Here is a 144,179-nt window from a genome sequence, read left to right as displayed (position 1 = left end):
CTAGTCGTAAACGCCCCTGTGATAAGACATGTCACTGGGTAATGCAATAGGCTTGAAGATTCTGAATAGACAGCAACGTCCCTTACCCCCGACGCCCGCGCAGTCTGACTACAGGCATACACGTTTAGACGGCTCATCCAATTGAGCGACTCGGTTGGGTGACGTATTAGCATTCCAAAATGGTCTAAACTTTCTTAAGTATAATAGAATACATGGATTTCCATATCCGAGAGACGTGATGGGTCTCGATGCTTTCGTTAATGATTGGTTTAGAAGATAGTTAGGCCCTTAAAAGAGTTCAACCATAAAGAACACCCTGGCCAAGTCGAGCTGACTTCCAGGAATACGTTTGGTTATCCTAACGTTCCAATCCTTTATGTGTTCGAACAAACAGTTCCTTAATTAACTAAGAATCCCTCAAGCAGGGTGCAATGCTTGAGACCGCATTATGGTGAAGTGTACTAGTCAACACTAACCGTGTTCCATGGCCTTACTTAGCAGAGGTACAGCTTACAACAACCGTTGTGCTTCAGCTTGCACGTACGAAGTTTATTTGCTTAGTGACTACACTAGCATGGTCTGGGACCGACAATGTACTAGGGGTCTAGTCAGATGTTTCACTACGAAAGAGTCCTCAGTAGGAATCCAAGGCTCGGTGGACTTACTGCAACCGGTGTGCCTCAGTCAAACTCGCGTTGTATCCGATAGACTTCTCTTACCAAGGGGTGACATAGATAGTGTACTCTGAATCGGGGTTCGCGACTTCCCAATAACAGAGCCAATAAATATGTTCTATTAGTTGGAAAAGCGATTGAGTTCAAAGCATAATCAGAAAGCATTTTGACAACATACACAAGCCATAATATAATTTCGGCATTATAACTGATTACGTCATAACATACACTAAAGATAACTACTCTCTAATCATTGCAACAATATCACAGAGCATAATAATGAAAGACATTATATAAAGACAAGGGATAGAATTACCAGTAGATTAAACGAGTTCTGAATACAAAAGTGACAACTACAAGACTCCAGACCGCCCCTAATACAATCTTCGGCGTTCTTCTCTGGGTACTAGGTTTCCCGCACGGAGTCGAAGACCTTGAAAGTATGACTAAGATTGTACAAGAGAGAGAAAGAAATGAATTTAAGTGTGTGTTGAAAATGAATGACAAATTCCCTTTAAATAGACTTGATTTTTGCCTGCAAACGGCTGGCAGGCCGTTTGGCAGCCCGTTTGGCCAGCCAGTTTGCTGAGGCAGCCCGTTTGCTGAGGCCGTTTGATCTGGTCGTTTGGCAGGCCGTTTGCCTAACTGGCAGGACGTTTGGCAACCCGTTTGGCTTGCTGATTCCCTGGATCGTAACTTGATTTCTTGTTTTTCACCGTTTTCGCTCTAGAATCTTCGTTTTAGCTCCGATTCTCCTGATTCTTTTTGCATCGTCTTTGTAATTACTTGTTCTTCAATTCTAACCGACGAAGTGGGTATTTTCCCGATAAAATTCGAATCTTTCTTGTTTTTGGGCCTTAATACCGGGGTGAAAACGTGACTTTTTAGCCGATATCAAATATCCCACACTTAGACTTTGCTTGTTCAAGAAATCTTTTCAGAGTTTTTTTTTTCTAATAGCCTAAGCGGTTTGATTTTTATTATAAGAGCGAAAGATAAGGTGAGTCATCTATGTTAGGGTTGAAACTATCTCTGCAAGCATGTGAGGAGGTTACATGACTTAGGCTAGCTTTCACGGGTCACTCAAATCACTCAAGTGTTTAGGGTTCCCTATCGATCTAAGAAATGAATTTCACTCATAGCCAGTCATGTTGTACTCATCGTCATAGGCTTGATAAAGACTCAAATCCTTGCTACTAATGTGAAAACGGTAGTAACCATAGCATCTAGGTCATTTGTCAATGATGGAATGGAATTTCGGATTGGTGGTGAAGTTGTTTTAAGGGGTGAAAAAAGGGTTACATAGTCTCAAAATACTTTTTATTTTGGAAAATTTAAGATAGATAGGAGTGCTAAAATGTTTGAGAAGCACTTTTGAACTATACTTCATTTTGAAGCGATAGGCATTTGTGGTCAAGTTCTTCTTCGTCGTTTCTCTTTATAAGTTCTGCTCCTTTTCTCAGAACTTTGAATATATTTTTTTTTGATAGATTTCATCTCGAGAAACTTTTTGCCGGTACACTTTTTTCAAGACCTTTGTCGTGATACTTGAGAAGTTCATAACATCGGGTTTACGGAAGGAATCTCATTTTCTGGATTTTCGATTGATAGTAAAGATGATGTGGATGAGGTAGAAGAAGTGGAAGTGTGAGAGGGTTATTTTTGGCAAATGGCTAGCTCTTCTGATTATAACTGAATCACATTTCGTTACTTGGAAATGCAGATCTAAAGCAAGTTCTGATTCTAAGCACAGACATCAAAACTCTCAACGGAAAATAGTGGAGCATTAAAGATGAATGTTGGTCTTATTTGGGTGCCTCACCATAATCAATTTAGGTCGATAATTCCTAGTCATGCAATGCTCTTTTAGAGATTCGGTTCGTCCTAACAAGATAACAAGATTTCCACCTTATTTAAGCCTTATTTTTATTTACAAACGTTTCAGGTTTTCAAAAATACTTTTTCGAAAATGCTTTCTTTTGTTAAAAATTTGAAATTTGGCTTAAAAACTTGGAATCTTTGTAATGGGTTATTTAAATACAGCATAAAAAGGATTATACCATCATCCCACACTTAAACGAACATTGTCCTCAATATTCCTAGTGTACCCCACACTTAGGAGTTTTAGTTGAAGATTTGGGATTATTCGTTTAGTGTTCATTTGGGTTAGAATCCCACACTTAGTGATAAGCTTAGGATGTGGCATAAAAATTTGAGCTTGTAGCGGAAAGAGAAGGGTACCCCCAGCAGACGTGGTTTCTTGTGAAGAACTTTGCTGTCTTGGAAGTTTCGTCCTTTATTCATCGGCTCACTTTTCATCCTTTATTCTTCTACTCTACTTTATTGCACGGGTTGCCTTCCGAGAAGCGCTCTTGTTTAAGGTCGTTGGCTCGACCTTAGTGATGCTCAGAAAGTCGTCATTCCCCTCTGGTAGTTGAAATCTTGGTTTTCTCGAGGGAATGTGAGTCTTGGTGGATAAATCCTGAGAAAGTGTCGGACCAATAGTGGTAATAGGTCCGGTACTTCTCTTGAAGATCTTCTGAAAGAGAGATAGTGTGCGGTTTTGGCTCGTGACAAATCTTGAAGTCCGATAAGAATATGATCCACGGCTCTGCTGGTTGACCCATGAATGTCGATCATTGAGGCAGTGCTGGTGGTGATTATCTCTCTGATAGGATGCTCATTTCGGAGATCTTCTAATAGTGTCAAAAATTGTATCTTCAGTATTTCAAAATCTTCTGATCGGTGTTCTCACAGTAGGAGTCCGTAGCTTTGCACAGAGTAGTCAAAAGGCGAAGCTGAAAAGAAGTGAAGAGCAGCCCTGACCCAAGCATTAATGTCACCTTCTTTGAGTATATCTCCCTACATCCAGCTTTGAATGTGAAACTAGGATCCGTGGATTCTTGGAAGATACGTGCTATCTGCTTAGTAACGTAGGTGGCAATGTTGACTTGGTCTAGTTCAAGGTGAGAAAACGGATTGTTGCGTCTTACTTCCTCTGTGACTATGTCTTGTAACTCTTTGATAATTAGATCGGCATGGTGATCAATTGCTATGTAAATTACTAGCCTCCCTGGTGTGCTTTCAAAATTATCCCTCTCCAAGAGAGCGAAAAAGCTGTGAATATCCTCGATCATTTGCAAGTCGGAGTGATAAGTCGGGCGTCCGGTGGAAAGATTCATATGCTTCTGGATGAGAGTTAGTAGTGCTCGTTGGTTTGCTGAGAACGGAAGTGCAGATCCGGCTAAGGCGTTGTAGACCTTAGAGTAAATGATTTCTGATCTCGACAAAATCTTGTCTATAGAATAGTGCGAACTACTGATTCGTGATCTCGTTGCCTTTCTTCGCGGTAGATATGATCGTGAAGGGTATTGATAAAGTCTTGAATGCGTTCTTCTAGGATTTCAGCATTATTGTCTTCTCTCTAGAGATAACGATCGTATTCGTTCTTGATAGCCGTGATTCTCTAGGTTAAGCGTAGTGTATAATCAATTGTTGATTTATAGATGGCTTCGAGAATCTTTTCAAATTCATCAGTGTCATTGATGAAGGTTATCATGTCGGCGTGAGTGGATATGATCAGAATTTCATCTGAAGAAGAGTCCGGCTCCTCCTGATCTGATTCGGATGGAGAATATGAGTTATCCGAGGTGTCTTCGTGTTGCTCTTCCTCGTCACCATTGGTAGAATAATCGTTTGAAGATTTGTCCGATGAACGGGTCTCTGTAGTATTCTGGTTCTTCACTTTGACACTCTCGGGGTTAATTTCTATGTCTTTAACATCAACCTTATCAATCTTCTTCTTGAAGCGAATGATTAAACTATGATCTTTAGCCTCAATCCTCATTAATTCTTCATGACGCTCCGGGCTTGGAGATGGTATTATCGCAGTTTCTTTTACGTCTTCCATTTCCTCTTCCTCCTCAGGTTCTTCCTCTTCCTCTATTTCTGGGTCGTCAACAGACTGTGAATCAATACCCATCTCGATATCTTCGGCTGGTGGTGGGGACTCATCATCGGAAGTGATCCGTCTGGTGGAAATAGCAAACATCTGTGCCTGTCCAGAAAGATCGGTACGCCGGTCAATTTTGAAGGTAACGCTCTCCCCATGTGATCGAAAGATCAGGGTTTGATTGTACACATCAATAACTGTCCTAGCCATATTCATGAAAGGTCTTCCTAACACTATTGGTGTGTGTAGGTCTTCCTGAATGTCCATCACTACGAAATCCGTAGGATACAAGAATTTGTCGACTTTCACCAAGACGTTCTCAACTATGCCCTTAGGATATTGAATTGCATGATCGGCAAGTTGGATTGTCATTTTGGTCGGTGAAAAGTCTCCTAACTCTAATCTCTTGTAGAGAGAGTAGGGGATTAGGTTGATACTTGCTCCTAAATCTGCTAGCGCATGAATGGTTCCAGATTGGTAGATTGAACACGGGAAAATAAAACGGCCCGTATCTCCTAGCTTCTGTGGTAAGAGTTTCTGAGTACTGCTGAGCAGTCTTCACTCAGTGGAATTTTGTTAGAATCTGGTATCTTTTCCTTCGTAGAGAGAAGCCTTCAGATATATCTTTTTTGATTAGGCACTTTGGATACAGTGTCCATGAATCATCCATCAAGCTTGAAGGAATCAAGCTTGGATGGTTCTTCATGTAGCCTTTCAGGATAGGGTACACGAACCGGAGTTGCTGTGGGCAACTGTTGAGTATACATCGATTTGTTTTTGATTCTAGCTGACCTTCTCCGTGGGTCTTCTCCTGGGATTACTGAGTCCATTTGCTTAGCTTCCTCTATGTGGGGATTTTGGATAGTATTACTAGGTAACCTTCCCTGAGGTCGGGTTTCAAGGCGTTGTGATAACTGTCCGAGATGCGTTTCTAGGCTTTTGAGAAGAGCCAGTTGGTTTCTCATTAGGATCTCTGTATGGTCTTGTCTAGATGCAGTTCTCTGATTAAGCTGTTGTTGTCCTTGAATGAACTGTGTCAACTGATCATCAGTTCCGAGAGTGGGGTTAGTTACTTTTGTAATCTGGGTAGTTGGGGAATTTTCCTCAGCTGGTGGACCATTGAGTGGAAGTGGTTGATCGTAGGTCAATTGAGATTGTTGGGGTGGATAATGTGACACCCCGACAAAATCGACATTGACGCAGATGTTAACTCTGGTCCCATTATGAGGTATTGACATCTATATGATGCATAGTGATGATTTTGAATGCAGAATCTTTCAAATTATCCATGAATGACTCGTTGTAATGTTGTTTTCAATTATCAGATACACAACGGAAGCATAATATATAAGTACCTGAGAATAAACATGCTAAAAATGTCAACCAAAAGGTTGGTGAGTTCATAGGTTTGTCATAAATATTGTTTTCAGTAATAGATCACAAGATTTAATAAAAGACGATATATCATGTATATCAAAAGTATGCCACGAGCGTATAATATCAAAACTAAACGATTTTACCCTAAGACAATACATATGTAATTGTCGAGATCATTATTATACCACCAATTGACCTGAGGTCAACAGTGCGGGACGTTACTCACAATAGCGCTATTTATAATAATTCCGTTTGCCACTTTATCATCTAGCAATTAATGGTATTACAAAGCAGGGATTTGTATGTTTCAAATGAACACAATAAAAGTACTCATGTTGGTCGCATAATAAGTTTGCACTTGTGTCTATCAGTTATAAAAATAGTGCATGTATTTTCAGCCCAAAAATATATAAAAGGGAGCTATGAAAACTCACGATACTATATTTCGTAGTAGTTACGTATATGATGGCACTGAACAATGCAATGTTGGCCTCGGATTCACGAACCTATATTTAATTATATATATTAAAACATACAATCGAAATCGAACAATATATATATATATATATATATATATATATATATATATATATATATATATATATATATATATATATATATATAAATTCATTAGTTATATCCTTTTTATTTAAATAATATATATGTTTCATATATTTTCATTTTATATATAAAAATATTAATTTTGCTGTGTTAAATGTATTAAATATAAATATATATATATATATATATATATATATATATATATATATATATATATATATATATATATATATATATATATATATATATATATTATTTGTTTGTTAAAATAGTAATTATAATAATACTAAATAATATTAGTAATGGTAAAAATAATAATAATAATAATAATAATAATAATAATAATAATAATAATAATAATAATAATAATAATAATAATAATAATAATAATAATAATAATAATAATAATAATAATAATAATAATAATAATAATAATAATAATAATAATAATAAGAACTACCTCACAAGCTTTTCTAAAAAAAAAAAAGAATTGTCACGAACCGGGCTTGAACCCGCGACCTCTCGCTAACCCGAACCAACACACAACAATTGAGCTGCTACCCATTTTTCTGATTAAACTCTACAACTAAATCTATTTAACCCATTTTCTATTAATCCCTTCTTCTTCAATCTCACAACCCAATCGACCAAGGAACGAATCCAATCAATTAAATCTTGATTTAAGACTTGTTTACGAATTAAAAACAACCTATAATTATTACAGTTTCATTTAAAAAATAATTTAAGAAAAGGCCTGCTGTAAACATCTCACGATGAACACCCAAAACTCAAACTCAAATTTTGATTTCCAGATCGTTTTAGATAAAACTTCTAACATGAAATAGGTTCTAATTCTTTCTTAGAAACTTTATAAACTATCAATTGAACTTGAAACATAAAATGAATTTTACCAAAAACAAACCGTTTGACTTTTTGAATTGAAACTTTGACTCTGAAATTCGAATTCGTTATGAGGAATTGAAAGTTGAGATTTTGCAGAAAGATCGTTTAGAGGATTCCTAACACAACTACATTTATAGATTTTAAAATCTCATTCGAAATTGAGCTTTTGAATAAAATAAGTAAGAACAGAGGTACGAGCTTCTTTCTGTTTAATTCGACAAATTTGAAGCAGATAAATACAATGTATAGTTTATAGTTGATGATAGAAGGTTGAATGAATTACTTAGTACAGGAATTGATCGATTTATAGCAAAAGGTTGACATATACAATTAGTCAATTAAGAACAGAAAAATAAAATAATAAAAGTTGAAATTGATTTATAACAGAAATTGTTTTTGTATCTGATTCATGCCATCATATTTTGACCAGAGGAGACAGGATTATTCGATCCAGTAGACAAGAAACAAAAAATTGATAAAGTTCAATGTGGATATGAAACCTAATTCGTTTTCTTCCTGATTTTATATATAAAGTTAATATTAATAATAATAATAATTCTATTAATAATAAATAATAATAATAATAATAATAATAATAATAATAATAATAATAATAATAATAATAAATAATAATAAAGATAATAATAATTATTAATATTAGTTAATAATAATAAAATAATAATAATAACATTAATGATAATTATAATAAGTTGTAAAATAACAATACTAATAATGATGCTAATATTAATAATAATACTTTTAATAATAATAATAATAATAATAATCAAATTAATAATAATCAAAATAATAAAATGATATTAATAATAATAATTACAATAATAATAAATAATAGATAATAATAATATTTACTAAATATCAAAATAATATTAATATTAAGAATGATATTTAAAAATGATAATAATCATAGTAATATTATTATTAATATAACAAATTGTGGTTATTAAATCTGATGTTAACATTAATGTTAATAATAATGATGAAAGTGATATTATGATATTTTTACTTATACTTAAATTTAATATGTACATATTTTTAATCATATAATAAATAATAACATTTATTGATTATTTAATATTTACACATTTTATATGTATATTTAAATATATACATTTTTATTTACAGTTATTTGTTCGTGAATCGTCGGAATTAGTCAAGGTTAAATTAAAATTATGAACACAGTTCAAAAAATTTGAGATTCAGTTTAACTGACTTTGATTATCGTGTCAGAATCACACAAGGATTAAGTTTAAATTTAGTCGGAAATTTTCGGGTTGTCATAGTACCTACCCGTTAAAAGAAATTTCGTCCCGAAATTTAGTTGTTGCCATCAATCGGCGTTGTTCGTAAACAGGTGAGGATATTTTCGTTTTATTTGGTCTTCACATTCCCAGGTATATTCGGGGCCTTTCGTGAATTCCAACGGATAGAATATTGTTTTGTTTCAAGAGTTTAAATCTTACGATCCATAAATTATACAAGTTCTTCTACGAAGTGCATTTTATTATTAATGTGGAGGTCATTCAATGGAATAACACGAGTGTCATTGATTAGGTTTTCTCAGAAAGGACTGATGATGTTTTACAAGTCATTTCAATAAATTGGATACATGAAATGTGTTATGAATAATATTGAGCTCATTTAAAAACCTTGAGCGTTTTATGCCACAACACTAGGGTAGACAAACAGAGAGGAGTTCGTGAAAATCACAGTTATGAATTTTGATAGAGATTGTCATTGTTGACAACAAGAATATTTTAATGATGAATATGAGTTGAAAAATAGAGTTTTATCACCTTTGAACAATATGGATAAAACGATTCGATTATAGGAAGAGTATAAACGAAGCTATCGTAAAAGATTGAAATGAGAAAATATCTGTTTGCTTTATCTTTTGACATAGTTATAGTCATTTTCCGGAATTCAAGGGATTTAAAGAAATCTTCGTGATCTTTACAAGATTTGATTCTCCGGTAATTAAGGAAATTAGGATTTTCTTTAATTAAATTCGTAATCTGCCTCGATTACTATGTCTGATATTTTCACTATAAATTAACTTCTTCCGTTTCATTATTTTCACCACTCTTATACTTTGTTCCTTAATTCATACTTCCAAAGATTGTGAAAATGCTTAGTCTAGTTCTGATCCTTGATCTTATTCTGACTATCGCAACAATCATCCTTCTATTCCAACTCCCACCGGAGGAATCTGTTTAAAGAAGGTGCAGATTTGGGCTGATCATTCTAACTGGTGATTAGGGCATTTCTTCAGCAGGGTTTTGAATCGCTCCCATGCAGTATAAAGAGATTCATTATAAATTTGTTTGAAGTTCATGATGTCATTCTTTAGCTTGGTTTGTTAGAAGGAGGGAAATATTTGGTTAGGAATTTAGTAGCCATCTCCGTCCACGACGTGATGGAATCTTTTTCAGTCCTTCGAACCATGTTTGTGCATGATGAGTGAGAGAATAGGGGAACAAGTATAGCCGGACTATATGTTGTCCTATCCCTGGCTGCTTGTAGGAGTTCGAAAGAGATATGAATTTATCGAGGTGAGAATTAGGATCGTCATTCGGTAATCCATGGAATTGACAGCCATTCTGGATGAGTTGAATGATGTGATGTTTTAGCTTGAACGAGTGTCCTTGAATCTCTGGAAATCTGATCGGTCCTCCTCGACCTTCAATCGAGGGTTTAGTGTTTTCTGCTAAAGTAACGCGTAACGTCATTTGTTTTCTAATTCTTGCTTCCTTACGTGCTTTAGAGATTATGGCGTCTGGATCAGGTATGAATAACAACGGCCCTGTGCTAGATCGGGTTTGGTCAAACACAGGGTATGCCTCTTTTTTTTTTTTTTAAATTATTAAACAGAAAAAACTAGGTTCCTAATTTAGTCTAAGCTAACGATTTATCCAAAGTAATCTAAGATAGTCTAAGGCAATCTTATTCTAAAGTAGTGTAAGGTATTCTAATTATCCTAATTATAGATATGTTTTTAGTTCTTGCTACTGATTCCCTGGTATTTCGATAACAGAGCTTCGCACGAACTATTCAACAAACCAAGTGGCCAGGCCGACTACGGAGAGGCAGGATCCTTTTGGTTCCAATATAATTGGAGACTGTTCGAAAAATCCAACAACCAAGTCCGTGTATAATTGTCTTTCTTGGACACCAATTAAATGTTTGTGAATGAGTTTGATAGAGAGCAGCATTGTCTGATACAAGATCCCCGGCAGCGGCACCAAAAACTTGTTTCCCTCTTGATATGACCGAAACGGACGGTTTTGTTTTGCGCGATGTCGTCAGGTCACGGCGCGTCAGAGCCAGCCACCAAGAGGGAGGTACTTGTTTTAAATTTATATTTAGCGGGGCCTAAATCGTACTACTCCTTATTATGAGTAAGGGAAGTATGACCTAGAGTCGTATTTTTGAGATATCAGTAGAATCGAACCTATATCTAAAGCTTAAGATAATTCTAAGGTGCAGGAGTAGTGGGTGATTACCTAATTTTGAGTTTTCTAGATTAAGGTAAAGTAAAGTAAATGCGATAAAATTTGTAACTCAGATAAGGCTAAAACAAGTGCATGTTATAATTTCATCAGTTACTTTGCCGATATTATGGAATGCTGGCTCATGGATAGGCAGTGACCTTGGATTTACTACACTAGTCCTAAACACCCCTGTCATAAGACATGTCACTGGGTAATGCGATAGGCTTGAAGATTCTGAATAGACAGCAACGTCCCTTACCCCCGACGCCCGTGCAGTCTGACTACAGGCATACACGTTCAGAAGGCTCATCCAATTGAGCGACTCGGTTGGGTGACGTATTAACATTCCGAAATGGTCTAAACTTTCTTATGTATAATAGAATACATGGATTTCCATATCCGAGAGACGTGATGGGTCTCAATGCTTTCGTTAATGATTGGTTTAGAAGATAGTTAGGCCCTTAAAAGAGTTCAACCATAAAGAACACCCTGGCCAAGTCGAGCTGACTTCCAGGAATACGTTCGGTTATCCTAACGGTCAATCCTTTATGTGTTCGAACAAACAGTTCTTTAATTAACTAAGAATCCCTCAAGCGGGTTGCAATGCTTGAGACCGCGTTATGGTAAAATGTACTAGTCAACACTAACCATGTTCCATGGCCTTACTTAGCAGAGGTACAGCTTACAACAACCGTTGTGCTTCAGCTTGCACGTACGAAGTTTATATGCTTAGTGACTACACTAGCATGGTCTGGGACCGACAATGTACTAGGGGTCTAGTCAGATGTTTCACTACGAAAGAGTCCTTAGTCGGAATCCAAGGCTCGGTGGACTTACTACAACCGATGTGCCTCAGTCAAACTCACGTTGTATCCGATAGACTTCTCTTACCAAGGGGTGACACAGATAGTGTACTCTGAATCAAGGTTCGCGACTTCCCAATAACAGAGCCAATAACTACGTTCTATTAGTTGGAAAAACGATTGAGTTCAAAGTATAATCGGAAAACATTTTGACAACATACACAAGCCATAATATAATTTCGGCATTATAACTGATTACGTCATAAGATACACTAAAGATAACTACTCGCTAATCATGGCAACGATATCACAGAGCATAATAATGAAAGACATTATATAAAGACAAGGGATAGAATTACCAGTAGATTAAACGAGTTCTGAATTCAAAAGTGACAACTTCAAGACTCCAGACCGCTCCTAATACAATCTTCGGCGTTCTTCTCCGGGTACTAGGTTTCCCGTACGGAGTCGAAGACCTTGAAAGTATGACTAATATTGTACAAGAGAGAGAAAGAAGTGAATTGAAGTGTGTGTTGAAAATGAATGACAAATGCCCTTTAAATATACTTGATTTTTGCCTGCAAACGGCTGTCAGGCAGGTTGGCAGCCCGTTTGGCCAGCCCGTTTGCTGAGGCAGCCTGTTTGGTGAGGCCGTTTGATCTGGGCATTTGGCAGGCCGTTTGCCTAACTGGCAGGCAGTTTGGCAACCCGTTTGGCAAGCCATTTGGCTTGCTGATTCCCTGGATCGTAACTTGATTTCTTGTCTTTCGCCATTTTCGCTCTAGAATCTTCGTTTTAGCTCCGATTCTCTTGATTCTTTTTGCATCATCTTCGTAATTACTTGTTCTTTAATTATAACCGACGAAGTGGGTATTTTGCTGATAAAGTTCGAATCTTTCTTGTTTTGGGCCTTAATGCCGGCGTGAAAACGTGACTTTTTAGCCGATATAGTCTGTTGAGACTATATCACCTTTTTCTCACCCCTTAAAACAACTTCACCACCACTCCAAAATTTCTTTCCATCATTGACAAATGACCTAGAAGCTATGGTTACTACCGTTTTCACATTAGTAGCAAGGATTTGAGTCTTTATCAAGCCTATGACGAAGGGTGAAACATGACTGGCTATGAGCGAATTCATTTCTTAGATATGTAGGGAACCCTAAACACCTGAGTGATTTGAGTGACCCGTGAAAGCTAGCCTAAGTCATGTAACCTCCTCGCATGCTTGCAGAGATAGTTTCAAACCCTAACATAGATGACTCACCTTATCTTTCGCTCTTATAATAAAAAGCAAACCGCTTAGGCTATTAGAAAAGAAACTCCGGAAAGATTTCTTAAAGTAAAAAATGAAGTTTGCTTGAGGACAAGCAAAGTCTAAGTGTGGGATATTTGATATCGGCTAAAAAGTCACGTTTTCACCTCGGTATTAAGGCCCAAAAACAATAAAGTTCGAAACTTTATCACCAAAATACCCGCTTCATCGGTTAAAATTGAAGAACAAGTGATTATGAAGACGGTGCAAGAATAATCGAGTAAATCGGAGCTAAAACGTAGATTCTAGAGCGAAAACGGTGAAAGACAAGAAATTAAGTTACGATCCAGCAAATCAGCAAGCCAAACGGCTTGCCAAACGGCTTGCCAAACGGCTTGCCAAACGGGCTGCCAAACGACCTTCCTGGCTTGCAAACAGCCTGCCACACGCCCAGATCAAACGGGCACGTTAAACAGCCTGGCCTGGCAAACGGCCCCTGCAAACGGCCTGCCAAATGGCTTGCCAAACGGCCTGTCAGCCGTTTGCAGGCAAATTTCAAGCTTATTTAAAGGGTCTTTGTCATTCATTCCAACATACACTTCAATTCACCTCTTTCTCTCTCTTGTACAATATTAGTCATACTCTCAAGGCTTTCAACTGCGTGCGGGAAACCTAGTACCCGGAGAAGAACGCCGAAGATTGTATTAGGAGCGGTCTGGAGTTTAAAGTTGTCACTTTTGTATTCAGAACTCGTTTAATCTACTGATACTTCTATCTTTTGTCTTTATATAATGTCTTTCATTATTATGCTTTGTGATACTGTTGCCATGATTAGCGCGTAGTTATCTTTATTGTATGTTATGATGTAGTCAGTTATAATGCCGAAATTATATTATGGCTTGTGTATGCTGTCAAAATGCTTTCCGATTATGCTTTGAACTCAATCACTTTTCCAACTAATAGAACGTAGTTATTGGCCCTATTATTGGGAAGTCGCGAACCCCTATTCAGAGTACACTATCCGTGCCACCCCTTGGTAAGAGAAGTCTATCGGATACAACGTGATTTTGACTGAGGCACACCGGTTGTAGTAAGTCCACCGAGCCTTGGACTCCAATTGAGGACTCTTTGGTAGTGAAACATCTAACTAGACCCCTAGTACATTGTCGGTCCTAGACCATGCTAGTGTAGTCATCAATCATATAAACTTCGTACGTGCAGGCTGAAGCACAACGGTTGTTGTAAGTTGTACCTCTGCTAAGTAAGGCCATGAAACACGGTTAGTGCTGACTAGTACACTTCACCATAACGCGGTCTCGAGCATTGCACACCGCTTGAGGGATTCTTAGTTAATTAAGGAACTGTCTGTTCGAATACATAAAGGATTGGATCGTTAGGATAACCGAACGTGTTCATGGAAGTCACTAGACTTGGCCATGGTGTTCTTTATGGTTGAACTCTTTTTAAGGGCCTAACTATCTTTTAAAACCAATCATTAATGAAAGCATCGAGACACATCACGTCTCTCGGATATGGAAAACCATGTATCCCATTATGCTTAAGAAACTTTAGACCATTTTGGAATGTTAATACGTCACCCAACCGAGTCGCTCTATTGGATGAGCCGTTTGAACGTGTATGCCTGTAGTCAGACTGCACGGGCGTCGGGGGTAAGGGACGTTGCTGTCTATTCAGAATCTTCAAGCCTATCGAATTACCCAGTGACATGTCTTATGACAGGGGCGTTTAAGACTAGTGTAATGAATACAAGGTTACTGCCTATCCATGAGCCAGGATTTCATAATCTCGGCAAAGTAACTGACGAAGTCATAGCATACACTTGTTTTAGCCTTATCTGAATTGCAAATTCTATCGTATTTACTTTACTTTATCTTATAAATTAGAAAACCCAAAATTAGGTAATAAACCACTACTCCTGCACCTTAGAATTATCTTAAGTTTTAGATATAGGTTCGATTATACTGATATCTAAAAAATACGACTCTAGGTCATACTTCCCTTACTCATAATAAGGAGTAGTAAGATTTAGGCCCCGCTAAATATAAATTTAAAACCATTACCCCTTGTTGGTGGTTGATTCTGACGCCTTGAGGCCTAACGACACCGCATAAACAAAATCGTCCGTTTCGGCCATATCAACGCCTTATTGGTGGGTTTTTTTTAAGTTCAAAATGCAGCAAGTTTCTTTAATACGAGTATGTTTTGTAATTGATCATTACCTTCGGTCAAATTTATTAGTTACTGAAGTTGTCTATCTTCTATCATTATCAATCTATCATCATATCATTATTATCACGATCAACGGCTCTAAACAATACATAAACCAATATGGGTGGGTATATATCCCACCACCACAACAGTCCAATATTTTTTCTCAATTGCGTACATTTCCAGACCCTTGCAATTCAGGTTGGATTATGGATACATGAGCTACGGATCACGTTCACTCGGATGCAGGTATATTTAAGTCCATTTCGAATAAACACAATACTCATTTATTTTTGTTGGTGACGGGTCCTCAATTCTGGTAATGAGCACCTGGCACACTGACCTTCCAAACCCATATCAACCACTTCACTTAGATAATGTTCTTATCACCCCCGCAATTATTAAAAATCTTATTTCTGTCCAAAAATTTACCACTGATAAACAATGCTCTATTGACTTTGACCCTTATGGTTTTACCGTGAAAGATTATCGCACCCGTCAACCCCTAAATCGTTGTGACAGCACTGGTCCTCTATATCCCGTGACTCAGTCTACTCCTCAAGTTTTCACTGCGCTGAGCTCATCCGTATGGCATCAATGTCTTGGTCATCCAGGCATCCACGCTCTTCAACAATTAATTTCTCGTCAATTTATTTCATGTGACAAAGAAAAGTCGCGTGTCTTGTGTCAACCGTGTCAACTTGGCAAACATGTTCGACTTCCTTTTAGCACTTCTAGTTCTATTGTGCGATCCCCCTTTGATATTATACATTCTGATATTTGGACCTCTCCTGTTGCTAGCTTAAGTGGTTTAAAATACTACATTATTTTTCTTGATCATTACACACATTATTTGTGGGTATATCCATTAAGACGCAAGTCTGACGTTTTTGATAAGTTCTTACATTTCACGGCATATGTTCAAAATCAATTTTAATTCACCATAAAATATTTTCAATGTGATAATGGCGGTGAAATCAATAATAAGGCCTTTCATGACTTCTTTGCCAACAATGGCATCCGTTTTCGCTTTTCTTATCCGTACACGTCTCAACAAAATGGAAATTTTCTGAAAGAATGCTCTGCACTATTAACAATACCATTCGCACTCTTTTATTTCAAGCGCGTGTCCCTCCTACGTACTGGGCAGAAGCCCTTCTTATGTCCACTCATCTCCTTAACATTCTACTTTCCTCGGCCATTCAAAACGACACACCTCACTTTCGACTTTTCAAACAACACCCGACCTACAACCACTTACGGTTTTTCGGTTGTATGTGTTTTCCTCATGTCACTACCATTCACAAACTTGCACCACGCTCTACACCTTGTATCTTCCTTGGATATCCATCAGATCATCGTGGTTTCCGCTGCCTTGATCTTTCCACTTATAAGATCATTATCTCAGGTCATGTTATTTTTGATGAAACCGTATTTCCTCTTGGCTCTGTTACTCCTACACAACCTCCATCCTATGACTTTCTTGACTCTCCTTTACCTTCATTTAATCCTGCATTCTAGACTACATCTCCAGTGCTGCCCTCGGACTTTGACCACCCATCACCTGGCGCTCCGCCTACACCTATTACTTCACCTTCAACTTCCCCATCCACTGAATCAACGACTACCAATTCAACCACCTCTCCATCACCTCATCCCTCACACCCTATGATGACCCGTAGCAAACACGGCATTACTAAACCTATCACTCGCCTTAACTTACACACTACTACCACACCTCCATCAGTGCCCTAGTCATACTTACAGGCTCTTGAGGATCCTCACTGGCATAAAGCCATGGATGAGGAATATCATGTTCTTATTTCTAATGCACTTGGGTACTTATTCTACGCCCTCCCGGGCTAATGTGGTTAGTTCTATGTGGTTATTTAAGCATAAGTTTCACGCTGATGGCTCCTTGGCCCGTTACAAAGCCAGATTAGTAGCTAATGGTAAGAGTCAACAAATTGGTATTGAATGTGACGAGACTTTTAGCGCGGTTGTTAAACCGGCCACTATTCGCACTGTCTTGAGTCTGGGTGTCTCACGTCATTGGCCCATTCATCAGCTTGACGTGAAGAACGCTTTTCTCCATGGTGACTTACATGAGATGGTTTACATGCATCAGCCTCCTGGATATCGCGATCCTAATTTCCCTGACAATGAATGACATTTGCAGCCTCTTTATATGGCCTGAAACAGGCACCACGCGCTTGGTACCAGCGGTTTGCTGATTTTGTTTCAACACAGGGTTTTCAGCGCAGTCGATGTGACTCATCTTTGTATATCACCATGGGTCTTCTACATCATACCTTCTTCTATATGTCGATGACATTATCCTCACTGCATCGTCCAGTTCGTTCTTACACACTATTATTGGTCAGCTTATTAGAGAGTTTTTTATGACTGATTTGGGGGCCCTTAACTATTTTCTTGACATTTCAGCTACTTGCAGCTCTACTGCATGTTTTTATCTCAACAAAAATATGCTATAGATATCTTAAAGCGTGCAGACATGATGTAGGGCAAACCTTGTCGCACGCCTGCTGACACATAGTCAGTGGCGGAACTTGACCCCGACTCGTGAGGGGGCGGAACTAATCGGGGGGGGGGGGGGGAGGGAGCGGGTAAACACTAAAAAAACCTTATTTTTTCGTAAATTATTTTTTTAGTGTAAATTTTTTTTCCCCGAAATCGAGGGGGGGCGGATACCCCCTTTTGTCCCTATAATGTTCCGCCCCTATACGCAGTCCAAACTGGACGACACCGGTCCATCTGTTGATGATCGTACCTTATATAGGAGTCTTGCAGGTACTCTTCAGTATCTCACGTTCACTCGCCCTGACATTTCGTATGCGGTTCAGCAGATATGTTTGTTCATGCATGATCCACGCGAGCCACATTTTCTTGCTCTTAAGCGCATTTTGCGGTATCTTCGTGGCTGATAATGCTAAAAACGAACATATAATTCATAGCATTATTCCTCAAGAAAGACAAGCTTTTAGTTGCAATTGTTCTATTTACAAGTGATATTCGTTTAAATAATAAAAGGTGAAGACAAAAGACAGATTCGACGAATTGAAGACGCAAACGACCAAAAAGCTCAAAAGTACAAAAGACAATCAAAGAGGTTCCAATTATTGACAAGAAACGTCTCGAAATTACAAGAGTACAAGATTCAAAACGCAAAGTACAAGATATAAAATTGTACGCAAGGACGTTCGAAAATCCGGAACCGGGACCAGAGTCAACTCTCAACGCTCGACGCAACGGACTAAAAATTACAAGTCAACTATGCACATAAATATAATATAATATTTAAATAATTCTTATAATTATTTAATATATTATATTTATTTAAAACCGTCGGTAAACAAGGAGCCAAACTTCTCTGAGCTGTAATTGCAAACTCCGCGACTCGCGGAGTTTGAAGGCCAAAAAGGCCGCGAGTCGCGGAGCCCCAAGTTTCAAAAATTCCTATAAAAGCAAACGAATTCTGATCGCAAATCATCATCTTTTTTCTCCTCATTCATACGATATATTTATATTTATAATTTATAATTTATATTTTAATTTTAATTATAATTCTAATAATAAGGGTATGTTAGCGAATGTTGTAAGGGTGTAAGTCGAAATTCTGTCCGTGTAACGCTACGCTATTTTTAATCATTGTAAGTTATGTTCAACCTTTTTACATTAATGTCTCGTAGCTAAGTTATTATTATGCTTATTTAAAACGAAGTAATCATGATGTTGGGCTAATTACTAAAATTGGGTAATTGGGCTTTGTACCATAATTGGGGTTTGGACAAAAGAACGACACTTGTGGAAATTAGACTATGAGCTATTAATGGGCTTTATATTTGTTTAACTAAATGATAGTTTGTTAATGTTAATATAAAGATTTACAATTGGGCGTCCCTATAAATTACCATATACACTCAATCGGACACGATGGGCGGGGTATTTATATGTACGAATAATCGTTCATTTAACCGGACACGGGAATGGATTAATAGCCACTAGAATAATTAAAACAGGGGTGAAATTATGTACAAAGGACACTTGGTATAATTGATAACAAAATATTAAAACCTTGGGTTACACTCAGTCGACAACCTGGTGTAATTATTAAACAAAGTATTAAAATCTTGTTACAGTTTAAATCCCCAATTAGTTGGAATATTTAACTTCGGGTATAAGAATAATTTGACGAGGACACTCGCACTTTATATTTATGACTGATGGACTGTTATGGACAAAAACCAGACGGACATATTAAATAATCCAGGACAAAGGACAATTAACCCATGGGCATAAAACTAAAATCAACACGTCAAACATCATGATTACGGAAGTTTAAATAAGCATAATTCTTTTATTTCATAGTTAATTTCCTTTATTTTATATTTAATTGCACTTCTAATTATCGCATTTTTATTATATTTAATTGCACTTTTAATTATCGTACTTTTTAATTATCGCAAGTTTATTTTATCGCACTTTTATTATTCGAAATTTCATTATCGTTATTTATTTTATGCTTTAACTTAAGTCTTGTATTCATTTTTAATATTTTACATTTGGTTTTAACTGCGACTAAAGTTTTAAAATCGACAAACCGGTCATTAAACGGTAAAAAAAACCCCCTTTATAATAATAATATTACTTGTATATATGTTTGTATTTTTATAAAAGTAAACTAATATAGCGTTGAGCTTTGTTTAAAAAAGATTCCATGTGGAACGAACCGGACTTACTAAAAACTACACTACTGTACGATTAGGTACACTGCCTATAAGTGTTGTAGCAAGGTTTAAGTATATCCATTCTATAAATAAATAAATATCTTGTGTAAAATTCTATCGTATTTAATAGTATTTCCTGCTAAAATTTAATAACTATTTAATACCCCTTAGCTTTGACATCAAGTATTTTTGGCGCCGCTGCCGGGGACACTCTTAAAAGCCGGAAGCGCAACGCTAAAAAAAAAAAAAAAAAAGATTTTTAGTTTACTTCTATTAAAAGTCGCTTTTATAAAAATACGTTTTAAATATTCGAAAATATAAAAAGAAAAACAAAAATATAAGTATTTTTAAGATTTTGTTAAATATTTAAGTTTTATAAAGTTTTCTTTGTTTTTATTTTATAAAAACATAAGTTTTATTTAAGTATTTTGTTTTTATTTAAAAACATAAAAAAAATATATATATAAATCTAGTTTTAAGCATTTTATTTATTAAAATTATAAAGTAGTTCTATTTTATTTAAGTTTTTAAAATATAAGTTTTTATACACATATTTTTTTAACAGAAAAATTAAAACAAAAAAAAAATTTAAATAAATAAAGAAAAACGCATCGAATTTAAATAACCTGTCAGCTGAATTTTGGAACCCCGCGAGTCGCGGGGTTTGATGTTTTAAATACCGCAACTCGCGGAGTGATTCTGACACGAGACAGAACCCTAATTCCGCATTAATTACGGGGTATTTAATAATTATTATTATTATTAACCCTAATTATTATTATTATTATAATTAATTTTATTTTTAGTTTTACTTTTTATTTAATTTATTTTATTTAGTTAAATTAGTTTAATTAAATTGTAAAATTAGTAGTTTTATTAAATAAATAATATAAAAGTAATATATTTATAAAAATTGTACTTTTTACAACTTTTTGTATATTTTTATATTTTGTCCTTTTTAATCGTTTTAGCGTAATATTTGTATTTTTAGCTCATATTTAATTTTAAACTTAGTTTTTGCCATAGTCATTTTTACTCCTAGATTTTTAGGCTTTGCCGTAGAATTCCTTAAGTGCTTTTTCTTTAGACTAAGATTTAGGTACTGTAGAATTTTGCGACGCCTTTTTAAGTTTTAGTTTCTTTTTAAGTTATTTCCATTTGGGATATAGTTTTTCCTATAAGCTTTAATATTTTTAGACACCTTTTACTATGTACCAATTATCATTCCAATTAGTAATCTCAATTTGCGATTATAATTTTAAGTTAGTTGTAGTAATAAGGTTAGGTTAGTCAAGTATTTTTAATTTTTATAAGTTTCTTTTATTTTTCCGTCACCTTTTATTTTTCAACCATTTTTCTTTTTCAACCGTTTTCCGACGAACTCTTTTTCTTTCTTATTTCTCGCTATTCTAGTTTTAGGACATAGATTTTTATCTACTTCTTATCTAAATTTCTTAAAATTACGAAAAATTTATTTTAAGTGGTTAAATTAATAGACATCAAAATTTTCTGGTTCGTAGTAATAGTTGGATTTGTACGTTGTAACGACCCGGATTTTTCCGATCGTTTTATACTTATGAGATTAATATTTACATAAATTAAACCTTACCAACATGATAAGCAATCCAAATTGTTGAGACTTTTGTTTTTGAAAAGAGTTTTACACAACGTTTGACAGTCCAATTTGACCGATGATATCACGAACTATATAACATACGATAATTATATGTTTGTGTATATATATGTATTTATATATATTTAACATGATCTAAGGATGGTTTAACATCTCATTGTGTACTAATGACAATGAGTTATAAGTATATTTTGAAACTACTAACTTAAGTTTTCAAAACGATAACTATACGTAACATTCTTTGATATATATACTTATAACCTATAATGCTTATACATGTATCGTATATATAATGTATTTAATCACTTTTTAAGGACTTAAATACATAAAACAATATAAGTATGTTCACAAAAGATAGCTATATTTGAATTCTCATTCCGTTTACTCAAGATTTCTATACGTATATCTAGGGTATATGTACTCGTATCATACCCAGCTTCTATATGTATTTACTGTTGGTATATACACATCAAATCAACATCCTAATCAACATTATTACTGCCCTAGATATGAGGTAACTAGGATTTGTCAAGTAGCATGAATTATTAGTAAGAAAACAAAATTAGGAATCCTTTTCTTTCTTTATAAACTAAAAACGTTTTTATGAATGAACACCATTTCTTCACTCCATTTTCTCATACCTACACCCTCATTTCTCTCTCAAAATACTCCTAACTTCATACTTGATCATCTCCAAGCATTTTTCCCATCATTTAGCTTCAATTACAAGCCTCAAACACCATAAGAAAACTCTTTCAAGAACATATCAAAATAACCACCCATTTGAAGAAGTATACTTCCAACCTTTTGATCTAACTCCACCACTCTTTGATTCCAAGATTTTTTCTTATCTCTTACAGTAACTTTGTCCAAGTAACTTGAGGTAGTAACCTTGTTCATAATCTTGTTCGATTCATAATTATATAGCTACCTTATTTTATGTTGTAAAATTTTAACAACAAGAACATAGTTTGAATGATTTCAAACTTATTTGCAAACTAAATAGATCCTTCTAACTTAACTTTTAAAACACTTCAAGACCTGTAATATATCATAATTATATGCTAACTTAACAAGATATAACTTGGTTTTACAAAGAACATCTTAAAAACTGAATCTACGTCGTCGGAGTGCAACCGGGGGCTGTTTTGGGTTGGATAATTAAAAACCATCTTGAACTTTGAATTGGAAGTTCATGTTCTGGAAAAATGATATTTCTTATGAATATGTTAACACATAAAAATTTCATGGTCTAACTCAAAGTGTAAGTATTTTTAGAAAAATGATCATTAAATGTTGTTTTTATGATGGAAAATGATCACTTTCATAAGTTTCACCAAAGTTTGACCTATAACCTATGATTTCGAATATAAACTAAGGTATTTTCAGTTCATATTCTTAAAATTTGACTCGATCCAAGGAAGTGGCAAGTTGAACCAACAAAAACGGAGTTGTAATGAAGAAACTACGACTAAAACAAGATTGGGTATCTGAAGCTAGTTTAGCTACGAAAATATTTGGAGAAAAAGTAAATTAATCATATCTTTTCTAATTAATATGATATTTTATATATAATTACTTATGATTTGATTTTATATATTTCAGGACCACCCGTAAACAACACGAGAAGATTAATCATAAGACCTCATGATTGTACACAACACGTCATTTGACAACACGGTACTTTATGTACGCAACATGTCATTTGACAACATGGTACCATGGGTCGAGATTAATTCTGATCAATACGAATACGATGGGGTCTTTATTTATTTTATTTAAGCAACTAATTGTAGACCACTAACATCGGACTGCTAACTACGGACTAAGAAAATATTAAAAGTATTAAAAGTATATATATATATATATATATATATATATATATATATATATATATATATATATATATATATATATATATATATATATATATATATATATAACGATTACTTAAAAAGAAAATATGTTGATATATTATATATATGGTTAGGTTCGTGATATCTATCGGAGACCAAGTCGAATTAAATACCTTCAAGGCAAAAGTGAGTTTCATTTGCTCCCTTTTTAATTGCTTTTGCAATACATATTTTTGGGCTGAGAATACATGCTCTGCTTTTATAAATGTTTACGAAATAGACACAAATACTTAAAAATATATTCTACGTTGAGTTGTACCACTGGCATACTTCCCTGTAGCTTGGTAACTACTATTTACATGTGGTATTGTAAACGCGAATCCTGTTGATAGATCTATCGGGCCTGACAACCCCAACCGGACTGGACGACCAGTATTCAACGGTTGCACAGTACTTCGTTTTGGTGACTACACTTGGTACGGTGTAGTGAGATTTCATAATAAAGGGAATATGCGACGTTGATTAAATGTTAAGTATGGTTACCAAGTGCTCAACCACTTAGAATGCTTTACATACACTTGCGAGTGTATTATGTTTATGATTATGAAATCTTGTGGTCTATTAACATATTGAAATGATTGTTAAGATAAACCTATGAACTCACCAACCTTTTAGTTGACACTTTAAAGCATGTTTATTCTCAGGTACGAATTAAGTCTTCCGCTGTGCATTTGCTCAATATAAGGACATTACTTGGAGCCGATCATCGCAATGGGACCAAATGTTGATGACTTCGTCCAGGTGGATTAGGACGGGTCCTTTCAGTTGGTATCAGAGCGGTGGTCGTAGTGAACCAGGTCTTGCATTAGTGTGTCTAACTAGTAGTTGTTAGGATGCATTAATGAGTCTGGACTTCGACCGTGTCTACATGTCAAAAGTTTTGCTTATCATTTCTAGTCGGAAATCATCTGCTTATCATCCTTAGGAAATTACCTGCTTATCATTTATAAGTCTAGACACGTTTTACTGCATTTACTGCATTGATAGTGTATAGACGAATTCTTATCTTAGCATATCTGTTATTGCGAACTTTGACTGATATCTTTTCAAAGATTCTCCGTAATTTACAGGATTTTGGTATTATATATACATATGTAAATTATGTATTGAAGAGTACCAAATCTAACTCCTATAATCTATTCCATACCAAAAATTCATTTTCCCCATTATACAAGATGGATTCCGCATCTAGTTCGAATTCTTCAGATTCCGACAGTTATGCCGATATGGATTTCCATTCGGGCTCCGAAAGCAGCGTCACCGGAATGGATCAACCAATTTCCCATCATCTATTCTGGATGAATTGGGGATGGGTTCGTAATATACTAAATCACTGGAGACAAGAAGAAGGTGATCCATTCCATCCACCAAATTGCCCTCTTGGCGATGAACCTGAAACACTTACCGGCGAACCTATTCGAAACACCATTTTCTCTCTCATTTCTAGAGTATCTCGTCACGATTATATACTATCCCATATTACAAATCTTGTTCATTCACTCGCTCCAACCGCCAATCATCCCGGTGTACTAGCAGAAGTTAACGAACTTCGCGCTCGCGTGACGGCTTTGGAGAACATGGTGCGAAGGTTGCAAACACCAGCAGCAGCACCAGCATCATAATCAGCACCACCATCAATAACATCAACAATACCATCATCACCACTAACAAACAACATCCGTATCACATGTCTCGACATCATAATCTGCCCCACAAACATCAACATCATACGCACCATAGATACCAAGGAGTACCAACAATAATGAACGATGAAGTATTGATCCATAACTTCATTGATATTCTGCGAATAATATGTGGTTTCAAAATGTTTTAGAGATTTCTTATTCTAGCTCAAACCGAAAAGCAAATGAGATTAATATCATATTAACTCATTAAATTCATGATTTCATCTGAAGAAAATATATATATATATATATATGTTTTCATAAAGATTGTAATTAAAAGTTCTTTTGTACAAAATATTAATGGTGAATTTTTTTTTTAACGGGTAGGTAATACCCGAGGAATAATTAGATTTCATCTTAATAAGTTACATTGTATATTCGTCAAAGCTGATTCAACAGTCATTTACTATCCTACTTACAACCACCGATATACGTATCCGTTCACCGCAGAATAACCATTTTCATTCAATTTCATATTTAGATTTTGACTTCCCAGAATCCAACAAGTGGCATATGAAGAAAACATATGACAAAATAAAATCTGTTAGAAACAAACAAATTAACTATGAAAATTTTTGTTAAGAATCCACGCTAACTGTTCCAGCTAACTGTTCCTAGCTAACTGATTACATTTTATTTATCGCAGTTTATTTATCGCAATTTAATTATCGCACTTTTATTTATCGTCATTTAATTTCTGTAATTATTTTACGCACTTTAAATATCGGGACACGTATACCATGTTTTGACATATCATATCGACGCATCTATATATATTATTTGGAATCACCATAGACACTCTATATGCAGTAATGATCGAGTTCTCTATACAGGGTTGAGGTTGATTCTACAATAATATATATAGTTTGAGTTGTGATCGAGTCTGAGACGTATACGGGTCACGACACGTATTAATTAATTCGTATATTAAATATTAAACTATATATGAATTATTGGACTGTTACTGTGGACTATCGACTGTGGACTAATGACATTGGACAATTAAAATGAATTAAAATATTGATTATAACATATGAAACTAAACATTTCTTCAAGATTGCCACTTGATTTCATCTTAAACCTCATTGTATCTCGACAATCAGTGTTCAAATCTATCATGATTCTTAAAAACACCTCAATCGAGAGGATAAACCAACCGCACTTCATCTACGGAAGAAAAGATTGATGCATATAGTTATGCACCTGAAAAACCCTCGGAAACTGAGTAAACGTTTGACACGTATCTGTTCTAGTTCCTTTGACATTGTTATTACCGAAGATCATTTTGCAATCCCTTTCCAAAGTAGCTAATTTTGTCACAGCTCCAGCAAGTCAACTCCGACTTTTCATCCGAAACAACTTTATTATAACCGCGATATATATGCGTACGCTTTATTGTTACTGGGGAACCTTTTATATTCTACAATATTACCATCAGCGATTAATCATTCTAAAAACACAATTCTCCTGAAACTACCTCGGTTTGATAACCGATGACCCAGATCAGTTAACTTTGAAAATGCTGACGAAGCAGCATGTTGTAGATGATCTTAATGGCCAAAAGTTTAATGATAAAGAAAGAAGTGTTAGGAACGCTCGATAGAAAATTTAGTACCGAAAAGCGGATTATGCGAAACTATGAAGAAAGCCGTGGACAAATCACAAAGAATAAGTTTGCCCTCAAAGAATCCAAATGATTCTGTGCCTGCTGAAATCGTTAGCAAACATCTTATTTCTCATTCTAAACCTTCACAGACAAATCTTCTTCATCATCCATTGATATTAGAAATTCTAAGATATTCTCGTATGTTCTATTATAAATATCCTCCATATTTCTGGCGATATTTTCACAACTATTCTTATCTGAGATCATTTATCTCTCTGTAATATCTGCAACATAAAAGAAACTGTGTTAGTTTCTAAATTCTGAAACCTTCGAGTTTAAAATATGAATGTTTTGAAGTAGTGTTGGAAACTGAAGCATGAATTAGTATCATATAATGACACTTGATCAACGTGATTATATTACAGTAATTCATGCTGAGTTTCTAAATGGAACATAATGATTCACAGATCATAACGTCATCATGTGCCATGTTACACAACTCTTACATTCTACCCAATCTCCAAACATATTAAGAACATATCTCCTTGATAATTCTATCTTTTCGGACATTCTGGTAACTTACCAAATCAAGATCGTTCAATTACTATTTCCTTCTTAGAACATTAACTATGTTTATTTCAAAATCCATACCTACGAATTCCGGACCATTATTCGCTTGACTCGAAGTCGGGAAGAGGAAACAGAAGTATGGAACTGTTGAATATAAAAGAAAATATAAAGCTCGACAACAACAAATAAATTACAAACCGTGTATATCAATACGTATTGCAACGTAAAGGCACGGGAGAATTAACAATACTATAACCCCAAGGTAATAGTAGAAATAAATAAAATCCTCCGGAGGTAGATGAAAAAGAAGAATGATGGAGATGAAAGTTAAGAGTATATCCAGGATCAGTACTGGATGAAGCATACTGATAAATATTTTAAAGTATGAATTAAGGGAGGAAGAACAGAAGGTATGAGTTGTAAGGAAATGAAGGGAGGTGGATTTATAGTAAAAGATCCGACAGAGCAATCAAAATAGATGATCGCATTTAAAGCAGATTCTAATTTCCTTGATTATCGAAGAATCAAATCTCATTATGAAGATTTTACTCCAAATCTCTTGAACTTGGAAATCAATCCTATCCACGTCAAAAGATATGACGAATCTATACCTACTCATTTCACCCTTTGGTGATAGCCTTACTCGTACTCTTCACAAAAATCAAATTTCTTTATCAATATTACTTGATGATAATAAAACTCTAATTTCCAACTCGTATACATCATGAAAACATACTTATTGTCAGCCATGACCATCCCATTCAAATTTCGGGACGAAATTTATTTAACGGGTAGGTACTGTAACGACCCGGATTTTCCCGATCGTTTTATACTTATGAGATTAATATTTACATAAATTAAACCTTACCAACATGATAATCAATCCAAATTGTTGAGACTTTTGTTTTTGAAAAGAGTTTTACACAACGTTTGACAGTCCAATTTGACCGATGATATCACGAACTATATAACATACGATAATTATATGTTTGTGTATATATATGTATTTATATATATTTAACATGATCTAAGGATGGTTTAACATCTCATTGTGTACTAATGACAATGAGTTATAAGTATATTTTGAAACTACTAACTTAAGTTTTCAAAACGATAACTATACGTAACATTCTTTGATATATATACTTATAACCTATAATGCTTATACATGTATCGTATATATAATGTATTTAATCACTTTTTAAGGACTTAAATACATAAAACAATATAAGTATGTTCACAAAAGATAGCTATATTTGAATTCTCATTCCGTTTACTCAAGATTTCTATACGTATATCTAGGGTATATGTACTCGTATCATACCCAGCTTCTATATGTATTTACTGTTGGTATATACACATCAAATCAACATCCTAATCAACATTATTACTGCCCTAGATATGAGGTAACTAGGATTTGTCAAGTAGCATGAATTATTAGTAAGAAAACAAAATTAGGAATCCTTTTCTTTCTTTATAAACTAAAAACGTTTTTATGAATGAACACCATTTCTTCACTCCATTTTCTCATACCTACACCCTCATTTCTCTCTCAAAATACTCCTAACTTCATACTTGATCATCTCCAAGCATTTTTCCCATCATTTAGCTTCAATTACAAGCCTCAAACACCATAAGAAAACTCTTTCAAGAACATATCAAAATAACCACCCATTTGAAGAAGTATACTTCCAACCTTTTGATCTAACTCCACCACTCTTTGATTCCAAGATTTTTTCTTATCTCTTACAGTAACTTTGTCCAAGTAACTTGAGGTAGTAACCTTGTTCATAATCTTGTTCGATTCATAATTATATAGCTACCTTATTTTATGTTGTAAAATTTTAACAACAAGAACATAGTTTGAATGATTTCAAACTTGTTTGCAAACTAAATATATCCTTCTAACTTAACTTTTAAAACACTTCAAGACCTGTAATATATCATAATTATATGCTAACTTAACAAGATATAACTTGGTTTTACAAAGAACATCTTAAAAACTGAATCTACGTCGTCGGAGTGCAACCGGGGGCTGTTTTGGGTTGGATAATTAAAAACCATCTTGAACTTTGAATTGGAAGTTCATGTTCTGGAAAAATGATATTTCTTATGAATATGTTAACACATAAAAATTTCATGGTCTAACTCAAAGTGTAAGTATTTTTAGAAAAATGATCATTAAATGTTGTTTTTATGATGGAAAATGATCACTTTCATAAGTTTCACCAAAGTTTGACCTATAACCTATGATTTCGAATATAAACTAAGGTATTTTCAGTTCATATTCTTAAAATTTGACTCGATCCAAGGAAGTGGCAAGTTGAACCAACAAAAACGGAGTTGTAATGAAGAAACTACGACTAAAATAAGATTGGGTATCTGAAGCTAGTTTAGCTACGAAAATATTCGGAGAAAAAGTAAATTAATCATATCTTTTCTAATTAATATGATATTTTATATATAATTACTTATGATTTGATTTTATATATTTCAGGACCACCCGTAAACAACACGAGAAGATTAATCATAAGACCTCATGATTGTACGCAACACGTCATTTGACAACACGGTACTTTATGTACGCAACACGTCATTTGACAACATGGTACCATGGGTCGAGATTAATTCTGATCAATACGAATACGATGGGGTCTTTATTTATTTTATTTAAGCAACTAATTGTAGACCACTAACATCGGACTGCTAACTACGGACTAAGAAAATATTAAAAGTATTAAAAGTATATATATATATATATATATATATATATATATATATATATATATATATATATATATATATATATATATAACGATTACTTAAAAAGAAAATATGTTGATATATTATATATATGGTTAGGTTCGTGATATCTATCGGAGACCAAGTCGAATTAAATACCTTCAAGGCAAAAGTGAGTTTCATTTGCTCCCTTTTTAATTGCTTTTGCAATACATATTTTTGGGCTGAGAATACATGCGCTGCTTTTATAAATGTTTACGAAATAGACACAAATACTTAAAAATATATTCTACGTTGAGTTGTACCACTGGCATACTTCCCTGTAGCTTGGTAACTACTATTTACATGTGGTATTGTAAACGCGAATCCTGTTGATAGATCTATCGGGCCTGACAACCCCAACCGGACTGGACGACCAGTATTCAACGGTTGCACAGTACTTCGTTTTGGTGACTACACTTGGTACGGTGTAGTGAGATTTCATAATAAAGGGAATATGCGACGTTTATTAAATGTTAAGTATGGTTACCAAGTGCTCAACCACTTAGAATGCTTTACATACACTTGCGAGTGTATTATGTTTATGATTATGAAATCTTGTGGTCTATTAACATATTGAAATGATTGTTAAGATAAACCTATGAACTCACCAACCTTTTAGTTGACACTTTAAAGCATGTTTATTCTCAGGTACGAATTAAGTCTTCCGCTGTGCATTTGCTCAATATAAGGACATTACTTGGAGCCGATCATCGCAATGGGACCAAATGTTGATGACTTCGTCCAGGTGGATTAGGACGGGTCCTTTCATACGTGGACCGGGTTATTGGAGCCAAACAGTCCTCAATTATATTGAGACCAAACGAATCCTGCCCCTTTGCTGCATCTTTTGCCTATTCGAAACGTGGGCAAAATCAGAAAAGTCTATTAATTGGATAACTTATTATAATTTTTCTTTCTTTTTTAAAACTAATAGGATATTCAGCGAATGCACCGAGCAAGACGTTCACCACCTTTTGTACGTTCACCACCTGTAACTAGATCAAGACATTTAGCAAATATAACCGCCGTTGATTTTTCTTTAGAATCGTCATCCAGTCGACCAAGTACTTCAGTTCAAATTTCCGATAATCCATTTTTTGAACCCGACCTCACAATTGAGAATCCGGAGAATATTCAGGAACGGTTCGTAGATCCTGAACCATTAAACTTTCCTCCGGAACCACCAATCATTCAAACAGAGATTGTTGAGGAACAAACCATTAAATCAGAATCCTCTAGTGATTCCTATTCAACAAATTCAATTATGGAGAATCTGGAACCTTTAAGTATGGAAGACCGAATGAGAGCTAAACGCACTGGCCAAGGTCACGCAATAACTCATCCAGACATTAATGCGCCAGATTATGAAATCAAAGGACAAATTCTACACATGGTGACTAATCAATGCCAATTTAGTGGTGCGCCGAAGGAAGATCCAAATGAACATCTACGTACCTTTAATAGGATCTGCACACTATTTAAAATCCGAGAAGTGGAGGATGAACAGATATATCTCATGTTATTTCCCTAGACTTTAAAGGGAGAAGCCAAAGATTGGTTGGAATCGTTACCTGAAGGGGCGATTGATACATGGGATGTTTTAGTTGACAAATTTATTAAACAATTCTTTCCTGCATCTAAAGCCGTAAGACTTCAAGCAGAAATTGTTACGTTCACACAGAAACCGAATGAAACTCTATATGAGGCATGGACAAGATATGGAAAGTTATTAAGAGGATGTCCGCAACATGGTTTAGACACCTGTCAAATAGTACAAATATTCTACCAAGGATGCGACATCACTACAAGGAAAGACATAGATATAGCAGCTGGTGGCTCTATTATGAAGAAAACCAAAACTGATGCTTACAAAATTATTGATAACACTGCTTCCCACTCACATGAGTGGCACCAAGAAAAAGATATCATTAGATCATCTAAAGCAGCTAGAGCCGATTCTAGCCATGACTTAGATTCCATTTCCGCAAAGATAGATGCTGTGGAACGACGAATGGAAAAGATGACTAAAGATATTCACTCAATACGAATTAGTTGTGAGCAGTGTGGAGGACCACATTTGACAAAAGATTGTCTCAGTATTGAATTAACAATGGAACAAAGAGAGAATATTTCATACATAAACCAAAGGCCTGGAAATAATTATCAAAATAATTATCAACCGCCAAGACCAATTTACAATCAAAACCAGAATTATAACCGAAATATTCCATACAACAACCAACAAGGTCCTAGCAATCAACAAGTATCCAATAATACTTACAATCAGCAAAGACCTAATTTTCAAAACAAGCCACCACAACAAACCGATGATAAAAAGCCGAATTTAGAAGATATGATGACGAAGCTAGTTGAAACTCAAACGCAGTTTTTCACCTCTCAGAAATAAACCAATGAACAAAATGCTCAAGCATTTAGAAATCAACAAGCTTCTATTCAAAATCTGGAACAAGAAGTAAGTAACCTAGCAAGGTTAATAGGTGAAAGAAAACCGGGAAGTCTACCTAGTGATACAAATGCTAACCCCCGGAATTAAACAGCTAAAGCTATTACCACAAGAAGTGGTACAACACTTAAACCACCGGAAATACCTGTAACTTCTGATGAAACTATTCCTACTCCACAAGAACCACAACCTGATCAAGATAAGGAAAAAGAACCGGTAGTTGAGAAGGTTAATGAAGATAACACAGCTAAGGATAAACCTTATGTTAAACCATACCAACCACCACTTCCTTATCCGAGTAAAATGAAGAAAGAAAAACTTGAAGCCGAGCAATCCAAATTCTTGGATATGTTTAAACAGATAAATGTAAATCTTCCTTTCATTGATGTGATTTCAGGAATGCCTAGATATGCTAAATTCTTGAAAGATCTAATCTTAAATAGAAATAAAATGGAAGAGCTCTCGGCTGTTACTATGAATGCTAATTGTTCAGCAGTGCTGTTGAATAAGATACCAGAAAAACTATCTGATCCAGGAAGTTTCACAATTCCATGTTTTCTGGGTAGTCTTAGTTCAATAGAAGCATTGGCAGACTTAGGTGCTAGTATAAATCTAATGCCGTATTCACTATACGCTAAACTAGACCTTGGAGAATTGAAACCAACCAGAATAAGCATACAGCTAGCCGATAGATCAATAAAATATCCTAGAGGGATAATGGAGAACATGCTAGTTAAAGTTGGTACTTTAGTATTTCCAGTAGATTTTGTTGTTTTGGACATGGAAGAAGTCTCAAGTTCCTCTCATATTAGGAAGACCATTCTTAAACACGGCTAAAGCAATGATAGACGTGTTCGGTAAGAAACTGACCCTAAGTATAGAGGATGAGAGTGTTACCTTTTCAGTTAATAGAGCAGTGCAACAACCATAATCTGCAGATGATACATGTTATTATATTCAAACTATAGATGTACATGCAGAATTATTAGAAGAATTTCCAGAATTACAAGGAACATGAGAATGTTCTTTAGGAGAAGGTAATGAACCAATTGATGAAGCTGAAATGTTAGCTACACTTATAGCTAATGGATATGAACCAACAACAGAAGAAATTCAAATGCTAAAAGAAGAAGACAGATATCGATACAAATCATCGATAGAAGAACCTCCGAAATTAGAGTTAAAGCCACTGCCAAACCATTTGGAATACGCTTATTTACATGGTGAATCTGAATTACCTGTAATAATATCGTCTTCTCTTACTGAAAATGAGAAATCACAACTCATTTCTGTGTTGAAAGCTCATAAACCAGCCATTGCATGGAAGATTCATGATATTAAAGGAATAAGTCCTTCGTATTGCACACATAAAATCCTTATGGAAGAAGGTCATAAAACGTATGTGCAACGCCAACAAAGACTAAATCCTAATATGCAAGATGTAGTTAAGAAAGAGATTATTAAACTGCTAGATGCGGGTTTGATATATCCAATTTCTGATAGTCCATGGGTAAGCCCAGTTCAATGCGTGCCTAAGAAGGGTGGCATGACTGTCATTACAAATGAGAAAAATGAGCTTATTCCTACTAGAACTGTAACAGGATGGCGTGTGTGTATTGATTATAGAAAATTAAATGACGCCACCAGAAAAGATCACTTTCCCTTACCTTTCATAGATCAAATGTTAGAAAGATTAGCCGGAAATAGTTACTATTGTTTTCTAGATGGATTTTTCGGATACTTTCAAATTCCAATAGCACCCGAGGACCAAGAGAAAACCACATTCACGTGCCCTTATGGTACTTTTGCTTACAAACGCATGCCATTTGGACTTTGTAACGCCCCTGCAACCTTTCAAAGGTGTATGATGGCGATTTTTCATGACATGATAGAAGAATGCATGGAAGTTTTCATGGATGACTTTTCAGTCTTCGGTGATACATTTGAATCATGTCTAGTTAATCTGGAACGAATGCTAATTAGATGCGAACAATCAAACCTAGTTCTTAATTGGGAGAAATGCCATTTCATGGTTAAAGAAGGCATCGTTCTTGGACATAAAATTTCAAAAGAAGGAATTGAAGTGGATAGAGCTAAAGTAGATGTAATTGCTAAACTTCCACATCCCACCAATGTTAAAGGAGTTAGGAGTTTTCTAGGGCATGCCGGTTTTTACCGACGTTTCATAAAAGATTTTTCTAAAATTGCCACTCCTATGAATAAACTCCTAGAAAAGGATGCTCCATTCATCTTTTCAGATGAGTGTATCAAATCTTTTAATATTCTTAAAGAGAAACTCACTAATGCACCGATCATGATAACACCAAATTGAAATCTACCATTTGAACTAATGTGCGATGCAAGTGATTTTGCAATGGGAGCCGTTTTAGGACAAAGGATTGAAAAACGATTTCAACCTATATATTATGCTAGTAAGACGTTACAAGGAGCACAAACGAACTATACAACTACTGAAAAAGAACTCCTTGCTATTGTCTTTGCTTTTGACAAATTTCGATCATATCTCGTTCTAGCAAAAACGGTGGTCTATACCGACCATTCTGCTCTTAGATACTTATTTTCAAAACAAGATGCTAAACCAAGATTAATCCGTTGGATCTTACTCTTACAAGAGTTTGATATTGAAATCCGAGATAAAAGAGGAGCAGAAAATCTCGCCGCTGATCATCTTTCTCGTCTTGAAAATCCCGAATTAGAAGTTCTAAATGAATCAGCCATACAAGACAACTTTCCTGATGAATATCTATTGAAGATAGTGTGACGACCCGGAAATTTCTGACTAAATTTAAACTTTATCTTTATATTATTCTGACACGATAAGCAATGTTTGTTAAGTTAAAACTCAAGGATTTTAAACTATGTTTATACATTTATTTAAACCTCGACCAAATTCCAATGATTCACGAACCATTAAATGAACATATATGAATATGTATGTATATGTGTATATGTTATAAATTGAAAATGTCAACAAAGTATTTAAATGTATAATGCTTTATATGAACGTATTTGTTTCAATATGATTATCGACGAAATTAAAAAAATATATATTAAATGATTGAATTATCAGAAACATTGAATTATGATTACAAGTCTCTGTTGAGAGGTCCACTATGATTTGAGAAAATCTATTCCTCTTGACGATATTCGGAATAATTTGTAAAGCTATTTATAAATAAAAATAAAAAGTGTCATTTACGAAAGTTAGACAAAAGCTAGTGGAAAATTGGTTTCCATAATATTCTATTAATCTATTTTCAAACGTACAAAAACATTTTCAGTTTAAAAAGAACTTTATTATTAAAACGTATATAACTTTTATAAATATCTAGAATCACTTTTGATAACTCATTACTTAACCAGTATAATAAATATAACGATATTTATATTTTATTTCATTAAATATATATAACGATTTAAATTAATAATATATATATTTAGACGCGTATTATACATACATAGTTTTTATATTTTTACTATACTTTAACTTTACCTTTACTTTACTTTACCTTTACTTTAACTTTAATAATTCACTTTAATAATTCATACTTTAATAATTCATACTTTAATAATTCACTTTAATAATTCATACTTTAATAATTCACTTTAATAATTCATACTTTAATAATTCATTTTAATAATTCATACTTTAATAATTCACTTTAATAATTCATACTTTAATAATTCACTTTAATAATTTATACTTTAATAATTCACTTTAATAATTCATACTTTAATAATTCACTTTAATAATTCATACTTTAATAATTCACTTTAATAATTCATACTTTAATAATTCATTTTAATAATTCATACTTTAATAATTCACTTTAATAATTCATACTTTAATAATTCACTTTAATAATTCATACTTTAATAATTCACTATAATAATTCATACTTTAATAATTCACTTTAATAATTCAAAAATCTATTATAAATAGAATTCAATAGGTTTCATTATTTTATAGAAACTTGAAAATATATTTCTCTAAACTCTCTCAATCGATTTACACACACACACACACACACATATATATATATATATATATATATATATATATATATATATATATATATATATATATATATATTTGCTCTATATTATTTCAAGATATTATTAGTATACATAAAATATTACGACGGAGTGATGTCCGAGTAATTTCAAAATAGTTTTTTGAATGAATCGAAGCTAAGGAAATTATGGGTTATAGCTATAGAGGTGATGAGTATGGTTCATGGGTATGCTCGTGAGGTCAATCTAGTGTTTATCATCTCCGTTGCGTCTACGTACTTTCCTGCAATATTGAATCTCAATATTGATACGTGAGCACTCATAACTTAACTTTTATATATCAATAGTGTATCCCTGACTAGTGCTCGAGCATATAGGATTATGCATGCTTGTACATTCGATATTGTCCTTAGATAGGTTTGTTGAATCCTGAATTAGATACATATGCTACTGAGATAGGGTATATGATATGCATGTCATTGGAAAGCTAGCGAAAAATTAAGAACTTTTCATTTAGATATCGAATGGTTTCGATGAACAGATTTGAAGTTATAGTCAACTGAATTTTAGTATTATTGTTAAAATGATTATTATTACTATCGTCGTTATTATTTTAATAGAAATATCATTGTTATTATAAAATATCATTATTACTATTATGTTAGTATTATCATTTTATCATAATAACATTTTTAGTAAATATAAATATTGTTATTTTTTTATAGAATAATAATAATTATTATTACAAAATAATACAACTTTTACTTATTATTATTATGATCAATATTATTTTATCAAATAAATAGGGGATACAAAGATATTTTTCACCACGCGTAATATAATTACATTAATAATACTTACCAATATAGTTTTACGATATTAAGTGAACTTTATAAATTTTACTACTTAAGATATATAAAAGTATATTTTATCATATATAAACGTTAATATAAATTTTTATTAATAAATGACTTTTATTATTATAAAATCTAATAAATATATTTAAATATATAAAACGACTATAGCTAAGTTATATAATAAACACGTATAAATTTTAGAAGTCATTTTGGGTCAAGTTGACTTTTGCATATTAGTCTCGAGCATTAGGATTGTGGTACACTATGACTTGACCAAAAATTGTTAGACAAATATTGACCAACATATAAATATATATAATTAATATAGGTTCGTGAATCCGAGGCCAACCTTGCACTTGTTAAATGACGTTATATGTATTTTTACTACGAAATACAGTATGGTGAGTTTCATTTGCTCCCTTTTTATATATATTTTTGGGCTGAGAATACATGCGCTGATTTATAAATGTTTTACGAAATAGGCACAAGTACTAAAACTAATTCTATGTGGGTTTAAACCAGAAATATACCCTTAGCTTGGTAACATTAAACTACTTGTCTATGTACGGTAGGCGCGAATCCTAAAGATAGATCTATTGGGCCTGACAAACCCCATCCTGACTATGGGATGCTTTAGTACTTCGAGGTTATTTTAAACACACCTGATCTGGTGTACTTCAGAGGGTAAAACATGAACGTTAAGGCTTGTTACCGGGTGCCTACAACTTATAGAATACTTTTATACACTTGCGAGTGTACATATATTTATAAACTGAAATCTTGTGGTCTATTAATATATTGAAATGATTATTATGATAAACCTATGAACTCACCAACCTTTTGGTTGACACTTTAAAGCATGTTTATTCTCAGGTATTAAAGAAATCTTCCGCTGTGCATTAGCTCATTTTAAGGATATTACTTGGAGTCATTCATGGCATATTTTGAAAGACGTTGCATTCAAGTCATTGAGTTCATCAAGATTATTATTATGTCAATTATAGTTAGATGTATTATGAAATGGTGTGCATTCCGTCAACTTTCGTTGTAAAGAAAGTTTGTCTTTTAAAAACGAATACAATGTTTGTAAAATGTATCATATAGAGGTCAAAATACCTCGCGATGTAATCAACTATTGTGAATCGTTTATAATGTATATGAACGGGTCCATTCAGATAGATTATAAAGAAATCCCATGGTTTGCAGACTATGCAAATTACTTAGTTTGTGGATTCCTTGAAAAAGGATTATCGTACCAAAGACGAAAGAAATTCTTCAGTGATATAAAACACTATTTCTGGGAAGATCCACATCTGTTTAAAAGTTTTCCCGATGGAATAATACGCCGATGTGTATTTGGAGATGAAGCTAGTAAAATTTTAAACCATTGTCACACAGGACCAACAGGAGGGCATTATGGGCCTCAACTAACAGCAAGAAAAGTTTATGATGCTGGATTCTATTGGCCTACAATTTACAAAGACGCACACCTTCTTTGCAAATCCTGTGATGCTTGTCAAAGGGCCGGAAAAATAAGTCAACGTGATGAAATGCCACAAAATGTCATCCAAGTATGTGAAGTATTTGACATTTGGGGTATTGACTTTATGGGTCCATTTCCAAAATCTCATAATAATCTATATATACTCGTAGCCATTGATTATGTATCTAAATGGGCGGAAGCACAAGCTCTCCCAACTAACGATGCACGAGTTGTAGTCAACTTTTTAAAACGTCTTTTTGCAAGGTTTGGAACACCGAAAGCTTTAATAAGTGATCGGGGTACTCATTTCTGTAATAATCAACTTGAGAAAGTTCTTAAAAGATATGGAGTAACTCATAAAATCTCCACCGCATATCATCCACAAACAAGTGGACAAGTTGAAAATACCAACCGAGCTTTAAAACGTATTCTAGAGAAAACCGTAGGATCAAATCCGAAGGAATGGTCCATTAAATTGGAGGATGCACTCTGGGCTTTTAGAACAGCCTACAAAACTCCAATTGGAACCACACCTTTTAGACTTGTTTATGGAAAAGCATGTCATCTTCCAGTAGAAATTGAACACAAAGCATTTTGGGCTTTGAAGACATGTAATCTTGATTTACATGAAGCTGGACGTTTACGATTAAGTCAACTAAACAAATTAGAAGAATTAAGACATGAAGCATACGATAATTCGTTAATCTATAAGGAAAGAACGAAGAAATGGCATGATAAAAGAATCAGAAGTTCAAAAGAATTTAAAGAAGGAGACAGAGTTCTTCTTTTCAATTCACGATTCAAGCTATTTCCTGGAAAATTGAAATCAAGATGGTCTGGACCATTCATAGTCAAAAGAGTTTTCCCATACGGAACGATAGAATTAATAAATTCAAATGGGATTGAATTTAAAGTTAATGGTCACAGAGTTAAACATTACATACATGGTCCGATGGAAGTCGACAACGAAGTTAATCACAATTTCGACACCACAGCTAACTAAGTGTGGGGAGAATCAAGTCTTTAAAGGATAATATGTATTTCTGTTAGAGTTAGATTGTCTGTTTTCGTGTAGTTCTCGAAAATGGAACCCGAATGGTCTTTCCCTAGCAGACCCTAAAGAACTAGTCTTCTCCCCCCATTCTGAATTTTTATTTTTTTTAGGTTTTTACGAAATGAAGACTGCCTGTGAACTAAACCATGGTCTAATGCTACACGCTTTGATCACTAAACGTAATAATGACATACTACCAAGTGAATTAGTATCAGTAATCAGAGAAAGAATGGACGGAGTTAGAAAAGAATCCAGATGCGAAGATAATAAGTTACAATTTGGTAAAGGAAAATCAAAATCCGCAGCGAAAAGAAGAGCACGACACCTAGAACGGTGTCACAAATGCGGAAAATGGTCACATGGAGGTAAATGTTCAAATAATCAAACCTATTCAAACACTGAATTTGTTACTTTATGCAGAGACGGACCGTTCATATGTTTAGAAGAAAAGACACTGAATGCTCGAGGTTACGCCTATGTAGCCATGAAAAACCAATTAAACCGACTATCTTATGAATGGGATAGATCATATAACTAATAAATCTATTTCACAGGTAAGTCTGTACAGTTTTTATTTTTATTTTTATTTTTAACCTTTTGATAATAAACGCTAATTTGTTCGCTAAAAAGTATTAAATTGGTATTGAATAAAATTAGGTTTGGCGACCGAAATTATTGATATCATTCAAAAATTTATTACATCACTGCGAAATTTAACGTTTATTCTTAAGGTATAAATATCTTTAAACAATCAACCCAAAATATTTCAAAAATTCGTCATGAGTTAAATTAGGTCTTGGAACCGAAATTACTTTACCGAAAAGAGGGGCGCATATTTTTGATAATATTTGATTGATTAAAGTGGGATAAAAAGCCAAAAAGATTTTTAATTTTATTTTTACCATGTTTTTAAAATTAATATATAAATCTTAAATTAATATTGTAAACTTTGTAAAAACAATATTTTTAAAATTGTAAATATTTGAAAAATTAATATAAGTTTGGTGTGAATAAATAATATGAATTTTTAAAATTAAGTTTGGTGAAAATTTTTAATTTTTAAAAATATGAATTTTTAATTTTATGCATTTCAAATTTTAAGTTTGGTGTGAATTTTTAATATTAATTTTGAATTTTATATTTAAGTTGTGTGAATTTAAAAACAAAAATTTACTTTATCTCATTAAGTTAAAAATATGATTTTTAAAATTCGTCGTAAGTTGAAGACTAGGTCTTTGAACCGAAATTGCTTTACCCGAGAGAGGGACGAGAACTTTTATTATCATTATTTTTAATCTCATTGAATTAAAGTATGCCAAAAACATTAAAAAAAACCCCAAAAATCTTAGCTTTTGAAACAATCGCTACAAAAAGACAAATTTTAAAATTTTGTCGAGGGACGGACTAGGACATCGATCCGAAACGACCTCGTCCTAAATAACAAGGGAAACAAAATTTTAAAATTAAGTACTTAATTGTTTTATAAGTTAATGATTATAAAAAAAAAGGCAAACTCCGCGAGTCGCGGAGTTTGAAGGGTTATTCACCGCGAGTCACGGAGGGACCAAAACCCAGAAAAAAATAAAACGTAAAAAACAGATCAGTTCACTCCCCAAACCCAAAAAATACTGCGAAGAACAGCGAAAAAACCCACGAAAAACCCGAAAAAAAACCCCAAAAATCACAATTTTTAACCGTTAATCACCAAATCTTTTACTAAAATCATGTTGAGAAGGATGCTATCTAGGAATTACTCAAGAAAAACGGTAAATTTCTACACCTAAACACCATTTAATCCGAAATTTGGTGTTCTTGAGCAATTTTTTCCCCAATTTGATTTTGATGCTTTTTAGTGTAACTATGATTAAATTGTTTATGTATTATGCTTGTATAACCTAGATTGATGCTATTTAACATGATTAGAAGCCTTAAACTTCAAATTTTGAATAATCTAGGGTTTGTGTTCTTGAGCAAATTTGGAGCTTTTTGATATAAACAGGTTATGGCCGATTTTTGTCATGAATTGTTGCTAAATTGAGTAGTGTAACATGTCTAGGTAGTTAAATGATCCAAACTTTGAGCCTAAACATGATTTTGAGAATTAAAGTGGACTTTTTCAAGTCTAAAATTCATGAACTTGATTTTTGAAAGATAATGCCATTTGAGACTTGTTTAATTGCTAGTAATGATTATTTTGACATGTTATTTGAGTTGAATGCTTATGAACTTGGCGAACATTTTCGTATATGCTTATTTGAAAAAGTGTAGATTTGATGAAAATATGAAAATGAGCTTAAGTTTGATATAAATTGATAATGTCATTGTAATTATTTTGATTGATGATTTTGCTGACACTAATGCATATTTGGATGCACAAAATTTGATGTGTTTTGCAGACTGAAAGGGGTGAATCTTCATCCCAAGCCCGCAATGCTCCTGCTGAGAATGTGGAACAACAGGAGGTGGATAACTACTACAAGCAGGATATACCTCATCCAGTCATGACCTTTTCTGATATGCACTTGGAAGAGTTACACCCGAACCTGAGATTTGACAGACTTTGGATAGATTATCCAAAATATCAAAGGGGTTTGCATACTCTTCATTCTAAGGTTGTTGAGGTACCGAGGGTCATAGAATGGGGACCCTTAGAAGCTGTAGAATTGGCCGGGCCAATTAGAGAATTACTTGTACAGAGGTATGGTAATTCCACTTTTAATGACTGGGTACGTTTATTCACCATGCGTAGACCTGTATATAAAGTATGGTGTGAATAATTGTTGTGTAGTATAGAGTTGAATGATCGGGTAGCTAGTTTAACCGATCGTTCTTTTATTAGATTTTTTTTAGGCGGTTCGATGCGCCACATGTCTTTACTAGACATGGCTCAGGCTTTACGTATATATACGCCTGAGGAGTTAGCATCTGCCGATTGTAGAGGGTTGATACTAAACGGTAGAAAGATAGATGAAAATTTTGATACACACGGTGTGTGGAGTCAAATGACAAGCCATCACCGTTTCAAAGGGGAAAATTACTCTTATTTGGATATAGATAGAGCCGAATTAAGAGTGATTCATAGGTTTTTAGCCAATTCGATTACACAAAGGGGTAAGAACAAGGAAAAAGTAAATGAACAGGATTTGTTTTACCATATGTGTATTCGAGACCCACAAAGCGCTGTAAGTATACCGTATTGTGTGGGTTATTATTTATCAGCTATGGTTCGGGGGATGCGACCGCATAGCATAATAGGAGGTGGTATTTTTATTACTTTGATTGGTGAATATCTCGGTGTGGATATAAGTCAGGGGGGATTATTAGTAGAAGAACCAGAACCCCGCGATACTATAGGTTTAAATGTATACCATGGTGCGAAAGTTTTGAAGAGGCGAAATAACGCCGCAGTACCATACCATGGTAGACATCCACAGGTTGAGAGAAACCAACAGCAAGGTAATGTAGGAGGGGGGAATGAGATGCAAGAAATGCAGAGGTTTATAGCTTCTCAGGAGTACGAAAATGATAGACAGAGAGCATTTGAGGATTGGCAAGTTCATCAGAACCAAATCATAGCTCATTGCCAACATATAGGTAGAAACTATATTCCTACACCGAAACCCATCTTCCCTCCCTGGTCTATAGAGATGCAGCCACCGTATCCTACGTATAACCCTGCCGAAGCATTCTATAGCACCTATGGTTATGCCTGGAACCCCTATTGGTACCAGTATCATCTCTAGTATACTTAGTTTTATTTATTTTGTAATTTGTAATGATTGATACGTTTAATACTTTTGTTAATATTGTAATAGTTTTTATAATGGTCTAACTTTTATTCTTAGATTTTAATAATTTTTGAATGTGGGGTAATATACCAAACTTCAAAAATATGTATATATGTTTGCAGTTTATCTTATGTACACAACAGGGTAAAACAACGCAAAAGCAACTAATTTTGACGACAAGATGCAAAATATATGTGAAATAACAACAAGACGGAATGAACAAATGATGTGCACCATTTATCATTCAGCAAACAAACGCCAATATATTTGGAAACTTTGGTAAAATTTAATCATTTTCACACAAATCACCCTCAATAATTTAAATTGTTACTGATTTCTTGCAAATGAGGGCATTGCAAGATCTTAAGTGTGGGAAGGGGTTAAATTCTTTCGGATTTTAAAAAAAATTTTACTTTATACACTTGGTTACCATTAAAAATACTAGTAAAGCAGTAGTTGTATTAGAATCTAGTGCTCTCTGATAATAAAGAACAGCCCTAGTCTTATATACTGACTACCCAATTCTAGTAAAATTTTTCAAAATTTTCAATTAAATGAACTCAAAATCATGTTTATACATATTTATGAACGATAAAACTAGGTTTTAACACCGAAATTATTATTACCTCGGAAAGGACATAAATTGAGAAACAAACCAAAATGTTAAAATTCATTTAAAATGGAATAGAGGACGATAAAAAGGAAAATAAAAGCCAAGTGTGGGAAAATTTACCAAGTTATCTTAAACATATGTCACATATATTTGTAACAAATAACTGAAAATACTTTTGCTTTGGACTAAACTAAACTATTTTACCCGATGAAAGAAAAGAAAGATGGATCTACACGATGAATCAATTCCATCATTAAAAGGAAGTAAAGTCTTCCGAAAAAGACACGCGCTTCTTGATTTAGGTCATGAAGTTGTCGTCCAGACCAGCTGTAGGTTGACGAAAAATCTAGAAAAGTCATCACTAAAATCAGCAGGAAATCCACGGACCTCAGCATTAAACAGGGTCGCCAAGTGGTCAGACTTATCCTAACCATGAGAGGATCTGTCTCGTAAAATGGGGAGGGCGCCGTGCAAATTAGCTTGATAAGACTAATGAATTAGACCCCCAGAAAGGATAATCTCCTTTTAAAGATTAAAAATCAGCTTTTAAAGACTGATATTACTCAATCCTAGAGATTGACCTTAAAGATTGAGAATTACAAACTCATGGAATTCAATGATATCTAAACTCGAGCTTGAACGAGAAAATATTTTGATCAAAATTACAAACCGATTTGTTTTCTGAAAACCCTATTTTCAATGCGTTCATTACCATTGAACGTAAAATCCTAGGAATTCACCTGGAATTCATTAGGTCACCTGAACCAAATCGGGTGTCAACCGTAAGAACGGTGGTTGCATAGTGGTCAAAGACAGGACCTTGTGCCATACCGAAAAATCATAAGGGTGAGCTTTACTATTGCTCCTACCAAGGATAGTAATTGCGTCCGACACGTTATAGACCATAATTAAAAGCATGTCAGGGGACATTGCCTTAACAGTTGCTTGTTCAACGCTTTCCTTTACAACCGGACGATAGTTTACCGAAAGGTAATATACGGGACAAGTAAACTGGACGTGTTGCTTTCCAAATACAAGGTTAGCAAGTGGGTGACACAAAACCATAAGTTTTGAGCTAAAATTTTCAAAACTGAAACCCACCAAACCCACAAAAATATTTTGCAAACACCGGTAAAGGGTTATCCCGGAAAACTTATCTAGGGTAAAAACTAGATTTAATTTTCAAAAGATCAAATGTTTTCATAAAGATCCAATTTCCTTAATGGATCTAAATTTTTATAGTCATGTGGGACTGTAAACCATATCGTTACTACCATTGTTTATACCGCCGTATAGAAAATCACTGATGTACAAAGTGTGAAGAATAAAGAAGTGATACTAGTATTTTAAGACGATATTGCTTGAGGACAAGCAACGCTCAAGTGTGGGAATATTTGATAATGCTAAAAACGAACATATAATTCATAGCATTATTCCTCAAGAAAGACAAGCTTTTAGTTGCAATTGTTCTATTTACAAGTGATATTCGTTTAAATAATAAAAGGTGAAGACAAAAGACAGATTCGACGAATTGAAGACGCAAACGACCAAAAAGCTCAAAAGTACAAAAGACAATCAAAGAGGTTCCAATTATTGACAAGAAACGTCTCGAAATTACAAGAGTACAAGATTCAAAACGCAAAGTACAAGATATAAAATTGTACGCAAGGACGTTCGAAAATCCGGAACCGGGACCAGAGTCAACTCTCAACGCTCGACGCAACGGACTAAAAATTACAAGTCAACTATGCACATAAATATAATATAATATTTAAATAATTCTTATAATTATTTAATATATTATATTTATTTAAAACCGTCGGTAAACAAGGAGCCAAACTTCTCTGAGCTGTAATTGCAAACTCCGCGACTCGCGGAGTTTGAAGGCCAAAAAGGCCGCGAGTCGCGGAGCCCCAAGTTTCAAAAATTCCTATAAAAGCAAACGAATTCTGATCGCAAATCATCATCTTTTTTCTCCTCATTCATACGATATATTTATATTTATAATTTATAATTTATATTTTAATTTTAATTATAATTCTAATAATAAGGGTATGTTAGCGAATGTTGTAAGGGTGTAAGTCAAAATTCTGTCCGTGTAACGCTACGCTATTTTTAATCATTGTAAGTTATGTTCAACCTTTTTACATTAATGTCTCGTAGCTAAGTTATTATTATGCTTATTTAAAACGAAGTAATCATGATGTTGGGCTAATTACTAAAATTGGGTAATTGGGCTTTGTACCATAATTGGGGTTTGGACAAAAGAACGACACTTGTGGAAATTAGACTATGAGCTATTAATGGGCTTTATATTTGTTTAACTAAATGATAGTTTGTTAATGTTAATATAAAGATTTACAATTGGGCGTCCCTATAAATTACCATATACACTCAATCGGACACGATGGGCGGGGTATTTATATGTACGAATAATCGTTCATTTAACCGGACACGGGAATGGATTAATAGCCACTAGAATAATTAAAACAGGGGTGAAATTATGTACAAAGGACACTTGGTATAATTGATAACAAAATATTAAAACCTTGAGTTACACTCAGTCGACAACCTGGTGTAATTATTAAACAAAGTATTAAAATCTTGTTACAGTTTAAATCCCCAATTAGTTGGAATATTTAACTTCGGGTATAAGAATAATTTGACGAGGACACTCGCACTTTATATTTATGACTGATGGACTGTTATGGACAAAAACCAGACGGACATATTAAATAATCCAGGACAAAGGACAATAAACCCATGGGCATAAAACTAAAATCAACACGTCAAACATCATGATTACGGAAGTTTAAATAAGCATAATTCTTTTATTTCATAGTTAATTTCCTTTATTTTATATTTAATTGCACTTCTAATTATCGCATTTTTATTGTATTTAATTGCACTTTTAATTATCGTACTTTTTAATTATCGCAAGTTTATTTTATCGCACTTTTATTATTCGAAATTTCATTATCGTTATTTATTTTATGCTTTAACTTAAGTCTTGTATTCATTTTTAATATTTTACATTTGGTTTTAACTACGACTATAGTTTTAAAATCGACAAACCGGTCATTAAACGGTAAAAAAACCCCCCTTTATAATAATAATATTACTTATATATATGTTTGTATTTTTATAAAAGTAAACTAATATAGCGTTGAGCTTTGTTTAAAAAAGATTCTCTGTGGAACGAACCGGACTTACTAAAAACTACACTACTGTACGATTAGGTACACTGCCTATAAGTGTTGTAGCAAGGTTTAAGTATATCCATTCTATAAATAAATAAATATCTTGTGTAAAATTGTATCGTATTTAATAGTATTTCCTGCTAAAATTTAATAACTATTTAATACCCCTTAGCTTTGACATCAGTGGCACTCTTGATGATGGGTTACAGATACACGTCTCATCCACAGATGGCCGTGTTGCATATTCTGACGCTGATTGGGGTGGATGCCCAACTACACGTCGTTCGACATCTGGCTATTGTGTTTTTCTTGGCGACAATCTTTTATCATGGTCTTTTAAGCGTCATCAGGTCATATCTAGATCTAGTGCCGAGGCCGAATATGGTGGCGTTGTCAATGCTGTTGCTGAGACATGTTGGTTACGCAATCTTCTACGAGAGCTTCACACTTCACCACCTAAGGCGACTATTGTTTACTGTGATAACATTAGTTCAGTTTACATGACAGCTAATCCGGTTCAACATCAACGAACCAAGCACATCGAGATTGATATTCACTTGTTCATGACCAGGTTGCTCTAGGAAATGTTCGGGTTCTTCACGTTCCATTTCGGTTTCAGTATGCAGACATCTTCACTAAGGGCCTGCCTACTTCTCTGTTTACTGATTTTAGATCCAGTTTAAATGTTCGGTTTTTACCTCCCGATAAAACTGCAGAGGGGATGTTAGTGTATAGATATTGGACCTTATATTTGTATAAATGATTGTTTAGATTAGCCCCTATGGCCCATTTGTTATAGGCTCTCAAACCCTAGTTCATAAACTATATAATAATGGTGTAATACATTTTATCATTCATGGGAAATCATTCTCTAATAGTGAATGATTAAATCTCCTATGTGATTCCAAACTAATGTTAAAAAAATTAGTTAATTGCAATTTTAAAGTTTCATGGAACATGGAATTGACAAATCTTTTCTTAAACTGACGTGGGATGAGTTCCCATATTAGTAATATATGCGGTATGTAATGTAATGTTGTAATTTTTTTTATTATAGTACTCGTATATTGCTAATTGCTAATATTGCTATTGCTATTGATTTTTATAAGGTAATTTAGTTAGAACAATGTTGAAATTTTAAAGAAGGTGAAATTACGCATTATATCTATTTAAAATAAGATAATTTTATAAGACAATAACTAAATTCTACTCTCCCGTTAGTATATATTTTTGTATAAGTTTTCATAACCATGATATTTCTTTTGACCTTCCCATCGCAACGTCAAATTTTAGATATTGCTTGTTTTTCTGAATGCATACATAAAAACAAACAGCGTTCACTATTGAGCATACAGACCTTACGACCATATCTTTTTTAAGACGTGGTTCGCAGATTTTCAGAAAAAAATATTTTAAAAAACAAACAGCACCTTAGGGTTAGATGACATGACCCAAACTTAACAGAAGGTAATGGATTTAATGGGGCAGCAAACATATGCATTAGTCACAATTTTGACTAAAATGGGAAGAGGCATGAGAGAAAAAACCACGAATCATGATTTTCCTTTTTTTTCTTAATTTATTTTTTTCACCCAATTTTTAATCAGATTTTACCACACCATTCTTCAAATATTTAACACAGACATTGACCTTTTTGGGTTAATGAGGGTCAAAATTATTAACTTTGCCACATCACCAAAAAGTACACCATTTGCATCTGACGTCACAATCACAGTTAATGGTGATCTTAGGATTAGGAATAATGCTTGCATTCATAAGAACATTCAGGCTATGGGTATGTTTGGTTTAAGTGATTCAAAGCCTTACGAAGGATTGAGATTGTAGTAGTTGACATCTAGATATCATCACAAAAGGTGTTAGGTTGATGTTTTAGATACGATATTAGGTTCGGATATGATTAAGGAGGTGTTTGTCGTTGCGTTTTAAACGTGATTATTTGATTACCACGTATTTAAATCGTAAATAATCAGTTTATAATGTTTGGCAAGTTAAACAAAAAAATCAATTATTTACGATTTGAGAGACTCAAAACTTGAAAATGAAAAAACTAGTCACCCCTTACTGCAGCAAAACGTGATTATTAGATTATTACGTTTTACTTGTTAATTTAATAAATAATCAGATTTACCAAACACCTTTGATTGATTATTTGATTATTGCGATGTCAAACAGTATAATCAAATTCAAACACTATTAATTTATAATACGTTTTGATACAACTGATTATTTGATTCTAATTATTTAAACGTATAACGCAAACCCAAACAACTCTAAACATATAGATTAGAGGAATTATATCCATCGTCTCCTAGTAACCTAAATCAATGCGTGAGTACATTAGAGTGCTTCCAATGGAGAAGTTCCTACATCTTAGTCCTTCAGTGCCACATCAACATTTTTTTAGGACTAAACCCATGACTAAACACTCCCAACCATGACACTCCTTCCTTCCCTTTTTATTTTAATTTTAATTTTTTTTATTTTTTCAAAAATTAAATTAATTTATTTATATATATTATAAATAATAAATATTTAATAACATAAAATTAAAATTTCATTGATAATTAAAAAAATACAATAATTAAAATAAAAAACATTACGACGATAATTAAAATGCGACATACATTAAAATAAAATACTAGAAAACTAAACAAACAACTCGTCGTCGTCAGGAGGTGCCAATTCTTTAGCATTTTTTTCTTAAGTCTCGCTCGAACACTCATCATCATTTCATATTCGTTGGGAGACAAGTCACGTGACACCGGTTTGATTTTCTTTTATTTGGAGTTTTTTTAGAACTCATTTTTTGAGTTTAAGAAGTGTAGAAATGTATATGAAATGTATACATGTTTGAGATGTATGTGTTTAAAATGTATATGTGTTTATATATAGAGTTGAGAAAATAAAAATTAAATAAAAAAAATTAATTTCCAATGGCCAAAAATTTGACCATTGGACTCCACAACGGCTACTTCCACCGTCCACATATCTGATTCAAACGCACAAGCTGGAACCAGATCGCTTGGGCGGACCCCTGGGCGGCCCGCTTCCATCGGCGCAACTTCAATTCAATTTTGAAAAATTCATCCGTTGGCTTTTTTTCTTTTTTCCAACCCATTTCATATATATATATATATATATATATATATATATATATATATATATATATATATATATATATATATATATATATATATATATATATATACACCCCATTACTTAACCAAAAACATACCATTTCACACTTTTCACAACCAAAACATACACCATCTCAACCAAAACTCCCACTTTTAAACTTCCAAAAATGTTGACGATACCTCCAATGCTTGTTTCTTTTGACCTTTTTTTACGATGGTTCGTTTGATCTCGACTACAAAATATACGATAACACACGTGGTACCAAAGTTTCGTTCGAAAATGTTGACGTCCGCGACCTCAGTGTTGAAGCCTTCCGCGAGTTTTTAAAACAAAATGTTGCATTCGAGTGGTCGGACATAATGTTTTTTGAAGATGAGTCCGATCCCACTTTGGCGGCTACCTATCTTACTACCGACGATCGTTGGTACGGGATAAAAGATGCCTTCGAGGAAGGTGTCAAACGGATTTCTCTTTATTTAATTTATGAAGACGCGGAATCGTTGGGTTAGCGTTACATGGAAGAACTCAACCAAGGGTGCGATGACAGTGGCCGTTACATACACTCGCAACCTGCTTACGACACCGACGGAAAATTTTTTTCGGATTCGGATTCCGAATAAAAATGTGTTTGTGTTTGTTTCGCGAATAAATTAGTTTATTTTAATTTAATCGTAGTTTTTTATGTACTTGTAGTTTAAAATTTAATTTTATTGTAATCATATTTTAATTATTTAATGTAATCGTCCTTTTTATTAATTTTATTTGTATTTTTATAGTTTATAAATGTTATTTATATTTATATTTTAAGTTTTAAATAATAATAAAAAATGGGTAAAGTGAGGTGGTGAAGTTTATAATTGTGAGTGTTTAGTGAAAGGAATGTGAAAGAATTATTAAAATGTTTGCGCTGATGTGGCGCTGATATGACGTGTAAAAGTAATGTGAAAGAAGAGAACCATTGCAAGTGGCCTTATTAGGTTTACTGGTATTGTAAGTTTGTATACGGATGACTTTCAGAATCTCCAATGCGTGAGTACATACGCAATTAGTCGATAACAAATGACGAAACAAGTAAATTTGGAGTACAATCAAATCAAATCAAATCAAATCAAGTCATATTAAATTAAAATGATTATATATAAAACAATCTATGTAAAGCGTGGATTTAGAAAGTTGTCTAGAGCCCCTAATATTTCCCACTAGTATCTTCACTTTTTGAACTTGAGTTTGTTCAATAATTATATACGGAGTAATATTGTAAGTTATCACAATCTTTTTGAAAGTAACAAGTATTCGGGTCGGCCCGCTTCGCCGGGCTCAAAATTGCTAGCCTGAAAAAAAAAAAAAAAACTCAAGAATCGAACCTGCACCCATCTGGAAACAATAATGGCTACCAAGCCACCCAGCCACTTATGTCTTTGTGTTATTATTTCACGGTGTTTAATATATATCCCTTAAAATTAGAAGGTTGGGCAAAATTAAAAGGTAATCAAAAGGAGGGTGAAATTTAACATAATGTAAAGGGGGGGGGGGGGGGGGGGGGGGGGGGGGTAAGGTGATAAAATTGCGAAAAAGTTTCAAATGAATAGTTTCTTTTTTTTTGTCTTGTTGTGTTTTCTATTTGAATATATATATATAATATAATATAGGTCAAGTAAGTAACAAAAAAAAGAAAATCTGCTTTTTTTTTTAAAAAAGCAAACACATATGAAAAGACCCGTCCTAATCCATAAGGACGAATACAATAACATATGGTTACATTGCGAGATTCTGACTTCTATATGATACATTTTACAAACATTGAATTCGTTTTTAAAAGACAAACTTCCATTACATCGAAAGTTGACAGATATGCATATCCTTTCATAATATATTTAAACTCTGAATGACTTAATATTAATCTTGATGAACTCAACGACTCGAATGCAACGTCTTTTGAAATATGTCATGAATGACTCCAAGTAATATCTCTAAAATGAGCAAATGCACAGCGAAAGATTTTTTTCATACCTGAGAATAAACATGCTTTCAATTGTCAACCAAAAGGTTGGTGAGTTCATTAGTTTATCATAAACAATCATTTCCATTATTTTAATAGACCACAAGAATTTTATTTCCATTTCTCATAAATATACGTCCCATGCATAGAGACAAAAATCATTCATATGGATTGAACACCTGGTAACTGACATTAACAAGATGCATATAAGAATATCCCATCATTCCGGGACATCCATCGGACAAGATAAAAAAAATCGAAGTACTAAAGCATCCGCAACCATGGATGGGGTTTGTTAGGCCCAATAGATCTATCTTTAGGATTCGCGTCAATTAGTAGATCGGTTTACTAATTCTTAGGCTACCAAGCAAAAAGGGGCATATTCGGCTTCGATCATTCAACCATAGAATGTAGTTTCAATTACTTGTGTCTATTTCGTCAAACATTTATAAAAACAGCGCATGTATTCTCAGTCCCAAAAATATATATTGCAAAAGCATTTAAAAAGGGTGCAAATGAAACTCACAATACTGTATTTTGTAGTAAAAATACATATGACGACATTGAACAAGTGTAGGGTTGGCCTTGGATTCACGAACCTATATTATTCATATATATATTAAAACATATACTTGTAATCGAACAAATATATATATTATTATTAGTGTTATAATTTTTATATTTTTAATTTATATATATTTTAGTTATATAGAATTTATACTAAATTCCATTAAAAACAAATACTCATATTATATCTTAAATTATATGTTATATATATTATGTTGTATATATATTTAAAATGTTTAATATCTATATATATAGTTAGTATTATATTTAAAAAAAATCATTAGTTTGTTATATATAAGTATTTATTTTAATTTTTTTTATATATGGTATATAAGCTATTAATATAAGTATAATATAAGTATTAAATATATTTTAGGTACAAAATATTTATCTGTAACAAAAATGATAGTTTTGATAATAATGATTTACTAATAATAATAACCTTCTTGATATTGATAATACTAATTATAATAACGATATTGTTAAAAATGATACTTATGTTAATAATAATAATAGTAACACTAATGATTACAAAAATGATATTAATACTAATAGTAGTGAAAATAATAATAACTTGTATTATTTTTATAACAACAATAATAATAATCCTAATCATAATCATAATCATCATAATAATAGTAGTACTAAAAAGATAATTTAATAATACTTATAGTGGTGATAATAATAATAATAATAATAATAATAATAATAATAATAATAATAATAATAACAACTATAATATTAATCATAATAACAATTTCTTATAATAACAATAATAATAATAATAATAACAATCATAATAATAATTATAAAAATCATAAAATTGGAAACTACCTCAAATAGAACGAGTCTAAAAAAAAAATAACAGTCCATGCTTGGACTCGAACTCAGGACCTATCGAATACCCGTAAACAACCTCAACGGTCCCTCTGTTCCTGCTTTTCTAATCCATATCCCGTTTTTATTTTATTTAACCCCGTTACATGTTCCATCTTCTTCTTCATCATGAATTCAAATCGATCAAGGTTTAAATCAACTAATTATCATTTTATTTATTTAGTTTTAGGACACAGAAACATTTTGAGATTTACTGGATCAATTAAAACAACAAAAAGAATTATAGAAATCACTGTAACAGGAGACATAGAATACGATATAAACTCAAATTCAATTTTGAAAATTTAGTATGTTTTAGACCAAGATTAAAACACGAAAAAGGTTGTAATTCACACATTGAAACTTCTGAGATCATTAATTGAGTTTGAATCTTAACAGATAGCTCTAATTCGATCTAAGAAAACTGTTTGACTTTTTATATCAACAACTTTGACTTCAAAATTCGGATGGGATTGGAAAAATTGGAAGTTGTAACTTTACAGATAGATTGAGTACAAGATTTCAAATAAAATTGCATTAACAGATTTTTTTATTTCGATTCGTTTTCTGACTTTTGGATAATTGAACCAAGAACAGGGGACCGACGGGTTTCTTGGGTTTTTTTCTTTGGAAATTTCAATTTGATAAATACTGTAAGGGTTTTAATTGATAAGGATAATAAAAGAACTGAATGTGTTAATCAAATTTATCGAATAATTTGGTTATTATACAGCCAATTTGATTGACAGGTTCCAAACTATAAACAGAAAAAAAAATATAGAAAAGGCGTACGATTCCTAATCGAATTGGTTGTATCTGTGATTGGATTTCTTGATTGGTACTAATTTGAAGACATAAGGATCAATTTACCACAGATGATACCGACGTGCAACTGGATACGATATCTCCTGTATTTTATATATATATTTAACCGTAATTATCTATATATCTGCATAAATATTAATATATAAGTATATATAATTGTGTTTTGTATATATATATATATATATATATATATATATATATATATATATATATATATATATATATATATATATATGTATTTATATATATCTGTACATATATCAATATTTATATATCTGTATTTAATATATATTCGTATATATAGTATTGATTACATAATACGTTTTTTGTATATATATAATAGTATATATGTATAGATACATCTGTTTTTATATATCTGTATATATATTTTCTGTATATTATAATTAATCTTTTAATTAATAAATATAACTATAATAATACTCTTAATGTTATAAAAAATAATAATAACACTTTATCATAATATAACAATATTATTGATAATAATAATATCTACAATATTATTAATAATAATGATAATAATATTAATTTATAATGTTACTAAAATTTTTAATAATAATCTTATTATAACAACTATATTTTAATTTGTTAATAATATATTATTAATTATGTGATATTTAATAATCATATATATAATAACTTTTATTGATTCTTTAATATTTATAAAGTTATATATCTTATAATATACATATAGAAATCATTTTAAGGTAAAACGTCAATATTTATTTTCTAAGTTATTTATATCTCATAACCTTATTTCCACATTAAGTATTATGAAAGTTAAATAGCTAACGCATATATAGGACATTGAACAAGAATCCCACTAAGTTTTGTCTAACCTTCGTCAATTGACATATTTGTTCTTACATGTAAATTACTTTACCAAATATTTCGGATACCGTTAAAAAGGAAAGGTTTCCTAAATCAAAGTGGACCTCTCAACAGAGACTCGTAATCATAATTCAATGTTTCTGATAATTCAATCATTTGATATTATCTTCTAATTCCACCGATAATTATATTTTGAAACAAATACGTTCATGTAGAGTATTATACGTTTAATACTTTGTTAATATTCTCAAGTTATAATATATACATATTGTCATGACCCGAAAATTTCCGACCAAATTTAAACTTAATCTTTATATGTTTCCGACTTGATAAGCAAAGTCTATTTAATCAAATCTTAAATTTTTGAACTATTTTATGAAATCAAATTACCCTTTGACTATTTTCGACGATTCACGAACAACTATTTATAAATAGATATGTATATATATATATATATATATATATATATATATATATATATATATATATATATATATATATGATTTGAAATATAAATTATGATGTAATTGTAGAAATTAATTATGTAAAAATAATAATAAAGTAAAAATAATAATTATTATTTAAAACATATCTATATACAAAATAAAGTATATTAAAAATAAATATTAAATAATTAGAATACTCATTGATGTTCCGATTGATATTAAGCAAGTTAAATTCAAACTTATATGATTTTAAAATAAACGGTGATTCGAAAATGAGATCTATAAATTTTAGGCTTACTAAAAATGTATTTAAGACCTAGTTATTAAGTTTTAACACTTTTTATATTTTTACACATAAATGAGTGGGACAATTGATGTAAGTTTTATTTAACAAATTAAGGATCAAATTTTATACCATAATGACCAAAATAAATAAATATAGTTAATCTAAAAATTTGAAATTTTTCCGAAGACTTTTATCCGCTACTAATTAACATCGGAGCACGAGATCCAGTCCGTAAAATACAATTTTAAACAATAATGGCAGGCGGCTACTTATTCCCACGTTCTATTAAATTAATTATATAATAATAATTATTAATTATTAAATTATATTATAATAGATATTAGATATATGTATATGTATGTGAGTCATATGGGATTCTTAAAGGGAAACCGCCACCACCACCGGCTCAACCGCCACCACCACCGGCTCAATGATCCATCACCACCTACAACCACCTCCGGCCACCCTGCACCTCCTAACATCACCGACAACCGTCACTTTATCTCTCCTCTCTCTCTCTCTCTCTCTCTCTTCGTTGAAATCACAAGACCATTCGATCTTATTAATTAATTTATTTATTTTCTTTCCTGCTATACGTTTCCTTTTGGATTGTAAACTTCCTATTACTATTGTAAATGATAAAGAAAGAAGAAGAAGAAGCTGCAAACAAAAAATGGTGAAAAACTATATACGCGATGATAATGATCACATGATGATGAAGATGAAATAAGGTGATGCGTGATGACGAAAACGGTGTTGATTGATTGTAATGATGATGACGTATGAAGAAGATGATGAATAGTGTCGTAGGTGAAGACGTGATCATGATAGATTACATGATGATGATTACTCGATAAATTCATGTTTCGGTATGGTTGTTGAGACGCCCCGCACTAATCATCATGTATGGACCATCAACGACAGGATCATTACAAGGTTAAGTACTATATGCGTTTTCAAAAAGAGTTTGCATTCATTAATAAAGTGATGTCTAAACCAACATCGAATGTTTTACAATCCAAAAGCATGCTTCGCTAAGTAGAAGCAAATAATAAGCGTATGTGACCACAAAGGTCGTTACAAGTCATAGTTTTAAAGTACTAAAGTTTGAATGCAAAGTAAAGTAGTTCATGCGTTAACAACTCTAAGCAGCGGGTGTCTACAGCACAACTAGTACACAGCGGAAGCTAGCAACCTCAAGCACCTGAGAAATACATGCTTAAAAACGTCAACACAAAGGTTGGTGAGCTGTAGTTTAAGTATAACAGTAATGTAAGTAGGCCACGAGATTTCAGTGCTTCAACAAGCGTTTAAATCAGTAATCCAAATCCGTATGTTTAAGTATATGCTTAATCGTGGGCACTCGGTAACTAACTTAACGTTTAATAATATAATACCCCCTGAAAGTACACTTGGCAAGTGCGTATGTTTATGAAGTATTAAACACTCGTTGACTGCTAGCGCGACTAGCCCGAGTGGGGATGTCAAACCCTATGGATCCATATCTAAGATTCGCGTTCACGGTTCAAAAACCAATGATTAAACGTTACCGAGCTAAAGGGAATGTTTATGCCGTTGTATAACCCACACATATATAAGTTTAAGTACTCGTGCCTAGTATGTAAAACATAAAATCTGCATGTAATCTCAGTTCCCAAAATAAGTTAAAGTAAAAAGGGAATGCTATAACTCACAATGATATGTAGTAGCGGTTAAGTTGAGTCGGGAAAGGTGTGCAAGTAAACGGTCCGAAATCCTCAACCTAAGTTAAATAGTACTAAGTTAGTAAGTTGTCTAAAAAGGTTCATATGTATGTAATTAAGGTCATAAGGGTCATCATCAATCATCATCAAACAAAAGGTAACAAGTAAGGTTCGTTCATGAACGAAGTTTAAAACAAAGGCTGACTTGGATCAGTCACCACGGCCTCTACACAAACCGAAAAGAGGTGAGACCAGTGGCTATGGCTCCGTATATGAGTCGTTTAAGTGTGGTAAAAATTCCAGAAGCTAACTCGTCTTTTTTTGACCGTGGCGACGGTATAAGTGCGAGTAGGTCTGAATTTTCTGCACAACGTTAAAGGACATAGTGACAATCGGAGGGCCATAAATCCTAAACCGTAACTCGGATGAAGACGAGTCTTATACAAAAAATTATCTACTCGAAAAGTTATATCTAAAAATAATAGTTAGAACAGCCCAGACCTACTGGTCTGTTACAGAAGCATCAGGTCAGAAAGTTTTGGACAGAAACAGTAAGTTTAAAAGGGTTCCGGTGGTCTTGGTGCTTGATGTTCATCATGGTTCTCATCCTTGATGCGTATAGCTTCAAGTGTACAACTCATGGATGTGTTTACATCATCTTAACCAAGTCTTGACCATCATAACACTAGTGCAAGTCTAAGACATGAAGCACAACTCACTTAAGAGTTGCATGTAGTTTGATGAACCAAAGTTACATCAAAGTCTTAGGTTTGACACTTATATGAACTATAAAAGTAACATTGAACTATAAACTTAAAAATAAACTAACTAATCAAGATCATAAGTAGTAGAACATAGTTCTTAGTTTGATCTTGAAGATCCAAGACTCAAAAGTCTTGATCTAAAGTCATTAAGTTACACCATAAGTAATAACACATAAATCCTTACTTTAATGAAACCAAAAGTTACAAAACTTAGATTATCATCAAGTAAAGTGTTTGTAAGCTTGAAAGCTCTTGTTCATGACAAAAATAAGAAGACCATAAGCTATAGAACATAGATCCATTACAAGTATATGAAGTTATAACTAGTAAGTTAAACTTCTATGTTCTTAAAACTTATAAGTTGTCTTTAAGTTCAAGAAGTATAAGATCAAAGTTAACTAGTAATCTTTGACCAATTTTAACCAAAAACATGAAATTTAAAGTGCATAAATGAAGTAGTAAACTTAAATAAATAAGAAAAGGTTCATGGTTGTTCATACTTTAAAGATTCAAACCAAAGTTTGATCTTTAGAAAGTAAACTTTAAAGTTTACTTCATGAGCTTCAAGTATGTCTTTAATCAACACAAGAACTTGCAAACTTTTGAAACAATTGAAGTAGAATCATAAACTAGTGAGTTTATGTTCTTGTGTTCTTGAAAATACAAGATAATAGAAGAATCAAAACTAGAAAGTTAGATTCTTGAAAGCTAGTAAGTAACTACAACTAGTAAGTAACAATTAACAACAAGTAATCAAACAAGCAAGTAACAAAAGATGATGATGATTAATGGGAGTTCTTGGTTCGGTTTTAGAAAGAAAGAAAAAGGAAGAACAAGTTCATGTTACTTACAAAAAGATAAGAGAAATGAGAGAAAAGTTTGAAAGTAAAAAGAGAAGTATGTGTGTGTGAATTTGAATGAGAGAATGCAAGTGATAAGGTAATGTAAAAATGAAACAAAAACACCACTCATGGCCTAAGTGGCCGACGGTTTTGGGAGTGGGGAGGGGGAAGAGCGTTGTTCTTTGGTTACAAGATTGTAAAGTCTTACAAAAGGTGGTTATTTGGTGTAAGTGCATGGGGATTAAGAGAACTAGATTCCATTTGCAAGTAACTAACTAGTTTCATTAAAAATGATACTTACAACTTGTAAAATGGGCTAGTTAATCCATTAACATAAGTAGGGTGGGCTCACATAAGTCCATTAACACTAACAAGGCCCAAGTTCAAGTATTTATCAAGTTAAGCCAATTAAAGCCCAAGTAATTAACTAATAGCCATAGTTAATCAAAATGATTAATAAACCTTAATCATGAATGAAAATAATATCTAGAAATATTATTCGTGAAGTTTCGTGTGTCACAAAGACGTTTCGGGCACTTAAAAGTCATGTACGGGCAATCATGGCAACATGTAAATGTAATAACATACATTCGTTTAATCATACGTATTAATAATAATAATTATTAATAAATAAAAGTTGGAATTTCCAGGGTCGTTACATTACCCACCTGTTAAAGAAAATTTCGTCCCGAAATTTAAGGAGTGACCAACAATGGTACCGTATTCGAATAAGAAGGAGCGTATCATAGTTCTGTGAGACCCGTGGGCTCAAAAGTAAGTTATCCACCTTGAAAGGTACTTCGGCGTATGAAAGTGAGAATAGATATATGCCGTTAATTAAGCCTCTTGTCCTAAGAGGTCAACAAATTGATTTTGTTTCTGATTAGCAGGAGTATGTCATCTGAATGTATATCCACAAAAGGAAAGATGGTGTGTTTAGCCTTACAGGCATCCTCGGTAAGTTGGATGCGTGAAATGCATCATGAATGATTCTGAGCTCATCTAAAACATCGAGCGTGTATGTCGTAATATAAGCTGACAGGTAGGATAGAAAACATAGTGATTACAACCATGCGATTTGATGTCTGGATAGTGTTAGCCATGGATTTTACAAAACCCCTTGATTTTGGAAGGGAGCCATAGGTATAAGGAGCCCGATATTTATGAACGTTTCCTTCGGATAAGTGATTTGAAATTTTAGGTAAAAGTGACCAATCGGACTTGCAAGCCATAATTAATCATAGTGCCTACAGGACGGCCTGAACGAACAAAGAGGAATATCACCTAGTTTACCATACTGCAGGTGAACCTATCCTTGGATGAAATGAAAACACAGTTCCGCGATGTAACTTCATCCTTTTAGTTACATGTTGAAGTTAGGGTTAACGTTAACTAGAGCAACATACAGTTGCAACCAATGAAGGAAGAAATATATAGAGTATCCACATGAGTGTCGTGAATGTTTTAAGCAGTCCCCTCCCAAGGGATAACAAGATTCATAGATTCTCAAAGTATCATATGTTATATTTCCGAAAGAAAGTTGCACGAAAGGTGTGGTCTTGAACGAGAGTGAACTCTTCGAGTGGTTCATTTTGAATTTATCTGTGTACTTAAGGGGATGTGCGGATGAGGGGATACGTGAACCCTTGGTCCTAACGAATGGTTTACTCCGAGTGAAAAGAATCTCCAAAAAAAATGATTCTTGTGTCTCAATATACTGATTCATAGAGATGAGGTTTACGAGGGGGTTGTGATTCGCCGTGAAGTGTTGAGAACAGTAACCCACCTAGTACCTTTCCTACAATAGGGTGACCAATGAGTGTATCTCAGAAAACTGGTTTATCGGCCCGCGTTTTTGTCATGTCTAGCTTTAAAAAGAACATTTTATGGGTGCAAAGATTTTCAAACAAATTTTATAAAACCGCCGTCCAAAGTGGCTCAAGAGTTCTTAACAAAGATCTTAATAGTAAGTTTCAGCTCTAACAGAGGGAGAGAAAAAGGGGTGATCCATACGTGGTGTAGTCTAATACAGAAACCTTTAATAAAATCAACTAAGGGAGTTTTTGGGAAACAATACCTTTAAACGTTTGTTGTGACATCGTAATTGAATGAAGTTCCTAGTAAATTTAGAAGTAGGTACAACGTGTACCATTTTACTCAAAACTATTTGACTTAAGTTGAATAACTCGGTAAAGGAGCGGTTTTTAAATAATTTGAAGGAATAACTTAGTATCAAAATAAGTAAGTATAAATTTATACATATATGATTTTATAAACCGTTTAAGTGATCGAAAAGTTTTTAGTATTTTCATTGTCTGTAAATCTTGTGAGGACCGCATAAATAAACAACGTGTAAAAATTCTGATAAACATAGTTTTTTTTTTTTTTTTTTTTTTTTTTTTTGCATTTCGAAGGTTACGAGTTGAAAAAGTTTGAGTGGAAAAGTTTTGAATCATTGGGTGACCAGTTACTAGGTAATGAAAACTAATGACATAAATGTGGTTTTAGTAATTATCGGGACACAAGTCTTTGGGCCAAAATATTTACGTGCGAAGCCGTTGCTAAAGTGAGGTACGAAGGATAGAGCACGAGGATGAGAAGTTAATTGCTTCTTGGATTCGCAAAGTGCCAAACGGGTTATGACTAGTATTAAAGTCGGAATGATGATGGCACTAATACCACTAAATGAGAGTTTCCTTGGAATGAGTCTGGATTTAGAGTTATATATAAGAAAGAGCATTGTTCCAACATGTGTGGTGAAGTAAATCCATGGGGTAACGTAATAGTTTTGAATGGTTTACGTGGATGTCCGAAGGCCTTGCATGACGTGGTAGTCAGTGCCTTTATCACATATACATGAATCTCTCGATTTCGACGGTTATAAGGTCTTCACGATGACTTGGGTACGAATGAGCAACGGAGTATTTTATACAGCAAGCAACGACAAATTTTATGGAAATTGTTTAAGGTGACAATGTATGGAAAGAAACGAAGTTTTAGTAAACTAGGGTTACGTACAACCCGTGCCATTCAAAGTAAAATATATTTTGAACAAAAGGTTTGATTTGTAAGAGTGAAGGTAAAATTCTACATGTGTTTGTCGAAAATAAGAAATCATTTACTTTATTTTATATAACGTATACGATTTTAAAATTTTGCGCGAATGACGAACAAAATATTTTTTTTTTTTTTTTTAAAAAAAACTTTGAGAGGATAGCATAATAAATGATGTGTGTAAGAGTTTTGGCAGACAAAATTTTCATATTTCGGAAGTTATAAGTTGGAAAAGGTTGATAAGGATTGAGTACAAGATTTTGAAAATTTCGAGTGATGTTTGAGGTAAATATAAACCATTGAATTTATATGTGATTGACAACTATTAGTAGGGCATAAATCTTTTGACCAAAAATGCTTAAGTGTGAAGTTGTTGCTTATGAGTGAGATACGAATGTGAGAGTGTGAGGATGAGAGTTAACCACTTATTGATTTCAGGAAAATTTCGAACCGGTATGACTAATATCGAGGTAAGAAGGACGATGTTGTGGTTATCATCGAATAAGAAATTCCTCGTGATACGTTAGGATTTAGAGTTTCGTAAGAATGAGTATCAAATGAGATTCTTGGGAAATCTTCAATATAGAATTTGGATTGCTGAGGTGACGGAATACAATTTCCTTTAAGTATCGTAGTGCAAGTTTGTCCATTGTATCAGTTTCTTTCATGGCTAGAAAGTGAGCAGTTTTGGCGAGATGGTCAATAATAACCCAGATGATGTCCTAACCGCATACCGTCTCTGGTAACTAATGATGAATTTCTTCCCATTTCCATTGTGGGATTTCGGGTTGTTGTCATGTAACTAATAAAGTTCAGTTTTCGGGCTACATCTCTCCCCATAATAGTTTCACTATTCTTGCGAGGTATACGAATAAATTTTTCCCATTATAATAAATTCCGCTTTCATCCTTGAAAGTCAGTTAGTTCCAACTATTTCATCAAAGCTTCCTAGCTCGATGAATATTAGGTTAATCTTAAAGTTCATCCCAAATCAAATCTTACTGTACTACTGTGAAAAATTCTATCAATCTTCTCAAATAACATGTGCCTGTACGTAGGTAACTAATCCTTTCAACTACTACATTAAAACTCCCAAGTTTGGTTAATATGAGGTCATCTCCAAATGACCCACCTGTTAATCTTAAAGTACTACCTTAAATTATCCCTATATCTTCCTCAGTTTACCATTTGCTCGTGTCCTATAGAATACTTAATTCCCATGGTTGTTGATGGTTTATTATTCTTGATAATGCTAAGGTTCTTAGATGTAAGGTTCCTATCGTTCTAGTATTAAAAAAATCTGAAACAGTAAATCGTTGTGACGAAATTTACCATAGCTAAGAATCAGGATTCCATGCGAGTCTCCATAACGATTGCTTTTAAAGTTTTTCCTATATGGGAACTTTTTTTTTCCCTTAAATGCCCAGGGTGCCGATATCTATAACAAATTTTCGGGTTATCAACTCTACAATCAAGGCCCTTCTTGTACAGTATCTGGGCTACGTGGTTATTCTTTCCCTATTTTTAACAGACTATAATGCGTATGCTCAAGTGATCCCTGCCAAAGTTTCCCTGGATCACCTCATATTCCTCATGTAGTGACATTGGAACTTCTGCATGATTTACCTCAATATAATCACGCTGGCCAGCGTGATTATATTGTGCTAAATCGTACATTCATTCCATTATCATTCCATATGGTCAATGTAACGTGATCACTTCCAGTTATACTCAATTTCATCTAACGGTGCTTTATCTATGCCATTTCAAAACAGAATCTTCATAACTAATCTCACAGTTTCTCGATGTGGGTGCGTAGGTTCTGTAGATCATGCATTAATGCCTAAATGTCCCGAAGTTTCTTCAAAGGTTCGGATTCAGGTAACGTTGTTAGGTTCCTTCTAGATATTCAATCCGGGTCCCGCGTCGGGTTGTACGTGTAGCAAGTAGTGATACGATATGTCTCGAGGCGACTCACAAGTCTTTGGGTATGGCTGAGCATTAGTAGAAGACACTATGACCTCATTAAAGGGAATGCCTTCCCGACTTCTCCAATGTCTAGGAGTGGTAGGGACCTAAGTCCAGAAGTGTCATTATATTGTCGAGCAGTGGTGAAGAATGAAAGAGTTAAGTGACGGTCATGAAAGCGTACAGGGTATGTGTCAACTGAACAATCTTCTAGATTGCGTGAAATAATGTTTCGATCTCTAGAACGGTGGAACAGTGGTAACAGGTGGATTACACTACTAGTTCTTAGGGTTAGATGAGCAGGAAAAGTAGTTCAGGTAAGCATCTGAACTGGGAAGGATAAGTTCTCCACGTCGGTATAGCGAATCATAGACATGTAGCAAGCGCGTAATCAGGCATAACAGCTATAGCAGCCTAGGTCGTTTACAACAGCATGTAGCATGGCAATAGTAACAGTATCATATCGAAGTAACATGCTAAAAGTAGATAGTAACATGCAGTAGCGAGAATAAGCAAATGCATACAGTGAGTTTACATAGCAGTGAGAGGAAACGGTAGCATGCAGTAAGTTCATACAGCAGTAGAAGTAAGCAGTGGCATGCAGTAGTAGTAAACGGTAACATGCAGTAATATAAAACAGTAGCATGCAATCGAAAGCAGATAATAGCATGCAGTAATGGAAGCACGTAATTGCATACTGCATATAGCAGTAAAAGTGAGCAGCAGCATGCAGTCAGTTCAGCGGAAACAAGTAAACTAGCACGTTGTAGATTAGTCCTATTAGTGAATCCTACTCGGCTCGGTCTTAGACTCACTAATGCATCCTAATTCCCTACAATCAATGCTCTGATACCAAATGAGATACCCCGCACTAATCATCATGTACGGACCATCAACGACAGGATCATTACAAGGTTAAGTACTATATGCGTTTTCCAAAAGAGTTTGCATTCATTAATAAAGTGATGTCTAAACCAACATCGAATGTTTTACAATCCAAAAGCATGCTTCGCTAAGTAGAAGCAAATAATAAGCGTATGTGACCACAAAGGTCGTTACAAGTCATAGTTTTAAAGTACTAAAGTTTGAATGCAAAGTAAAGTAGTTCATGCGTTGACAACTCTAAGCAGCGGGTGTCTACAGCACAACTAGTACACAGCGGAAGCTAGCAACCTCAAGCACCTGAGAAATACATGTTTAAAAACGTCAACACAAAGGTTGGTGAGCTATAGTTTAAGTATAACAGTAATGTAAGTAGGCCACGAGATTTCAGTGCTTCAACAAGCGTTTAAATCAGTAATCCAAATCCGTATGTTTAAGTATATGCTTAACCGTGGGCACTCGGTAACTAACTTAACGTTTAATAATATAATACCCCCTAAAAGTACACATGGCAAGTGCGTATGTTTACGAAGTATTAAACACTCGTTGACTGCTAGCGCGACTAGCCCGAGTGGGGATGTCAAACCCTATGGATCCATATCTAAGATTCGCGTTCACGGTTCAAAAACCAATGATTAAACGTTACCGAGCTAAAGGGAATGTTTATGCCGTTGTATAACCCACACATATATAAGTTTAAGTACTCGTACCTAGTATGTAAAACATAAAATCCGCATGTAATCTCAGTTCCCAAAATAAGTTAAAGTAAAAAGGGAATGCTATAACTCACAATGATATGTAGTAGCGGTTAAGTTGAGTCGGGAAAGGTGTGCAAGTAAACGGTCCGAAATCCTCAACCTAAGTCAAATAGTACTAAGTCAGTAAGTTGTCTAAAAAGGTTCATATGTATGTAATTAAGGTCATAAGGGTCATCATCAATTATCATCAAACAAAAGGTAACAAGTAAGGTTCGTTCATGAACGAAGTTTAAAACAAAGGCTGTCTTGGATCAGTCACCACGGCCTCTACACAAACCGAACAGAGGTGAGACCAGTGGCTATGGCTCCGTATATGAGTCGTTTAAGTGTGGTAAAATTTCCAGAAGCTAACTCGTCTTTTTTTGACCGTGGCGACGGTATAAGTGCGAGTAGGTCTAAAATTTCTGCACAACGTTAAAGGACATAGTGACAATCGGAGGGCCATAAATCCTAAACCGTAACTCGGATGAAGACGAGTCTTATACGAAAAATTATCTACTCGAAAAGTTATATCTAAAAATCATAGTTATAACAGCCCAGACCTACTGGTCTGTTACAGAAGCATACTGGTCTGTTACAGAAGCATCAGGTCAGAAAGTTTTGGACAGAAACAGTAAGTTTAAAAGGGTTCCGGTGGTCTTGGTGCTTGATGTTCATCATGGTTCTCATCCTTGAAGCGTATAGCTTCAAGTGTACAACTCATGGATGTGTTTACATCATCTTAACCAAGTCTTGACCATCATAACACTAGTGCAAGTCTAAGACATGAAGCACAACTCACTTAAGAGTTGCATGTAGTTTGATGAACCAAAGTTACATCAAAGTCTTAGGTTTGACACTTATATGAACTATAAAAGTAACATTGAACTATAAACTTAAAAATAAACTAACTAATCAAGATCATAAGTAGTAGAACATAGTTCTTAGTTTGATCTTGAAGATCCAAGACTCAAAAGTCTTGATCTAAAGTCATTAAGTTACACCATAAGTAATAACACATAAATCCTTACTTTAATGAAACCAAAAGTTACAAAACTTAGATTATCATCAAGTAAAGTGTTTGTAAGCTTGAAAGCTCTTGTCCATGACAAAAATAAGAAGACCATAAGCTATAGAACTTAGATCCATTACAAGTATATGAAGTTATAACTAGTAAGTTAAACTTCTATGTTCTTAAAACCTATAAGTTGTCTTTAAGTTCAAGAAGTATAAGATCAAAGTTAACTAGTAATCTTTGACCAATTTTAACCAACAACATGAAATTTAAAGTGCATAAATGAAGTAGTAAACTTAAATAAATAAGAAAAGGTTCATGGTTGTTCATACTTTAAAGATTCAAACCAAAGTTTGATCTTTAGAAAGTAAACTTTAAAGTTTGCTTCATGAGCTTCAAGTATGTCTTTAATCAACACAAGAACTTGCAAACTTTTGAAACAATTGAAGTAGAATCATAAACTAGTGAGTTTATGTTCTTGTGTTCTTGAAAATACAAGATAATAGAAGAATCAAAACTAGAAAGTTAGATTCTTGAAAGCTAGTAAGTAACTACAACTAGTATGTAACAATTAACAACAAGTAATCAAACAAGCAAGTAACAAAAGATGATGATGATTAATGGGAGTTCTTGGTTCGGTTTTAGAAAGAAAGAAAAAGGAAGAACAAGTTCATGTTACTTACAAAAAGATAAGAGAAATGAGAGAAAAGTTTGAAAGTAAAATGAGAAGTATGTGTGTGTGAATTTGAATGAGAGAATGCAAGTGATAAGGTAATGTAAAAATGAAACAAAAACACCACTCATGGCCTAAGTGGCCGACGGTTTTGGGAGTGGGGAGGGGGAAGAGAGTTGTTCTTTGGTTACAAGCTTGTAAAGTCTTACAAAAGGTGGTTATTTGGTGTAAGTGCATGGGGATTAAGAGAACTAGATTCCATTTGCAACTAACTAACTAGTTTCATTAAAAATGATACTTACAAGTTGTAAAATGGGCTAGTTAATCCATTAACATAAGTAGGGTGGGCTCACATAAGTCCATTAACACTAACAAGGCCCAAGTTCAAGTATTTATCAAGTTAAGCCAATTAAAGCCCAAGTAATTAACTAATAGCCATAGTTAATCAAAATGATTAATAAACCTTAATCATGAATGCAAATAATATCTAGAAATATTATTCGTGAAGTTTCGTGTGTCACAAAGACGTTTCGGGCACTTAAAAGTCATGTACGGGCAATCATGGCAACATGTAAATGTAATAACATACATTCGTTTAATCATACGTATTAATAATAATAATTATTAATAAATAAAAGTTGGAATTTCCAGGGTCGTTACAATTGTGATGTCGATGTTGTATGATGATGATGAGTCGATTATGATGATGAGTCGATTATGATGATGATATGGTAAACGATGATGATGATGTGATGCTGATGATAACGTTAATGGTACACAACGATGATGAATGAAGATAATGATGTTATGATGGCGAGGTGATGATGATAATATAAGGTATGACGATGATGATGATACCGAGGTATGATGATGATGATAATGCCGTAGAGTAGGATGATGATGATGATGATGGCTTAGATGATGATGAAGATCGTGAAAGATGATTATGATGATCGTATGAAGGAATACTGTACGAGGGTTACGTAGTTTTTTTTTTCTTTCTTTCTTGATTAGTACAGAAACCAACAGCCACAAACAATTTATCTTGGGCTTATTATTTCGCAAATTGGGCTGCTATGATCTAGTTATTCTGTTGGGCCGATTTATATAATTGGGCTTGTGAAACTACTTGGGTCGAATTGATACAGAAGAGGGTTAAATACAAACAGGTTGCAGATGGAACAGAAAAGAGGCGACGGAGCCATGGTCCTGGGTGTTCGTTTGTGAGCGAGAGGTCTCGGGTTCGAGCCCCGTCGTGGGCAATTCTTTTTAGAAAAGCTTTAAAAAGGGTATAGACTTTTATATTTCCATCTTCATTATTATTATTATTATTATTATTATTATTATTGTTATTATTATGATTATTATCATTACTACTATTATTAATGTTGTTATTATTATTATTAATTAGTGTTATTACAAGTATTATAATTATTATTAATAGTAATGCTAAAATATGTGTTAGTTATTATTATTATGAATATAATTACAATTATAAATAATATTATTATCATTTTGTTATCAAGTAACATCATTAAATATTATTAGTCTTATTATTATTAGTATTAGTAATATTGACATAAGTATTATTATGATTAGAATATTATTATTATCATTAAGTATCAGAATTATTATTATTAAGTATTACGAATAATAGTATTGCTGTTATTATTACTAATGTAAGTATTAGTTACCATTTATTATTATTATCATAACCCTAGTTACAATTATGATTGTTTTTATTATTGTTATTAATAATATTATTATCAAAATAAGTTATATTATTAAGAAATATGATTATCATTATTAATGAGATTTTTATTACTATTATTATAAGTATTAGTATTAACAAAATCATTATTAATATTATTATTGATAAAGTTATTATAATTATTAGTAAATCATTATTATTATTAAAACTATCTTTTTAAAACAAATGAATATTTTATGCATAAAATATACTTAATACATATATTATAATTATATTAATAGTTTATATACCTACATATCAAATATAATAACATTATTTATATAAATACTTATATATAACAAACTAATGATATTTTTATATAATACTAACCATATATATATATATATATATATATATATATATATATATATATATATATATATATATATATATATATATATATATATATATATATATATATATATATATTAATATAACTAAATATATTGATATTAAACATTTTAAATGTATACACAAACTAAATAAGTATAATATATAATTTAAGATATAATATATAAACTCGATCGATTATGATTATACAATTTAATTTATATACAAATGATATAGGTTCGTGAATCCGATGCCAACCCTGCATTGTTCAATGTCGTCATATGTATTTTTACTAGAAAATACAGTATAGTGAGTTTCATTTGCTCCCTTTTTAAATGCTTTTGCAATATATATTTTTGGGACTGAGAATACATGCGCTGCTTTTATAAATGTTTTACGAAATAGACACAAGTAATCGAAACTACATTATATGGTTGAATAATCGAAGCCGAATATGCCCCTTTTGTTTGGTAGCCTAAGAATTAGTAAACCGATCTTCTAATTGACACGAATCCTAAAGATAGATCTAATCGGCCTAACAAACCTCATCCAAAGTACCAGATGCTTTAGTACTTCGAATTCATTTTATCATGTTCGATGGATGTCCCAGAATGATAGGGGATATTCTTATATGCATCTTGTTAATGTCGGTTACCAGGTTTTCAATCCATATGAATGATTTTTGTCTCTATGCATGGGACGTATATTTATGAGAAATGAAAATGAAAATCTTGTGGCCTATTAAAATGATGAAAATGATTATTTATGTTAAACTAATGAACTCACCAACCTTTTGGTTGACACTTTAAAGCATGTTTATTCTCAGGTATGAAAGAAATCTTCCGTTGTGCATTTGCTCATAATAGATATATTACTTGGAGTCATTCATGACATATTTCAAAAGACGTTGCATTCGAGTCGTCGAGTTCATCAAGATTATTATTAAGTCAATTATAGTTGGATATATTATGAAATGGTATGCATGCCGTCAACTTTCGATGTGAAGAAAGTTTGTCTTTTAAAAACGAATGCAATGTTTGTAAAATGTATCATATAGAGGTCAAGTACCCTGCGATGTAACCAAATGTAATGTATTCGTCCAGATGGATTAGGACGGGTCACTACAGGTGGTATCAGAGCGGTGGTCTTACCGAACCAGGTCTTGCATTAGTATGTCTAACTGATAGTTGTTTAGATTCATTAGTAAGTTTGGACTTCGACCGTGTCTGCATGTCAAAAGTTTTGCTTATCATTTCTTGTCGGAAATTACCTGCTTATCATTCTTAGTCTAGACATGTTTTACTGCATTGACTGCATGAAGAGTGTATAGACAAAATCTATATCTTAGCATATCTGCTAATTCATATCTTAGCGTATCTGTTACTGTAAACTTTGCCTGACATATTCCGTAAATTCCTCCGTAATCTACGAAACCTTTTTTTCTATATATATATACATATATATATATATATATATATATATATATATATATATATATATATATATATATATATATATATATATAAATTAGAATACCAGCCGATAGCTGGAAAATCATTTCATATCGAAAAATCCTTTATTCAATCGTACGAAATGGAACTCACCACTAGTTCAAGTCCCTCAGATTCCGATGAGGTATTCCGATAGTCGTTCCGACTGCTATTTCGATATGGATATTCACCTAAGCTCCGAAAGCAGTGTAACCGGAATTGATCAACCAATCAGCCATCTCTAATTCATTTGATGGGTTCGTGATCTACTTAATCATTGGAGACAAGAAGAAGGTGATCCTTTCCACCCACCAAATTTCCCTCTTGGAGAAGAACCTGAAACACTTACTGGCGAATCTATTCGAAACACCATTTTCAGCCTCATTTCCAGGGTAGCTTGTCATGATTATATTCTATCTAAAATTCTAAACCTTATTCATCCGCTCGTTCCGACCGACAATCATCCCAGAATAATAGAAGAAGTCAACGAACTTCGCGCTCGAGTAATCAATTTGGAGAATATGGTGCAAAAATTATCAGCTTCAACAATATCACCGGGACCAACAGTACCATCAATAACAGCACCAGTACCATCAACAATCCATGCCTCAACATCTCATTCTGTACCTCGAGTATAATCACCATTCTACGTATCGATCTACATCAATTATCTTCGTTCTTCATGACGATTATGTAATCTCTAAAGTCTTAGAGATTATTTATTCTTTCTCAAACCAAAAATCAAATGAGTTTAATATCATATTGACTCATTAAATCCATGATTACATCTGAAGAAAATATATATGTATATATGTTTTCATAAAGATTGTAATTAAAAATTCTTTTGTACAAACTGATTATTGTACAAACCCGAGGAATATTTAGATTTCACATTAATATGTTACACTGTACAACAGTCATTTACTATCCTACTTACAACCACAGATATACTAATCCGTTCACCACAGGGTAACCATTTTCATTGAATTTCATAATTGGATTTTGACTTATCAGAATCCAACAAGTGGCATAATGAAGAAAACATTGGACAAAATAAAATTTGTTAGAAACAAACAAATTAACTATGAGAAGAATCTTGTTAAGAATCCACGCTAACTGTTGCTAGCTAACTGTTCCAAGCTAACTGTTAATTCCTTATTACATTTATTTATCGCAATTTAATTATCGCAATTTATTTATCGCAATTTAAATTCTCGCAATTTTATTTATTGTCATTTAATTTCTGTTATTTATTTTACACACTTTAAATATCGGGACACGTATACAAGTTTTTGACATATCATATCGACGCATCTATATATATTATTTGGAATAACCATAGACACTCTATATGCAGTAATGTTCGAGTTAGCTATACAGGGTTGAGGTTGATTCTACAATAATATATATACTTTGAGTTGTGATCGAGTCTGAGACATGTATACAATGGGTCACGAATATGTATTAATTAATTCGAATATTATATATTAAACTATATATGAATTATTGGATTACTAATTGTGGACTGCTAACCGTGGACTGCCAACATTGGATAATTAAAATGAATTAAAATATTGATTATAACATATGAAACTAAACAATTCTTCAAGTTTGCCACTTGATTTCATCTTAAACCTCATTTATATCTTGATGATTACAATCTGCATTCAAACCTTTCATGATTCTTAAAAACACCTCAATCAAGAGGATGAACCAACCGCACTTCATCTACGGAATAAATTTATGCATATAGTTATGCACCTGAAAAACTCTCGAAACCTGAGTAAACATATGACACGTATCTGTGCTAACTCCTTTAGCGTTGTTATTAGCGAAAATAACTTTTCAATCCCTTTTCAAAGTAGCCAATTTTGTCACAGCTCCAGCAAATCAATTTCAATTTTTCATTCGGATTTACCTTTTTATAACATTGATGTATACGATTGCCCTTTCGTCATCATTACCGGGGAACCGTTTATATCTCACCACATTAGCAGTAAACTTACCAACAACTTCGTTGATCTTTGACTTTCCGAAAAATCATTATCTTTATCGAAACCCTATCCGCATCTTGTAACGATAATTGCCATACCAATTACTGAGAATCAGCAATCAGTATTTTGAATCTCGCAGCGTTTCTACATCAACAGTTATATGCATACATATAAATCTTGTCTCTTGGAATTATGATCTTCAATTCTGAAATTCTGAAAAACACTCAGTCTACAAATCAACACTCTGAATGTTGAAAAAAAGATGCATGAAGCAGCAGAAACTGTAGACAACCGTAAACGACCTTAACCGTCGGAAGTTTGATAATAAAAAATAGTATGTTGACAAAGCTCAGAAAAGTTAGGACTGGAAAACGGATTGAGCAAATCATGAAGGGGGATGTGGCCAAATCACAAGGACTAAACCTGTACTTAACGAATTCAGATGATTCTGTATCTGATGAACTCTTCAGCAAATATCTTGCTCCTTATTTATTCTAAATCCTTGCGAAAGAATTTTCTTCATCAACCTTCGATCTTAGAAATTCCAAAATATCGTCATAAATATCTTCGATATTTATGAAGATATTTTCATAACTATCCTTATCTGAAATCAGTTATCTTTTCACGTTATCTGTATTACACCATAAAGGAAACTGTTTAGCTTCTATATTCTGTAAACCTTCAAATTTAAATTATGAATGATTTTGAAGTAGTGTTGGGAACTGAAGCATGAGTTAGTATAATATAATGACACTTGATCAATGTGATTATATTACGGTAAGTCATGCTGAGTTTCTAATGAAACGTGATGATTCACAGACCATAACGTCATCATGTGCCATGTTACACTACTCTTACATTCTACTTAATCTCCAAACATATTAAGGACATATCTTTCTTGATAGTTCTATCTTTTCTCTTGAATTCTGGTAATTTAACCAATCAAGATTGTGCTATTACAATTTCTCTCTTAGAACGTTAGACATGTTCATTCAAAACTCCATACTTACGAATTCTGGACCATTACTCGCTTTACTAGAGGTCGAGAAGAGAATAAAAAGGCAAAGAGCTCCAAAATATAAGAGAAAATATAAGGCCCAACAACAACGCCGAAATTACAAACCATGGATATTAATACGAATAGCAATATAAAGACACGGTAGAATTAAGAATAGTATCACCTCAAGATAATAGTAGAAGTAAACAGATTTTTCTGATGGAGGATTGAAAAGAAGGATGACAAAAATAATAATTAGGAAAATATCAAGGATTAGAACTGGATTAAGCATTTTCACAATCTTTTGGATGTATGGACTAAGAAGGAAAGTATAGGAATGGTGAGAATAATGGAATGGAAGAGTTTAATTTATAATGGAAATATCAGACAGAGTAATCGAGGCAGATCACCGTATTTAATTATAGAGATCTTAATTTCCTTACTCACCGAAGAATCAAATCTTTTAAGATTTCGAAGATTTTCTTTAAACCCCTTAAATTCCGGAATTCAACCAAGACAACGTCAAAAGTTAAGACTCACCTTATTTTCTAAATTCAACCCTGACTACGTCAAAAGCTAAGACGAATCTTTACTTCTTTATTTCGCTCTTTTGTGATAACTTCACTCGTGCTCTTCGAGTAATCGAATTATATTATCCATATTACTCAACAGTAATAAAACTCTATTTATCAGCTCATATTCGTCATGAAAACATTTTTATTATTAGCCATGACTACCACAATCAAATTTCGGGACGAAATTTCTTTAACGGGTAGGTACTGTGACGACCCGAAAATTTCCGACCAAATTTAAACTTAATCTTTATATGTTTCCGACTTGATAAGCAAAGTCTATTTAATCAAATCTTAAATTTTTGAACTATTTTATGAAATTAAATTACCCTTTGACTATTTCCGATGATTCACGAACAGCTATTTGTAAATATATATATATATATATATATATATATATATATGTATATATATATATATATATATATATATATATATATATATATATATATATATATATATGATTTGAAATATAAATTATGATGTAATTGTAGAAATTAGTTATGTAAAAATAATTATTATTATTTAAAACATATCTATATACAAAATAAAGTATATTAAAAATAAATATTAAATATTTAGAATACTCATTGATGTTTCGATTGATATTAAGTAACTTAAATTCAAACTTATATGATTTTAAAATAAACGGTGATTCGAAAATGAGATCTATAAATTTTAAGCTTACTAAAAATGTATTTAAGACCCAGTTATTAAGTTTTAACACTTTTTATATTTTTACCCATAAATGAGAGGGACAATTGATGTAATTTTTATTTAACAAATTAAGGATCGAATTTTATACCATAATGACCAAAATAAATAAATATAGTTAATCTAAAAATTTGAAATTTTTTCGAAGACTTTTATCCGCTACTGATTAACATCGGAGCACGAGATCCAGTCCGTAAAATACAATTTTAAACAATAATGGCAGGCGGCTACTTATTCTCACGTTCTATTAAATTAATTATATAATAATAATAATTATTAATTATTAAATTATATTATAATAGATATTAGATATATGTATATGTATGTGAGTCATATGGGATTCTTAAAGGGAATCCGCCACCACCACCGGCTCAACCACCACCACCACCGGCTCAATGATCCATCACCAACTACAGCCACCTCCGGCCACCCTGCACCTCCTAACACCACCGGCCACCGTCACTTTATCTCTCCTCTCTCTCTCTCTCCGTTGAAATCACAAGACCATTCGATCTTATTAATTTATTTATTTATTTTCTTTCCTGCTATACGTTTCCTTTTGGATTGTAAACTTCCTATTACTATTGTAAATGATAAAGAAAGAAGAAGAAGAAGCTGCAAACAAAAAATGGTGAAAAACTATATACGCGATGATAATGATCACATGATGATGAAGATGAAATAAGGTGATGCGTGATGATGAAAACGGTGATGATTGATTGTAATGATGATGACGTATGAAGAAGACGATGAATAGTGTCATAGGTGAAGACGTGATTATGATAGATTACATGATGATGATTACTCAATAAATTCATGTTTCGGTATGATTGTGATGTCGATGTTGTATGATGATGATGAGTCGATTATGATGATGATATGGTAAACGATGATGATGATGTGATGTTGATGATTACGTTAATGGTACACAACGATGATGAATGAAGATAATGATGTTATGATGGCGAGGTGATGATGATAATATAAGGTATGACGATGATGATGATAACGAGGTATGATGATGATAATGCCGTAGAGTAGGATGATGATGATGATGGCTTAGATGATGATGAAGATCGTGAAAGATGATTATGATGATCGTATGAAGGGATACTGTACGAGGGTTACATATTTTTTTTTCTTTCTTTCTTGATTAGTTCAGAAAACAACAGCCACAAACAATTTATCTTGGGCTTATTATTTCGCAAATTGGGCTGCTATGATCTAGTTATTCTGTTAGGCCGATTTATATAATTGTGCTTGTGAAACTACTTGGGTCGAATTGATAGAGACGAGAGTTAAATACAAATAGGTTGCAGATGGAACAGAAAAGAGGCGATGGAGCCATGGTCCTGGGTGTTCGTTTGTGAGCAAGAGGTCTCGGGTTCGAGCCCCGTCGTGGGCAATTCTTTTTAGAAAAGATTTAAAAAGGGTATACACTTTTATATTTCCATCTTCATTATTATTATTATTATTATTATTATTATTATTATTATTATTATTATTATTATTATTATTATTATTATTATTATTATTATTATTATTATTACTACTACTATTATTAATGTTGTTATTATTATTATTAATTAGTGTTATTACAAGTATTATAATTATTATTAATATTAATGCTAAAATATGTGTTAGTTATTATTATTATGAATATAATTACAATTATAAATAATATTATTATCATTTTGTTATCAAGTAACATCATTAAATATTATTAGTCTTATTATTATTAGTATTAGTAATATTGACATAAGTATTATTATGATTAGGATATTATTATTATTATCATTAAGTATCAGAATTATTATTCTTAAGTATTACGAATAATAGTATTGCTGTTATTGTTACTAATGTAAGTATTAGTTACCATTTATTATTATTATCATAACCCTAGTTACAATTATGATTATTATTATTATTGTTATTAATAATATTATTATCAAAATAAGTTATATTATTAAGAAATATGATTATCATTATTAATGAGAATTTTATTACTATTATTATAAGTATTAGTATTAACAAAATCATTATTAATATTATTATTGATAAAGTTATTATAATTATTAGTAAATCATTATTATTATTAAAACTATCTTTTTAAAACAAATGAATATTTTATGCATAAAATATACTTAATACATATATTATAATTATATTAATAGTTTATATACCTACATATCAAATATAATAACATTATTTATATAAATACTTATATATAACAAACTAAAGATATTTTTATATAATACTAACCATATATATATATATATATATATATATATATATATATATATATATATATATATATATATATATATATATATATATATATATATATATATATATATATATATATATATATATATATATATAGATATATTAATATAACTAAATATATTGATATTAAACATTTTAAATGTATACACAAACTAAATAAGTATAATATATAATTTAAGATATAATATATAAACTTGATCGATTATGATTATACAATTTAATTTATATACAAATGATATAGGTTCGTGAATTCGGGGCCAACCCTGCATTGTTCAATGTCGTCATATGTATTTTTACTATAAAATACAGTATAGTGAGTTTCATTTGCTACCTTTTTAAATGCTTTTGCAATATATATTTTTGAGACTGAGAATACATGCGCTGCTTTTATAAATATTTTACGAAATAGATACAAATAATCGAAACTACATTATATGGTTGAATGATCGAAGCCGAATATGCCCCTTTTGCTTGGTAGCCTAAGAATTAGTAAACCGATCAACTAATTGACGCGAATCCTAAAGATAGATCTAATGGGCCTAACAAACCCCATCCAAAGTATCGGATGCTTTAGTACTTTGAATTCGTTTTATCATGTCCGATGGATGTCCCGGAATGATAGGGGATATTTTTATATGCATCTTGTTAATGTCGGTTACCAGGTGTTCAATCCATATGAATGATTTTTGTCTCTATGCATGGGACGTATATTTATGAGAAATGAAAATGAAAATCTTGTGGTCTATTAAAATGATGAAAATGATTATTTATGTTAAACTAATAAACTCACCAACCTTTTGGTTAACACTTTAAAGCATGTTTATTCTCAGGTATGAAAGAAATCTTCCGCTGTGCATTTGCTCATATTAGAGATATTACTTGGAGTCATTCATGACATATTTCAAAAGACGTTGCATTCGAGTCATCGAGTTCATCAAGATTATTATTAAGTCAATTATAGTTGGATATATTATGAAATGGTATGCATGCCGTCAACTTTCGATGTGAAGAAAGTTTGTCTTTTAAAAACGAATGCAATGTTTGTAAAATGTATCATATAGAGGTCATGTACCTCACGATGTAACCAAATGTAATGTATTCGTCCAGATGGATTAGGAATATCCCAGGTAAACGTTCCCCGTAGCATGATATTTTCCGCTTTGCCCGTAGGCGCACGCATTTTTCTTGGCAACCACACACAACGAGCACTTTCCCAGGAGGTCACCCATCCTGGTAGTGCTCTCGCCTGAGCACGCTTAACTGCAGAGTTCTCATGAGATCTGCTGCGCTTGTGGTCTCAAAACACGTCATGCTAGGAAAAGTCTTCACACCCTTATAAGGCATGTTTCGTTCCCCTCTTCAACCGATGTGGGACGGATGTAACACGGATGTTACAATCCTCCCCCCTAATGGGACACAGCGTCCTCTCTGTGCACGTTTATTCTGGGGCCTGACTTTGATACCATCTGTAACATCTCAGGTAAACGTTCCCAGTAGCATGATATTGTCCGCTTTTCCCGTAGGCGCACGTATATTTCTTGGCAACCACACACGACGAGCACTTTCCCAGGAGGTCACCCATCCTGGTAGTGCTCTCGCCTGAGTATGCTTAACTGCAGAGTTCTCATGAGATCTGCTGCGCTTGTGGTCCCAAAACGCGTCATGCTAGGAAAGGTCTCCACACCCTTATAAGGCATGCTTCGTTCCCCTCTCCAACCGATGTAGGACGGATGTAACACGGATGTTACACATATATATACATATTCATATCCAAAAATGGTTCGTGAATCGTCGGGATTTGGTCGAGGTTAAATGAATGTATGAACATAGTTTAAAATCCTTGAGATTTAACTTAACAAACTTTGCTTATCGTGTCGAAAACATATAAAGATCAAGTTTAAATTTGGTCGGAAATTTCCGGGTTATCACAGTACCTGCCCGTTAAAGAAATTTCGTCCCGAAATTTGATTAGGATGGTTATGGTTGACAATAAATATGTTTTTATGACGCATACGAGCTGGAAATTAGAGTTTTATCATTAGCGAGTAATATGGATAAAACAATTTGCTTAAGTGAAGCGTACGAGTGAAGTTATCACAAAAGAGTGAAATAAGTAGATGCAGGTTAGATTTAACCGGTGACGTAGTCACGGTTGATTTCCGGATTTCAAGGGATTTAGAGAAAATTTTTAAAATCTATAAGATCTGATTCTTCGGTGAATAAGGGAGTTGAGATCTCTTTAATTAAATGCGGTAATCTGTCTTGATTGCTCTGTCAGATATTTTACTATAAATCCACCCTCTTCATTTCCTTGCAACTCACACCTTCTATTCTTTCTCCCTCAACTCATATTTTAAAGTATTAATTAATATGCTTCATCCAGTTCTGCTTCTTGATATATTCCTCACTTTCATATTTATCATTCTTCTTTTTCATCTACCACCGAAAGAATCTATTTACTTCTACTATACACCTGGTATTATAGTGTTTTTAGTTCTCCCGTGTCTTTATATTACCATATGCATTGATATTTACGGTTTATAATTTTTGGATGGTTGTTGGGTTTTATATCTTCCCTTATATTTTGATGTCCCTGTTTCTGTCCTTCCATAATCATTGACATCCACAGTTAATACTCTCTCCAATTTACTGTGATTTATACTCCCATTGATATTTTGAAGCTTCATGCTTTTGTTTTATCTTCACGATTTTAAATCAAGCAAATAATGGTCCAGAATTCGTAGATATGAATTTCGAAATGAACATAGTTAATGTTCTAAGAAGAAAATTGTAATAACACGATCTTGATTTGTCAATTTACCAAAATACCTCCGAAAAGACCGAATCATCAAGAAATATTTTCTTGATATTTTGAAGGTTAAATAGAATACAAGAGTCTTGTAACATAGAACATGATGACGTTATGATCTGTGGATCATCATGTTTCATTTAGAAACTCAGCATGACTTACTGTAATATAATCACGTTGATCAAGTGTCATTATATTATACTAACTCATGCTTCAGCTCCCAACACTACTTCAAAAATATTCTTATTTTAAACTCGAAGGTTTCAGAATTTGGAACTAAAATAGTTTCTTTTATGATGTAATACAGATAGTGCGAAGAGGTAACTGATTTTAGATAAGAATAATTATGGAAATATCTTCAGAAATATGGAGGATATTTATAATGAAAGATACGATGATATCTTAGAATTTCTAATATCAGAGGATGGTGAAGAATATTGTCCGCAAGGGTTTAGAATCAGGAGCAAGGTATTCGTTAGTTATTTCAGCAGATACTGAATCATTTGGATTCTTTGAAGGCAGGTTTAGTCTTTGTGATTTGTCTACAGCCTCCTTCATACTTTGCTCAATCCATTTTCCAGTTCCAAAACTTCTCTTTTTCTGAGTTTTGCCAATACACTATTCTTTATCATCAAACTTTTGACTATTACGGTTGTCTACAGTTTCTGCTGCTTCATTCAGCTTTTCTAAAACTTCAGAGAACTAAATCGTAATTTGGGGTGTTTTTTTTTCAGAAACTTCACATTTGAAGTATGTAAGTCCATTATATGTACACATATAACTGTTGGCGTAGACATGCTACGAGATTTCAAAATACTGATTGCTAATTCCCGATGATTCGTATGGCAATTCTCGTTACCAGATGCAGATGAATAAATGATGAGGTTTTGATAAATATAATGATTTTTCGAAAAAAATCAAAGATCAGTGGAGTTGTTGGTAAGTTTATTGCTAATGTGGTGGAACTTAAACAATTCCCCGATAACAATGGCGAAAGAGCAATGTATATATCGAGGTTATAATAAGATGTTTCAACTAAAAATTCGGAGTTGACTTGCTGGAGCTGTGACAAAACTGTCTATATTAAAAAGGGATTGAAAAGTTATTTTTTTGCTAATAAATGTCAAAGGGTCTGACACGGATACGTGTTAAACTTTTACTCAGGTTTCGAGAGTTTTCTGGGTGCATAACTGTGGATAATATGTGGTTGGATCATTTTATCAATTGTTCATTAGTTGAGGTATCTTCAGGAATTTCGAAGAGTTTTATGAATAGAAGTGATGTTCTAGCACAGTTTTGAAGTCAAAGTATAGCTTGAAGGATTTTCTTGTGCCCGAGAGACATAATAAATTAATGTGGCTTACATGTTGTGATCCAAGTCGGGTCATACCCAATAACAAGCTATCAACACTTTATGTATTTGTTTTGACAATCGGATCATTAAAGCAAATACACGACACTTGAATTTTAGAAATTGGTTTTCTAAAATAAATGCTAGATATAATTATTTGGATAATTATAAGTTACTACATGTTGTATATTATTTATATAGGTTATAAATAATATAAAGTGTATGTAACATATGTGTGTTGCATTTTATTTTATAAAAGGCTTATAAAATAAAATACTTACAACTAAATGCATGTATGTTTTATAAATATGTAATAAAATATAAAATAAATGGAAGGGGTGGGGGGCCATTTTTTTGAAGGCTCCTAGGTGCCAACCACCCTTCCTTGATTACTCCATATAATTATGACTAATACACATGCATTAGTGCAACTTTAACACACTCTTTGACTCTAGCATTTTGAAAATAATACTTGCAATTTCCTCTCCTTTCTTCAAGGGATTCTTGGTTGATTTTTGCAAGTAATTAAGTGTCTAAAATCCTAACCAAGTCTTGGGTGTTGATTATTGCTTGTGGGTATCAAAGATTTGAGGCTTCAAGTTAGAAGTTTTCTTCATCTACATCATCTTCTTCATCCTAGTTCTTCACCTCCATTTTGGAGTAGGTATAAACATCTAACTAGCTCTATTTACATTTAAGTGTATTTTCAAGACTAGATCTTTAATGGATTTCAAATTTAAAGGGTTAAACTTTACATGCATAAACTTGAAATTGCTTCCGCTTTATATATACATATACACACGAATTTATATGTAACAAAAATGGGTTTGTGACTTTGTTTATGTATTGAAATCCATCAATGGTATCTAGGAATCTATGATGGCTAGAAGCTCGTTACCTCTATCATTTTGGGGTTATTGTCTAAGCTCCGCGGCTCGTATTTTAAATATGGCCCTAACCAAGAAAGTGGAACGAACTCCTCATGAGATGTGGTTTGGAAAACCTCCTTCTCTTTCATACTTGAAAGTATGGGGATGTGAAGCTTATCCTAAGCGTTATGTAGCAAATAAGCTACATGCTCGATCCACAAAGTGTATCTTCATAGGATATCCCAAAGATGACATGGGATATTACTTCTATGATCCATCCGAGCAAACGGTATTTGTAGCTCGGAAAGCGGAATTCCTTGAAACCAAGTTCCTTATGGAAGGTGATGGTGAAAGAAAAATAGATCTTGTAGAGGTACAAGATCAAGCCGATGATACACAATTGGTTGACACTAGCACTCAACATGAGGATGCTGAAAATGATCAAGTGGATGATCAAGGTACACAAGACGTTCGAAGATCTAGTAGGATTAGTAATCCTCCCGAGAGATATGGGTTTCTCGTGGATGGTTGCTATACGGTTGATTTGGATGAACCGACAAACTACAAAGATGCTTTATCAAGGATAGATAAAGATAAATGGCAGGAAGCCATGAACGCCGAGATGCAATCCATGTATGAAAACCAAGTTTGGGAACTTGTTGAGCAACCTCCTAGCTCTAAGCTAGTTGATTGCAAGTGGATTTTCAAGATGAAAACCGACATACATGGAAACTTGGATACATACAAAGCTAGACTTGTAGCAAAGGGTTTCACTCAAACTCAAGGGGTTGACTATGATGAGACCTTCTCGCCTGTGGCAATGCTAAAGTCTATTAGGATATTATTTGCCATCGCTGCTCATTATGATTACGAAATTTGGCAAATGGATGTCAAAACCGCTTTCCTAAATGGATATCTTGAGGAAGATGTCTATATGGCACAGCCAGAAGGTTTTGTCGATCCGAAAAATCCTAAAAAAGTATGCAAGTTAAAGAAATCAATCTATGGGTTGAAACAAGCATCGAGAATGTGGAATCATCGTTTTAATGAAGAGGCAAAGAAATTTGGCTTTATTAAAAATGGTGATGAAGCTTGTGTATACAAGAAGGCTAGTGGGAGCTCCATAATGTTCCTTGTGCTATATGTGGATGACGTATTATTATTTGGGAATGATATAACCACAATGCAAGAGGTTAAAACTTGGTTAAAAAGTTGCTTCTCCATTAAGGATCTTGGAGAAGCACAATATATATTGGGGATTGGAATCTATAGGAATAGATCCAAGAGATTGATAGGCTTAAGTCAAAGTACATACATTGATAAGGTCTTGAAAAGGTTCAAGATGGAAAACTCTAAGAAAGGTTTGGTACCTATTCAAAGAGGAACCGTTCTCAGTTCATCTCAGTGTCCTACCACGAAAGATGAACAAGAGAGAATGAAGAAAGTCCCATACGCATCTGCTATTGGGTCTATCATGTATGCAATGATATGTACTAGACCGGATGTGTCATGCGCTCTAAGCTTGACAAGTAGATACCAGAATAACCCAGGAAATAGTCATTGGACTGCGGTTAAATGTATATTGAAATACCTTAGAAGGACTAAGGATATGTTTCTAATATATGGGTCTGGTGAGGAGGAACTCGTTGTAAAAGGTTACGTGGACGCGAGTTTCCAAACTGATCGAGATGACTCTCGGTCACAATCCGGTTATGTATTCATGTTAAATGGTGGTGCGGTCTCTTGGAAGAGTGCGAAACAGGAAGTTGTTGCGTTATCCACTACAGAGTCGGAGTACATTGCCGCCTCATTGGCAGCTCAGGAAGCTGCATGGATGAAGAAATTCATCGACGACTTAGGAGTGGTCCCTTCCATTCAGGACCCTCTTGAGATCTTTTGTGACAACGAGGGTGCGATTGCTCAAATCAAGGAACCTCGTGCTCATCAAAAGACTCGTCACATTGAGCGGAGATTCAACTACATTAGGGATGAGGTTGAAAAGGGAAAGATATGTATTCACAAAGTTCACACAGATCAAAATGTTGCGAATCCACTCACGAAGCTTTTACATGGGCCAAAACATGAGGGACATGTTTGTGCATTAGGGCTTCGACATTCTAGTGATTGGAATTGATCTACTTTATGTATTGTAACGGAACGAATTAGTTCAAACTCATTAATATAATTATGGTATTAATTTAAATTATGAGTCATGTTCCAATTTAGCATATTTTATCCATGAATAAATTATTATTCTAAATTCCGTAGTTGATCACATTTGTGGGAACAAGTGTGAGGTCTAGACTATTATGAACTTGGATTGGTTAACATTCAAATGGTGAATGTAGGGCAAGGTTGCAACCAAGGTTCATAGATATTTGTGGGACACAAATATTGGAAGACCCGCTCTCAAGATTACTATATGGAACCTTTGTGGTTGATCACATGTAATCTTGAGTAAAGGAGAATATCATTATATCCTCTGACCTGAGACACATATTGGGTTCAGATATTCACCGAATATTGTGCCTTGATTCTTTCCTTCGCTATTCTGAAACATGGTAGTACATAAGGGAGGTTTCAGGTATGGTACGAAGTGTAATGTCTAGGACGTATGTAGTCAAGATGGAATTTGTCCCTCTTATTCGTTGAGAGTCAGATGTCTAAGGCCTGACAAAGTTAAATCTATAAGAGAGTGATCATTCTATGTCTCTTGGATTTAACATGACATCTAGGGCAAAAGGATATATTGAAAGATTCACCTAAATCATATTCGAAATGGAAACTCGAAAGGGATGATGTTATTGAATGGCACTAAGTCATAACATGTTGGGGGTGATGGACGGTCGTTAGGTGGTATCTGTCACTTGCATTAATTCCTTATGTTTCTCGTGCAAGTGGGAGATTGAAGGATTTTCTTGTGCCCGAGAGACATAATAAATTAATGTGGCTTACATGTTGTGATCCAAGTCGGGTCATACCCAATAACAAGCTATCAACACTTTATGTATTTGTTTTGACAATCGGATCATTAAAGCAAATACACGACACTTGAATTTTAGAAATTGGTTTTCTAAAATAAATGCTAGATATAATTATTTGGATAATTATAAGTTACTACATGTTGTATATTATTTATATAGGTTATAAATAATATAAAGTGTATGTAACATATGTGTGTTGCATTTTATTTTATAAAAGGCTTATAAAATAAAATACTTACAACTAAATGCATGTATGTTTTATAAATATGTAATAAAATATAAAATAAATGGAAGGGGTGGGGGGCCATTTTTTTGAAGGCTCCTAGGTGCCAACCACCCTTCCTTGATTACTCCATATAATTATGACTAATACACATGCATTAGTGCAACTTTAACACACTCTTTGACTCTAGCATTTTGAAAATAATACTTGCAATTTCCTCTCCTTTCTTCAAGGGATTCTTGGTTGATTTTTGCAAGTAATTAAGTGTCTAAAATCCTAACCAAGTCTTGGGTGTTGATTATTGCTTGTGGGTATCAAAGATTTGAGGCTTCAAGTTAGAAGTTTTCTTCATCTACATCATCTTCTTCATCCTAGTTCTTCACCTCCATTTTGGAGTAGGTATAAACATCTAACTAGCTCTATTTACATTTAAGTGTATTTTCAAGACTAGATCTTTAATGGATTTCAAATTTAAAGGGTTAAACTTTACATGCATAAACTTGAAATTGCTTCCGCTTTATATATACATATACACACGAATTTATATGTAACAAAAATGGGTTTGTGACTTTGTTTATGTATTGAAATCCATCATAGCTTTGTAGGAATCTAAGAGTGATGATTTCGATTATATCTCGAATTGGATTATGAGATTTCAAAAATCAGAATATGTAATTAGATTTGAATGAGTATGGTTGTCTTGATTCTTATACAAGAATATATATTGTTATGAAAATAGTGAGTATAGTTGATGATTGCTGAATCAGATTCGAAGAATGTAACATGTTAATTGTGAATTTATATATCTCTCGGGTATTACCTACCCGTTAAAAAAATTTCACAAGTAATGTTTTGTACAAGAGAATTTTAATACAGTCTTTATGAAAATATATATGTGTATATTTTCTTCAGATGTAACTTAGATTTTATGAGTTAATATTAAATTAAACTCATTTGATTTTCGGCTGGAACTAGAAATGAATAATCTCTAAAACTTTAGAAATTTCGTAATCTTCGTGGATTATTACTTCAACGTAAATGAAATCATGCATCAATACTTCACTATTGATGTTTACTCGATGAATGATGTTGGTGCCCATAGAGTTCTTGTGAACTTCGTAAGATATGAATGATGTTTTCTAGAAAGTTCCGAGTACAGTGAAAATGAAAGCGTAATATCAAACATGTATTTGAATAGTACTCTTGGTTTATTATGACATGGAATTTATTGAATTGAAATAGAGATTGTAGATAACGGTGGTTAAGTTGTTAACGAAAGATGTACATCATAGCATATTAGTTACATGAATTACCAAGTAGTATCTACCAGTTAAAATTCACATGTAATAGCTTAGTACGAAAAGATATATTATGGTTTCTAAAATTTATATATATATATATGAATATTATATAAATTCTTGGAGATAATGAGTTAATACTCCATAACTCGTTATTTCAATATATCTATTGGTGATGGTGTGGTCGATATCATTGGTGGTTATGTAACTGGTGGAGTTTGTAGTGTTATTGGTGTTGCTGGCATTGGTAATACTGATGTTGATGCTGGCGGTACTGACGGTGCCGATGATGCTGACGGTACTGTTGATGCTGTTGGTAAAACAAATCTATCTTGTAAATGGTGCACTATTCCGGTCAGGGTTTCTACTCTTCCTTCTATCATTTTTGGTCCACTTATCTGATTTATGGTTAAAGCTAGAATAGATAATCTCTAAGACTTTAGAGATTTCATAATCACTGTAGAATGTTTCTCCAATGAAGTTATAAATCAATACTTCATCAGTTATTGTTGTTGGTACTCCTTGGTATCTATGGTGCGTATTACGTTGATGCTCAAGGTACAGATTGTGATGTTGAGGTGTGGGATGCGGATGTTGCTGTTGGTGGTGGTGATGGTACTATTGGTGTTGCAGATGGTGGTACTGTTGATGTCGGTGTAGTTGTTGGTGCTTGTAACCTTTGCACCATATTTTCTAAAGCCACTACCCGAGCGCGAAGCTCGTTGACTTCTTCTATTACACCGGGGTGATTGTCGGTTCGGACAAGCGGATAAATAAAATCTAGAATTTGATGTAGTATATAATCGTGACGAGATACTCTGGAAATGAGAGAGAAAATGTTGTTTCGGACAGGTTCGCCGGTAAGTGCTTCAGGTTCTTCGTCAAGAGGACAATATGGTGGATGGAAGGGATCACCTTCTTCTTGTCTCCAATGATTGAGGAGGCTATGAACCCATCCCCAATTCATCCATAATAGATGATGGCTGATTGGTTGGTCCATTTCAGTCACACTGCTTTCGGAGCTTGAGTGGGATTCCATTTCGGAATCTGAGGGACTTGAACTAATGACGAATTCCATTTCGTACGATTGAATAAGGATTTTTCGATATGAAATGATTTTCGGTTATCGGATGGTATTCTAATTACATAGAATATCCATAGATATAGAACAAAAGATTTCGTAGACTACGGAGGAATTTACGGGATACGCCAGGCAAAGTTTACAGTAACAGATACGCTAAGATATGAATTAGCAGATACGCTAAGATATGAATTTTGCCTATACATTATTCATGCAATTAATGCAGTAAGATGTGTGTAGACTAAGAATGATAAGCGTTTAATTTTTTCTACAAAAATGATATGCAAAACTTTTTGACATGCAACTAAGGTCGAAGTTCAGACTCACTAACGCATTCTAACGACTATCAGTTTGACACACTAATGCAGACCTGGTTCGCTAAGATCACCGCTCTGATACCACATGAAGCAACCCGTCCTAATCCATAAGGACGAATACAATAACATATGGTTACATTGCGAGGTTCTGACCTCTATATGATACATTTTACAAACATTGCATTCGTTTTTAAAAGACAACTTCCATTACATCGAAAGTTGACAGATATGCATATCTTTTCATAATATATTTAAACTATGAATGACTTAATATTAATCTTGATGAACTCAACGACTCGAATGCAACGTCTTTTGAAATATGTCATGAATGACTCCAAGTAATATCTCTAAAATGAGCAAATGCACAGCGGAAGATTTCTTACATACCTGAGAATAAACATGCTTTCAAGTGTCAACCAAAAGGTTGGTGAGTTCATTAGTTTATCATAAACAATCATTTCCATTATTTTAATAGACCACAAGAATTTCATTTCCATTTCTCATAAATATACGTCCCATGCATAGAGACAAAAATCATTCATATGGATTGAACACCTGGTAATCGACATTAACAAGATGCATATAAGAATATCCCCATCATTCCGGGACATCCATCAGACATGATAAAAAAATATCGAAGTACTAAAGCATCCGCAACCATGGATGGGGTTTGTTAGGCCCAATAGATCTATCTTTAGGATTCGCGTCAATTAGTAGATCGGTTTACTAATACTTAGGCTACCAAGCAAAAAGGGGCATATTTGGCTTCTATCATTCAACCATAGAATGTAGTTTTAATTACTTGTGTGTATTTCGTCAAACATTTATAAAAACAGCGCATGTATTCTTAGTCTCAAAAATACATATTGCAAAAGCATTTAAAAAGGGAGCAAATGAAACTCACAATACTGTATTTTGTAGTAAAAATACATATGACGACATTGAACAAGTGTATGGTTGGCCTCGGATTCACGAACCTATATTATTCATATATATATATATATATATATATATATATATATATATATATATATATATATATATATATATATATATATATTAAAACATATACTTGTAATCGAACAAATATATATATTATTATTAGTGTTATAATTTTTATATTTTTAATTTATATATATTTTAGTTATATAGAATTTATACTAAATTCCATTAAAAATAAATACTCATTATATCTTAAATTATATGTTATATATATTTATGTTGTATATATATTTAAAATGTTTAATATCTATATATTTAGTTAGATTGATATATATATATATATATATATATACATATATATATATATACATATATATATATATATATATATATATATATATATATATATATATATATATATATATATATATATATATATATATATATATATATATATGGTTAGTATTATATTTAAAAAAAATCATTAGTTTGTTATATATAAGTATTTATTTTAATTTTTTTTTTGATATATGGTATATAAGCTATTAATATAAGTATAATATATGTATTTAAAATATTTTAGGTACAAAATATTTATCTGTAACAAAAATGATAGTTTTGATAATAATGATTTACTAATAATAATAACCTTCTTAATATTGATAATAATAATTATAATAACGATATTGTTAAAAATGATACTTATGTTAATAATAATAATAGTAACACTAATGATTACAAAAATGATATTAATACTAATATTAGTGAAAATAATAATAACTTGCATTATTTTTATGACAACAATAATAATAATCCTAATCATAATCATCATAATAATAGTAGTACTAAAATGATAATTTAATAATACTTATAGTGATAATAATAATAATAATAATAATAATAATAATAATAATAATAATAATAACTATAGTATTAATCAAAATAACAATTTCTAATAATAATAATAATAATAATAATAATAATAATAATAATAATAATAATAATAATAATAATAATAACAATCATAATAATAATTATAAAAATCATAAAATTGGAAACTACCTCAAATAGAACGAGTCTAAAAAAAATAACAGTCCATGCTTGGACTCAAACTCAGGACCTATCGAATACCCGTAAACAACCTCAACCGTCCCTCTGTTCCTGCTTTTCTAATCCATATCCTGTTTTTATTTTATTTAACCCCGTTACATGTTCCATCTTCTTCTTCATCATGAATTCAAATCGATCAAGGTTTAAATCAACTAATTATCATTTTATTTATTTAGTTTTAGGACACATAAACATTTTGAGATTTACTGGATCAATTAAAACAACAAAAAGAATTATAGAAATCGCTGTAACATGAGACATAAAATACGATATAAAATCAAATTCAATTTTGAAAATTTAGTATGTTTTAGACCAAGATTAAAACACGAAAAAGGTTGTAATTCACACATTGAAACTTCTGAGATCATTAATTGAGTTTGAATCTTAACAGATAGCTCTAATTCGATCTACGAAAACTGTTTGACTTTTTATATCAACAACTTTGACTTCAAAATTCGGATGGGATTGGAAAAATTGGAAGCTGTAACTTTACAGAGAGATTGAGTACAAGATTTCAAATAAAACTGCATTAACAGATTTTTTTATTTCGATTCGTTTTCTGACTTTTTGATAATTGAACCAAGAACAGGGGACCGACGGGTTTCTTGGGTTTTTTTCTTTGGAAATTTCAATTTGATAAATACTGTAAGGGTTTTAATTGATAAGGATAATAAAAGAACTGAATGTGTTAATCAAATTTATCCAATAATTTGGTTATTATACAGCCAATTTGATCGAAAGGTTCCAAATTATAAACAGAAAAAAAAAATAAAAAAATATTGAAAAGGCGTACGATTCCTAATCGAATTGGTTGTATATGTGATTGGATTTTTTGATTGGTACTAATTTACCACAGATGATACCGACGTGAAACTGAATACGATATCTCCTATATTTTATATATATATTTAACCGTAATTATCTATATATCTGCATAAATATTAATATATAAATATATATAATTGTGTTTTGTATATATATATATGTATTTATATATATCTGTACATATATCAATATTTATATATCTGTATTTAATATATATTCGTATATATAGTATTGATTACATAATACATTTTTTGTATATATATAACAGTATATATGTATAGATACATCTGTTTTTATATATCTGTATATATATTTTCTGTATATTATTATTAATCTTTTAATTAATAAATATAACTATAATAATACTCTTAATGTTATAAAAAATAATAATAACACTTTATCATAATATAACAATATTATTGATAATAATAATATCTACAATATTATTTATAATAATGATAATAATATTAATTTATAATGTTACTAAATTTTTTAATAATAATCTTATTATAACAACTATATTTTAATTTGTTAATAATATATTATTAATTATGTGATATTTAATAATCATATATATAATAGCTTTTATTGATTCTTTAATATTTATAAAGTTATATATCTTATAATATACATATAGAAATCATTTTAAGGTAAAACGTCGATATTTATTTTCTAAGTTATTTATATCTCATAACCTTATTTCCACATTAAGTAATATGAAAGTTAAATAGCTAACGCATATATAGGACATTGAACAAGAATCCCACTAACTTTTGTCTAACCTTCTTCAATTGACATATTTGTTCTTACATGTAAATTACTTTACCAGATATTCCGGATACCATTAAAAATGAAAGGTTTCCTAAATCAAAGTGGACCTCTCAACAGAGACTCGTAATCATAATTCAATCATTTGATATTATCTTCTAATTCCACCGATAATTATATTTTGAAACAAATACGTTCATGTAGAGTATTATACGTTTAATACTCTGTTAATATTCTCAAGTTCTAATATATACATATATATACATATTCATATCCAAAAATGGTTCGTGAATCGTCGGGATTTGGTCGAGGTTAAATGAATGTATGAACATAGTTTAAAATCCTTGAGATTTAACTTAACAAACTTTGCTTATCGTGTCAGAAACATATAAAGATCAAGTTTAAATTTGGTCGGAAATTTCCGGGTTGTCACAACATACACCCATACACGAATTTAAACACAAATATATACATGTCCACCACAGGACTCGAACCCCCAACCTATAGGAAGAAGGGGTAACCTCGATACCGCTAGGCCAATGGCCCTTTGGTGGAAAATCTGCTATTGTATATTTGAGTTGGTACTGTATAAAAATAAATTTTTTATTTTCAACATATAAATTATATAATTTATTACAATTATGCGTACGTAATATATATTGCATATTTATCGAATTCAAATATTCAATAATGCAAAATTTCAATTTTCTATAAGTTGTATTATACGGATACCCAGTGTTGTAAATCTCCCGAGATCTACCCCGAGATCTCGTTTTTAGAAGGTAACCGAGACGAGATGTTCATCTCCCGAAATTTCTCGGTCAACGGGGTCAAACTTAGTCAAAGTCACTATTTCTCGGATTTTCTTGCTAATTTGTATGATTTTCTTGTAAAATTCGTAATTTCTAAGATTTTCTCGCTAATTCTCGGATATTTTTGTAAAATCTCGTAAAAACGTATATAAATATACATATATTTATGTTTTTATGTATATTTTTATTAAAAAAAAACTATAAGGTCAACTGTCACACCCCCAAATTAGGGCCTAGGGTATTTGTGACTAATTATATCAAATCACAGTTGTATAAACGAGAACGACTCTATATGAGACATTTTGAATAAAACATTTATTAATAAAACAGCGGAAGCACTAAAAGTTTTACATCAAATTTAAACTGAAATAATAATAATAGTCTTAATGCAAAGTAAATGTAATGAAATGAAGACTCCATGTAGCAGCATTCAATTCATCAGGTAGCAATCATGGCAATCATCTTATTCGACACCTGAGACAAAACATGCTTAAAGTGTCAACCAAAAAGGTTGGTGAGTTCATTAGTTTATCAAAATCAATCATTTCCGTTATAATAATAGGCCACAAGATTTCAGTTTCATAAATATCCGTACACTAGCAAGTGTATAAAAGCATTCTATAAGTTGTAGGCACCCGGTAACAAGCCTTAACGTTCATGTTTTACCCTCTGAAGTACACCAGATCAGGTGTGTTTAAAATAACCTCGAAGTACTAAAGCATCCCATAGTCAGGATGGGGTTTGTCAGACCCAATAGATCTATCTTTAGGATTCGCGCCTACCGTACATAGACAAGTAGTTTAATGTTACCAAGCTAAGGGTATATTTCTAGTTTAAACCCACATAGAATTAGTTTTAGTACTTGTGCCTATTTCGTAAAATATTTATAAATCAGCGCATGTATTCTCAGCCCAAAAATATATATAAAAAGGGAGCAAATGAAACTCACCTTAAATAGCAGTTGAAGTATTCCACGCAAGAAAGGAAAGTAAAGCAAGTAAGTAACCGAGATATCAACTAGAAGTAGTTCTTTAAGAGAGAAATGAGAGATTAAGGTGTAAGTTTGAAATGAGAAATGTATGTGGTATTTATAGTTGAAAATGTTAGGTAAAAAAAAATTAAAATAAAATAAGTAAATCATAAAAGTTAAAATAAGAAAAATTATTTTGTATTTTTATTAAAAGTAAATCTTAAAAGTTAAAATAAGAAAAAGTAGTTTGTATTTTTATTAAAAGTAAAATCTTAAAAGTTAAAATAAGAAAAAGTAGTTTGTATTTTTATTAAAAGTAAAATCTTAAAAGTTAAAATAAGAAAAAGTATTTTGTATTTTTATTAAAAGTAAGTTTTAAAAGTTAAAATAAGAAAAAAGTAGTTTGTATTTTTATTAAAAGTAAAATCTTAAAAGTTAAAATAAGAAAAAGTAGTTTGTATTTTTATTAAAAGTAAAATCTTAAAAGTTAAAATAAGAAAAAATATTTTGTATTTTTATTAAAAGTAAATCTTAAAAGTTAAAATAAAAAAAAAGTAGTTTGTATTTTTATTAAAAGTAAAATCATAAAAGTTAAAATAAGAAAAAGTAGTTTGTATTTTTATTAAAAGTAAAATCTTAAAAGTTAAAATAAGAAAAAGTATTTTGTATTTTTATTAAAAGTAAATCTTAAAAGTTAAAATAAGAAAAAGTAGTTTGTATTTTTATTAAAAGTAAAATCTTAAAAGTTAAAATAAGAAAAAGTAGTTTGTATTTTTATTAAAAGTAAAATCTTAAAAGTTAAAATAAGAAAAAGTATTTTGTATTTTTATTAAAAGTAAATCTTAAAAGTTAAAATAAGAAAAAGTAGTTTGTATTTTTATTAAAAGTAAAATCTTAAAAGTTAAAATAAGAAAAAATATTTTGTATTTTTATTAAAAGTAAATCTTAAAAGTTAAAATAAGAAAAAATAGTTTGTATTTTTATTAAAAGTAAAATCATAAAAGTTAAAATAAGAAAAAGTAGTTTGTATTTTTATTAAAAGTAAAATCTTAAAAGTTAAAATAAAAAAAGTATTTTGTATTTTTATTAAAAGTAAATCTTAAAAGTTAAAATAAGAAAAAGTAGTTTGTATTTTTATTAAAAGTAAATCTTAAAAGTTAAAATAATAAAAAGTAGTTTGTATTTTTATTAAAAGTAAATCTTAAAAGTTAAAATAAGAAAAAGTAGTTTGTATTTTTATTAAAAGTAAATCTTAAAATAAAGGTAGTTTGTATTTTTATTAAAAGTAAATCTTAAAAGAAAAAGTAGTTTGTATTTTTGTATTTATTTATTAAAAGTAGATATAGTTTTGATTTTTTTTTTTTTGTATAAAATTCTAAAAAAAAATTTGTTTAATATATTTCTAAGAACATTTAACATTTTATTTCTATATTTGTTTAATTATTAAATACGAATTTTATATAAAAATTATTATTATATTTAGTTTTTATAAAAATTAAAATTTATGATTATTAATTTATAGTTTTTATTAGTTTTATAAATGTTATAATATTATGTATTATTTAGTTAATTATATATTCTATTAACTAAATAACAAAAGTAATATAAATATTATATATATATTCATTGATGTAATTATGTTATATTATATATCATAATCTTATTTACAATATTTATAATTATATTATTTATTTTAAGCGTACGTTTATTCGGTCAACGTTAAATTTATTCGTATATAACAACTCTAGGTATTTTAGTAAAATCGGAAGTCGAAAAGTGAGGGTTGTTATAGTACCTACCCGTTAAAAGAAATTTCGTCCCGAAATTTAGTTTTTGCCATCAATCAGCGTTGTTCGTACCTAAACGAGGATATTTACGTTTTATCTGGTCTTCACGTTCCCAGGTAGGTTCGGGGCCTTTCGTAAATTCCAACGGATAGAATATTGTTCTGTTTCATGCATTTAAATAATACGAACCCTAATTTCTTACAGGTTCTTCTATAAAGTGCATTTTATCATTAATGCGGAGGTTATCTAAAGGATTAATAAGAGTGTCATTTGACTAGGTTATCCTCAAAAGGGATGATGGTGTTATACGAGCATTTTAGTAAACTGAACACATGAAATGTGTTATGAATAGTATTGAGCTTATTTAAAACTTTGAGTGTTTATGTCACAATATTAGGGTAGACAAAACAGAGAGTAGTTCATGAAAATTATAGTCATGAAGTTTGATAGAGATCATCATTGTTTACAACAAGAATATTGTAATGATGAATATAAGTTGAAAAAAATAAAGTTTTATCACTACTGGATAATATGGATAAAACGATTTGATTATAGGAAGCGTATAAACGAAGCTATTGTAAAAGAGTGAATGAGAAATTAAATGTTCGCCTTAACTTTTGACGTAGTCACGATTGATTTTTGGAATTCAAGGGATTAAAGGAAATCTTCGTAATCCATAAGATTTGATTCTCCGGTAATTAAGGAATTTGAAATTTTCTTTGATTAAATGAGGTGAATTGCTTCAATTGCTGTGTTTGGAATTTTGCTATAAATTAGCTTCTTCCGTTTCATTATCTTCACCACTTCTATACTTTCTTCCTCAATTCATACTTCCAAAGATTGTGAGAATGCTCCATCCAGTTCTTATCCTGGATATTTTTTTGACTATCATTTCAGTCATTCTTCTTTTTCATTTACCACTAGAGGAATTTGTTTTCTTCTACTATTACCTTGGGGTTATAGTGTTTTTAATTCTCCCATGTCTTTACGTTACAATACGTATTGATATACACGGTTTGTAATTTCGGTATCGTTATCGGGCTACATATTTTCCCTTATATGTCGGAGCTCTTTGCCTTTTTATTCTCCTCTCGACTCTAAGTAAAGCGAGTAATGGTCCAGAATTTGTAGGTATGAAGTTTCGAATGGACCTACTGTTCAAAGCGTAATATCACGATTTGATTTGGTAAATTACCAGAATTACTGAGGATAGAACTATCAAGAATATATTTACTTGATATGTTCAGAGATTAAGTAGAATGTAAGAGTCGTGTAACATGGCAAATGATGATTATAAAGTCTATGAATCATCATCTTCCATTAAAAATTTAGCATGACTTACTGTAATATAATCATGTTGGCCTGACGTCATTATATTATACTAACTCATGCTTCAATTCTCAACACTACTTCAAATCATTCAAAATTTGAATTTAAATTTTACGGAATATAGAAACTTAAACAGTTTTCCTTTATGATGTAATAAAGATATTGCAAAGAGATAATTAATTGCGGACAAGAATCGTTATGAAGATATCTTTAGAAATATCGAGGATATTTATAACGAAAGATATGATGATATTTTAGAATTTCTAAAATCGATGGATAATGAAGAAATTCTTCTGTAAGGATTTAGAATGCGTAAAAAGATCTTCTGTGATTTCCTTCAGAAATCGAATCATCTAGATTCTTTGGTTATAGGTTTAGTCCTTGGGATTTGTCCTTGGTCTCCTTCATGTTTTGCTCAATCCGTCTTTCAATACCAGATATTCTTTTGAGCTTTTCCAACACACAATTCTTTATTATCAAGCTTCTGGTCATTAAGGCCATCTACAGCTTTTGCTGCTTCATCAGCATTCTCAAGGTTAACTGATCTGAATCATTGATTATCAATCTGATATGTTTTCAAGGATTTTGAAGAATGTACAATGTAATATATTAATGTGAATGTTAGATATTTCTTGGGTATTACCTACCCGTTAAAATATTTTCACAATTAACAGTTTGTACAAAAGAATTTTTAAATACAATCTTTATGAAAATATACATACATATATATTTTCTTCAGATGTAATTATGGATTTAATAAGTTAATATAATATTAAACTCATTTGATTTACGGTTGAAACGAGAATAAATAATCTCCAAAACTTTAGAGATTACATAATCGTCGCGGAATATTTCTTTAATGAAGTTATGAATCAATACTTCATCGTTCATTGTTATTAATATACCTCAGTAAATGATGTTGATGCTCGTGGATTTCTTGTGAAATTCATAAGGCACAAATGATGTTTTCGAGAAATTTTCGAGTACATCGAAAAATAGGAGTGTAAAATCACACATGCATTTGAATAATACACTTAGTTTATTATGAAATGGAGTTTATTGTACTGAAGCAGTGATTAATGATTGTTAAGTCATTAACGAAGGATGTACATCATAGCATATTAGTGATATGAATTAACCAAGTAGTACATACTAGTTAAGATTCACACGTAATAGTTTAGTACGAAAAGATTTATTATTGTTCCAAACCATATATATATAAAGTATACATATATAATTCTTCAGGAAGAATGAGTCAATACATCTCAACTCATTATTACTAATATTCCTTAGTATCTATGGGCGTATGATGTCGATGTTTGAGGTACCGATTATGATGTTGAGACGTGGGATGCTGATGTTGTTGTTGGTGAAGCTGATGCTGTTGGTGGTGATGCTGATAGTACTGGTGGTGCTGGTGCTGGTGCTGGTGCTGCTGTTGGTGCTGCTTGTGGTACTTGGTTAGTAAGTGTGAGCCTAGCTACCAAATCGCGCACTATTTCCTCCAGGGTTTCTACTTTATGCTCGAGTCTATGGATTTGTTCTACCCATTCCTCTGTAAGGTTTGTCAATTCTTGATATTTAGTTCGAAGTCTTCTAACTTCTTCTAATAACCCTTTCTGGTTAGAATTCGAGAGTAGAGGACGAATATTGTCGTTGGTTACATCGAGTCGACCTTCGAGGCAGAAAATCTTTGCGAAAAGAGTGAAAACGGTATTGCGAACAGGTTCGCCAGTAAGAGGATCGAGTACTCTGACGTTTGGTGGTAAGTTTGGCTCGTGATAAGGAGTACCTTCTTCATTTCTCCATAGGGTGAGTATTTCGCGAACCCATCCCCATTTTCTAAAGAAATTACGGTAATTGATCGGTGGGTGTGCTCCTGTCACGCTATCTTTGGAGCTAGAAGAACTTGAGGAATTAGGTGAGAAATCCATATTATGTGTTTGGAATAGGGTTTGATATGAAATGGGTGTTGAATATTGAATGATATATTCATCTCCTTGAATACGTATATATAGCAGAAAGATTTCCGTAATTTACGGAGGAAATTTAGGAAAAGTGTTAGACAAGGTCTATTGGGAATAGATATGCTAAGATATGATTTGTCTATACTCTAATAATGGCAGTATGACGTGTCGAGATTATAAAATGATAAGTATGTAATCTAATAATCTTTCGATTAAAGACTTTCAATTCGTATACTGTGATAACCCAATGACATTTCCCGGTTCGCAAACCGATGCATAAAGGCATAAGGCATATAGGTTCGTGATATAACAGGGAGTTATATACGTTTGAGTATGAATTATAGGAGTTTCAAAAACCTTGGATAATATTTCATGTAATACATATGTAATACACAAAACCAGGATAGATGACTAGGTGAGTTGTTCTTAATAAGTTCACCACTTATTAAGTGCGTAAGTGACTAAGTGTTGTATGATCACTATAGTCAGGCTTGATATTGTGCACCATACCCAAACATCTATGCCACAGCCGAGTCACTTGAATGATCAATTGTTACCGGTTGGCCCAGGAATTCTCGACCAAAATCTAAGTTTGGCATTCGAAATCCACAAGCGTCCCATAGTGGTACCAAGGATCACCCTAGGCCTTAAGTAGCGTTGACGTTCGAGTAATTTCACATTATCGTGTATGTTATAATCTTAAGATTTAAGTATAGTTTCTAAGGTATAGTGTAGCATTTATCAATTAAAGGCACTATGGTCAAGGAAAGTTGTAGTCCTACATTGCTAAGGTACCTAATTGTATAAGGCACACATAAAATGCAATCCTGGTTCTCTACAACAACCTGGCTCTGATACCAATCTGTCACACCCCCAAATTAGGGCCTAGGGTATTTGTGACTAATTATATCAAATCACAGTTGTATAAACGAGAACGACTCTATATGAGACATTTTGAATAAAACATTTATTAATAAAACAGCGGAAGCACTAAAAGTTTTACATCAAATTTAAACTGAAATAATAATAATAGTCTTAATGCAAAGTAAATGTAATGAAATGAAGACTCCATGTAGCAGCATTCAATTCATCAGGTAGCAATCATGGCAATCATCTTATTCGACACCTGAGACAAAACATGCTTAAAGTGTCAACCAAAAAGGTTGGTGAGTTCATTAGTTTATCAAAATCAATCATTTCCGTTATAATAATAGGCCACAAGATTTCAGTTTCATAAATATCCGTACACTAGCAAGTGTATAAAAGCATTCTATAAGTTGTAGGCACCCGGTAACAAGCCTTAACGTTCATGTTTTACCCTCTGAAGTACACCAGATCAGGTGTGTTTAAAATAACCTCGAAGTACTAAAGCATCCCATAGTCAGGATGGGGTTTGTCAGACCCAATAGATCTATCTTTAGGATTCGCGCCTACCGTACATAGACAAGTAGTTTAATGTTACCAAGCTAAGGGTATATTTCTGGTTTAAACCCACATAGAATTAGTTTTAGTACTTGTGCCTATTTCGTAAAATATTTATAAATCAGCGCATGTATTCTCAGCCCAAAAATATATATAAAAAGGGAGCAAATGAAACTCACCTTAAATAGCAGTTGAAGTATTCCACGCAAGAAAGGAAAGTAAAGCAAGTAAGTAACCGAGATATCAACTAGAAGTAGTTCTTTAAGAGAGAAATGAGAGATTAAGGTGTAAGTTTGAAATGAGAAATGTATGTGGTATTTATAGTTGAAAATGTTAGGTAAAAAAAAATTAAAATAAAATAAGTAAATCTTAAAAGTTAAAATAAGAAAAATTATTTTGTATTTTTATTAAAAGTAAATCTTAAAAGTTAAAATAAGAAAAAGTAGTTTGTATTTTTATTAAAAGTAAAATCTTAAAAGTTAAAATAAGAAAAAGTAGTTTGTATTTTTATTAAAAGTAAAATCTTAAAAGTTAAAATAAGAAAAAGTATTTTGTATTTTTATTAAAAGTAAGTTTTAAAAGTTAAAATAAGAAAAAAGTAGTTTGTATTTTTATTAAAAGTAAAATCTTAAAAGTTAAAATAAGAAAAAGTAGTTTGTATTTTTATTAAAAGTAAAATCTTAAAAGTTAAAATAAGAAAAAATATTTTGTATTTTTATTAAAAGTAAATCTTAAAAGTTAAAATAAAAAAAAAGTAGTTTGTATTTTTATTAAAAGTAAAATCATAAAAGTTAAAATAAGAAAAAGTAGTTTGTATTTTTATTAAAAGTAAAATCTTAAAAGTTAAAATAAGAAAAAGTATTTTGTATTTTTATTAAAAGTAAATCTTAAAAGTTAAAATAAGAAAAAGTAGTTTGTATTTTTATTAAAAGTAAAATCTTAAAAGTTAAAATAAGAAAAAGTAGTTTGTATTTTTATTAAAAGTAAAATCTTAAAAGTTAAAATAAGAAAAAGTATTTTGTATTTTTATTAAAAGTAAATCTTAAAAGTTAAAATAAGAAAAAGTAGTTTGTATTTTTATTAAAAGTAAAATCTTAAAAGTTAAAATAAGAAAAAATATTTTGTATTTTTATTAAAAGTAAATCTTAAAAGTTAAAATAAGAAAAAAATAGTTTGTATTTTTATTAAAAGTAAAATCATAAAAGTTAAAATAAGAAAAAGTAGTTTGTATTTTTATTAAAAGTAAAATCTTAAAAGTTAAAATAAAAAAAGTATTTTGTATTTTTATTAAAAGTAAATCTTAAAAGTTAAAATAAGAAAAAGTAGTTTGTATTTTTATTAAAAGTAAATCTTAAAAGTTAAAATAATAAAAAGTAGTTTGTATTTTTATTAAAAGTAAATCTTAAAAGTTAAAATAAGAAAAAGTAGTTTGTATTTTTATTAAAAGTAAATCTTAAAATAAAGGTAGTTTGTATTTTTATTAAAAGTAAATCTTAAAAGAAAAAGTAGTTTGTATTTTTGTATTTATTTATTAAAAGTAGATATAGTTTTGATTTTTTTTTTTTTGTATAAAATTCTAAAAAAAAATTTGTTTAATATATTTCTAAGAACATTTAACATTTTATTTCTATATTTGTTTAATTATTAAATACGAATTTTATATAAAAATTATTATTATATTTAGTTTTTATAAAAATTAAAATTTATGATTATTAATTTATAGTTTTTATTAGTTTTATAAATGTTATAATATTATGTATTATTTAGTTAATTATATATTCTATTAACTAAATAACAAAAGTAATATAAATATTATATATATATTCATTGATGTAATTATGTTATATTATATATCATAATCTTATTTACAATATTTATAATTATATTATTTATTTTAAGCGTACGTTTATTCGGTCAACGTTAAATTTATTCGTATATAACAACTCTAGGTATTTTAGTAAAATCGGAAGTCGAAAAGTGAGGGTTGTTATATCAACGTAAGTCAATGTCCGAGATCTCCCCGAGATTATTCCGAGATGCTGAGATCTCCCTAAAATGGCCCAAATGAGATCTCCCCGAGATCCGAATTCTCCAACCTTGCGGATACCAAAAAAATGAAAATAGTAATCATAAATTAATTAATTAATTAATTAATTAATTACAAAATACTCAATTTACTTCTTTTTCTATTACGGGGTACAAGAGACAACTGCCACACCACTTGGAAAAAGTCGGTGTTATTTTTTATTGCTATTATTATTTTAGGCTTTTATATATTGAGATTTTAAATTTAATGTTAATGTTGATTAAAAGAACATGTAATATGGTTTTGTTAATATTTTTCTATAGTTTATAACCTATTACTTAAATACTCTATAAATATAAATGTTAAAAAATCAAACCTCTAATTGTTAACACTTTATAAATATAGTCGAACTTAGTTCTACTAGACTAGAATATTTTATTCCACTTAACATCCAAGAGAAAATTGAATATTATATTTATATATCAATTTTGTACTGTAATTTCCAGCTTGTAGTTTAATAGATGATATTTTGATATCTTAAAAAATTGTAGGTTCAAATTTCACTAAAAGTAAAACTTCTGAAGGCCATATAATAAATAATACCCTCTCTGTCATAGTTTAATTATCCGATTTTGATTTTAGAGGTCTTTTTTCTTAATTTTATTTTATTTTTTTCCCAAATCTACTTCAATTTCGATGCTTGTCAACGGTTCACCTACTAAGGAATTTCCTCCCTAAAGGGGAGTACGTCAAGGTGACCCTCTGTGACCCTCTTTCCTTACTTGTTTATAATCGCAGCTTAAGGGTTAAATTATCTCACAAAACAAGCAGTTGAGAAAAATTTGTTATCTGGTGTATCAATCAGCAATGATGATATTCACCTTACTCATCTTTAATATGCGGATGATACAATCTTCTTTGATAAATGGGTAAAAAGGAATGCTAGGAATCTAATAAAAATCTTAAATATTTCGAGGAAACTTCAAAGCTTAAAGTAAACAATAAAAAGAGTTGTGTTCATGGCATCAGTGTATCAAAAATCGATACAGACAGCTTAACCGGATGGTTAGGGTGTGTAGCTGGGGCATTTTCAGTTACTTACTTGGGTCTCCCAATCGGTGCTAACATGAGAACTTCAAAAGATTGGTCCCCGGTGTTTGAAAAATTCCAGAAAAGGCTCGCGGATTGGAAGGCAAGGATAATACCGTACGTGGATAGATCAACGCTCATATAATCGGTATTAAGCAGTCTACCTTTATATTTCTTTGCATTATTTAAGGCTCCCTCACGTGTTATATAAATAACCTTGAGGGTTTAAAACGCGGGTTCTTTTGGGGTGGCTCGGTAGATAACAATAAAATGTCATGGATTAAGTGGGATACAACAATCCTCCCACTTGTCAAGGCGGTTTAAATATCAGTTCTTTAACATCTAAAAATAAAGCTCTTTTCAGAAAGTGGTGGCGGCGTTTTAAAATAGAAAATAATTCACTTTGGGCTAGTTATAAAAAGAATTTACGGTAAAGATGATGGGTTGGACCCTAATTACCAAATTTATTTAATACGTAGTATATAAAATGTCGTCTTGGTCTGCCATCATATCATTGGGTAATAACTTAACTGTTAATAGTATGGAATTTCCAAATTCATCTAAAATGTGTACAACAGAAGGCAAATCAACCTTGTTTTGGGACGATGTCTGGGTAGGTAGCTCGAAGCTTATGGTTAAATATAATAGGATATTTAGGCTTGACACCAACAAAAATGCCCTCATCTATGACCGGGTGCATTGGACTAACAATGGTTTAATTTTCTCGTGGTGTTGGTCTCGTGAAATCTCTGGTAGATTGATCGGTGACCTCACCAATCTTACTAACGAGCTATCAAGTTTTGTATTAAGCAATAAAAATAGGGACGGGTGGATATGGACTCATGATACATGCAGAATATTTTCTCTTAAAAGAACGGCACAACTCTTTGATCTTGCAGGCTGTTATGAGGATGCTGTTCCTTGGCCAACTCTGATGAACAATTGGGTAGCCCCAAAAATCGGTCTATACGTTTTGAGAGCTAGGAGAAAAAAAATTTCTTATTCGAACTGAATTAGATAAACAAGGATTGGACTTGGATTCTATTAGATGCCCTATATGTGATGATTGTTTAGAATGTGTAGATCACACTCTCATTCTTTGCAAATTTGCTTTCGATATATTGACCCAAATTTTCAAATAGTGGCATCTTGGCACCCCATCAAACCTTAGCTTGGTCGAACACATTCTTAGTAACGGATACAACTTCTCTTTATTTGGGTAAAGCCTTTGGCAAACAGTTAAATGGGTAATAGGATATCTGATATGGAAAAATTGAAATGCTAGTATCTTTGGCAAAAGAAAAACAAGTTACGCCATGATGATTAATGAAATTCAACTAAAAACTTACGAGTGGATATCTAATAGGGCGAAAACGACATCTAACAAGTAGCATCGTTGACTTACCAACCCATTATCATTCGATGCGAGCATATCTAACATAATGGGCATTGGGTAATTTGTTGGCTGAATCTTCCTCGCTATAAACTCTAAAAATTGGTTTTCTCTACATATCGATTGTTACAGATATAAAATTACCCTGGATTATTCTTTGAGTTATCATTTCGATATTGTATATATATAGATATATCTTGTTCTTAAGTTACTTTGGGCTCCATATTGGGCCATTGTGTTGTAATTTTTTTGATTACTAATAAAATGTATGCCTTTCTAAAAAAACTCAATGGATTGGTTTTTGAATATAGTTTTATCGGTATAGTGATCATCATGTATTATATGACACACAAAAAGTAATTAAAACTTAAAGTTAGAAAGAAAAGATTTCTAAAGTCAAAACAGGAAAATTGAACTGGGACGATGTGTATAAAATGATTACAATATAACTCAATTAACTTATATACATATAAATCTGAATTAATTTAGAGGATGTGTCTGCGAAGGTCAAAAATACTATGGTGGACATCAATTTTTCTGCTACAAACAAGGATGTTTCAGATGACGAACAAGAATTCCCTTATGCCAGTAAAGAGTGTGAAAAAAAAAGAAGTGTTTGATTGCTTGGAATTTTTTCCGGAGAAACAACGTTTCCTTTGAGTGTTTGGCCCGCAAAATTCCCGTTGATGTTGTTGAGGTAAACAATTGTGTTCCGTGCACAGTTTCTATGACGTCTAAGGATGTGTTTGTCGGTAGTGTTCTTCTTCCCACTCTAGTTGATCTCGAATCAGAACTGGCGGATGTTAATCGAGCTAAGGCTACACCTATTGCTGTTAATCTTCCGGCGTTCGATTCCGTTGATGAGCTCGATATTGAAGAGATCGATTTGGTTCATACGGTTCCGGCGACAGATGTGGTCTCGTCTCTGTGACGATCGCTCCAAATCCATATGGACGAACACGTCATTCATTGATTTCATTGCGAGGTATTTGACCTCTATATGATACGTTTTATAAACATTGCATTCTTTTGAAAAGGCACACCATAAATGAATATTTAAATCAAAGGTTTTCGACATCTGATGATTTCTACATATAGACAATGACCATAAATAATAGTTTACAACAGTACTTCCGTTGACAATGCAGTCAAAATAAGATACATGGTGATGATTTGGTGAATGCAACGTTTCCTTGAAAAATATGTCATGTAAGACTCCATGCACATAGCTTGTCTAACATCTAAGCAAACAGCGGAAGACTTCTAAAAACCTGAGAATAAACATGCTTAAAAGTGTCAACACAAAGGTTGGTGAGTTCATAGTTTTAATGTTGCGCATAATCTGTATATAAAGGTGGATCACAAAATTTTAGTTGTTCAATCCAGAAACGTTTATCAAAATATTCTACGAAATTGAGCACCCTGGTAACTAAACTTAACGTATATATAATTTGTACCCTCTGTATAATCATCTTAATAATACACGCAAACCAACGTGTACGCTTCTCAAATAGCATACGTCCGTTAAAAGGCTAGTGCTCTAGCTCGGACGGGGATATCAAGCCCTATGGATCCATATACTACTACTCGCGCCCACCAGTTCTTATAACTGGCAGTTACTAGTTACCAAAGCTAAGGGATTTTTAGTTCAAACTCAGTGTAGAATTTAGTATGTACTTGTATCCATTGCGTTTAAAATAAAGTGCATGTATTCTCAGCCCAAAAATATAGATTGCAAAATCAATTAAAAAGGGAGCAATGAAACTCACCTTAGCAGCATATAAAGTCGTTCACCAAAATGTGATCGAAACTCGGATTACCAAATAACCGTAGATCTCAACCTAGAGAACATATGTTGGTCAATAAATGTCTATCAAGCTAGGTCAGGTCATAGTGTATCACAATCCTAATGCTCGAGATCGACATACAAAAGTTATCCAAAGTCGTTTCAAAAAGTCAATTTTGACAATAGTTCAACAAAACGAGACGTACCTTATTTAAGGATTCATTTACTCGGTTGGTAATATTCAAAAAACCAATTTATCAATCTCGTAAACAAGTTGTTTAAATCTTAATTGCAGATTCAAAAGCAATTTCAATTAACGTCAATCATAATTCAGTTGATCATATCTTTTAATCCATTCATCGAATTTATTCGATATCTAAATGAAAAGTTATTGATTTTTCGCCAGCTTTCCGAAAACATGTATATCATATACCTTTTACCACTAATATATGTATTCAATTCGTGATTCATTATAAACTGTTTAACGACGAAATTTAGTATACAAGCATGTATAAATATATATTCGAGCACTAGACATGGATACACTATTAATATATAATAGATAAGATATAAATGCTTACGTATCAATATTGTGATTCAATATTGTAGGAAAGTACGTAGACATAACAGAGATGATAAACACTAGATTTGATTCAAAAATATACCCCCGAACATTACCCATAACCTCCTTGGCAATAACCCATAATTTCCTTAGCTTTAACCCGTTTGAGAACTCGTTTTGAAAGTTACACGCTCATGACCTCGTCGTAATATTTTATGTATAATACTAATAATAACACTAATATTACAAATAATAATATTAGGATTAATAATAATAATAATAATAATAATAATAATAATAATAATAATAATAATAATAATAATAATAATAATAATAATAACAATAATAATAATAATAATAATAATTTAAATAATACGGAGTAAAAAGAATGAGGAAAGAAACAGAATAGATCGAGCTATTTATACATGTTTGCTGAATTTGATGCCCATGCGATCGCATGGGCTTTCAGTGCAAATGCCATGCGATCGCATGGCCCGTCTGGACATCTCACTTTCGTTTGTTTTCTTGCTTGTCGACATATTATTTAATTATATATATAATATATTTAATTTATATAATTAATTATATATTATATTAAATTCACATGCATAGTTGACTTGTAATTTTTGTTCCGATAAGTCGTACGTTGTCACTCGACTTATGTCTCGGTTCCGGTTTTTCGAACGCCCTTTCGTACGCTGAGAAAACTAGTACTTTTCGTTTCGTGACTCGTACCTTTGTCAAAATATAAACTTAATCATTGATAACTATGTCACTCTAAGTGTAGCTTTAATCAATTAAGTGTTTTGGTTATTTGCTTCTATAAATCATCGTCTCGTAGTATATACATATACATATATATATATTTTTATTTATTTTGAAATAGTGTTTTACTGTAGCACAGTCAATTTCACTGTAGCAAATAGTGATTTTCGAAGACAATGTAGCATTTTGGGTACTGTAGCAATTTGAAAATACTGTAGCAAATTAGTGTTTTACTGGTTCATCTTAAACGCTTTAGTTAACTTATCTAAATATCAATCGAATCAATAAATGAATGTTACTATCGTTTACTAAATAACTTGAAATTATATATATGTATATATATTTTTAATATACATAAATCAGTTTTTAAATACACATTGGAAGTTATTTATAATTAATTTTAATAATAAATATTTCAACTTATCATATATATTCAAATAGATATTTAAACCAATAAGTTTAATGTACGGTATCAAACAATTAATACATCGTTACATTTTCAAGTTATAGTATATATGTATCTATTTACATATAATTGTTCGCGAATCGTCGAAAACAACCGAAGGGTATTTAAATATATAAAAGTAGTTCAAAAATTTTGAGATTCAGTTTTACAGACTTTGCTTATCGTGTCGGAAATGTTAATCATACAAAGATTAAGTTTAAATTTGGTCAAAAATTTCCGGGTTGTCACAGTCTCCTGTTAAAATTCGTTCATATCAAATACGAGGTGTAGGTGATGGTTTGGATTTTGGGCCGATGTTTGTTGGATCGTCGTCTGTTGGGCCTATTCGGCGTGTATCTTATGGCCTAGGGATGGCTGTGTGAAAGTTTCAAGTGGTTTCGAGTCTGCTGCGTCCAAATTCGAAAAGTCCGTTGGTAATAATCCTATCCTCTCGGGGTCTAAATGTAACGCCCCGTACAAAACCATCGTGTACGGATCATCGACAACAGGATCATTACAAGGTCAAACACTATATGCTGTTTGAAAACCAGTTTACATTCGTAAAAAGATAGTGTTTTACAAAAGATGACTAGAAAACATTAACATGAGTACATGGTACAAAGGTCATTACAAAGCTATTGTTTTAAAATAACGTAAGTCACGAATGCAAAATAAAAGTTCCATGCTTGAAACATCTCTAAGTAATGCAGCGGAAAATCTAATACAGCAGGTCCATAACAGCAAGTCTATAACGGCAAGTCTAACAGCAAGTCTAACAGCGGAAGCAACAACGTCTAAGCACCTGAGAAATACATGCTTAAAAAGTCAACACGAATGTTGGTGAGCTATAGTTTGTTTGTAATCAGTAATGTAATGTAGGCCACGAGATTTCAGTGCTTCAATCAAGCGTTTCAAATCAGTAATTCAAATCAGTATGATAAAGTATATGTATAACCGTGGGCACCCGGTAACTAGACTTAACGTTTATAACCCCCTGAAAGTACACTTGGCGAGTGCGTATGTTCACAAAGTATTAAACACCCGTTAAATGCTAGCGCGACTAGCCCGAGTGGGGATGTCAAATCCTATGGATCCATATCTAAGATTCGCGTTCACCGGTTCAAAAACCAATGACTAAACGTTACCGTGCTAAGGGGAAAGTTTATGCCGTTGTATAACCCACACACATATAAAGTTTAAGTACTCGTGCCTAACATGTAAAACGTAAAAAGCGCATGTATTCTCAGCCCCAAAAATAGTAAAAGTGGTAAAAAGGGATGCTATAACTCACAGTGATAAAAGCAGTAAAGTCGGTAATGAAAGTACGCAAGTAGTAAGTCGGTCCGAAAGGTCTTCAACCTAAATCAAGGGTTACTAGGTCAGTAGGTTGTCTTTATAAATTATAATAGTGCATAAAATAAGTTTAAGTGTCATCATCATCATCATTCATCATCATAAAAGCTAAGTAAGTTCGACAAGAATAGAGATCGAAACAATAGGCTGACTTCGGTCAGCTGCTACGACCTCTATGTAAATTGAAAAGACTCATAGTCAGTGGCTATGGCTCCGTATGTGAGTCCCCTAACAGCTGACCAATTTTCAGAACCTAACTCATCTTCATTTGACCGTGGCGACGGTTTAAGTGCGAGTAGGTTAGAAATTTTAGCACAACGTTAATAGGGTGTAGTGACTCTCGGAGGGCCATAAATCCTAAACCGTAACTCGGATTAAGACGAGGCCTAAACGGAAAATCATCTACTCGAACCGAAATAACTGAAAATAAACTTTCTAGTAGCCCAGGTGGCCTGATCATATACGGAAAATAGTAGGTAAGTGCTCCGGTGGGGTTCTTGGTGCTTGATGCTCATCACGGTTCTCATCCTTGATGCTTGTAGCTTCAAGTGTACAACTCGTTGATGGTTTAACATCACTTTTGACCAAGATTCACCATCAATACACAATATGTTAAGACCAAGTAATAACACAACTCATTCATGAGTCTTAGATGGATGATGAACCAAGGTTACATCATATCCTTAGTCTTAACACAATTTCAATTCACAATAACAACTAAAGTTACAAACTTTACATTAATTCAACAAGTATAAGCACAATCCAAGTCAAAAGAGGTGATGGAACCCTAAGCTTGAGAGCTTGGATCCATTTCACACAAGTTACAAGGTTGCAAAGCTAGATGTAACATCCCGCGTTTTTCCGTTAAATTTATTTTAACACCGTCTTTTTTTTTTAAATAATATCTTTCGTCATTTAATTTGGCATCTTTCGTTAACTAACGTTCATAATATTCTCGTTATTTAATTATAACATCACTCGTTTACTCTAACGTTTTAAAATATTTCGTTTGGTTAATTCCCGCACCCGACAACAAACTCGAGGGACTAGTTTCGCCAAGGGAGCAAAGATGTGACTAGCTTTTGACTAGTCAACATCCACCTCCCCATTCCCTTCCATTTTCATTTTCATTTTCTTTTAACACTTTCAAGAATTCTCTCAAATCTTCAAACAAGAAATCATCATCCATTTTAAATCGATCAAGCTTCAATCCAAACAAATTACATATTTGGAATCCTTGCATCTTCCTCTTCGATTTCATACCAACCTCATCTCGTTTGGGTAACTTTCTAAAATCACTAGATTTTTGTGTTCTTGATGTTTTTAACTTATAAAGTTGTTAATTAGTGTCTATGGCTCAAGTCTAACATGAATATATGATTTATATGTTCGATTTCGTTATTTTTGATAACTAGCATGAACTTGAAAGTTTGGTGTGTTTGATTTATGATTTGGATGCTTAAATGTTGTTAATATGTTAAAGTGCAAGTATTAGATGTGTTCCTAGTGTCACTAGCTTCAATTTGATGTGTAGGTTGATTTGTAAAACTTCATAAACTTGATTAGTGATTTTGGTGATTTTGGATTAGGGTTTGATAAGCTTTATATGAACTTTTGGTGCATCAAATGCTATGAATTGTTGTTGATAAGTGTTTAGTTGCAATGTGTGTTTGATTACCTTCAAAACGGCATATCACATGTGTGAATTGGATTCCCGAAACTTAAAATGCATTTGATGAGCTTGAAACTTTAAAAATGGATTCTTAATGATCACTTGACGGAAAATCGGTTATTGAAATTGATGAATTGCTTGATGAAATGTGCTTAGTTGTTTTCCTTGTCAAATTACCTTTCTAATGATATAGGTTATGCGTTTTAAGTGTTTTCGGTGCATGAAATATGTTAAAATGAGTTTTGGTTCGTTACTTAAGTTATTTTTCTGCAATCAGCAATTCCCCAGGTTATGCGCGCCGCGCGTGCACCTGCGCGCCGCGCAAATCAGAAAAACCAAATAAATGGTTCCCTTGGTCGAGTTCTGACCTGGTATTGCACATGGGTGCGCGCCGCGCAACCCATTGCGCACCGCGCAAATGGCCCAGGCCAACTTTCTTGTCTTTAAACGCTCCCAAAATGTTTCCCGCTTAACCGTAACTCCGATTAACATGAAACTTGACTATTATGCTCGTATATGACTTCTCATCATGAGAAAATTGTCGGACACCCGACCCGACCCCGTTGACTTTGACTTTGACCAAGTTTGACTTTAGTCAAACTTAACCAAACAATTATACAATCGTTCTAACATGTTTAACTACTTGTAACGTGCATGAAACTTGACAATTTGCTTCACATGCTATATTAATCGAGTCGTATTGAGCCATAGGACTAATTGAACATCTTTGACCTTTCGTGACTATCGATATTGATACAACCTAATTGTTTAGGTCAAGACTAGCATTGTTCTTTGCACACGTTACTTGTCGAAGTACTATTTGTTCGTGCATACAAGGTGAGATCATAGTCCCACTTTTACTCTTTTATACTTATATTTGGGATGAGAAAACATAAACGTTTCATTTTACAAAGTGAACACAAGTACGAAAACAAACATTCTACGTACGAGTTAGAACAAAAAGCCTCAATTCAATTATCATTAGTTACACTTGCAGGGTGTAAGCGAGAACTTATGTTGTGTGGCCATACGGGTTTGACAAACCCTCATTCGGACGGTTCGCTACCGTTAATCGGATGAAATATATTTTCGGGGATAAGTGTATGTTCTGACACTATATTAATGGGGTTTCGTGATAGTTAAGCCTTGATAATTGAGTGCTCGTGATATCAACTTTTAGAATGGTTTATTATTATTTCAACGTGACAACACTTGTGGTTCAACTTACTCACTTACTTACTTACTTACTAAACCTATGATTTCACTAACGTTTTCGTTGACAGATTCTCTATGTTTTTCTCAGGTCCTTGAACTTAGGTGATACATGCTTCCGCTCATACTTTTGATACTTACATTGGATGTCGAGTATACTTGCATACGTGGAGCGTCTTTTTGGCTACTTTAAACTATGTCGCACGTGTTTCATATGAACTATAACTTTTGATATGTACTTGTCTTGGGAATTGCTTTTGTAAACATTGAAACATCCTTTTATGAATTGAATGCGACATATTTTCGGTCAAACTTTGTTATAAATGCTTATGACCATGTAATGGGACCTACGTAGACGACGCCGTCACTTGACGATTTGTCGGGGTCGCTACAAGTGGTATCAGAGCATTGGTTGTAGGGATTTAGAGTTCATTTGTGTCCACCCCGAGTCATAGGGTACATAGGTGAATCTAGACTACAACCGGCATATAGACTAAAGTAAGAATTACTTGACTATTTGTGCATTTATACTCGAACTCTTCTATCATATCTAACTCGCATTCGATCTTGATCTTACGTTGATAAATTTTGTTGATGCGCCACCTTGACTTTATGAAGTAATGTTAAATGCACATGAGAATCAGGGTAATATAATTTCCGGGATTATATTACGGTGATTCACATGGACGTTTCGACACTATGACATAGAGAATTTAAGGCGAGTCAAGGAAAATTTTCTCTTTATCCTTATTCCATACTCCGGTTAGTATTGTTGAAAATACTAACCAACGATATTCTTGTGTCATGAAGGAACAATGGCTCACCAAGGTCAACACAATACTCCTCTCGAAACTCTAGAACAAGCTCTTCAACGAATGATAACCACCGCCGTGGGTACGGCCGTGGCCGATCACTTTTCTAACAACAACAATCATGGAGCCGGTAATTCAATCGAAGGTTGCTCCTACAAGAACTTCATGAAGTACAATCCTCCCACTTTCGATGGAACCGGGGGACCGGTTACTCTCACCCGATGGTTTGAACAAATGGAGACCGTTTTTAACACAAGCGGTTGTCGAGACCAAGATAAGGTCAAGTTTTCCACCCTCACTTTCACCGGTATTGCTCTCTCATGGTGGAACACGTATGTACAATTAGTGGGAAGCGATGAAGCCCACACACTCTCTTGGACCGAATTAAGAGAAAGAATGATCACCGAATACTTCCCGCGCGACGAGTCTCGGAGGCTCGAACAGGGTCTAAGGAATTTAAAAACGGTCGGGAATGACCTCGGAACTTATAATCAACGGTTCACCGAACTAGTCTCAATGTGTCCAAATCTCATGACTCCCGAATCCCTAAGAGTCGAACTTTACATGGATGGCCTCCCTAAGAGCATTCAACACGGGGTAATGGCATCCCAACCCACTAACCTACAAGAGGCTTTAACCAAGGCCCGCCAAACTTTAGAAACGGCGAATGAAATGGAAGCACCGGCACCAATGGTCGAGAACCACCCGAGTAACAACAAAAGAACATGGGAAGCCCCCCAATCGAGTAACTACAACAACAACTTTGCCAAGGAACCTCTCACCCCCGTCGGCAAGAAAAGTTATGCCGGGACACGACCTTTTTGCAACAAATGCCACAAGCATCATTTTGGTGAATGTGGCAAGCTAATTTGCCATCGGTGCCAAGGTAGTGGTCATATTGCCAAGTATTGTGGAAGTACCGCCCCCGTCACTCAAAAGGGGCCCGACGCACCAAAGCCGAGTATTTGCTACAAATGTGGCCAATCGGGTCATTTTAGGAATGAATGCCCAAAGAATAAAGCAAAAACCAACGCGCGCCGTTGAACTTACAACATCGACACCTAGGATGCCCGAGACGATGATGGACTAGTCACGGGTACGTTTCTTCACAACAAACCGTATATTTCATACTTATTCGATTCGAGTACCGTTAGACATTTTATAACCAAGGATTTGACTCGTGCTCTTTATATTCCACCTTTTTCCCCTAGACACTACTTAGGCAATTTAAGTGACCAACGGAAAATATTGTGTGCCTATAAATTTTATTGGAGGATATACGTTAAGACTTTTGACTTGACACCTATAGAACTAGGGAGCTCGGAACCTATTCGTTAAAAAAAAAAAAAAAAAAATGTTTCCCCATCATCTTGTATAGATTATTGTGAACTGAGTAATTTTCGGTTGGAAACCGATACCCTCTCCCTCGCATCCATGACCTCATGATTTCTTGCATGAATCCCGTGTGTATTCCAAAACGACCTCCGTTCCGGTTATCACCAATTGGGGGTTAAGGGAGACGATGTCTCCTAAGCCATCTTCCGAACTCGCAACGTTAGTTGTAAATCTCTCTTAGTACCGTTTGATTTATTTAGGACTCCGTCCGTATTCATGAACCTCCTAAACCACGTATGCAACTTATCTAGACAAATCTGTTATCGTATTTATGGATGACATCTTAACTTATTTAAGTAAAGAAGGAAAACGAACAACATCACCATCTTACGCTCGAACTTTTGAGAAAAGAGCAACTCTATACCAAATTCTCCGAGTGAGAATTTCTGTTGAACGAAGTCCAATTTTCTAGACCATGATGTTAATGGTCAAGGCATTACAATCAATCTCGAAATCAAGCCACATGTAATCAGGAAACTCTACCAACTCGGACTTGTATTCGTAAAAAAAAAAAAAAAAAAAAAAAAAAAAAAAAAAAAAAAATCTTAGATCTCGTCTGTTATTACCAAAGATTCATTTCTGACTTTTCTCGTGTTACCCGACTTTTAAACTCGTTAACTCACTAAGGGAAAACTTTAAACCTCTCCGTGTTCGAACCTTGAGCGTGATTCTTCACACCAACATTTCTAGTTAAAATCGTATAGCAACAGATGGAACTCAAACATGGAAATATTTCTACATGAACGCCGAAAGGCATACTCTCTCGACTCAAAAATTAACGTAACTAAAATTCGTTATTTTGCACGAAGAATTCGAATACTAAACTGTAGATCCGATCAACTTTCTCGTCATCACGTACCACACACATACCTCTGTTATTTCACCGTTACTGTCTGATATTACTGAAATTTAAGATAACACACAATCCAACGATACTTCACTCTTCTTTGACTTAACGCCCTTGTGTTCCTGATAATCGGTCAACTATTGTTCAACCCCGAACTATACAACTACGTGTACTACCTCGTTTCTCTTTCAGACTTCAACTTTTGACAACTAGAGGCACGTTATGGCAACCTCGAGATGTAAGCTCATCCTATTCTAGGTCCTCATTTCACTCCTATCTTTATCGCTCGCATTTCCGTTTAAGGAAACTCCTTGTAACATTTCTCCATGGATAGAGAAACTCCTTATATTACATTAGTATTCGCCACGAGGGTGAATAGTCCTAACGAACATTTTTCGAACCCTAACTGACTTGTTCAAACATATCTTAAGAGATTCTACACCAACACGGTGTATCTTTGTCATTTATCCTGTATCGAAATACTCGTTTCACTTCTAGTGTTACAAGAAACCTTGGGAACCCGCTTAGACATGAGTACCGCGTACCACCCACAAACTGACGAACCGAGCAAACGAACGATTTACGTCTTGGAAAGAAATGTCACAAACTCGTATTGTCACCTTTAGTAGATCACTCTTACAACAGTAGTTACCACTCGTGTGTTCACGCGCACTTTCCGAAACCCTATATGACCGCTAATGTCATACCCCTGTTCATTTAACCAAAGCATCAACCACCGAAATCTGAACTCCATCAAGAAACAACAATCGAGATCATTCAAATCCGAGGAGGGCTCGAGACGATCCGTAGTCGCCAAAAGAGTTATACCAAACTTAGATGAAAACCTCACAAATCCCAGTGTGTAACCGCGTAATATTGAGAAACCGCACCTTGGAAAGGTGTAATCCATTTTGGGAAATCGAGAAAGGCTATATCCGCAATATCGAACCTTTTGAAACCTTGGGGCGTATTGGAACCGCTTCCTACCGTTTAGAACTTCCGACTAAATTAAGTTTCCGTTTACCCTACATTTCGTGTAACAAACTTAGAAACGTGTCCTGCGGAACAGGAACGTGCAATCCTGCTAGATACACCAACTATCGATGACAAACTTCTCTTCATAGGAAAACCAGTTGAAACCGGGGATCGTAAAACCAAACCTTAATACAACGTAAAACCCTGACTATCCAAATTCATGAGAACACTCAAGGACGTACCTACACTTATTCATGACATGAACAACGTAAAGTCTCGAGTAAGAGATATCGACTACTACTTCCAACTAAATTTCGGGACGAAATTTCTTTTGAGGTGTGGATAATGTAACATCCCGCGTTTTTCCGTTAAATTTATTTTAACACCGTCTTTTTTTTTAAATAATATCTTTCGTCATTTAATTTGGCATCTTTCATTAACTAACGTTCATAATATTCTCGTTATTTAATTATAACATCACTCGTTTACTCTAACGTTTTAAAATATTTCATTTGGTTAATTCCCGCACCCGACAACAAACTCGAGGGACTAGTTTCGCCAAGGGAGCAAAGATGTGACTAGCTTTTGACTAGTCAACATCCACCTCCCCATTCCCTTCCATTTTCATTTTCATTTTCTTTTAACACTTTCAAGAATTCTCTCAAATCTTCAAACAAGAAATCATCATCCATTTTAAATAGATCAAGCTTCAATCCAAACAAATTACATATTTGGAATCCTTGCATCTTCCTCTTCGATTTCATACCAACCTCATCTCGTTTGGGTAACTTTCTAAAATCACTAGATTTTTGTGTTCTTGATGTTTTTAACTTATAAAGTTGTTAATTAGTGTCTATGGCTCAAGTCTAACATGAATATATGATTTATATGTTCGATTTCGTTATTTTTGATAACTAGCATGAACTTAAAAGTTTGGTGTGTTTGATTTATGATTTGGATGCTTAAATGTCGTTAATATGTTAAAGTGCAAGTATTAGATGTGTTCCTAGTGTCACTAGCTTCAATTTGATGTGTAGGTTGATTTGTAAAACTTCATAAACTTGATTAGTGATTTTGGTGATTTTGGATTAGGGTTTGATAAGCTTTATATGAACTTTTGGTGCATCAAATGCTATGAATTGTTGTTGATAAGTGTTTAGTTGCAATGTGTGTTTGATTACCTTCAAAACGGCATATCATATGTGTGAATTGGATTCCCGAAACTTAAAATGCATTTGATGAGCTTGAAACTTTAAAAATGGATTCTTAATGATCACTTGACGGAAAATCGGTTATTGAAATTGATGAATTGCTTGATGAAATGTGCTTAGTTGTTTTCCTTGTCAAATTACCTTTCTAATGATATAGGTTATGCGTTTTAAGTGTTTTCGGTGCATGAAATATGTTAAAATGAGTTTTGGTTCGTTACTTAAGTTATTTTTCTGCAATCAGCAATTCCCCAGGTTATGCGCGCCGCGCGTGCACCTGCGCGCCACGCAAATCAGAAAAACCAAATAAATGGTTCCCTTGGTCGAGTTCTGACCTGGTATTGCACATGGGTGCGCGCCGCGCAACCCATTGCGCACCGCGCAAATGGCCCAGGCCAACTTTCTTGTCTTTAAACGCTCCCAAAATATTTCCCGCTTAACCGTAACTCCGATTAACATGAAACTTGACTATTATGCTCGTATATGACTTCTCATCATGAGAAAATTGTCGGACACCCGACCCGACCCCGTTGACTTTGACTTTGACCAAGTTTGACTTTAGTCAAACTTAACCAAACAATTATACAATCGTTCTAACATGTTTAACTACTTGTAACGTGCATGAAACTTGACAATTTGCTTCACATGCTATATTAATCGAGTCGTATTGAGCCATAGGACTAATTGAACATCTTTGACCTTTCGTGACTATCGATATTGATACAACCTAATTGTTTAGGTCAAGACTAGCATTGTTCTTTGCACACGTTACTTGTCGAAGTACTATTTGTTCGTGCATACAAGGTGAGATCATAGTCCCACTTTTACTCTTTTATACTTATATTTGGGATGAGAAAACATAAACGTTTCATTTTACAAAGTGAACACAAGTACGAAAACAAACATTCTACGTACGAGTTAGAACAAAAAGCCTCAATTCAATTATCATTAGTTACACTTGCAGGGTGTAAGCGAGAACTTATGTTGTGTGGCCATACGGGTTTGACAAACCCTCATTCGGACGGTTCGCTACCGTTAATCGGATGAAATATATTTTCGGGGATAACTGTATGTTCTGACACTATATTAATGGGGTTTCGTGATAGTTAAGCCTTGATAATTGAGTGCTCGTGATATCAACTTTTAGAATGGTTTATTATTATTTCAACGTGACAACACTTGTGGTTCAACTTACTCACTTACTTACTTACTTACTAAACCTATGATTTCACTAACGTTTTCGTTGACAGATTCTCTATGTTTTTCTCAGGTCCTTGAACTTAGGTGATACATGCTTCCGCTCATACTTTTGATACTTGCATTGGATGTCGAGTATACTTGCATACGTGGAGCGTCTTTTTGGCTACTTTAAACTATGTCGCACGTGTTTCATATGAACTATAACTTTTGATATGTACTTGTCTTGGGAATTGCTTTTGTAAACATTGAAACATCCTTTTATGAATTGAATGCGACATATTTTCGGTCAAACTTTGTTATAAATGCTTATGACCATGTAATGGGACCTACGTAGACGACGCCGTCACTTGACGATTTGTCGGGGTCGCTACACTAGAAAGCTTGAACCTTTGATGTTCTTGAAGATCTTGAAGCATAAAGCTTGGATCTTTAAGATATATGAAGATAACAAACACAAGTTTGAATCTTTTTAACAAAATAACAAGATCAAAGCAAAAAGAACTTAGATCTAACAAAAAGATATGAAGATTCAAGCTAGAAAGCTTGCATCTTGTTTGATCTTGAAGATCTTGAAGCATAAAGCTTGGATCTTGAAGATGCATGAAGATTACAAACAAAAGTTTGAATCTTTATTACAAAATAGAAAGATTAAAGTATAAAAGAAGTAGATCTACAAAAGATATGAAGATTCAAGTCTTGAAAGATTCATGCTTGAATCAACAAGATATAAGTAAGATCAAGCTAAAAGGAACTTGATCTCCATAGATGAATGATGATGATACACGAAAATATTGAAGGAAAAGAGGAAAAAAAGAAAACTTACAAGTATGGAAAGAAAGAAAGAACAAGTGTGTGAAAAACTAAAATGATCAAGTGTTGGAATGAGAGACTAAATGCTAGTATTTATAAGCATTAGAGATTCACATGGATTGATGAGGTGGCCATGAGACCTCCTTAGTGGCTGAAATTTTGAGGGAGGGGAGGGGGAGACAAAACTTTACTTTTTGGCTAATGGTGTCTAAAGTGTGTCCTTTTGCTAGAATCTCATGTGACAATTAGATGTACCTTATCCATTATGCTAGTATGACTCACTAATTAATTAATTTATTATTTATTTATTATTATGGGCCACTAGTAATTATGCTTGGGCTAATTAATTGAGTCACTAGCTAGAGTAGGGTGGGCTTGAGCCCAACAAGGTAGAAAGTCGAACAAGACTAACTATTGGGCTTTAGCAATTAAATAAATAAAATTAAGCATCCAAAGGACCAAGTAATTATTATTATAAAATAATAATTAATATTTCGCAGTCCAAAAGTTCCGGTTCCGACAAAAGTCAAACGTGCGCGCAGTCCGCGGTTTATTCGTAACGGCAAGTAACGCTAACGGTTATAAAGCATCCGGTGGACAAGTTAAACATTCTACATACACCAAGGCACGTTTTAAAGTATATATGAATATAAAACACGTATGCCAAGGTTCCGGAGTAATAAAGTAACACAGTACGAACAAATACGCAGTTTCGCAAAAATACAAAGCATAAAAGCTAGTCGAAAAAGTCGGGTCGTTACACTAAAGGTTATACCGTAGGCGGCTCTCTAGCGGCTTTCAACGAGTATGGATAACATGGAAGACGTTCAAAGGAGGCGTTTTTAATTATAGCGAACCGCCTACCGAATCGATGCGTGTTAAAAAGTCGAGAAATGAGAGAAAGAAATTGGTTCAAGGTGCGGAGATGAAAACTTTTGGCATTTTCATCAAAGATGTTTAAATTCTTTGTTCACATCTTGACGGTGGTTCCCTCGGTTTTTAGATGAATTTAAATATCACGATTGACGTTTAGATTGGTTTCCATCTTTTCTTTTTCTAGTCCTTAGTCCATGTCGATCATTGACTTTGGATTGTTGTTGTTTGTTTTGCGAGCTTGGTTTTAGATTCTAGTTTAGTTACTATGGTTGTCTGCGTTTGTATAATTGAAGAACGTTTCATTTTTGTTATAATAGTTCTTTCATTTTAAGTCGAAAAAAAATCTGAATGAAAATGTTCATAGGGAGTGGTCTTAACGTAATTTCGGTATAAATTGCTTTAAATCGAGGGGTGGTCCTCGTTTAGTGTGATTCCAATCATGTTTTCATTGTCAGGGTATATATCTTAAATTCTTGAATATTGTGTTTCAAGAACATGAAACGGATTTTTAAAACTAGTTAATTTAATAATAATACTCCATAATTATTATTATTAATATAATAATAATAATAATAAAATAATATTTCTATAGACACATAATTATTATATAGACACATAAGTATGAACATTAATATTAATATTTTTATTATTAAATTTGATAAATTCAGTATAGTTGTGCAATGAGTACTTATATAATAATATACGATAACTCTTGAATGCACAATTTGATAATTAAATTTATCAAGTTTAATAGTGTAAATATCGCAATCCTTCACGTATGCCATTTAGGTAAACATATACTTTCATACTGACAAAGGTATAATTTCTTTGCAATAACGTATATTTAGATTTTGATGTAATCTGTTAAATTTTTGTTCTTCTGAAGAAAAAGAAAATCGACTATATTCTCTAAACAATAGGAAAAAAAGATTCATAGTTAAAATACATTCATTGCATCTGATAATCATTTACAGAAACAAATTTATTTGTCCGAGAAACAATGGCTACTAAAAAGAAAATAAATTGATTTATTTGTAACACAATACTATGAACTTTATTCACTTAACGTTGTCTAGTTACTTTATGTTTCGAAAGAATAATACTTTGTAGTTGTGTATATATATGATATATAAATATTTGGCATATATATATATGCGTGAATAATTCACTGGAAATATTATAGTATCTGTTTACCATTCTACTTTTATTGTATATTGTATTGTATATTTGTATATGATTTCAAAACAAACAAACAATTATTTGCTATTTAATAACAGTAACAAGCAAAGTAATGTGTTTATTTGTCATCGTTAACTTTAACGTAATAGTAACAAAATAAAACACTCTTTTTTATAAATAATTGATTCCTTCACATTACAGGCTTGGCATGGAAGAAATTTCATTGCTTAGTCCATCATTTTTAAATTTTAAATTAAGTTACTTTAACCCGAATTTTGTTTTGTTTTTGCTTCTTGTTTTGTTTTTTAGTGCATTAACATTTTTTAAACTTAAACTTGCATAGGTATTTGTGTCCTTCATTGACAAAAACATATACGAGTAATATAAAAAGATCACGTTTGTAAGTGAATAATTAATCTTTTGGTCAAATAAAAAAGCTTCGAAAAAAAAATTATTAGGTTTGCTTCAATCATTGAGTAACACGTTATATACACCATGCATAGTGTACTATTATAATTAAACTTATAAGTTAGAATTTTTTTTTTTCTTCTTAAAGGCAATATAATATAAAAATAAAAATAATAGTAAGAAGCTAGAAATACAAAGCGGAAAGAAAAATACACTAATTATAAGTTAGAATCTTACATCATATATAAAAGTGTACATCAATATTGATATTTGATTAAATCGATTAACATATTTATAATTTAATTGCTACAGTACTTAAATTTTGTATCTTTTGTGATTCTAGTTTCAACTATTATTAAATTAAATATATCTATTATATATATATATATATATATATATATATATATATATATATATATATATATATATATATATATATATATATATATATATATAAAACGCGTGACAATAATCCTGCGTGTTAACTCCTAATTAATTCTTGTCACGTGTCAACCCCTCCCTTAATTCTTCCACATGTCAGTATATCAATTATTTCCATATATATTAATTGAATGATTAGATTTCCCAATTTAATTTAATATACAAATGTCATTACCTAAAATATTATACTATATAATTATATAATATTATATTAATATTAACATATGTTATAATTATAATTATGTTAATAATATTATATATTAAATTATTATTGTTATTAAATTATTTTAAATGATCATAAATAATACTATTGTTTTAAACGAAACATTTATTTAATATAAATATTGATACTATATATATATATATATATATATATATATATATATATATATATATATATATATATATATATATATATATATATTCATAATTATAAACGAAAGGGCTCATGTTTGTCAATTGAAGTTGAAATTACGTTAATATAATATTTGTATAATATTATATAAACGTACGGGCTCATAGTTATCAATTGAAGTTAAAATAGTTATTTGATAATCCTTATAGATATTTGCAGACATTGTTTTGCCGAATCTTAGGATGCTTATGACTCGATCTAGTGGCGGAAATCACTGAAACAAAGGTTAACTAATAATGGGTCTTGTTGGGGTCGAATTAGTCGAACCTAGGGATTAAACTAGATTAGAATGACTCCTAAACGTTGATATTCGGTTGGTTTTCGGTGTTGGGAACGACTAGAACACAAAAGATACGATTTAGGGTTATAAGAATGAGTAACCCCTTAAAGGAGGTCAAGTCCCGTATATATACCAAAGTTTAGACACAGTCGGTCGACTGTCTTAGACAGTCGATCGACTGTATAAGCAGTTTAACTATTGAATAAAATATTTAAGCGCGCACACACACACATATCAATTCAATAGTGACAATGTGAACGTTATTACATGATCGGATGTATTTAAAGATAAACGACTAATAACTAGGGATTACATGCACCAACATCTCCCTAAGACCTAGTATGAAGTAAAGTTTCAACCACGAACATCACTCCACATACGGATTCGACACCAGTTCCTTAGATAGCACAATTTAGCAACTCGATGATATTTCTCAGCCTGAACACGATTCTCTAGGCGATACAACATCCGATTGTAGTACAGGGTAAACATGCCTGTTTTAGAATAATTCCTCAGCCAGACAGGATCCAACACCCTGATACTGTCATTCTCATGGCTCCCATCCTTCTCCAACACTATGACCGCTTCTTTCGAGCGCTCATCGTAATACCACCAATGAAAACGAGGGCTGAAATTCTGCGGCATCTTCTTCACTAGAACCTTCCGCATATATTTCACTAGTTCATATTTGACAATTTTTCTTCGAACTCCCGTTTTCCTGTTCATCCTGTAAGTAATCGTTGGGAACTGTGGTCTAAATCCTTCAAAATTCTTTGACCTGAATGATTTTCTTATCTTACGAACCAAAAGATCATGAAAACTTGCAAAAATCCTAATAAAGCAACTTCAACCTGGCAATCTGCATAAACTCAAAGTATGGAAGTGACGTGAATTGAAAAGCGTGTTTGATGTAGTCCACTCCATATTCTTTGTTTATCGCATAAATGTCAAACTTCTTGATATATGCCCATGCCAAGATCTTCCCTTTAGCACTTAAGCTATCACTTCTCTCAATAAACTTCAACTACTGTGGTTTTACCTCAGGTTTCTTCAAATACTTTCGAATTCACATTGAAACCTTCCACTCTTCTTCAAGAACCTCCACTTTCTCTTGATTCAATTTAACCGGCAAAAATCCTTCTGGAAACACTTCCACTTTTTCCTTTTGCTCTTTCTCTTGACACTTCCTATTCAATAACTCCTCATCCATCCTGAAGTAATCAGCAAAAGTTGGAAGACCATCATTAGAAACACCCTCATATCGAGGATAATCTTCCATCGGTTCATCCTCTATAATAACCTCATCAAAATTGTTGTCGCTTTCATCAACTGCCTCTAATTCACTTGAGTCATCATCAAGATTATTAGCTCTTGAACTGTCTCGGCGTCAGCAGATTCCTTAGCTTCTTGCTCTAGATGCACCATCAGATCGATTTCATCCTTGGTGAAGTCGTGAGGAATCTCCCCCTCTTTTAAATCATCATAACAGCAGTATGATTAAGGCGATCATGCATACCTAAATATTCAGAAAGTGTTATTACTTGAAGAGTAGTAATGTACAGTGGGTTGTCATTGTCATAACCCTTAGCAACTTCCATATCAAGATTTTCCTCTTCATGATCAGAATGACCAAAAGGATTAGGCCCTTCTTCAATTTCTTCAATAATAAGCTTCTTCTCCCATTCCTTCCACCTTTCAGTCAAGTCTCTTGAACCAGTATGAAGAGACACAATAGTTAATGCTTGACTGTTCACAATAGTTTCAAGCTCATCAATCTTCTTTTGTTGTTTTCAATGGTAGCTTTCATTTGCGTCATCTCCTCATTCTGTTTCGCTTTGTCTGCCTCTACCGTCGCTTGAAATTTTGCAAGATCTGCGAATAACTGTAGAAAATGTCTGCCTAACATATTAGTAGAATTAGAATCTGATGAAATACCAGTTGATTAAAGATTTAGTTGGGATTGTTCTTGCTGTTATTGTTGTTGTTGATTCGGCTGAGGCTGAGTCACATCACCACCATCAGTTGGTTGAGAAGACAGATTGATCCTTAGTTGAGATTTAGTAGAAGAAGACGATCCACCAACTCTATCAGAAACCTTGATCCTCAAACTCTTTTGTCGCTATTTGGTAAACACAGTAGGAGTTTCAGCTAGTTTTCATTTCATTGTCTCCACTTGACTAGCATCCAACCTAGCAGTCTCATCCTCATCTCTCAGTTGATTAGCAGTTTCTCTAGGAGGGGGCTGATTCACTTCTTGATCACCGCCAATCACCTCAATATCAGTCTCAGTACCAGACATGCTGGTTTAATGTCGACATGCCAAGCCCTCCGGACACACATAATCAGGATTAATCAAATGACCAATCAACCTCTTTTCCAAAATTTCAGCGACACCTGTTCTCCGTTGCATGAATCTATTGAATGACTAATCGTTTAGGTGTTGTTGCTTGAGTACATCCTGAGGAATCTTTGTAAGTCCTTGAACTTGTTTGTCAATCATTATTTGCATGAATCGAGAAAAAACTAGATGACTCTTTCTTTTAATATTCAACAACAAGCCATCAAAAATAACTTCTGAAAAGTTGAAATCCGCATTGAGAGCTAATGCAACAAACATGGAACTTGTTAGATACCCGAGAATGAGTCAATCATACTCCCAAGAGATCCTTCAGATGAGGGCTATATAAAGGATCTAGGAACTCCATAGAAAGAAACAATAGCCAATGTTATGTAATGAGATCAAGGAAGCCGTGGAATAGAAAATCTCATTTTCTCTCAACTTCCTTGATTACCTTGTGGCTATTCGTTCCATTCATCGTGTTAATGTTGATCTTATGATCCAACATGTGGTATCAGAGCGGGATCTTCAACGAAACGAAGATGATCCGCATGAATATCGATGAATGTTCATATCCAACACCTTACACCTTCATATCTTCAACTTGAAGATATTCATATCTTCGAACCTTCATCATGAAGATCTTCATATCTTCATGAAGATCTTCATACCTTCAACAGAAAAATTCCGAAAACATCAAATCATTCTAAACACTTTACCGAATTCAATCCAAACACAAACACAACCGAATGAGATTCATCTGAAACCGAATCTCATTTTACCGAATTTACACCGAAAACTTATTCAACATTCATAATTCAAAAAACAAACTCAAATCACAACTACACCAACACTTTTCTGATTAATATTCATTTTCAGATTTATATTTAGATGCAGAAAATTATAAAATGAATACATTCAGAATTATTTACATCAGCTACAGTAGTCGTTCATATGTATCATCTTCAACCTCAAATTCATATTCATCATATGATGATTACTTCAACAAATTGTAACCAGAAAATCAATCCACAACCAAAACCGAAGCTTCGTGATTCCTCAAAATTAATTAACATCAATAGATTCTTAGTGATTGATCTCGTGTTCTTCATTTAACCGAATACGTATCTGATTTGGCATCCGGGACAATCTGAGGTGATATATTGAAATCTATAAATGCAGATCTATTCTAAATCATATCGTGATGCTGTCTATAAATTTTGAAGATCTAATTCTCAGTATCATGTTCGAATTTCCTGGTCAAACTTCGATATACAAAAGTCAACAGATGCATTCATCATCAAATTCGAGTTCTATGTTGTATTTCAGTTGCAATTAATGATCCACGAGTATTCTAATGATGATTTCAAACACTTTTCATCAAGGAATCATGTGCTCAAACACTTTAGATTTCAAAATCAATTTTAAAGTGTTCTTCATCACGATCGACACTATTCATCACTGATTAAGAGATTTGTTTGTATTTTTGATGCTAAAATCTTCACAAGATCATCTAGTCGCTGGTATAAGAGGAGATTGCAATAAATTTAGACACTTAATTTGATCAATTTGAGATTTTGCAAAATCACAGATGAAGAATCAATTACTGCTCGATGACGATGCATATGGTGATGAATCATATTCAATATGGATAAGATGATTATGATTCAGTTTGGTAAACTCAGTTTGATCGATTGCTCTTGGATTCGATATGTTACACTGGATTGAAGGAGATTCCGGTATGATCATACTCGGTATAATACTTGATATAGCAATTGTAATCCTGATTTGCTTACTGTACATATTGGATTGGCTTGGTCCAAATTCTTCTTATCTACCGAATGGGCTCCTTATTTACAAGTCCAAATGCATATGCATTTAAATCCTTAATGGATTTACTGAATCTACAAGCCCAACTACCGAATCTGAGAACATTTTGCCACTTTTAGTCCTTGTCCAGTTTATATTTGTGCAATATCAGTCCCAATACCGAATCTGGTGGAAAATTTGACAGTATCAGTCCCTGATAGTTTCATCTTTTTGCAACAGCAGTCCTAAACCGAATCTGACAGCAATTTTGATAGTTTTGGCCCCTGATGTTTATCAGGATTTTCAGGGATGGTCCTTTACCGAATCTGGACCTCCAAAGCATTATTTTCATATACTTTTGAGTCTCAGATTCACACGGCTTTTCTCATACGCCTTATTTATGATATTTTTGGGATTTGCCGAGCACGTCAACCATTTTAAACAACGAAGCTCTTATTTCATGCAAGCATCATGTGGGGGAGATATAGATATGGTTGATGTGCGTATGACTTCAATACACGTATGGTATTGGACTCGGACGTCAAAGAGACAAAATCGAAGCGTTACTTGTTTGACAAGTGAGCAAAGGAAAATCAAAGAGACTTCCACATCCTTGGGGGAGTATTTGAGACGTTAGGAACTTCGAAGAAGCCAACGATCTATACGGTTTGATTCATGCCCCATATACTTTGAGAGGGGAGTTTCTCTAGTTTTTCGAGCTTACTAATCAAGGCAAGTGTCGGAGGGGAGTTATGAGAATTCGAAGAAGATCTTTTCTCACTGGCTCCAATATCAAAGACTCTAATTGAGATTAGAATTGTGCTTTATTGAGGTATTAGGAGTATATCGGCCTTGAGGGGAGAAACTCTAAGAATTTGAAGTATCTTTTCCAAACAACATGAAGTGATGCTACGATGAATGTCACATGGTTGCGCATTTCAACTGTGCAAACCCAAAGACCATTGAAGGTAGAAGAATTCCAACATTCAAGATCTACTTCAACGGCCATGCAAGATTCATGAGGGGAGCTAGTTAGCGATAGCATGTTTCTTTCATGTAATTTTGTATGTTTTTCCTATGGAGTGTTCGTTTGGAAGTATGATTACCTCATGAGGGGAGATTGTTAGGTACCCGAGAATGACTCAATCATACTCTCAAGAGATCCTTTAGATGAGAGCTATATAAAGGATCTAGGAACTCCATAGAAAGACACAATAGCCAATGTTATGTAATGAAATCAAGGAAGCCGTAGAATAGAAAATCTCATTTTTCTCTCAACTTCCTTGATTACTTTGTGGCTATTCGTTCCATTCATCGTGTTCATGTTGATCTTATGATCTAACTGAGCTGTATTTCTCTGTCATCTCATCAAAACCACCCTTCATCGGGCTCAAGCACAAAAATAGCACGTATGTTAGATAACGAAATTGTTTGCTGAACTTTGTACGTTTCACATCCTTTGTGATGTTCCCCGCATATCTGTATCTCAGTAAGCACTTTCTAACTTTCAATGGTGGCAGAGATGAAGGCATCGAATCGTCATCAAGGAAACCAATATCTTCCCTTATAGTCTGAGCGAAAATGCAAAATATAGTACCACTCACAGAACTGATAATCACCTTCCTCCCATCCTCTGTCACAACACTTGCAGTATCCCAGAATGCTCTTTGATGAGAATAATACGGTGTGTATTCAATCGTAATTGCACGAAAGATACTCGATCTCTTCAAGAACAGAATGAAATCAACAAAATTCTTCTTAGCCTCGGGGCCAGTTTCATCAACACAAGCTAACACATTCGTCTCTGAGCTTCTAGTTAACAATGACATCTTTAAAGAAAGAGGAATCTCGATGGTGTCCTCAAATGATTGACACTGTTCTTGAGACATATTAAATAGCTGTAAACCAATACTCAAAAACAAAGTGTTAGACATTACCACCATGTATCATTGGGTATCAGCAATAACATAATCATTAACATCATTACCAAGAAATTTAAACCAAACAATCATACGATACAAGGTATTAAAATTAACACAAACACATGATTGCATAGTTCAGTGATCACAGTTAGATTATTACACATACGAATCAGTGTCATGAGGCTAACATGTTAGCCTTTTCGAATTAAAACATACATAAAATTTCAAATACAAGCTCATTCAACCCCAACATTGGTTGACAAATCATCCAACAATAGAATCTTCGGGCACTGGTTTCAATGTGTACTTATCTTTGATTAAATCCAGCTCCTTAAACAAATTTTGTAATATGATAGCATAAGGGAATGGACAGTTTGATTCGAGAATATCCTTCATTATTTGAATGAGGATATGACCCATATTCACCTTTATACGTTTCATATGACAATACATGAGAATGGCTTTAGTACCACTTAGTACATCATCACCGACATCTGTAAAGGTTACGTTTCTATTGATAATCCTCAGGTGAGGTACCAGATCATCACGAATGTCACTGTCTCTTATCTCAATCCTACCTCCGCTTACCATATGTCCAGGTTTACACAACTGTGTCACTTATTCTACAACACTAAACTTGCTTGGGACTTTCCTCAGGTCTTTACTAGGATGGAAGAATTTGACTCCCCAGTAATGAACCTTTAACAGATCTAAAAATTGCTCCATGGTCCATCTAAAGTGCTGTCCAAAGAAACTAGCATGTACAAACTTTTTCTCATCATCCTCTAGTGCAATGCTTGTATAAAATTTCCGTACCAACTTGGGACAATAGTAAACTTCTATAGTAAGGAAGCCTAAAGATTGTGTGTGGTACGAGTCACAATGACCTTGGATTCCACTTGGACTAGTCGATGTTTGGCCAAAACCCTCCTACGGTCAATACCGTTTTCGATAAATAATCCACCTGACATACTAAACAAACTACACCAAAAACATAGTATACTTTATCATGAGATAAAAAACAGTCTAACAATACAGGAAAAAATAACAAAACTTAGTAAACTTGAAAACCCTAACACACTCGGTCGTGTGTACAGAGACACATGGTCGTCTGTGTCCACACACGGTCGTATGTGTTAAACCACAGAACCTTTTTTTCTTTCAAAGACACTCGATCGTGGGAGACACTCACTCGGTCGAGTGAGATCACTTACTCAGTTGTAAGATCCTGAAATTTTGTGCATCAGAAAAGCTGACTGCCTTCCTTTTCAGTTATAGTGCGCGGCGTGCAAAATGAGCTGACAGCATGCCTTCATTGTTTTAGGGGTTTTAAAGGGGCAAATTGGTCTTTTCACTTTAGGGTCGGGTTTTTGGCCACAAAACTGGTTCCAAGCTTACCTGATCCTCATTTCCACCTCATCTCTTCACTCTAATCTCTCTCAACCTTTTTAGAAACAGAAAACTCATTTAAAGAGAGAAAACTTTGATTTGAGAAGAAGAAGCTTGAATCGGGTGAAAGTTCGAGTGTTAAAGTTTTTCCTTTCGTTCCCTACATTTTGGTTGTAGTAGTAAGTCTCGAATCTGAATTTGATTGTTTAAGATTCTTGTTGAGTTTGAGGTTTGTGCTAGTTAGGGTTATAAACCCCACTTATGTAAGTAAACCCAAATTGGTGACTTAGGATTTTGATTGATGAAATTGTAAGTTTGGGTCTTGCATGTGTTGATTTAAACCTTAAAACACTTGTGTACTAGTGATTTTGGTGTTGTGTGGACTTGATTTTGGTGTAAACCCTAATTTAGGTCAAAATGGGTTTTGTGTTGAAATGGGTCAAGTATTCTTGATTTTTGGTGTCAAATGATGATTTTGAGACACAATCACTAGTTGTTAGTGATTGTAGGTGTTTTGGGTGTAAATTGACAAGTCAAAGTGAGTGAAACCTAATTTGGTCAATTAGAAGTTAAACTTTTGTGTTAAGTGTTAAAATGGTGATTATGGGTCAAACTTGACTTGTTTTGGCGGTTTATTGCATTTTGGGTCAATTTGCACTTATGGGTTGGTTTTGTATGATCAAGTACAATAAGTGTTATCTTGTACTTGTTTGAATGTTTCGAAATTACCACCCGTAGTAGTAATTGGCGAAGTCCACTTTAGGTGTCTAAATGGGCGGATTGTGGAGGTAGGTATAAACCCTTGGTTAAGGGCATTGGCGTCGAATTCTCTTGTAGAGAATTTATGTTGATTGTATGTATACCTATATGCGTATTATAAGTAAAAGCTTGCTCGGTTGCGTTTGGTGGAGATTTCGCGCATGGTTTGTAATGCTCGAGTTCACGAGGTGAGTAGAATAATTATACGTGTATGCATATAGTGTATTTATTTCTATGCTATGGCATGATCCACGGAGCCGGTAGTTCCATAGTATGTGCAGGTGTGCTATGATGCGAACCACAGAGCCGGAAGCATCATGGTAGGTGTGTTATAGTGTGAGCCACGGAGCCGGTAGCACTTTAGTACGAATTGTTAAGGTATGAACCACGGAGCCGGTAATGCCTTAGCGTGAGTATGACTCAAGTTGTGATGCGAACCACAGAGCCGGTATCATCATGACAATTGCGTATGGTGCGAACCACGGAGCCGGTAGCACCATGGTGCGTGTATGGTTAACCTTATCGTTTGTGTATGGGTTGTAGCGTAGCATATTATATTATTTCGACTAGATGCTATTCGATATGCTAGTTGCGGTATTGGAGGTTATTAGCTTATTACTATGAGATGGTATGCTAATTAAATTGCTAGCATGTATGAGGTATGTGTGTAAGTGTTTGCAAATAGGTATATTATATATGTATGTGTAGAATTATTGCATTCACTAAGCTTTATGCTTACCCCTCTTGTTGTTTACCTATTTACATGTATTGTGATTTTGAAGCTAGCTAGTTGTTAGACTAGATGCGTAGGAGCGTTTGGGCTCGATGAGGTAGCTTTTGGATATTTGAACGCGGATTGGGGATTTGGTAGTCCCCGGGATTATGCTCTTGGTATCGGGTTGGGTTATAGAGTCCTAACTCGTCTAATGTATATTTGGTGTGAAATTACACCGTTTGGTTGTATGGGTTATTGAAACCTTTTTGTAAACCCGTAATCATTTGAATTATTGGAATTTTGTCAGTCGTTGAACGAGTTAATACTTAAGGTATTTGTGTTTGAGAAAACGAGTTTGTACTTATAAAGAAAAGCTGGTCAGGGGATGTTGTGTACTAGAGAGCGCCACGCAAACCTTTACGCACCGCGTAAATGGTCAAATGCAAGTACCTGGTGCCAGACACAAGTTCTGTATTCGTTTCCCGCGTTAGCGCGCGCCACGCACCCATATGCACTCCGCGCATATGGCCTGGCCAGATCATTTTATTGTTAAAAAAAAGAAACGTGCGTTTTCTCATGTTATGTTTTGGAGTCATTTCAAGTGGTATCAGAGCATAGTCTATGGGAATTAGGTGACTTTGGAATAGGTGCCTAGTCTTAGACTTATTGACGGTTGTGCGTTATTTGCGGAACTTGTAGGAGTACGGGTCGGATTGAGATTTTTTAGTGCCTTAGACTAGGTGACTAACTTGGACTTCTGTTTGTCCAAAGTATGATTGTGTGGGGCCTTATTTCGTGTGTAAATTAGTACCTTAGATAAATAGTGCCTAATGTAAGTAGGCGAACTTGGACGTCGTTTTAGTGATAGTCACCTAGGTTGTAGGTTGACTTGTTGTTGCAGTGTTGTAAGACCCGTTTATTCGTACGATGTATATATGTAGAGCACGTACGACGTATAACGAATATATATATATATATATATATATATATATATATATATATATATATATATATATATATATATATATATATATATATATCCATGTGTAAAGAGTGCGAGAGTTGATCGAGGGTTGTTATACGTGTCATAAAGTGTATGTACGTTGCACGAATGAAGAGCTCGAATCGGGTACGAGTCTTATTGTTCGACAAGTTAAAAACTGGACGAAAAACGCCCAAGGTCGTGGCGCGACCAAGGGAACCGCGGCGAGGTAATGAACTCAAATCAAGATCAGACAGCATGGAAACAAGACCACCAGACCAGCTGTAGGTCGCGGCGCGGAGAAAGAAGGCCGCAGCGTGGCTCTTCTGGAAGTCTGGTTCCGGATTTTGTAATTTTAAAGGGGAAGTGAGGGCGTTTTAGTCATTTCACGTATAGGGCAGATTTAAGCCCCAATTCTGGTCCACTAATTTCATTTTATCATTTTCATTTCCTTTTTCTTTCTCATTTTCCTCTCAAAACTTCAAACCCAAATTCATTCTAAGTGTAAATCAAGGAAGAGGAAGCGAGATTCGATCTTTGGAGTTAGAAGAAATGTTGTTCTCCTCGTTCTTAGCTACAAGTTGATACTAGCGGTATCTCTAACTTCGAATTTTGTTTTTGAGTTCATCATCTAAATTTATGGCTTTTGATTGTATGTTCATAAATGGAACCCCACTAGTTGTTAATGGAAGATGATAACTAGGATTTGGGTTTATAAGTGATGAAGGCGGGTTTTGGGTTTGGTGTGCAAGTTTAAACATGTGAGACTTGCAAAGAGTGAATAATCGCTAGTATCAGTGATTATCGATGTATTGGAAATAGGTTCTAATTCTTTCTTAGAAACTTTATAAACTATCAATTGAACTTGAAACATAAAAACCAATTCGAATTTTACCAAAAATAAACCGTTTGACTTTTTGAATTGAAACTTTGACTCTGAAATTCAGATTCGTTATGAGGAATTGAAAGTTGAGATTTTGCAGAAAGATCATTTAGAGGATTACTAACACAACTACATTTATAGATTTTGAAATCTCATTCGAAATTGAGCTTTTGAATAAAAGAAGTAAGAATAGAGGTACGAGCTTCTTTCTGTTTAATTCGACAAATTTGAAGCAGATAAATACAATGTATAGTTTATAGTTGATGATAGAAGGTTGATTGAATTACTTAGTACAGGAATTGATCGATTTATAGCAAAAGGTCGACATATACAATTAGTCAATTAAGAACAGAAAAATAAAATAATAAAAGTTGAAATTGATTTATAACAGAAATTGTTTTTATATCTGATTCATGCCATCGTATTTTGACCAGAGGAGACAGGATTATTCGATCCGGTAAACAAGAAACAAAAAATTGATAAAGTTGGATGTGGATATGAAACCTAATTCGTTTTCTTCCTGATTTTATATATAAAGTTAATATTAATAATAATAATTCTATTAATAATAAATAATAATAATAATAATAATAATAATAATAATAATAATAATATTAATAAATAATAATAATAATAATAATAATAAAGATAATAATAATTATTAATATTAGTTAATAATAATAAAATAATAATAATAACATTAATGATAATAATAATAAGTTGTAAAATAACAATACTAATAATGATGCTAATATTAATAATAATACTTTTAATAATAATGATAATAATAATAATAAAATTAATAATAATCAAAATAATAAAATGATATTAATAATAATAATCACAATAATAATAAATAATAGATAATAATAATATTTACTAAATATCAAAATAATATTAATATTAAGAATGATATTTAAAAATGATAATAATCATAATAATATTATTATTAATATAACAAATTGTGGTTATTAAATCTGATGTTAACATTAATGTTAATAATAATGATGAAAGTGATATTATGATATTTTTACTTATACTTAAATTTAATATGTACATATTTTTAATCATATAATAAATAATAACATTTATTGATTATTTAATATTTACACATTTTATATGTATATTTAAATATATACATTTTTATTTACAGTTATTTGTTCGTGAATCGTCGGAATTAGTCAAGGTTAAATGAAAATTATGAACACAGTTCAAAAAATTTGAGATTCAGTTTAACTGACTTTGATTATCGTGTCAGATTCACACAAGGATTAAGTTTAAATTTAGTCGGAAATTTCCAGGTTGTCATATTAGTGTTATCCGTTAGGATTCACTATGGTGTAGCAGGGCACGATGTTACACTACTCGTTGTGATCGAGGCTAAAAGAGCGTGTGTTGATTGTTAGTGTTATCCGTTAGGATTCACTATGGTGTAGCAGGGCACGATGTTACACTACTCGTTATTTTGTGTGAATGTTGCGTCAGTCCGGGTAAAGTACTTTGCATGACCATGTGGAATTGGTAAGGTACGCAATTGTAATAGTGACTGATCACCAGCATTACGAAAGTGTATCTTGACACCAAGCATGACATGACGAGTACCGAACAGAGGACACGTGGCATGGTTGATGTAGATTCGGGATGAATTAGGAATCTTTTATTGGTTCCTAGGATATAGTTGTCTCGGATGATGTGATTGTTGTCACATCAGGTTCATTTTGAGTCAGGAAGTGTTACGGTGGATTCGATTAGTTAAAATGAGTGAGAAAACTCACGAGTTCGGCGCGTACTTAGTCACCCTAAGTAGTGGGTGCACTATTGAGATTTTCATTGGTTGTAGTTACCCATCGTAACTAGTATGACAGATTAATGTGTGCTTGTGTGTGCGTCGATGTAATGACCCGCACTTTTTCGATCGTTCTATACTTATAAGATTAATATTTATATAAATTAAACCTTACCAACATGATAAGCAATCCAAATTGTTGAGACTTATGTTTTCGAAAAGAGTTTTACACAACGTTTGACCGTCTAGTTTGACCGATGATATCACGAACTATACAATATATGATAATTATACGTTTGTGTATATATATGTATATATACATATTTAACATGATCTAAGAATGTTTTAATATCTCATTTTGTATTAATAACAATAAGTTATAAGTATATTTTGAAACTACTAACTTAAGTTTTCAAAACGATAACCATACGTAACGTTATTTGACTTAAATACTTATGACCTATAATGTTTATACATATATCGTATAAGTAATGTATTTAATCACTTTTAAAGACTTAAATACATAAAACAATATAAGTATATTTACAAAAGATAGCTATATTTGAATCCTCGTTCCGTTTTCTCAAAGATTTCTATACGTATACCTAGGGTATATGTACCCGTATCATACGCAGCTTCTAGATGTATTTACTATTGGTATATACCAATAAAAATCTACTCCTTAGCAGCCTTAAATGATTAAGAAATATGTGGAACCAACCATTTGTCAAGTAGCATGAATTATTTAGCAAGAAAACAAAGTTAGGTATTTTTTTTTCCTTTATAACCTAAAAACGTTTTTATGCATGCACATCATTTCTTCACCCCATTTTCTCATACTTACACTTCCATTTCTCTCTCAAAATACTCTTAACTTCATACTTGATCATCTCTAAGAATTTTCCCCATCATTTAGCTTCAAAAACAACACTTAAACCTCATAAGAAAACCTTACAAAAACACTTCAAGAAATCCTTCCAAGAACACAAACTTACTTCCAATCTTTCATTCAATTCCATCACCCTTTTGGTTCTAGCTTTTTACTCCTCTTTTACAGCAACCTTGTCCAAGGAACTTGAGGTAGTAACTATGTTCATAACCTTATTCGATTCATATATATATAGCTATCTTATTTTGTGGTATAAAATTTTAACAACAAGAACATAGTTTGAATGTTTTCAAACTTGTTTGCAAACTAAATAGATTCTTATAACTTAACTTTTAAAATACTTCAAGACCTGTAATATAACTTAAAAATATGCTAATTTAACAAGGTATAACTTGATTTTTCAAAGAACACCTTAAAAACTGTTTTTATGACGTCGGAGTGCAACCGGGGGCTGTTTTGGGTTGGATAATTAAAAACCATCTTAAACTTTGAATTGGAGGTTTATTTTCTGGAAAAATGATTTTTACTATGAATATGATAACACATAAAAATTTCATGATTTAACTCAAAGTATAAGTATTTTTAGAAAAATAATCATTTAAGGTTGTTTACATGATGGAAAATGATTAACTTCATAAGTTTCACTAAAGTTTGACCTATGACCTGTGATTTCGAATACAAACTAAGGTATTTACAGTTCATAGTCTTAAAGAGGGACTCGATCCAAGGAAGTGGCAAGTTGAATCAACGAAAACGGAGTTGTAACGAAGAAACTATGACCAAAACGAGATCGGATATCTAAGACTAGTTTGGCTACGAAAATAATTGGAGAAAATTAAATAAATCACATCTTTTTAAAATAACATGATATTTTATATATATGTACTCATAATTTAATTTTATATGGTTCAGGATCACCCGTAAACAATACGAGAAGATTAATCATAAGATCCCATGATTGTACGCAACACGTCATTTGACAACACCGGTACTTTATGTACGCAACACGTCATTTGACAACACCGGTACCATGGGTCAAGATTAATCTCGACCAATACATATACGATGGGGGTTTTTATTTATTTCATTGGGGGTTTATTAAACACCTAAAAATGAACCATTAAAATTGAATTACTAACATCGGACTGCTAACTACGGACTAAGAAATTATTAAAACTATTAAAAGTATAAAAAGTATATATATGTGACGATTGTTTAAAATAGAAATATATTGATAAACTATATATGGATAGGTTCGTGATATCAATCGGAGACCAAGTCGAAATTACATATCTTCAAGACGAAAGTGAGTATATAGTCCCACTTTTAAACTCTAAATATTTCGGGATGAGAATACATGTATTTTATGTTTTACGTTATGGACACAAGTAACTGAAAAATATATTCTACGTTGAGTTGTACCACTGGCATACTTCCCTGTAGCTTGGTAACTAATATTTACAGCGGTATTGTAAACGCGAATCCTGTTGATAGATCTATCGGGCCTGACAACCCCAACCGGACTGGACGACCAGTATTCAACGGTTGCACAGTACTTCGTTTCGTGACTACACTTGGTACGGTGTAGTAAGATTTCATAATAAAGGGAATATGCGACGTGATTAAATGTTAAGTATGGTTACCAAGTGCTCAACCACTTAGAATATTTTTATTAAACTGTTTATATATGAAATCTTGTGGTCTATATATATATTGCTGCCGGCACTAAACCTATATCTCACCAACTTTATGTTGACGTTTTAAACATGTTTATTCTCAGGTGATAATTAGAAGTTTCCGCTGCATTATGTTGAATTTGAGCAGGATCTTGCGTACGCATATTTGTGTCAAAAATAAGACTGCATATCCAAGAACTTGTGTTGTAAAATATGCTAGAAATCGTGTTGTTATCATCATTTGTAAAGTTTGTAAGTCGAAGATTATCGCTAAACGATAATCATCTTTATTTTGTCCAAAGCTTGTATCAAAAATAAGAATCATGGTTTGTAATGTATAATATATGCAGTTTTTCTTTTAAAAATGTCGCATATAGAGGTCAATACCTCGCAATGAAATCATACGTTATCTAACACGTTCTTACGGTTAAGGACGGGTTATGACATGTGGTATCAGAGCGGTGGTCTTAGCGAACCAGGTTTGCATTAGTGTGTCTAACTGATAAGTCGTTAGGATACATTAGTAAGTCTGGACTTTGACCGGGTCTGATTTAAAAACCATTGCTTATCATTGTTGGTTAAAATTTATATGTAAATATTATGTAGTACTAATGGGTTAGTTGTTGTGTGATAGATGTCGGGCTCAAAACTTGTTATCACATTCAGCGACTCCGAACCAGAATCTTCAGATGGTGTTCCAGTCATTAACCTATCCGATGACGAAAATAATATCTTTGGGGAAGACTCACAAATTCCGGATGAACCGACTATAGAGAACCTGGAAAGTGAACCCGAGGAGGAAAGTGAACCCGAGGAGGAAAGTGAACCCGAGGAGGAAAGTGAACCCGAGGAGGAAAGTGAACCTGAGGAAGAAATACAGGAAATTACAAAAGAAGAGTTCGAACTAGGAAAGAAACGAAAGGCTAATGAATTAGAAAATTCAAATCCTGAGTTTAATAAGGATGATGTGGCACCAACTCCACTAGACACTACCACCCCTATTCCCGCTATTCCTATTCATTCTATCCCGGCATCCAGTTCCTCAGTCCCACAGCCAAAATATAGGCAGACAGCCAGGATAAGCGTTAAGCGATTCTCTGAACCTAAACGTCCTAGAAAATAGACCAAACGATGCGCTGCCGTATTAAACCATGGGATCATATAATGTTTTGTATAATATTATCAGTGTGGTTTGCTTAATGTTCGATGTAAGATAAGCATATGTAAAAATAGTGTAGTGTGAAATGCAATAATTTTCCATGGTTAAGTATTATTTAGATGGTAGTAATTGATTCTGTACTAAGCTATTAAGTATGGACATTAACGGGTAGGTACTACCCTAGATATAATTATAAAACGCTAATAAGAAGAAAAGGCTTTTATAATAATACCTGGTTCATATTATTAATAAGCTATAATGTACTGTAAATATACACTACATCTATAATATTCCATGTGAATAATTATTTTCTTTTCATTCTTATAGAAGAATATGGCGCGATTGAACCGAATGACGGAACAAGAAATCCAGGAACTCATCAATCAGCGAGTGAACGACAGAATGTTATGGGTCGAGGCTGCAAGAGGTGCTGCAGTTAACCCAAATCCTCGTGTGGGGTGCACTTACAAAACTTTTCAAGCTTGCAAGCCCTCATCATTCAGTGGAACAGAAGGACCGATCGGTTTAACCCGGTGGATAGAAAAGATGGAAACTGTGTTCAAAATCAGTGGTTGTGTTGAAAAGGACATGACCAAATACGCATCGTGCACTTTACAAGATAGTGCACTCACGTGGTGGAAAAATTATGTGAAGGCTGTAGGAGGAGATGTAGCTTATGATACTCCGTGGGAAGAATTCAAAACAATGTTAATCAACGAATATTGTCCAAGGAACGAGGTTAGGAAGTTGGAAGATGAGTTACGAAGTCTGAAGGTTATTGGTACTGAAATCACCAACTACAATCAGCGATTCATGGAATTAGTTTTGCTATGTCCTGAATTGGTTCCAACCGAAGAACGGAAGATTGAAATGTACAAAGATGGTTTGCCCAAAAAGGTCAAGGCAAATGTTACAGCATCGAAACCTAAGACAATTCATGAAGCTATAACCATGGCAAACGAGCTAATGGATCAGGTCATCATGGATAAGAAAGTATCCAATACTGATGTGAAGGTATCAGGTAACAAAAGAAAGTGGAATGGAAATTATGATCGAGGTAACCAACAACAATCTTTTAAGAAACAAGAAAACACGCAAGGTACGGGTAGTGGTTTAAGCTTTGGTTATAAAGGACAAAATCCTTTATGCAACCGATGCCACAAACATCACTCTGGTTACTGTAATGTGGTATGCAACAAATGTAATCGAAAGGGTCATCTTGCTGAAGATTGTAGGGCTCTCGTTACAAATACAAATGGTACCAAGACTCCTGCCACCAATGCAAATAGAACTGCTTTGGCTACCATTACTTGTTTTGGGTGTGGAAAACAAGGTCACTATAAGAGCCAGTGCCCGAATCCAGAGAAGAATATCGGACCTGCACTTGGGAGAGCATTTGTTATTAATGCTAGAGAGGCATGTGAAGACCCGGAGCTTGTTACGGGTACGTTTACCATTAATAACTTATCCGCATCTATTATATTTGATACTGGTGCTGATAGAAGTTACGTGTGTAGAGACTTTCACGCTAAATTGAATTGTTCATCATTACCTCTCGATGCTAAGTACATGATTGAGTTAGCTAATGGTAAACTAATTAAAGCCGATAAAATTTGCCGTGATTGTAAAATAAATTTAGCCAGAGAAACGTTTAAAATTGACTTGACACCCGTAGAATTAGGAAGTTTTGATGTAATAGTCGGCATGGACTGGATGTCCAAAATAGGAGCTGAAGTTGTGTGCGCCAAGAAGGCAATTCGCATTCCTCGTAAGGATAAAACGCCAGTAATGATTTATGGAGAGAAGGGTAACTCAAAGCTAAAACTCATTAGTTATTTGAAAGCTCAAAAGTGCTTGAAGAAAGGGTGCTATGCTATCTTAGCACATGTTAATAAAGTCGAAACAAAGGAAAAAGTGAAGAGCATCAATGACGTGCCTGTGGCAAGAGATTTTCCTGAAGTCTTTCCGGAAAAGTTGCCGGGATTACCTCCATTTAGATCTGTAGAATTTCAAATAGATTTAGTACCAGGAGCTGCACCAGTGGCTCGTGCTCCATATAGACTTGCACCGTCCGAATTAAAAGAACTTCAGAGTCAGTTAAAAGAATTACTGGATCATGGATTCATACGACCAAGTACTTCACCGTGGGGAGCTCCGATTCTATTTGTTAAAAAGAAAGATGGATCTTTTAGGATGTGTATAGATTATCGTGAATTAAATAAGTTAACTATCAAGAATCGGTATCCACTACCGAGAATTGACGACTTATTTGATCAACTCCAATGATCATGTGTGTACTCAAAAATTGACTTAAGGTCGGGCTATCATCAATTACGTGTCAAAGAAGAGGACATTCCGAAAACTACTTTTCGGACACGTTATGGTCATTACGAATTTTTGGTCATGCCGTTTGGGTTGACAAATGCGCCAGCTGTATTCATGGACCTCATGAATCGAGTTTGTAGTCCATATTTAGATAAGTTTGTTATCGTTTTCATTGATGATATTCTTATCTATTCCAAGAGTGAGCAAGAGCATGAGCAGCATTTAAGGTTGATATTAGAGTTGTTGAGAAAAGAACAGCTATATGCTAAATTTTCTAAATGTGCTTTCTGGTTGAAAGAAGTGCAATTTCTTGGCCACGTTGTTAGTAGCAAAGGAATTCAGGTTGATCCAGCAAAAATCGAAGCCATTAAAAAATGGGAGACTCCTAAGACACCAATGCAGATACGCCAATTTTTGGGTTTAGCCGGTTATTATAGAAGGTTTATTCAAGATTTTTCCCGAATAGCTAAGCCGTTGACAGCGTTAACGCAAAAAGGGAAGAAATATGAATGGACTTCTGAGCAGGAGAGTGCATTTCAGTTACTGAAAAAGAAGTTGACTACGGCGCCTATTTTATCGTTACCAGAAGGGAACGATGATTTTGAAATATATTGTGACGCTTCGCGACAAGGTTTTGGTTGCGTTCTTATGCAACGAAAGAAAGTTATTGCATACGCATCCCGACAATTGAAGATTCACGAGCGGAATTATACGACGCATGATCTAGAACTGGGAGCAGTCGTGTTTGCATTGAAGATATGGAGACACTACTTGTATGGGGTTAAATGCACTGTGTTTTCTGATCATAAAAGCCTTCAACATATTTTTGATCAGAAACAGCTGAACATGAGACAACGTAGGTGGGTCGAGTTAATAAACGACTATGATTGTGAAATTCGTTATCATCCCGGGAAAGCGAACGTGGTGGCCGACGCTCTAAGCAGAAAGGAACGAGAACCAATTCGAGTACGAGCGATGAACATAAAAATTCGCATGAATCTCAACTCACAAATCAAAGAAGTTCAACGAGAAGCACTTACTAAAGAAAATATAGGAA

The sequence above is a fragment of the Rutidosis leptorrhynchoides genome, chromosome 4 (assembly GCF_046630445.1).
Source record: "Rutidosis leptorrhynchoides isolate AG116_Rl617_1_P2 chromosome 4, CSIRO_AGI_Rlap_v1, whole genome shotgun sequence".
Taxonomy (NCBI): domain Eukaryota; kingdom Viridiplantae; phylum Streptophyta; class Magnoliopsida; order Asterales; family Asteraceae; genus Rutidosis; species Rutidosis leptorrhynchoides.
Note: the sequence above shows the minus strand (reverse complement) of the source record.